This window comes from Mesocricetus auratus, unplaced genomic scaffold (assembly GCF_017639785.1).
Source record: "Mesocricetus auratus isolate SY011 unplaced genomic scaffold, BCM_Maur_2.0 Super-Scaffold_100009, whole genome shotgun sequence".
NCBI classification, from domain to species: Eukaryota; Metazoa; Chordata; class Mammalia; order Rodentia; family Cricetidae; genus Mesocricetus; species Mesocricetus auratus.
The window spans coordinates 63442566-63586744 of NW_024429193.1; the positions used below are offsets into that span (position 1 = coordinate 63442566).

Genomic DNA, 144179 nt, shown 5'->3' on the forward strand with positions numbered 1-144179 from the left:
CTGACACATAGAAATGGACTTGGGATAGAGGTCTGAAGGGATCATAGGAGGGAGGAGAGCACTGTTCTACCAGAATCTGCTTATTTTGTCTCTGTGGAATAAGGAGAGACAGTGAAGAGAGATAGTTGCAGAAGGTCTGCTATAGCAATGCAGATGAGCCTGGGGTTGGATCTAGAGGAACAGATGGAGAAGGGGAAATCTATAGAAAGGTTGCATTCATCTCTGGTGGAATTGGATAATCTGTGGATTATCAGGAAGTGCCTCATAAAGACTGGGAGGCAGATCTGTGGAATTCAGAGGAGATTGGGTGGGAGGCAAGGGAATGAGTGGTGCAGCTGGTGTTGTATTGCAGAGCTGGGAATAGAACTGGGGGATTGAATCTGAGGAACAGAGGGAGAAGAGAAGTTTGCAGAAACCTTACCAGGTTTTCTGGTAGGCATGGCCTACAGCTGTGGATTTTACTCTGTGGGTTGTGGCACTTTGGGGGTTCTAAGAGTGCTGTCAAGGAGTGGAATATCACATATATCAGATATTTACATTATGATTCACAACAGTAACAAAATTATAATTCTATGTAGCAAGGAAATAATTTTAGGATCAGTGGTCACCACAGATGAACAACTCTATTAAAGGGTCCCAGCATTAAGAAGGTTGAGAACCACTGGATTAGAGTATATGGATTCTTCATGACTCAATCCCCTGCAACATTTTTAATACAAATGAGACTTTTGCATGCTTGGACCAAAAACACTTCTCTCCACTTTTACCTGCTCTTCTCAATTTTCATAAGAGCATGATGGGCCATGTTCTACTCTGCCAATAATAAGTGCTAAGAAGGAAGAGAGGCCTTCTGATACTGGTGTGGCAGTGAAGAGTGTGCACACACATGCACAGCTTAGCAAAGGTGCGTGTATAAAAATGGGGTTCTGTAAACAGAAACACTAATGGAATCGACAAACTGATTTAAAATGTTTATTCATGTTATATATAGTTTGGGTCGGGTTTTATATACTTTAGCTTTAGTACAATACAGTCAAGCCCAGCCCTCTCCTCCATGCCCATTACTATTCATTGACAGCTGTATTCATGCCTGAACAATCATAATTAATTTCCCGAGATTCCGTGTACATGCTCCAGAGATCCCTTTCCTACCGGGAGTCATTAGTAAAAACACTGGCTGGTGCTTCTGGAAGATAAAAGGTTACTGTTGCTGATGATGTGTTAATTGAAGATGTGTTACATTTGCTTTTGCAGTGAAATGTTTGTTTAATGATGCAAAAATGTGTTGCATTCTTTTATGTTACATTTGTTTAACTCTGTGAGGCTGTGTTACTTGATGTGTCTAAAACACCTGATTGGTCTACTAATGAGCTGAGTGGTCAATAGCTAGGCAGTAGGAGAAATAGGCAAGACTGGCAGGCAGAGAAAATAGAAAGGAGGAGAAATCTGGGAAGAAAAAAAAGAGAAAAGGAAAGAGGGTATCAGGGGTCAGCCACCCAGTTACACAGCAAGCCATGGAGTAAGATGTAAGAAAGGTATATAGAATAAAGACAAAAGCCCAAAGGCAAAAGGTAGATGGGATAATTTAAGTTATTGAACGTTGGCTAGAAACAAGGCAAGCTAAGGCCAAGCATTCATAAGTAAGAATAAGACTCTACACATTTGGGAGCTGGGTGACAGAACCCCAAAGAGCAAGGAGGAAAGAGTAAAAACAACCAAATACAGATCACAGCTAACCAGGGTCCCAGGACCTCTTCAGACATTTGAGGGGAGGCTCAAGGAGAGGGTCTCATGAAGTGCCTGCCATTGTGGCCACGTCCCTTTGGGTGTGGCTTCAGGAAGATAGAAGCAAAAAGAAAAGAAGCCACACCTCAATCTTCCCTCTTTCTGCTTCAGTCTGCCTGAAGCCATGCCCAAAGAGGTGAGGCCACCACTACAGGTTAACCTGCAAGACCACTCCAGATGCCAGGGAGCAGTTTGGTTCTGCTAGCAAGTGTGGATGTCACCCAGCCATTGACTTACACTATGAGGTCTCAGAGACCTTAGAAGCATGAGCAGTAATGAAATCCAGTACCTGTGTTTTCAGCTACTCTGCACTGTGGTAGTCATCCAAGACGAGAGTGTGGGCAGCAGTCTCCACCGGGTAGGTCCTTGCAGAGGGCAACCTCACACATGACCTTTAAATGCTCCAGACCATACTTGTCAGCAGCTGCCAGCATAGCATCTGCCATGCTGTGGAGGTCTGGTGCCTTCCTGATGTAAATGAAGCCCATCATTGCCTTGAAGCCTGTGACTCCAGGTCATGGATCTCAACTTGGTTCTTTTTGTTCTCCCTCCTCCTTGTCATGTTCAAACATGGCTCTGAAAACTGGAGAATTAAATGCTAAGATGGCCTTGTGAGTCCAGAATTTCTGTCCAGCTACCACCAGGCAGCAGTCTGTGAAGAAGGAATTCTCCCACAGCTCTCCTAGCTCATCTGCCAGAGTGCACCTTGGCACCTTGATCTTGGGTGTCATTTTCAGTTCAAAAATGTGGGACCATGTTCACCTTGTAGAGGAGGGTGAGCTCATCACCTGGGTGAAGCCAATGTGCATAGGAAAAGAGGGTATCTGGAAGGATGAACTTTTTTGAATATCCACTGGTAGTCTGACAAAAACCTAAAGACTCTTGGGTGCTTCACACTTTGGGTTTTCTCTCCTTAGGCACTTACAATCCAGAACTGAACTTTGATCAAACATAACTCTTTGGAGAACTAACACTAGGTAAACTGACAGGTGCCTGTGCTTTCTTTGTCAACCCTTCAGGTGCACTGTCAAATACCATTTCAATTTGTGATTGACTCCTGATGAGAAAGTTGGACTTTTAATGGCTTCCTGAATATCCTCCAGGAAAAAAAAGGAAGTTGCTGATGGCCCACTTGTAGAAGAATCTCTGGCAGTTCTTGACTGCCTGGTCCCCTAACATTTTTGCAGGTGGCAGTTTGGACATTGGACTGGATCCAAAATGAAGAACTAAGATTTGTTTTCTCTTTACCCTGTGGGACACAGTCAGACACATTTTAGTGTTTAGACTATTAGGAACAGCTACATCACTCCATTTTTTTCTAGATTGAATGTTAGGTAACTAGTTTTTGACAATTATACACAACTGTTGAATCATTTGGAACATTGTATACACTGATATCAAAAAATGTTGTACTCGGTTTCTCTAGAGTATTGGAACACATAGAACGAATCTATATATGAAGAAAGGGGACCTATTAGAATGACTTACGGCTGCAGTCCTGCTAATCCCACAATGTCTAGCTGTGAAGTGAAAGTTTAAGAATCCAGTATTTAATCAGTCAAGGAGGTTGGAACTGTCAGCTGGTCTTCAGTATATGCTGGAATTCTGGAGAAGTTTCTCTAATTCCATTGAGTGAATGGGCTTGCTGCATGGTGAGGGCAAGCAGGCCGAGAGCAACAGCTTCCTTCTTCCAGGTCCTTTTATAGGCTTTCAGAAGAAGGTATGGCTCAATTAAATGTCTTCTGGCTTCAGGATCAGAATTAGCCAGGTGGTGGTTATGCACACTTTAATCCCAGCATTTGGGAAGCAGAGGCAGATGGATCTCAGTGAGTTCCAGGCCAGCCTGGTCTACAGAGTCAGTTCCAGGACAGCCTCCAGATATCAAAGAAGAGGCTTGGGGATGTTTGCCCTTCTACAAAGTGAGTATAAAATGGTTCCCACATCTTTCATCTCTTTCTTCTTGTCTTTGTGAGACTCACTATGCCTAGATGACACTGGCATATGTTGAATGATTCAGTCATCTCAGAAATTGCCAACCTAGCCCTCCATAACTCTAGCTCATTCCTCAGTACTATTCATTTATCAGTTGGTTTTGAGTTACTCAGTTTTCTTTCCCTACCTAGATTTCCTGCAGGTGGCTGAAAAGTGTCATCTGCTTCTCTTCACCAGGTGGGTTAGGTTCATTCAAGTCCCTCCTACCTCAAATCTGTTATTTGAAAAGTCTGTGTTTGACCACTTGCAGACACTTCATTTGCAACGAAGATGGCTAAGTGGTGAGACCAGCGATCCCTTGAGCTCCTGGAGCGTTGTGTGAGGGAGCTGCCCTTCACAGGGGAAACTGAGCCCATCTGAGAAGAATCATGGGCTCTGCCCATAAGGTTTCTCATTCCACAGCAAGCCACAGTCTTTGAACCCCTCTCCTGCCAGCACGGAAGAAGAGACCACAGCAGAAAGAAGATCAAAGGACAGATTATTGTTGAGAAGGTGGGTAGAGCTCTGAGCCACTTTTGCTCACCTGTGATGAATAGTCAGCACCATGGTTTATCGAGGAGTTGCCAAGATGTTGACAGGCAGTAAATGAGCACAATTTATCCATAACATCATGTTGGAATCTCATTGGTTTTTTTAGATTACTATTTTTCCATATGTTTTTCTTATTAATTCTTTGATAATTTCACTCAAGTATGCAATGAATCTTGATTCTATTCATCTATGTTCCTTCTCAACACCTCCAATGTACCCCCACCTTCTCTGAACTTCATGACTTCTTTTATTTTACTCTTTTAGTAGCAGAGTCCAATGTGTGCTGTCTTTATACTCATGTGTGTAGCCATCCTAGAACCAGGGACAAACCCAGAAAAAGCTAACTACCCTCTTGCTATAAGCCATCCACTGGACAGTAGGGTTTTCAAAGATGTGCAAACAGCTCAAAAAGACTACTGGACTTCCTTTTAAATTTTACTTATTTATTTCTTTATTCATTTATTTATTTATTTAATGACTGATTGCATTGATGTTTGTGTAGAGATTGTGTGCCATATACCAGGCGAGTTCAGAAGAGAGTTTAGGATTCCCTAGGACTAGAGGAATAGATAATTGAGATCTTCCATGTGGGTTCTGGGAACTGAACTTGGTTCTTGAAGAAGAGCAGCCAGTACTCTAAAGTGAATTAGAATCTCACCAGCCCAGTTGTATACTTACTTAAGACCACACACAATATGTTACTAAGCAGTCACTAAAACAAACCTAATCTCTAAGCAGCTGTGCTAGTTGCCTTGGTGTGAACTTGACATAAGCTATGGTCATCTGGAGACGGGAACCTCACTTAAATGCCTCCATCAGATTGTCTATAGGGCTGTCTCTAAGGCATTTTCTTGCCCCCCACCATTTTTATACAGACTCTCTATACACAGCTGGGGCTATCCTAGAAATCACTACGTAGACTAATCTGGCCTCTAAGTCCCAGAGATCTGTCTCTGCCTCCTGAGTTCTGAGAACTCACACCTGCCTAAGGCATTTTCTTTTTGCTGTTATTGTTCTTGTTTACTTAAAATTTTTATTTTTCTGTTTACATACCAACCCCAGTGCCCCTGCCCTCCCTTCTTCCTACTCCCCTGCCTCTTCCCTTTCCCACCCACCCCCATACACTCTTCAGAGATAGTAAGACCTTTTTTGGTGAGTCAAGAAAATCTAGCATAGCAAGTTGGCATACCAAGCCTCTCCTCCCTGTATCAAGATTGAGCAAGGTATCCCACCATAGAGAATGGGCACCAAAAAGACAGTTCATACACCTGGAATAGGTCCTAGTACCACTGCCAGCTCCCCCAGCAGATCAAGTCACATAACTGTCACCTATATTCAGAAGGTCTAGTTCAGGCCCATGCAGGTTCCCCAGCTGTCAGTTCATAGTCTCATAGTTTATGATATCTCAGAGTAATTTTGATTTACATTTCACTGATGGCTAAGGACATTGAGCAATTCCTTAAATGGCCATTTGAGTTTCTTCCATTGAGAATTCCCTGTTTAGATATGTACCCCATTTTTAATTGGATTATTTGGTATTTTGGTATCTAGTTTCTTGAGTTCTTTATATATTTTGGAGATCAGTCCTCTGTCACATGTGGGGTTGGTGAAGATCTTTTTCTATTCTGTAGGCTGCCATTTTGTCTTATTGACCATATCCTTCACTAAGGTAGTTTCTTGACTTACAATTGATACGGAAGTCCACAGTCTATTGGGGGCAGAGCCACCCTTTGTCAGGTGATCCTAGGGTACATAAAAAAGCAAGTCAGTAAATAGCACTCTTCAGTGTCTCTTCTTTGACCTCTGACATTCTTGAGTTCCTACCCTAACTTCCTCTTATGATGGACTAAAAGCAGGAAGCTGAAACAACACCTTTCTTTTCCAAGTTGCTTTTGGTAATGGTGTTTCATCACAGCAATGAAGAACAAAATTAAGACAGCAGACTCATGAATTTTAATCACAAACTAAGAAAGGGTCATGAATTTTAATTATATCACCACAGTTACACTTTGGTCTTTTACAAATTATATTGAAAGTTTATAGCTGTCATCCATATATGGAACACCCTACCCTTTTGAATATTGGCCACAGAAACACGGTGAGATGGGCTTGTTTCTAGATGGTTCTGGGTTTCTATGGGAGGTCAATGAAGAAAGAAAAGAGAGAAAAACAGGTAGATGACAATGTAGCTCAGGTGTAGAGAAATAGCCTAGAATGTGGAAGGTACTGATTTATGTCTCCATCAAGACTCACACACGCTCACATGCAAACACATACATATGCATGCATCTATTCAAACGGAGAAGAAAAACCAACGCTTCCTTTGAACATGTGAAGGGTATCAGAAGTGCATTGAAGCTTTTCATTGACTTCTATTAAGATTATTACTCTGGCTAGGCATGCTCCTAGAATCCTCTACCTTCAGATATGTGTACTTCACTGTGTATAGATACCATGTCTTATTTCCTGAATTCAAAGGAGCAATTTTTACCCCACACAGATATTGAGTAAAAAGTATGGGTGATTCCACTCACACAGTTCCTTCTTTTAGTATCATTTTTATCACTGTGGGCCTGTGTTATAAGTGATATTTCTGTGGTGGTGTATTGAACGGCCTTCACAGTGGCCAAACATTGCAGTTTCTTTCTTGAAAGATTCACAGTGTTGCAGGTGTGCTAGTAAAAATGTAGAAAACTATTCATACTATGCATCTGTAGCTCTTTCTCTAAGAAGGCCTAGTTAAGTCTCCACTATAAAACAATCTAAAATAGAATAAAAAAGATTCTGTTCTTCTTGTTGTTACTTGCAACTTGCCCTCATCTGTTTCTAAGACCACCATCTCAAGAAAATGATTTGTTGAGTTCTTAGGGAGGGAATTCTAGGGAACACAAATGAAGCATGACTGCTGTTTCACATGGCAATACCGTTTTACCTTGTAGAATCTCTTTTTTTTTTAATTTTGTTTTCCAGTTTAAATTTAGATAAGAAACAAGGTTGCTTCACAAGTCAGTTCCAGGTCCCTCTCCCATTCCCTCCCTTCCTCCCGTGCCCTCCCCCCCCGTTATCCCCTCATTTCTCCAGGGAGGGTGAGGCCCTCCATGGGGGTGTGCATAGTGTGTCATTTCATATAGGGCAGGGCCTAGACCCTTCCCCAAGAGTTCAGGGTGAGAGTTCACCTCACATTGTTCTATGGGAGTCCAAAGTCCATGCTTAAAATAGGCAGATGACACCAAAGATCAGTGAAATAAATTCAAGGGTAGTCGAGGATACACAGAGGGGACAGATACACAGGACAGATTTGCAGCTGTCCAATTTGATGAAGAAGTCAATGTAACTGAAACACACTCCAGATAGCTTTGCAAGACTTCACAGATACCGAGAACCAACATTAAGGTCCTGTGGATCCATGTGCTCATTACATATCTGTGGGTTACAAGCCACGGTTTCCTCTGAGAAGCTGATTCTGGGCTCCTAAGATTGTCTTTTACAGAGGAAAAAGTGGGTTTTCCATCTGACAACACTGCAGCTTCCCAGCTTTTGCCAAGGTGCACTAGAGGCGACAGAAAATTCTTACATTTTTGTTTGTGGGCCTAGCCATCTCTCCAGCCCATCAACAGCAAATTCTTGCAGTCTTTCATGCTCACTTTGTGTGTTTATGTAGAACTCTGTAATTGCAGTCTTTAGTACCAGACTGTCTTATCCCTACAATCTAACTTCTTTTCAAAGTGATGACATCCATTGCTTCGGAAATTCTGTTAGAGCATCCTCTCTAGACACAAAGCAAAAGTCACAGAACTTGCTAACAACTTTCATGAATATGTTCTGACCAAAGTACAGTTTATCACCAAACATCCAGAATAATATGTAATACTTTTCTAATGCTGCTGTAACGAATGGGCAACAGCCTAGAAGCACAGGAATTCATTAGTTTCGATGACTAAAGTTCAGGGTTTCAAAAGGGCTCACATGGAGCCATCAGTAATCTACTGGAGGCTGTCCCCATTTTGGCCTCTAGAGGGCACCACTTCCCTTGCGTTGGCCTTTTTTAAGCCACACTTGTCAAAGTATCTTGGCTGTTGATCCTTTTGCTGATTCTTTTGTTTTTTCCTTCCAAAGTCATTAGGACCCCTGTAACACCATTATCCCATCACAGAACTCACAAGATGATCTTATCTCAAGGCCTCAACACTGCAGAATCGGATATGGGAAGACCAGGACTTTAAGCCCAGCCTTGGTTTAATAGTGAGTTTGAGATCAGCCTGGCTTACCTGAGACCTACCTAAAAACAAACAGACAAGTAAATGAATGAATGAATAAAAATTAAAAATATGTAGAGAAAAGAACTATCATGATAAACTGATATCAACAAAATCAGCTTAGACATGTGTAGTAAGGTCATCTTCCAGACCCTAGATCTCTTTGGGACATGGCCCATCATATCACTAGTGTACTTAAAGTAAATTATCTAATTTTTCACTTTCTTCCTCTTTTTTCCCCAAAGCAGTAATTACTTACCATTTCAAATGGAAAGATTAATGCTAGAAAGAGGGCTCTGTGGTTATGAGCACTGGCTGCTTTTCCAGAGGACCTGGGTTCAATTCCTAGCCCCTACATGTAGACTCACAACCATCTGTAAGTCTAGTTCCAGAGACTCCCAGGCCATCTTTGTCCTACATGGGTCCCACACCTGCATGTCTAACTAACATCTGAACACACAGAACACACACACACACACACACACATACACACACACACACACACACATATATATATATATATATATATATATGAGAAGAAAATCATAAAAAGTTAAACTAAAATGGAAAAATTAACATTTAGAACTTCCTTCCTCCAGGAAGAGGAGCTGACCAAAAGTGGTGATCAGCTATTGGCCCCATGAACATGTGTGTCAGTCAGGGGGCTTGGGCAGTCTACAGGACCTCTGGCAGTGGAACCAGTATTTTCCCCTAGTACACGAATGGGCTTTGGGATACTGTCTCAGCCTAGATACAAGGGAAGGGCCTAGGTCCTGCCCTAAATGATGTAACAGACTTTGATGATTCCCCCATAGGAGGCCTCACCCTCCCTGAGGAGTAGATGGGGGATGGGAGGAATGAGAGGAAGGGAGGGAGAGGGAACTGGGATTGGCATGTAAAATAAGATTGTTTTAATTTAAATAAAATTAATTCTAAAAAAAAAACAAGAAAAAAGAGTAGCAAGTCTAAGTCCTACTCAAGGGCCACATCAGATAGCAATAATAACAAAACTTCCTCTTCTTTTTGTTTCTGTTTTTTTATTGGTTCATTCATGTTAGTAAATTGTCACAAGCAAACAAATCTCAGTGTCTCTCAAAGTAATATACAAACAAAAAAAAGTAGCCAGGAACGTCTATTTCTTTCTACAAAATGGATGTGACCTGACAGAAACCCAGCTACCAAGCGCACGGTGTCAGGTCTTTGTCCTTAACCCAATGGGGAGCTTGGCTGTTCCTTACTGTCTGAGGTTCAACCCCAAACTCTACACCTATAGGCTAATTTGCAAAGTTAGAGTGGGGAAAAGAGAGCAAAGGGATTGAATGAAAGGGGGACAAGTGAGGAGGAGCAGATACCTACCCATTAGCCTGTTTGCATGAAAGACTGGATTCTCAAAAGAGAGGGGAAGGAAGAAAAGGAAAATCAAGATAATGCCCAAATCTTCTCCCCAGCATCTAAAACCAGAACCATAGTTCTTGTGAATACAGTAGGAACTCTGAGTGAGCTGATATTTCCACTGTTGAGCAACAAAATATTCAAAAAGCACCAAGCTAAACCATGCTGTAGGGGGACAAAAAAGTTTGTCTTGTGGGAGCAGAGAGCAGCAGCTTCGTGGGGAAAAAAAGCAGCTCTTATGTGGTAGTCCTCAGCATGGGGACTTTGAGCTGACATGGGCTGTTGGGTTCATCGGGAGCTAGATGCTCTTTCCCCATCACAGGTGACCATACAGTGTGGTCATAAACAGATTTCCTGGCAAACAGACACCCACAGCATGAGGTTTCTGAGGAGTGTTGAGTTAGGTTTCTGTTTGACTTGTATGAATCCTGTCATAATATTTTGCCTCACTGTGGTCCCAAAGTGACTTATACAGTTGGCCTTGGCCTGAAATTTCTGAAGCTAAGAGTCAAAATGAACCTTTGCTCTTCTGAGCTATGTTTCTCAGGCATATTGTCTCAGTCACAAATGGCTGAGTATAGTGGGCTATAATCAACACACCAGCAGGTGGAGCTGTCTGGCTTCCTGGGGCTCTACAGGAGAATTTTTCTATCTCCCTCTCTCCCATCCTTTTTAATCTCGGCTCTGTTCTTTTTGTTGCTGTTCTTTCTTCTTTTGCGGTTGTATTTTGAGATAGGATCTCACTGTGCAGCTCAAGGAACTTGTGGCAATCATCTGCCTCTTCCTTTGGAGTACTGGAGGAACAGGTGTGCATCCTACGTCAGATTTGACTTTTGTTTCCTTCCCCTTGAGGCTTTGAGAAGCCAGTGACATATACTCTGTAGCTTTAGCCCCCTCCTCCATCTCCAAAGCCATCAGTGCTGGAGTTCTCTGTGCCTTCCTTTAATAACTCTATCTTCCTCTTGGGGGGACTGTGGTGGCTGTATTAGGCTGTAGAATTGGCTGATTCATCTTAATTCCATCCTTAATTCTTAGCTACATGATCTAACTTATTTTAGGATGTTCTATCTAAGGGCAGTATTATTATGGCTACTTTGTTAATACCTCCATGTTTACATCTTCTTCTTTCCTTTTGTCTATTGATGTTTCAGGGATAGGCTTTGAGGTTTCTAGGGAAGAGACTTTTCACACTATGTATTTTCTCATGGATATAGTCATTGTAAAATGATATGCTGTGAAGACAACTGACTTCTTGTGTTGCTGAAGCACTGGGAGGAGCCAAAGCTCAAGAGACCACACCCTATCCAGGGAGCCAGTTTCAATTTGGCAGTTCAGTAGGTCACTCAGGTCACCCTTACAGGCAGAGATGACAACATAATCCCCAGTGCATACACCATTATTTTCGTGACCCTGATGAGCCATTGGTCCTGCCTGGACCTTGTAGCATGGTCTCTATTAACTGCAGGTCCTGCAACACTTCAGCAATGGGACCACTGGCCCAGAGGTAGTCGGGCCAGTGGCAGAGTAATTGTGGTCTGTGAGACAGCCTATCTTGATGGTGTGGCTCAGCCCCACAGATTCTGACAGCTTAATAACAGCAGTGTTGCTCTACATTAGGTAGATCTTCCATTTATCATGAACATAGATGTCTACCCCACATATATGATGTTTTTTTTTTAGTCCTCCCCCACTATGAGGCTGTGCTTCCCCTGAAAAATAGGTGGTCAAGGATTACTGGTTTTTCCTGATTCTCAATTTGAATATTCATTACTCTAAACAGTCTAGTGACTCATTCAAGTTAGTAATTAATGAATTCTTTTTCATTTTTATTTAAAGCGGTGTGTGTGTGTGTGTGTGTGTGTGTGTGTGTGTGTGTGTGTGTGTGTGTGTGATGGTCCATGCACAGAAAACTTCCAATAAGTGAGTTCTAGGTATGGAACTTGGGTCACCAAGCTTTGTAGCAGGCTTTTATGAACTGCCAGCCCCCAAATCATGACACAGAGATTTCTCATTAATTAGGAAAGTTTGGCATTAGCTTATGCTTGTTTCTAACTAGCTCTTATAAGTTAAATTAACCCATTTCTATTAATCTACATGCTGCCACATGGCTGGCTTTTATCTCTCCTTCTGTATGTCCTGCTTCCTCTGCCTTTTTTCTTCCTCAAAACCCCTTTGTCAACATAAGTCCCATCTATCTCTCCCTGCCTAGCTATTGACCATCCAGCTCTTTATTAAACCAATCACAGTGGCACATCTTCACATAGTATAAAGGAATATTCTGAATCAGGCTTGGTAGAAAGCATCCTTACCCCTAGAGTCATCTTGCCAGTACATGATTTTTTTTGAAAATGTGTATTCCATGTATCCTTTTACTTATAGTATACAGTTCCCTCTCATAGCAAGTTATTTTGTCATGTTGCATTTGCTCTCCTGAAAGAAAACCCATAGATAATAATACGTCTGTAGACATGACTGGGAAATGAACCATCATGAAAATACAAATAAAGAGGAGATCATTTATAATAAAAATATTATAATAAAATCAGCTCCGCTATACAATTGTTCAAGCATTATGATGTTGGAAGACATACCAATGGAATAGGAGCCTTCCCAGTACACACAGATCTGCTGTCATTGTCATTGCTATTGACACTAGCCAATGCTTGTAACTAGCTCTGCTTGTAACCAAAGCTTGTTAGTAACTAACTGTAGGGTGAACAAATGTGAAGTGTAGCTTTCTCTGTAGTTTATTTACATTATGGGTGAATTCCTGAAAATGTCAGTAATAGTCAAGTTGTAAGTGCAGGCTTTTGGACTCAGCTGTGTGGCCCAATGGTACAGTGTTTGTCTAGCATGCTCGGAATCCTAGGCTTGATCTTTATCATCGACAACAAAAAGAATGTGTTTGCATGCAAAGCAGAACTCATCTCCAGGCTTAGAGAATCATAAGCACTGCTTTTACTTATATGAGAACTAGGAGGATGTACAGAGGAGGTGAATTGATTCTCCACTTCAATGACGTCATTGCAGTGTGCAGCCCATGAAGTCTTGCAATGCCTGCCAATCATTAGGACAACTCAAAGGGGATACTTATAAATTGGCAGACTCTCTCTGGAAGTGATTTAATCCCTATTGAGAATTACTAATCAATAAGATCAGGGTTATCACTGGGAGAGATGATAATAAATTTGACATATGTTCAATGTTGCGTCACTCTTCTAAATATTTAACCTGCTTAAACTCGATGAAACTTTCAATAACCGTGCAATGTATAATATATTATTAGTCCCAGTTTTGAGATATGGCAGGGATTGAAGATTATCAAAATTAAGTGATTTAACTTTAAAATTATAAAGCAAAGGGAATTTAAACCTAAGTAATTTTGTGCCAAACTTTGGTGAGTAACCACAGCACCCCACTTTTTTGGTAATAGATGTTCAGTCATGAATCAATCCCCTTCAGGTACATCATGACTCTGTTACAATTACTGATCATGATCCATTGACTCTCTCAGTCACCCCCCGCCTGTCTCTCTCTCATCATAGTGACTTCAGATCTGTGAATGTATTAAAGACTAGCAGAGAAGAGTAAGGGCCATCCATTGGAAAGACTGTGTGTGTGTGTGTGTGTGTGTGTGTGTGTGTGTGTGTGTGTGTGTGTGTTTATGAGAGAGACAGACAGACAGACAGACAGACAGACACAGACAGAGAGACAGAGAGGTATTTTCACCAAGGATGTGGTAACTTGGCTGCAGTTGCTTGGTAACTACATACAGCTGTGAGTAAATTTTAAGCAGTGAAATTGGCCCTGACAAGTGACTATACAGGTCTCCACATTTCCTTCTCAAACGAATGACCAATTCAACTCAATTCAATTTTTATAACTGCAAAATCAGTCAAGCCTGATTGACTTCCTTCCCCAGGCTGTGGCCTCCTCAATGGCTCCATTTAGTAATGCTGAAGCATTTGTAATAGCAGCCTGTACCCTCTCTCTGAAGGGAAGCATGAAGTAAAACAGCACTATCCATTGAGCTGTACACAATCATGTTCCCATCCCAATTTTTATATTTTATTATTATTGAGTATGTATTACAACAATGTATGTTTGTGGGTGTGCATACCATGATGGAGGTCAGAGGCCACCAGTTCTCTCCTTCCACCTTTGGGGGGGTTTCAGGGATTGAAGTAAGCCTTTGCCTGCTGAAACATCTCACTAATCCCACAATCACTTTGGTGAAGAAATTCTGTCCATTCTGAAGAACAGCTAAGTAAAAAGGGCATTTGTCTGACTTTGCACTGTAGGACTCCATATTTGTACACAGCATTGCTACACTTGGCAAGCACATTGTCCCTCCCCACATACCATATTTCAGATGACATGGGACATACTCAGGTGGGATGGCTGTGGACACTCACCCAGGTGCAAAGTCCTTAAACGCAGAAAAACAAAGAGCTTAATCCCAAATTTTGCATTAATCTGAAACATGCCATGAATTAGTTTCTTTGATCACAGCACCTTAAGAAGGAAAAGGCTATTGGTGTACCCCCATTTACAGGCAGAGAAACTGAGGCACAGTGTTTTGCCCAGTCACACAGCTCAGAAATGGAAGTGGTGTTGAGAGCCCAGGGATCCAGCTGCAGGATGAGCACATTTTGGGCAAGCACATTTAAGCACATTTTGCTGACCTCCCTGAGGCAGGCCTAGCCCAGTGACTAGATTAATCACAGCTGTTGATTGTGTCAGGGGGTTTTTTGCATGTGATACAGCATAATTGCTGTGCTTCTAGCAGGATGGGCAACCCAAATTATACCAAAGGGAGCAGACGCAAGGATAAACAAAACTCGGTACATACACAGAACCAAAAACTATTTAGCTTTTTAAAAAAAAAAAAAAGAACAAAATTCTGTTATTTGTGACAACATGGATGAAGTCAGAGGATACCGTGTGAAGTGAAATAAGCCAGACATCACACGATCTCACTCATGCATGGAATGTGGAACATCTAACTCACTGCAGGACAGAGTGGATGGTGGTTACTAGAGGCTTGGGTGTTTAAAGGAGAAAGGGAAACAGGAAGATATTGGTCAAGGATATGACTTTTAGTGGGATATGAGGAAACAAATGAGAATAAGGAAATGCAGAGGCAGGAAGCAGATAGGTGATTACCTGAGCTGGGGAAAGGTTGGGGTGACTTGGGAATGGTTGTCGGTGGTTATGGCATTTCTTTCTTGGATAATGATCTGAAATCAGTTGTAGTGATGGGTGCATAACTCTAAGCAGAGTGAAAACCATCGGCTTGTGCACTTTAGACGGGAATGTTGAACCATGTACAAGATGCTCTGTCATCAGTCCAAAAGGAGAAAGACTCTCATTAATGGACAAGGATGGGATATTGAAGCTACTTCCTTGCCTAGAAGATGGTTAAGGGTTAGACCGGTTCGCTTTCAGATCAAGATTCACTCACACCTCCCTTCTTAGCCACATGCCAGATGAATGCAGAAAGTGCCCGTTTTTCTCCTTGAGTCTCAGGTAAAAACTCTGAAGTCAGAAATGATAGCCCAAGTTCAAGCAATTCAAGGGGCCTGTTTGATGTCCTGGCAAGTGAGCTCATTTCTCGAGGGCTTCCGGGAAGGAGTGAGGCTGTGCTTGGTGCCTCAATGTCACCCCGCCCCCACAGCCACACAGGTCAGGTCTGTGTCTCCCATTTCAGGTCATAAGAGTGGACCGGTGCTGCCCCGCCCCCTGCAGAGCCCCCTTGTGATGAGAGGAGGCCTGGTTGAGATGGCCAAGCATGGCACAGGTAGCTGTGAAAGCAGAGAAGCTGCCTGCCATGTGTATGGGTGGAGCTAGTCGATCGCCTAAGGGCGCTTGTGCCACGCCCCAGAGTGGGCTTATCCATCTTAGCATCCCGGTGTCCATTAAAACACTTCTCTGTTGCTTAGCAGAAACTGCCTATTTAGAAACCTGAAGTCTCTGAAGCATTGCTAAAAACAGAGTCAGAAAAGAAAAAAAAAATCAAACAAACCCGGGGCCACCTTGTGAGGCTTGTCTGTCCCGGTAGTGGGGAGATTAGATACAGGCGCAGCCACATCCAGGAATCAGAGTAACAGATCAAGTCCAGTCATTCACCATGTGTGGGACCTGAACTCTGGTAACACTGGCTTCTTTCTTCATCTGTGAAACAAGAATAACAGTTGGATGCCGGGCAGTGGTGGTGCATGTCCTTAATCCCAGCACTCGGGAGGCAGAGGCAGGTAGTTCTCTGTGAGTTTGAGACCAGTCTGGTCTACAAGAGCTAGTTCCAGGACAGCCTCCAAAACCACAGAGAAACCCTGTCTCGAAAAAAAAAAAAAAAAGAATAACAGTTGGTGCTGTGAGAATAAGAGTGCCTGGTTTTAAGTCTTAAACAGTTCCCAGTTATGTTCCCTGTTGTTCCCAGTGCTACCTGTGGCCAAAGTCACTACAGAGACACACACCGCACCGAATAGTGGCTTAATAAGAAACAATTGTGTTCTATTTTGATCTCCCTGGTGTTCCTCTGCTCCTCACACTGTTGTGTGGCAGCTTTCCTTTGGAGCCGAAGGGTCTTTTCCCGTGAGTAATGGTTCTAATTTATAACTAGTCAAACAGATTTCCCCTTCCATAGCACTGAGTCAACTGAGAGAGGGCGGGGTTGGGTTGTTGCCGTGGAGACACAGAATATTTTGCAAAAACACACTTGGCCCCGGACGACAGTTGATGAGTCATACTCATGGATGGGTGGGATAAAAGCAACTGCTTTCAATTAAAAAACGTCTGACTGAGAATTCACTGGGAGACCTCCAGCAGTAAATCAGAGGCAGCTGTGGCTGGGAGTTCTGGTTGGCTTGTTATGTGAACATTTCCTCCTATTTCTTTGTGTAGGTAGAAGTTATAGGTAGACATTCTTTCTCTAGAAGTTTTGCGCTCTCGCATGTGTTGAGAAGCTGCAAGATTAGTTCTAATAAAATAAATTTCTGCTTCCTGCAGGATTCTCCATACAACCAACCTAAAGGAGGGATGTGTGTGTGTGTGTGTGTGTGTGTGTGTGTGTGTGTGTGTGTGTGTGTGTGTGTGTGTGGCTTCATTCTGTCCTGTCCATGAATATTCCTGTGCACAAGTCAGACACGATGAAACACACTCCTTGGTGGGGGTATGTTTGAACTGGAAGGATCTAAACAACTCCTGGCCTACATGATTTCATGCTGTGAAATCTATGCCAGACTCCTCTGCAATTTACTACCAGGTTGAAGTCAGCAAATCTGTATCAAGCAGTCAGAGACACAGTATGGCTTCCTGTATCCTGGGAGGATGTGTCACAAGTCTCAAGTGGTTAGTTTGAATTAATATTGCTCAACCTCACTCACTACCATAGCCTACCAGGCAGAAAGAGAATATAGACATGTCCTTTAGAACATGACATGATAATGAAGTCAGTCACTCAGTCGTTTATCTAGACTTTGTTTAGAGACAGGGTCTCAATCTGTAACCCTGGTTAGCCTGGGACTTGGTATTTATCATCAGCTGACTTTTAGCTTGTGGTGGTCTTCTTGCCTCTTCGTCTTAAATGCTGGAATTACAGATGTAAGCCACCACACTGGTGTTTGTTTTATTTTTGATAGGATCTTGCTATATAGTTTGATGTCCTTGAACTCAAGATCTTTGTGAGAGTATGAACCTATACCACTGTGCCTGGTCAAGTTAGATCAAGCTGAGCTGTGGCCATGGGAAATATACCATGCTGAGATAAGCAAATATGCAAACACTGTAAGGACAGATCTTGCCTTCTGGTTGCCCATAATCTAGTGAGAGAGACCATAGGCTGTGGTAATCAAAGCAGGTGGGACACAACAAGGCCATTATAGGATAAAGAGCAAAGTGCAAAGAGGCATCCAGGGAAGGGACAAGACCAGAACAACAATTCTGGGTTTTAACTTCAGAATCTGGGCCAGCAATGACAGACAAAAGGAAAGTCAGAAGCAGGGAAAAATCACAACCCTAATAGAATATGGGGTTCATTAGCTAGACTTCAGTGATTGTGGAGCCAACTGGAAAAACTAAGAGGCAATTTAAACCCTTGAGAGAGCTGGGCACTCACAGGAGAATTACCATGTGTTTGGGGCTAGCTTGAGCCATGTTGTGAGTTCCAGGCTAGTTTGGGTAGTAGAGTGAAAGATCCTGCATCAAACAGACAAAAGCTTGATGTATGTCCCTGTCAAGCTAGGAAAAGATGAAAATAATATAGAATCCAGTCACTCTAGATCATTGAAATAAAGCATATATAATAAAATAAAAACCCAGCATAGTTCTATAAAGAATGAAGACTCTAAGAAAGTATCACATTGAAGTGATTTGAGAGCCAAGTGGAATACAAAAATTAAGAAGACAAAAGAAATAAACTGAAATTACAAAGTCAAATAAAAAACTTAAGAGCATAATTTATTTACAATGATACTTCTCAAAAAGGATCACTGAACTTTTGGTGATTAATAAGTAGAATGTAAAGATTTATACTTTAAAAAATAAAGAGATTCATAACTAGAATTTAACTTTTAATATCCCTCTCTGTCTCTCTCTGTCTCTGTCTCTCTCTGTCTCTGTCTCTCTGTCTCTCTGTCTCTCTCTCTCTCTCCTTGAGACAGGATCTCCATATGTGGCTCAGCTGTGCTAGAATTCTATTTGTAGACCAGGCTGACCTTGGACTTGCAGCAATCCTCATGCCTCTGTTTTCTAAGTGCTGAGATTACAGGTCACTGGGTGTGCTACCAAACCTGAAATTTTAACCTTTTAAAAATCTGTGTGTGCATGTGTGCATGCATTTGCCCTAGCAAGTGTGCAAAATTCAGACAGTAACTTCACATATTAGTCCTTGCCTTCTATCTTGCATGATGCAATGTCTCCTCTTGCTCTGCTTCATATGCCAGAGTAGCTGGCCCACAAACACCAGCAGATTCTCCTGTAAAAGCTCCGTGACGACAGACTCCTGCTACTGCATCTGACTTTATGCTGGCTCTGGGAATCTGATCTTCAGTAGCAGATGCTTGACCAACTAAGCCATATCCCTGACCACAAAAGGAACCTTTTTAATCAATTAATTAAATTTGTTACAGATCCAGAAAGCCTTAGGCTGTACCTAAGGCATCTACTGTTACAGCTCATGGGCTTAAAGTTGGGACATTTCACCCTGGACAATGACTAATGTAACAGCTCTCAACTCTAGGGTGTTAGAAGCCTTGTGCATAGGCTTAGAATCCCCTCAGAACTTGTCCAAGGACTGCAGCTTGCCTTTCCATGTCTCTGTATTTCCTCAGATGGTTATCCTCTGCTCTCTGTCATTTCTGCCCCCCACTGCTATCCAGAAGTCTTCAACTGACTGTATGCTCCTATCTTGTGGTTGCTTCTGTGGTCTCCTCTTTCTGTGGTAGCTCAATCTTTTGTGCTAGAAGCCCTCTGATGGACCTAAGTTTGTAACACTAGGGGGCAGCACAGAAGGGTGTCTGACAGTGGACTTGACAGCCAAACTACCTTGCTTACACAGGTCACCTAGTGAGGGCCACCAGAGAAAGTGCTGCTTCCCTACTTTGGCCTGGGTGAAATGGCTTCTAGAGTTCGCTGGGGCTTATGATGGTGAACATCCGCTAAAGCTATTTCAAAGTCATGTCTAGAAGGATGGAGCTGCAGTTACCTTTCAGCAGCAGGTGTGGCTTCCTCGAGGTACTCGGAACATCTGGGCTGCCACAATGGCTCTCTAGCTAGCTGCCAACAGGGGCTTCTTGGCAATAATCCTCCGTTCAAGGCATCTGGACACGACAGAGAGGCCCCACAACTGTTACTTAGAGGTTAATCACCCTGCCCCCACCATCTTAGCTTACTTAAAGGGAAAGCAAAACACAAAAACAACTTTGAATGAGATGTTTTGTTTTTTTTTATTTTAATTTTAAATAGCTTGTTTTACATGTCAATCCCGGTTCCCTCTCCCTCCCCTCCTCCCGCACTCCCACCCTATTGCCAAATCCTTCCACATAGGGGATGTCTAGATTCTATCATTTTACTCTTGGTAGGGTCAAGGCACTCCCCTAAGAATCCAGGCTGAGAGAGCATCTCTCTTTGTGCTATAGGCACATGAAGACAGATTGTATACCAGGGATAGACACTGATCCACAGCTCAGAGCCCCATAGGTTGTCCAGGCCTTCTCACTGACACTCACATTTGGGGGGTCCAGATCAGTCCCATTCTGGCGTCCCCACTGTCGGTCTGGGGTCCAAGAGCACTCCCCTGTTCAGATCAGCTGTCTCTGCTGGTTTTGCCAGCCCATTCTTTGCCAATTTGCTCATCATTCCTCTTTCTCTGTCACTGGGTTCCTTGGGTTCAGTTCAGTGCTTAGTTGTGTGTTTGCCTCTGCTTCCATCAGTCCCAGGATGAAGGCTCCCGGATAGTTATAGACATCAAGTTCATTATCAGGAATGGGCATTCGAGGTGGTCCTTCCACTATTGCTTAGCTTGCCAATTGATGTTATACCTTTAGATCACTCGAGGTCACTCTGGTGCCTGATCTGTCTTCGATCCTATGATTCCCTCTTCCCCCTATTCTACCCCCACCCCCTCAACTTCCTGTTCCCCCATGACCAACTCCCTTCCTCTTTACCCCCTCTATTCTTCCCGGGTCCCACTACCCCCCCCCTCGCCCTGTTCCCCATCCATTCATAGGATCTTGTCTCCATCCTCTTCTCTTGGGTACTATGCATATATGCATATCTTTTAGGTTCTTTCCTGTTTCCCAGACTCTCTATCTGTGGAAGTGCAGACTGGCACTATCCTGATCCATATCTAAAATCCATATATGAGTGAGTACATACCATGTTTGTCTTTTTGCGACTGGGTTACCTCACTCAGGATGGTTTCTTCCAGTGCTATCCATTTCCCTGCGAATTTCAAGATTCCATTGTTTTTTTCTGCTGAGTAATACTCCATTGTGTAAATGTACCACATTTTCTCTATCCACTCTTCAGTTGAGGGGCACCTAGGTTGCTTCCAGGTTCTGGCTATTACAAACAATGCTGCTATGAACATAGTGGAGCAGATGCCCTTGTTGTATGAACCTGCCTCATTTGGATAAATGCCTAAGAGTGGAATTGCTGGGTCTAGTGGTAGATTAATTCCCATTTTCCTGAGGAATCTCCATACTGATTTCCAAAGAGGCTGTATGAGTTGGCATTCCCACCAGCAGTGGAGGAGTGTTCCTCTCTCTCCACATCCCCTCCAGCATAAATTGTCTTCAGTGTTTTTGATTCTAGCCATTGAATGAGATGTTTAAAACTGAAGCCCACCACAAGCAGTATTTAACAGTGCCCTGCTACTAATAACTACCCATGGGAAGAAAGTTGGCCTATTTTCACCTGTCTCCACAATGCAGGTTAAGCCACATGGGAAAGATTAGAGTATAGCATGGGGGGGGGGTGGTATCCAGAAGTCCAGAGTAGGCCAGAGGGAGTTCAGGTATGCATGCACACCTGGACTGTTGGGAGGAGAATTTGGGAAGGTCCTTTAGGACCTCTAGGCACTGAAAGGAAAGAAGAAACCATATTTGGGACTAGGGGAGTTAGATGGCAGAAACTAAGGTTACCAAAAGTTCTGTCCCACAAGGTAAGTCTGTAAAAGGGAATGATATTTAGGAAGAACCATCAGAAAGCCACTAAAACACCTTGCATTTACTTTGTATCTAATGAAACCCATAGTAGCTTGGAATGAAATTGGCCTCAGGTGTTTATTATCATTAATCTGGACCTTTAAGAACTCACTGTCTGTTGAAAGTGAGCCAAAATTTAGAAACACTGTGTAAGGCACATAGGAGCAGTTAAAAAATAAATGCAGACAGGGACAACACCCCTTATCTGATTATCTAGGCATCTCTATAGCTGATCCTAGCACCATGTCCAGAGCTGGACACCCCAGGATAATGAAAGCTAAGCCCCGGAAATAGAGGGGACAGGAGTGAAAGAAACAGGATAGTCCTCTGCTGGCAACAGTTAGGAAGGAAATAGGGGCTACAGTGTTGTAATAGCGAAGGGCTGAATTCAACCAAAATTCAAAACAGTCAAGGAAACACCCTCTTTCGTACCTGTAAAACCAATGTGTCCTGTGGCATCTGGAAGTCATAAGACTAGGCCAACAGTCCAAGCTCAGACACAGCCTGTGCATGATCTTGGGGAAGTTATTTGCATTTGAGCATCATTTACTAAAAATACAACTCAGCTAGATGACTTCAAGGCCCCCAGGTAACACCAGCATTCAATGATTCAGAGAAAGGGAAGTATCTTCTTTATTAGCTCAGACATGCTCTGTTCACAGCTCCACCCCAGCAGCCCACTCAGCCGTGACCAATTTCACACAGAGGAGAAACCGCTACCTGTCACTATAGACAGACGTAGACTGGAACTTTTATTGGGTGGTCAGGAAAACAAATGAGAAAACAATCGCAAAGCAGGATCAGGTTCCCCGCCCTTTGCTTGCCTGAAGCTGTTCATAAAGTACACTTGAACAAGGAGACACTAACTTTCAACTCAGGTGAATACTTGTAGCTTCATGCATCTTATTTTTCTTCTTTGAGATGGGGTCTCATTACATAACCCTGGTTGGTCTCAAACTTGCTATATAGACCAGGATGAGCTCTAACAGAGATCCACCTGCCTCTGCCTTCCAAGTGCAGGGATCAAAGGCATGAGCCACCACACCGACCTAGTTTTCTGTTGCTAACAAAATTCAGCAGCTTAGCTGACACAAATGTTGTCTTACAGTTCCATGGCTCAGATATTTTCCATAGTCTTATTGGGTTAGAGCCCAGGTGTCCACATGTTGTACCACTTTTTGAAGACTCTACAGGAGGTCTGCCTGTAATCCCAGCACCCAGAAGGCTGAGGCAAGAGGAATGATAGCTTGAGATATGTCTGGGCTGCAGAGTGAATTTGAAGGCAACTTCTATTTTAGCCCTGAGTCAAAATAAAAAAGGAGTATGGTTTCCTGGTAGATCAATAGCCTGGCATGTGTATAGCCTTTGGTTTAATCCCTATCTTCAAAGAGGATGTCTCCTTACCCATCTTCATTTTTGGTTGAATAAAACTCTTTGCATCTATTTTTGTATGTGCGTGTTTTGTCTGTATGCACTGTGTACATGACTGGTGATCATGGAAGCCAGACAAGAACATCATGTCCCCTGGAACTGGAGTTACAGATGATTGTAAGCTGACATGTGGGTCCTAGGAATCAAACACTGCTCCTCTGAAAGAGCAGTAAATGCTCTTAACTGCTGAGCCATCTCTCCAGCCCTTTGCTCTATTTTCAAAGCCAAGAACTGGTGGCCCATTCTCACCCTCCATCTCTCTCTTTCTTCTTCCCTCTCATTCTTCTAATGAAGCTAGGAAGACGCCTCTGCTTTTAGCAACTAACATGATTACATTGGTGTTACACAGAAGACCATATCCTTCACATCTCACCATAGTTGGCCATTAAGCACACATATAGTCTCCATGACACACAAGATAACCTATTCTCAGATTCTGAGGATTCCATGCAGGTGAATTTGGGAGAGGGAAATACTATTGTTCCTACCTCCACCACCACCATCAACAACACCACAGCCCCACCCCTCCTCTGCCTTCAGGCAAACTTTTTTAATGTTAAGAAAACAAATAGACACAGTGAAACATGCCTATTTTTCTGCACTCAGGAAGTCAAGGGCAAAAGGACCAGGAGTTCAATTGCATCTTGGACACAACACAAGTGAGTTAAGGAGAATCTGTCTGTATATGAAACTGTAAGAAAGAACGAAGGAGGTAGTGGGGGGAATCAGCAGCAGCAGCAAAAACTGTGAGGCTGGAGAGATGACTCAGTAGTTAAGAGCATGAACAATTCTCTCGGGAGATCAGAGTTTGGTTCCTAGTACCCATGTTGGGCAGTTCACAACTGCCTATAACTACACAGCCCAGAAGGATCTGATGCCTCTGGCCACTATGGACACTCACAAGCATATCACTCAGAAAGACAAGACATGTGTAATAACAAATAATAAAATCTTGGAGAGGTGGGAGAAAAAAGAGTTACATGCTAGGCCATAGGTTGTCTTCTGAGTCTTTCACTAACTATTGATCCTGGGGAGATAAAAATGTTATCAGTTATTAGTATTTTTCATGGGGTAGCCTGGACAGAATCCCAAACACTGGAAATTCTGTTGTTGTTTTTTTCTTTGTCTTTCTCTCTTTTTATTTTTTTTAAACACAAGTAATATAAAAATAGCATGCCTACTTTTATGGGTGTAAAACTTCCTGGAGAGTGGGTTTTAGTGACTGACTATATCCTGGAGTTCTTCATTCCTGCCCCAATGAGTTCTCTGAGTCTATAAAAATCTTTTAGAAAGAAAGTCTGGTCCTGCGCCAGGACATACTTTGTTTCCACCTTTAGCACTCGCACCACCTGCGAATGAGATCTGCAGCACTGACAAGAATGAATTCTCTGACATGAGACCATAAATAAAAGGTTTAAATTTCTGTTTTCAGGCCCTCCATCTGCTCAGGCTGTAAAGTCCAAATTAGGCGCTGTGCTTTTAGCTTTGTGTCAACATGACACAAACAAGAGTCACTAGGGAAGAGGAACCTATGCTGAGGAATTGCCTCCATCAGACTAGCTGATGTGTATGTCTGCAAGGTATATTCCTGGGTGATGTTTGATGTGGAAAGGCCCGACTCACTGTAGGCCACGCCACCCCTAGGCAGGTGACCCTGGGCTATATAAGAGAACAAGCTAAGCTGGTCAAACCCTTAAGCAACGTTCCTCCATGGCCTCTGCTTTGGCTCCTGCCTTCTGGCTCCTACTTCGGCTTCTGCCCTGGGTTCCCACAATGACGGATTATGATGTCGAAGTAAGCCCTGTCCTCTAAATCAGTTTTGGTCAGAGTTTATTACAGCACTGGAAAGAACTGAGCCTAAAGCCTAATAAATGATGGAGAAATGCTCTGCCTCCAAGCTGCAACCCCAGCCTTACTTCCTATAGGAATGGTAGAGATGTATTCATTTAGTATGTATTGGGTACCTGCCCAATAAAATCTATTGGAAGCAGCCCAGAGCTGGCTGACGTTGAGTCATGCTGTCCCTATGATTCTCATCTGCCAGCTCTAGGCTCATGTGGACAGGTTGGCCCTGCTGGACTGGAACTTGTGCATTTTCCATCATTGTTCAGTGATGAAACCCAAGTTTCCTTAGGGTGATGTCCATTTGATTGATTAATTGTTTTAAAATTTGTCTCCATTTTATAGCAGCAAAGAAAATAGACACTGTCCTTTAACTTTTTCTTAGTATTTCTTTGGAACAGTATTTTATCTTGCATGCTCTGGTCCAGAAAGGAAACAGATTTTGTTTTGAAGAGGATGGAAATGTTGCATTCCAAGGCTTTCTACTCTGGTGTTTGATTTTGATAAGCAGAATTGGGGAAACGTTGTTGGGAAAGGGGGCTTTCTTAATCTTGTGTTGCAATGCACATAGCTTTTCTGAATATTACTGTGACAGATTCTTGACTTAGGCAGTTTTTCCTTCCCAGAAAAAGCTATTTCAATAAGCAAATACTAAAAAAGAGGCCAGACAAAAAAGACAAGCAGGCCAGGCTCTAAGCCCAATCCTACCACTCTTTAGCTAGAGTTATTCTGTCACTTAACCTCTCTAATGCCTCAACATCCACATCTTGGAAACAAGACAATAGCAGTCAGGGTCCTTAGTTCACAACAACAGAAACCAGCTACACATTTCATCTCACGCTGAGGTTGTTGGGTTGTTTCCAGGCCCTGTAAAAAGGAAGATGAATAGGGCAAAGTAGGCCATGTAGCTGCAGGACACCGGAAGCATGACACAAAGCCAGTCTGAAGGAGCTAATGCTGCCTGGTTGGCACTTCCTCTGCTCAGGGAAGCCAGTGTAGTAGATTCTCTCGTCCCTGTGTTCTTAATGCACCCACACCCAAGTCCCTGGAATGGGCAGGATGCATCTGTTCGGTGAACTTAGGTCATCCCTAGCAGGGAAGGAGTTTGAGAAGTCAAGTCAACAGTATTTGCAGTTTCTATAGAAAAAGGAGGATTCTTCTCATCCTCCTGTCCACTGGAAGATAACTTCTATAAACAGGAAGGAGCTCCCAGACAGCAAGAACACTCCACCACCATCAAAAGGAAGGCAGGGAAGAAGGAAGACAGGAAGAAAAGGAGGAAAGGAAGAAGAAAGGAAGGGAGGGGAAAGAGAGGGAAGAAAGGAAGAAGGAAAAAATAAGGAAAGAAGAAACATTGGATAAGAAAAGATGGAGAGGGGAAGAGAGGGAGAGAGAGAGAGAGAGAGAGAGAGAGAGAGAGAGAGAGAGAGAGAGAGAGAGAGAGAGAGAGAGAAAGAAGAGGTGGAGAGTTGTCTTAGTGGTTAAGATCATTGGCTGCTTTTCCAGAAGCCCTAGGTTTGATTCCCAGCACCAGCATGACACCTTTTAACTGTCAAGTCCCTGGGGATCTAAAGCACTCGTCTGACCTTTGAGGGCACTGCGTGCACATGGTGCACAGATATGTATGCGTGCAAAACACCAAACACATAAAAAAAAAACTTAAATGGGGAGGAAGAGGAAGCTGGGATTGACATGTGAAGCAAGCTTGTTTCTAATTTAAATTTTAAAAAAGATATTAAAAACTGAAACAAATAATCAGAAAGAAAAGAAAGTGAAGGAAGAAAAAGGAAGGTCAGCACGAAAAAGAAAGGAAGGGATTGGGGAGATGGCTCAGTAGGTAAGTCCCTGAGCTTGGATCCCCAGACTCCTGGCAATTGGAACAAACCTTTGAGGAAGGTTCAGGGTCTCAGGAGCCTAAAACCTTCCTGCTGCAACTTCCTGGATGAGGATTTTAGAGAGATCGAGTAAACTGACACACACACAGAGTATTTAACACAATTGCTGGCATCTATTGTAGTCAATACACACTATTTTCCAGGGTCCTTCTAACTGGTAAACAGGATAAGGTCATGAAGAATATGCAGTTAAAGTTAAGCTTTGAAATGAGGATGCTTGGTTTAAGTTAAAGCTTGATTTTAAGATAGACTAAAGAAAAGCTGTATTAAGTCATTGTTTTCCAATACTTACAAATGTTTATTTTTAGTAAATGCATTAATATTTTAATTAAAAAGAGCATGAACATGAAAACTTTTCCCCTACAAAGTCTTTTTTAATGAAACTAAGTGACCTAGTTTTCCTAGTTTTTGAAACCTGTTTCTTATTATAAAGATGAAGCAATGTTTGAATCCCCCTTTATTTCTAGAAATTGTTCAAACTGGTCCTAAACTGTGTTGATTTCTCTTCAGACACTAACTTACTGCTGCCTGCTCTTGCGTTTGCATGGTTGCTTTGAATTCTCAAACATAAGTAAAAAATTCAGTAGAAAGGAACTAACTTACTGTGTCCCTAAATGAATTTAAATGAAATTGAACATGATTTTTCTAATCACCAAGTACACTGAAATTAGATGCCCTAGAGGCACATATTTGACTTAGAAATGTTATCTGCTGGCTTCCATGAGCAACGAAAGAATGTCGCCACTCAAGGTTCACTTGGCATTATTTGTGACTCCTTCCTACACATACTCATTAATTCAGTCATCACATGTTTGCTGAGTTCCCCGTACATCTTGAATATCCTGTAAGGCCATGAAAACACAATGATGATCCCTGTATTTAAGCTGTTGGAAGAACACCAGGTGTGACATATGTGTAAGCGAGCAAGTGGTAGCATAGTGCGACATAATGTGATCAGTGTTATGCAAACACAAGGGATGGCTTGAAGAAGGAAACAGGAGAATGGCTAGCCTAATCAGGAAGGCAAAAGGAAGGGTTGCCTAGGAAGAGGTGTCCCCCTGAGGGAGGCATGGCATGTGCTCTGGCAGGAGGGTAAAGGAGTGTCCTGTGCTTTGGGGAACATCAGATTAAGGCCTGTAGCTGTGCTCATAAAGAACTAATTCTCATCAGGTTACATGGGTTCCTAGAAAGTGAAATCAGAGTGGCAGAGGGCACTGCTGACCACTATGGCTTCCTTTCCACACTATAGAACTATTGGAATCCTGATGCCCTGCCCAGTATTCTCTTTCACCCTAGTGATGCTCTGTTACCCATTTTCAGCAGAGGCAAGTAATTGGAAGGAAGGAGCAGAAGCAAACTGGGTGAGCATAAAATGCTTATGTAGGCTTAATCATTCTTCTCACCCCCACTCGTGACCTCCCCACCTCTTCTGACTGGCAGTCATCACTGAAAGACAAGCTGTCAGACCCAAATCACACTGTTTGATTCAGTGGCTGCCCTAGATGCAACCTGCCTCTTCTGTTGCCAAATTGTAGAATTTGTTAGCAGACTTTGGGAATTCGTTGCTCAGTTATCAAGTCTACCTATAGATCAGTTCAAATGATAGATTATTTTGGTAGAGACATCTCTTCAAAGACAACATGGTTTCTGTCATTTTTGTTGGAAGTGTTGTATATGGCCCTGAGATGGAGGTCTGTGTTCACAGAGTAACTCAAGTGGGATTGGAAGGAACTGGGTCACAGCATCCCATGCCCTTCTGAACCATGTCTTTCTGATCCAGCTGCTATGTTATTTGTAACGTGTTTGAGCATGAGGCTGGTTCTTTGCATTCACATAAAGCACTTCTGGTGCTGGATATGTTCTAGACCTGTTTACAAAGATGTAGACTGTACCTGGAAATGTGGTAGGCTTCTCTGGTGCCATGATGAGCATCAGACAGATGGTCTGAACTCTGAAATTTACACAGTTCTGGTAGTAGCAGGCAATCAAAGACACTTTAGCAGAAGATCTACGCATTTCAGAAAATAACAGGACACCCTTAGAACATGGAACTGGAACTTGGGGTTCAGAGAGTCTTCTTTCACAGCCCCGAGGATGAGCCCCGGGCCTGACCACTTACTCTGCCTCCACTCCCTGGTACTACTGTGCCGCTGAGCTAGGAACCCAGCCCAGGGGTGATATTGAAGCAGATGATTTGAGTTTCAGTCGGTCAGATATGATAGTGGATAGTGTCCTAGAAAGACAGTCGGCAAAGGCCTGGAGGAAGGAGAACAGGAGTAGCTGAAAGAAGTTCTGTGGACTGTGGGATACAATGCAGGTTGGCAAAGGCAAGGATGAGGCTGAGAACAGACTCTGTGAAGCCTGATGATGAAGGGACTTTTAAACTTCATCCAGGAGATGTTATCAGTGGAGGACCCCAAAAGGAGAAACTGAATCAAGGGTTTAAGTTATTTATTAACCATCGTGTTAAGACATATGTACATTTCTGTCTTAGACAAGGGTCTCGATACATTGCCTAGTCTGTCACTGAATTCCTGAAACAAATGATCCTCCTGCTTTAACCCCTCTAGTAGCAGGAACAACAAGGCTGTGTCATTGCCTGGTTCAGGCAGTTTATTTGAAAAGTAATTCTCAATAAATGCAATAATGAAGAGTCAGAGAAATAAGAGACAGGAAAGGAAGAAAGCCCATGAAGGTTGTGTTAGCAGATTGCTGTGCCGAGTACTTGAAACTCAGCCACTGAGTGTTTGTGTAGAACAGGCCTCTAGGCGGTGATGCTGAGCTGAGGAATAGGGGTGTTGGTCCCACACTCTTATCCCTTGCTGGTTAAGGTTGCTCCTGGGGCTTCACTTCCTGGCACTGTTGGCCTGCCTCGAGCTCCTGAGGGAATGCCTCAGGCAGAGCAACACAGAAAGCCACTGTGTGAGGGAACAGTGAGCAGGTAATAGCTTGCACAGACATGAGGGCAGAGCACTGTCAGCCTCTTCTGGAAGACTGGCTTTGTCCTGAGGGCATGTGGGATCCGTTGCAACATATTCAAGTATGCATTTCAGAAAGTTTAGTTTGGCCTAATGAGCAAGCAAGCTAGACTGGGATGGGATGAAACAAAGTAGGAAGGTGAATTGAGAGTTAATATGTTATAATTTGCTTTCTGCAAGTCAGTGTGAATTTTCCTGAACCCTGATGTCTGCTGTCCTGCCTGTCTAGAGAGGTAAGGTGTGAGCAGTGTATCTATGATGAGTGTGAGAGGCCTGTGAAATGTGCAGGGAGGGGGAGAGGCTGTCATTATGCTGACACTGAGTTGGGATTCCGTGGAACCACCCAGGAATGAACTCAAGGTGGGAAGAAAAGAGGACCCAAGAGAAAGACAACATTTAAGGAAGAAAGGGACATATTGACAGGCAGAATAAGAACAAAACTGAGAGGCAGGAGGAAAATCAGCAGTTTGAGATGTTAGAGTGTTTACAACAGGGAATGGCCTACGAGAATGGACTTGAAAGATGGCCAGATTAGTTAAAGACAAATAAAAATAAGGACACCTGTTGAGGATACTGTGTGGACGTCTGAAGGAATGGGGGCCGCAAGCACTTTCGCAGGAGAACCTGGGCCTGATTCAAATCAACACTTATCTACCTGCAGTGTAATTAAAGTTCAAGTTCTCTGCAGCAAGTGTCCTGAAAATGACCAAAATGTTCTTGAGTCCTTGTTTTATGACTTTATATTCCAGTACACAGAGAGCTTCTGGCAGACCAGCACATGGTGCCATTTGGTGAATATCTAGCAGAAAGCCTGCCCTTCATTAATGTTTGACCAGCTCTGAACCAAAGGTCTGACTAGAATGAACAGCCTTGCTCTGTCTCCATATGTGACACATCTTACAGAATCACCTTGTCCTCCTCCCAACAGCCCTGCCACACGGCTACTATTGTCCCTGTTACAAATGAGAAAGCAGAAGCTCAAAGGGGTCAAGAATCTTGCCAGAGGCCACAGAAAAGGTGGTGAAGCAGGAATTTGAAATTGTCTTGCTGACTCCAAGGCCCTAGCCTTCCCAAGCACTGTTATGTCACTCAGGGACAGGAAGAGACCTGCTAGTTAGGGCATGGACTGTTATGCTTTGTAATAGTCCCTGGTACCTAACTTGCTTCCCAGGATTTTGTCTTTCTTCCTTTAACCTTTTGAACCTAAACTTAGAAAGAGTTTCAGGACTAACCATAGCAAATATTTATATAGTGCCAACCATTGTTCCAGGACCTAGAGGAATAATGACACAATCCTAGATGAACCTTCTGAAGTAGGTTCTATTATCTCCATTTACAGAGGAAATTTAAAAAAGAGGAACAGAAGCCGGCCAGTGCTGGCACACATCTTTAGTCCCAGCACTTGTGAGGCAGAGGCTGGTGGATCTCTGAGTTCGTAGTCAGTTTGGTCTACAGAGCGAGTTCCAGGACACCCAGTGCTGCTACACAGAGAAACCCTGTCTTGAAAAAAGCAAAAGGGAGGGACACAGAGAGGTTGAGTATTTTGCTCAAGGTTATGCTTCAAGTATCAAAGCTACCCAGAAACCTGGCTCCTCAGTCTGGGTTTCTGAATGATTATTATGCTGCTATGTCTCAGGCAGAGACCGATGGTCTCTGATTGGAGAATGACTAGACTTTCCTGATTCCCCAATCTACTCAATAGCTCCTTGGCTAAAAGCATAGAACTTGGAATCAGAACTGGGTTTGGATCATGGCTCTACCACTCAAAAATTTGTGTGGCCTTGGTCAGAGCTCACAACTTCTTGCAGCTCAGTTTCTTCTTCAAAGATGTGGGAATAGTAAAACTACTCGCTCTTTCCCCATGAATGGGGAGTGTGCTAAGAAGTACAGTTGTCTACTGAATGTGGGAATAAATATGGTGCTCTATGCATGCATGCATGTACATGGGTGTGTATGCAGTGTGCACGTGTATAGATGTTGAGCCTAAGAAAGGCTCGGATGTGGGGCCCAGTGTAAGCTTCTAAGCCTAACTTGAGTTTAGGACTCGGATGTGAGGCCCAGTGTAACCTCCTGAGCCTGGTTCTAGTTTGGCGACCTGTCTCTGACCTGTAACCTCCATGTGGGGGGTAACTCAGCCAGACCTGATGTAAGGTTGCCCCCTGCCTAGGTACCTGCCTGCTTGGTGGAATATTATTGACCCTTACTCCTCATATTACCTTACCTTATCCTATGATTCCCATCCCCTACTTCAGCCCTTTAAAAGTTCCTGCCTGTTGGAATAAATCGAGATCCTGCTTCGACAGACTCCTGACTCAGTGTGTATTCCCCACTCCCCCAACCCCCAGTCCGTATCTAGTATCTAGTGGGGAAGGTCTGAGTCTTAGACACTCACCATCCAGCTCAGCCCAGGGAAGAGACCAGCTGGGCTGGCTGGAATGGCCCTTCCCCAGCTCTACCTGCCTAATTGGTTTAAGACAAGGTCTCTCACCCCACCCGGGAGCCCACCATTTTTTGTTTTTGTTTTTGTTTGGCTAGGGTAACAGCCAGAGAGTCTCAGTAATCCTGTTTCTGCACCCCACCACACACCAGCACTGACTGCAGGTGCCTGCGATCACTCTTGGCTTTTTACGTGGGTGTCAAGGAACTGAATTCAGGTTATCTGCTTGCAAGGCAGCTGGCTGCTCTTACCCACTGAACCATCTCCTCAGCTCCTGGTGTTTCCTATTTTTAAAAGCATGTCCCAAAGGCCATCACAGGCAATACTGGGCCACAGATCTGCTTAGCTTCAGAGTCCCAGCTTGTAGTCACTGTAGAAACAGAGTCTCACACACCTGCTTCACATGCTAGACGACCCTCCTTTGACTTCCTCGGTGTGATCAGTAGGTGTGTCAGTCTTCATCCACTCTGGGTCTTTGGCTCTTGCCCGTCTCATCTCACTGAGATGAGCAATCAATGCTGAGAAGGCAGTGCCAGGGCCAGAATGGAGGCTGGAGACTAAGGAGCAGGAACTAAACCTGAAACTGGGTCTGTGAGAGACAGGTGAAGACCACAGGAATTTCCAAGATCACTCAGAGGGTCCACAATGCTACTGATCCCAACAGGGAACTCAAAATCACAAGCGAGTGCCTGGTCAAAGCAAGGATTTGGCACACAAATCCAGTGGCTAACAATGCCTTACTAGTCATTACAGGAGTTCTTTTGTAATTCTGCCACCCGCACCCCTACCCTTAGTGGTCAAGCTTCCATATATTGGTAAGGTGCATCTAATACTTGTATTTTCTATCCATTTGTATTAGTAATTGAACTCTGTTACCCTTTAAAAATTCTTTACACAACCAGGTGGTTGTGACACATGCCTTTAATCCCAGCACTTGGGAGGCAGAGGCAGGTAGATCTCTGTGAGTTCGAGACCAGCCTGGTCTACAAAGCTACACAGAAAAACCCTGTCTCGAAAAATCAAAAGCAAAATTCTTTAACACAAATTTTAGACAGCTAACATAAAATTTAATGATTTAATCGTGCACATCAATGACAGTAAGCACATTCACGCTCCAATATGAACTCTCATCATCTTGCAAAACTGAAACTTCCTGCTCATTAAAGAACAGCTCCTTGTTCCTCTTCCTCACACTGCAGGTCTCTGATGACTATTGTGCCTGTCTCTTTGAGGCTCCAGCTGCTGTACATGAAAGGTGTCACTCAACATCTGTCTCTTGGTGGCTGCCTTACTGCACTTAGCACAAGGTTCACCTGTGTTATAACAAGACTGGTTATGTCCTTTTTATGGCTAAATTAAACTTTTTTGGTATCCTGGGCTTTCCATCTGTGATGTGAGAATGGTACTGGCAATTTTGCTCCTTAGGAGACTGCATTAGTGTGAACGTTTCTAGAATTCTCAGGGCAGTCTAAGTAAACATGTATCAAGGCAAATCAGTGTCAAGAAGAGAAGTCAAGACTGTTAACATATAAACTGGGGGTGAACATGTACTAAGAGGAAACGGGGACATACCTAAGAGATGACATAGAGAAGTCAGAGCCTGGCAAGAAGGATGCTGGCAAGATAGTGAAAAGCCTATGGGATTGGAGAAGATGGTGAGAGGCGCTAGAAGCTTGCTATGTGTGGCTGTTCTAATGAGGTGAGCTTGGCCACCACCAAAGTGTTGTTCTTAGCAGGAGCAAAACATCTAGCTAGCTAACTAGCTAGCTAGCTATCTGTCTCTTTCTCTCTCCTGCATATGTCTTTGTATGTGTATATGTGTTTCATGGAGAGTAGCCAGAGAGTGCAGCCAAAAGGAAAACCCCTCAAGGAGGGAATTCTATTTGGACGTCCATGTTTTGTACACAAGCTCTACTTTAATATAAATCTATTTCAAATGACCTCATCAGGTAAAGAGGGTAGTCTAGAAAAGTGTTCCTTCTTCAAGATATAACTTGGATTGTCACTGCTGTTTCCTCACCCAACAACCTGTCCATGCTGTGCAAAACATGGACTCAGGGACCCTGGTGACGGGATATTTTGGATCTTCCTCACCCACGTTAGTGGCTTTAGTATTGCAGCCTAGACTTATTTGTGTAATCACTACACACACTTAAAACAATAACTATTGAACTAATACCCAAGCACATGTTCACTAAGAACAGGAAAGTTCTTTAAAACATATAAAAGACCCTTGTAAAGCTCATGGGCTCCAGGGTAGAAACCTGTTACTGATGTTTTGCTAAATGCTCATACTATCAAGCTCCTTCTAAATATTTATGTGCACACTCTAAACCTTGGCCAGAAAAGCTTCTTAAAATAAAAAGAGAGGGATTTGTTTATTTTGTTATGTTACGTGTATGAGTGCTTTGCTGCGTATGTGTGTACACTGTGTACATTTCCGGCTGCCTGCAGCAGGATCCCCTGTGACTGAATTTACAGGTGGCTCTGAGCCCCCCCATGTGGGTGCTAGGAATCAAACCCAGTTCTCAGCAAGAGCAACACAAGTTCTTAGCCACCAAGCAGTCTCTCCAGCTCCAAGAGAAACTTCCTTTGGCAGTAGATAGCAGTCAATGCAAAGATACTAACCTGGTCAAAGTTCTGAGAATACAAGATGAGTGCTCAGCCGTAAAGCTCAGAGAACATGGAGGAGGAGGAGGAGGAGACTGAAAGAAACTCAGTTGGAGAACAGGGAGGAGAGCACTGAAATACTGTCTTCTAGACACAGCACAGCTCTTGTACTCAAGAACTCACAATAGCTGTGGCTATCTATACATGACCCGGACAAGATCAGCCACCCCGAATTCTCACATAGATGGGGAAGATACTCTCCAAGTCCTGCCTCTTGCTGAGGACTCATTGGCAAGTTAATAACGGTTGGAGGATTGAGAATCATCCTATATTGAGCATGTGGCCACTGATAGGTTCCCATGCTCTATTGGAGGGCATCATGCCCATGCACATCTGGACTGCACTAATTGGAATTATGAGGCTTTTTTTTTAAAGAAGACATGAAGTTGGAAGAGGGATGTGTTGGGAGGGATATGAAAGGGAGCTGAAGGGAGTAAATGGGAAGTGATATGATCATATTTTGTTGTAAACATGTATTAAATTTTCAGAGTACCATTATACTTAATATGTGAATTATTTTTTAAAACTGCAATTTTATTCATTTCTTGTATACATGGATTCAAATTCTAACGGTACAAGAGAACATGGAGGTGCTTTCCCCCACTCTCTTGCCCCAGCTACACCGCTTCTTTTGGGGAACACTAGGTTCTCCCAGTTTCATCTATGTTCCTCTAGAGATTTCTTTTTTTGCATGCCAAAAGAATGATGCATACATATTCCCCATTGTCATTTCCCTCAACTGGATGTTTAATAGACAGACACAAATATAGCAATTGCTCTTTCATGCAAACTTGTCTTGAAGACCATTCTCCAGGTGTAGCTAGCTCTTTCTCAATTGTTTCTGAAGATGTACCATGAGCCTGACCTCTCCCATGTCAGTTCAACTGTGGGTGTCCCTCCCTCCCTCACTCATCTCAGATGCAGCACTAGCCTATGCTCACCCCTTTTGTAGTAGGGCTCAGCCCCCACCAGACCTAGCTCCTCCATTTTGTTTGCCCTTCCCCCACATCAGACTGCCCAAGGTGCATCTTCCTCTTTTTCTGTTCCATAGAAATCATATCCCAACTCTCAGAGCTGGCACCCATGTTTACCAGGTGCCATACTGTTTCTGTGTTTCACATACTATTGAGTATTGCAGCTTTGAAACACATGCCTTTTGTTCCATCAGACCAGACACTTGTAACATGGGGGTCACACTGTCTACGTTCTATGATGCTTCAAAACCATCATTGAATGGAAATATCAAGTCCATAAGAGTTTCAGAAAGCCAAGACTGACTCACCCTGGCATACCACAGTAGTACTTCATAGAGCAGCATCCAAAGCTGAATCATACATCCCTTCTAGAACAGCAGGCTGGAGGCTAAGCAATCTGCTGCTCACTAGGCTGTGATGAACAAGATTAAAAGAGGTCCAAGGATGGAGTTACAGAGGTTAGAAAGCAGCAGGCATGAAAGGACTACTCATCTCTGTGCGACTCTGAATAACAAGGCAAATAAAGTTTTGCATTGACCTCTCCAAGTTCCCTGTCCAGAGACCTAATGGAAATTGTTTGCTACCCCACTGGCAGGGTGATGCCACAGCATTTAAAAAAAAACCATTGCTAATGTGACCAATCTCACTTTTACACAACCTCTTTTCAGATTTTTCTCGAATTCACACATTGAATATACTCTTCAGTAGCTACAGTCCTGTGGAGAGGCTACTCTGCAGGCCAATCTACAGGTCTTGATAAAAACCAGATGAGTGCTAGGCAGTGTCAGTGCACATATATTTAATCCCAGCACTTGGGAGGCAGAGGCAGGTGGGTCTCTGGGAGTTCCTCTGACTCTGCCTCCCCTAGTGCTGGGATGACAGGCTTGTCCCAACCTCATCAAGCTCCAGCTCTTGATGGCTTGTTTTGAAGACAGAGTCTCACCATGTATTCAGGCTGACCTTGAACTCATGACAGTCCTCCTACCTTAGCCTCTCAGCGTTGAAATTTCTGGCATATGAAATTATGCCTGCAACATGTGGTGTTCAAAATACATCATTTGGAGTTTTTGCTTTCCAGATTGGAAAAGTAGAATTATTGCAGAAAAGTTAGATGGCATAGCAGTATATATAGAAAGAAAATTAAAACAATGCCAAATATATTTATGGATATGACATTCCCCTCCCCCAGAACTCCTACCCTGGAAATAAAACCGAAGTAGATGTGTTTCCTCTAGTCTTTGCTATTCATGTGTGTATGTGCAAGAATAAGCACACATTTTCAAGTTAAAAGAATCCTTCTATGTACTAATTCTGCAGCCTGCTTTACTTGGTATATACATGTCTCCATTTCATTTAATTTTTTCATAGTCATGGTTTTCACTCTTTTATGTACAATTGCATTAAGTGTTTTCACCTTAAATCCAGTTTTATACCATAAACCAGGTTATGCCTATTCTAAGTCATGCTGGATCAAATATCTTTGTCTATGAATTTTGTGTCATTGTTTACTTTATTAAGATAAAGTCCCCACATTAGAAACACTGGATCAAAGAAAATACATCAAAGGGCCACAGAATTAAAGGATCCCATTTTGCCATCTTTCACATGTTCAAAGACTTCATAGCTTATATTCCTGCCAACAGTGACCCAAAGTGCCCATCACATGTCATCTTTGCCATTTTCTGTTGGGTTTTATTAGACTTTTTGTCTGCTTCATCTATTATCTTGCAACTTAGATCACAATCTTGAGCAGCTGCTGGGCAATCTGCTCCTCTGTCTCTGCCACAGAACTTTGCCTAGGGTCGCTCACATACTGCCAAGTGTGTGACTTTCTATTGTCTACTTTCTCTCTGGAGTTAAGAGCTGGATAAAGTACTTAGTCAGTTTGAGAAGGAAGGTTACAGTCTTGTCCTCAGTATTCCAGACTTGGGAGGAAAAGAATGAATCATAGCTTTCTGGCTGGTGTGCAGGAGGTACCCAGGGGAGCAGGTCTGAGAGAGAACATTAGCTGGCTGGTTTACAGGATCAGCTCTCCAGCGTGTTTGAAAGGGACTTTTACACTGCTGTCTGTTCTTCCTTCACAACTGGAGATGGGTGTGGAAAGAATGGGATCCAATTTACAACTCAGTCGTGTAGTAGAATGAGTGGAATTTTCCAGCTGGTTGCTCTTCTTGGTACTTGGCAGAGTTACAGCTTTGCCTTCTGGGAGCTGTTAGGCTGTGAGCCCCAAAGCTTAGCCTGCTGTCTCAGCAGGTCAGATTGTGGGAACTCTGTTTTGGTTGGCACAAACAACCATGTAGGATTTCACACCATAAACGCTGCTCTTACTTTCCTTGTGCTGGAGTCCCAGTAAACATGTTGACCAATGGGGCTAAAGTGAGGAAGGTGTTGCAGTCCGCCCCTCAACACATGGGCACACCCTTCCTGATCACAGAATCCCTGGCAACAGGAAACTCTCCAAATGCCACAGTGTGGGGGAATCTGCTGGGAAGAACACACTGCTTCCCCAAGTCTACACACCCACTGTGAAGAGCAGATGTTAGTTAGGATTCCTTTCCTCATCCTGACTTCTTCCACCTGGTGGGACAGTTCTTGTTCTGTCATGAGTAAAAAGCCTTCACTGATAGAGGTGTTCAACTGTTGGCCACATGCAGTCCGGAGGACTGTGAATGCAGCCCAACACAACCTTATAAGCACTGTGAGGACCTTTTTGTGACTTCTTAAAAATTATATTTCACCATTCTTGAGTATGATGATGTAGATGACAGCAGTGTCATATCCCAATGTCAAAAGGTTGGATACTCCTGGCAGCGTGCATGTTTTCATGGACTGAGGTATCTGGGCACATGCTCACCATCTTGTGTTAATCTTACCTTCCCACTTGTGGACTGAATATTAACCATGCTTACTAAAAGCAGTTCTCCCAAGAGGCAGGGAAACCCAAGTGGTAAGTCTGTACTGACCCACACTCCCATGGAAGAAAGAGCCTTTCTCCACTGCTATGGGCCAGTTGATTTCTCTACTATCTACGGCCATCAAATACCTTACTTTTTAGGGTCTCTTCTCCTCAAAGCCATTGTTTCAGCCGGGCGTTGGTGGTGCACGCCTTTAATCCCAGCACTCGGGAGGCAGAGACAGGCAGATCACTGTGAGTTCGAGACCAGCCTGGTCTACCAAGTGAGTTCCAGGACAGGATCCAAAACAATACAGAGAAACCCTGTCTCAAAAAAACCAAAAAAAAAAAAAGCCATTGTTTCTTTAATCTCCACATTGGAAGCTTTCTTCAAACTAGTAATCACTGGGGCTGATGAGATGGCTCAATGGTTAAGAATGTTTGATGCTCTTCTAGATGACCCTGGTTCAATTCCAAGAACCCACACAACCATCTGTAATCCTAGTTCTAGGAGATTTGATGCCTTCTTCTGGTATCCAGGATTATACACATGGTGAACAGAAATATATCCTGGAAAACGGTCTCAGACAATGAGAAACATGGGGGGAGGGTCCTGTGCTCAGGATTTAATAATTGTTCTTTGCACTCCTGTGCAAGATCCAGCCTGTTTATATCTGTTAGAAGCACCCAACTTTGCAGGGTTGTGAAATAAACTGCCACACTTTTGCTACTCTGAGTCTCCAATGCTCATTACTAGGTGGATGTGTTGGGGGGCTGTCATCATTTCTACTCTGAGTCTCCAATGCTCATTACTAGGTGGATGTGTTGGGGGGCTGTCATCATTCTGCATAATAATGAGCATCTTTAAAAGATTTATTTTTTTGCTATTTTTTCTATATATGACCATGAGTGTACAATCATATCATTATCTGCCCCTTGCATTTGTCTATTTCTCCACAAAGTCATGATGAGTTTATCCCTATGTTGTATTACCTATTTATTTTAAAGTTTGTTAGAGGTATGGACTTGTCATGTCTGCAGGTTATTAGGCAAGCTTGGTCATTAATGTTTTTTTTTTCATCTATGTAGGATCTCTGGTTGTGGGTTCAGTCTCCATGAGCCTCTATGAGCCCAAGTTAGTTGATTCTGTGGGTTTCTTGTATCCTTGACCCCTCTGGCTCCTACTATCCCTCCTCCCCCTCTTCAGCAGGGTTCCCTGAGCTTGGTCTAATGTTTGGCCCTCTGTACATAAGCTACAGGTGTGTAGGTTGGTTTCTTGTAGGATTCCTAACAGTGGGAGCAGGGGCTGTCTCTGACTCATTTGCTTCCTTTTAGGACACTTTCCTTCTTTTGAGTTGCCTCATCTAGCCTTGATAGGAGAGGAGGTATCTAGTCTCACTGCAACTTGATATAATATGGCTGGTTGATATCCATGGAAGGTCTGCTCTTTTCTGAAGAGAAATGGAGAACTAGATGGGGATGGGGTAGAGGAAGGTACTGGAAGGAGAGGAAGGAGGGGAAACTGGGGTATTGTGTGTAAAAAAATTAGTAAATAGAGTAAAATAATTATTTACTCTAACTTTATAGTGTACATAGGGGTGTCTAGACTGGCAAACATTAGTAGGGGCCTGGTGTCTTCATCCATAGTTAGACCTAAGTGGACTCAAGGCACTTTGTGTTTTTTTTAATTATTAATTTTTTTTTATTTTTAAGTTTAAATTTAGATTAGAAACATGGTTGGTTCACAAGTCAGTTCCAGGTCCCTCTCCCTTTCCCTCCCCTCCTCCTGTGCCCTCCCCCCAACTCCCCCACTATCCCCTCATTTCCCCATGGAGGCTGAGGCCCTCCATGGGGGGTGTCCATAGACTGTCATTTCATCCATTAAGTTTTATTTCTTACACTGTGACACACAGGGTGGATCTGCATGCAACACAGGTGTGCAGGATCTGATAAAGATCAAACTCTATTTCTGACTCCCTTGAAGTTTTTGAGCTCTGGTAATTGAAGCTTAGATGTGGGACCAAGTTATATATGGAGGGATGCAGGGCAATAGGCATCTGTTGTCTGTGATGGCTGTGCCATGGGTTGTAAGATTCTGGAATTGCCAGATGTAGCAATGGCTTCTCAATTCAGTGGGCAGCTTTTTGACCCAGTAGCAACCTTGGTGGTTCAGCTCTAGAACATGAATTTGGAAGTCATTTCTGGGGTCAGTCTAAACTCTTTAGCCAGCTGTCTCAACTCCTCCATTTAGTCAATGCCTTGGTAAGCCTGCTGATGTAATCTTATGGTTGCAAAGCTGTGATATTTTTTTGTACCTTGTTTACCTGATGATGGGGACAAAATGTTGTAATTTTACTCTTGCCTTAAGATGGATTTTTTTCTCTAAAGCTAGCTTTGAACTATCCTGTTCCCTTTTATCAATTTTCCCTTACAATGGTGGATGTGTTTGTACTGAACTTTCTCCTATAATTACACTGAAAGTTTTCCCTGGAATGACACTGATGTGTCCAGTCCTAAAAGCAACTGTTTTTCTGGGCATGATGGTATGTATCTGTAATCTCAGCACTTAGGAGGGAGAGGCAGGAGGATCAGGAGTTCAAGGCTACTCTCAGCTGCTTACACTTCAAGTAACACATTTGAGGCCTGGAAATGTGAGACCTGTTACAAAAAAAAAAAGTTTTAAGTGTTTCCATTGTTGTTAATGCAGTTAATTGGAAGAGTTCAATGTGTCACTTCATAGAATTCATATATTGTCTCTCCACTAATAAGCATATAAGATGCAATATACCTGTACTGGGAAACTCATAAAAAGCATACAAAAGGCTGGGGGAAACATTGTATTGTTTGTCAGCATCAGTACTATTATTTGATTTTCATCCAAAATCCATGCAGTGTATCTATGTTACACCTAGCATATTTCTTGGCATCTGCAAGTTAAGTAAATCACTGCTGTTAGGATTTTATCACTAAAGTATCATGTTATATCCCTTCCTCCTTTGGGTAATTTTCTGATGTGCTTATGTTGGCCCTAGATTTTTGTTGTAGTTTTGCAACAGGAAAATGGGTTCAGACATCTCAGGTATCCAAGGTCCTGGTTACAAAGTCATTCATTTAACTGACTGACTTTTCTGAGGAGTTACAGAATTAGAATCTGTTCTTGAAGAGCCTCCTGTAACACTTTGAGTTTTTGTCCTTCACATAGACATAGCTTCATGATCAAACCAAAAAAAGCAGACTCCAAACCTGAGTGAAGAGTGCATTCTCATTTTGCTGATTCTACAGACAGCTCTGCTGTGTGCTGGCTACCCCAGGCCATGCTGACTCATAGAAGCCAAAGAAGCAGGAGGAAACATTTCAGAAGAAGCAACAAACACACCACCTCAAATTCAGAACTTAAAAAAAAAAAAGGACTTTCTTTATTGAGGGCAGCATGATGCAAACAATATAAAAAACCAAAGCTTCTTTGTCACTGAATTCACTTTTCTCTCTCTGCTTGTCAAATTGGAGTTGGATGTTATTTGTGCATTTCCTGAGGGTCCTGATCTGCTCCTGAGAAGCAGCCAGGCAGGTTCCTCAAGGAGCCCTGTGGGAGGGAGGACCAGGGCTCCATACGGCCTACTTCTTCCCCTTCTGCTTCATGTGTACTACAAAATAGTCATTGCATGCAATGATGAGCCCTGCAACCAGGGATATAAAGCTCTGGAAGCCCACTTTGCCATCTCGGCACTGGTCCAGGTCCTTCATTATTTTGTCCAAAGCCAGGGGGTCCTTTTGATTCTAAAATAAATAAACATACAGATAGAATAAAAAAGAAGGAGAGCACAAAGGAAAACAATGTCCGTTAATGACATAGACAACTATAGCTTATCTGATCCAAACAACCATGTCCATAAGCTTACTCTCTCGAGTATTTAATCTCTTGTCTTAGGTCCTAAGTGACCTTTTAACTCAGCAGCATGTTTTTGTTTTTCTTGGGAATTCCCTTTCAGTAAAATCATATTTAGGTGTGCCTAAGAACCAACAATGCCATTTTCTACTTCAAGCTCTATTTTTTTAAACAAATTTTCACTCCCGATACCATGGTCAGATCTGTAAAAGGTGAACGTTTCATGAAGAGACCACCTCAGATTGCTCAGGTCACTGTTGTATCTGTTCTCAGCAGGTGCTAATGAGGACACTGGGTTTTAACTTTCGAGAAGATGCAGAGAGCTCTTTTTTCCTTCCCACAGTCAGGACCCAGAAAGTGTGTGTCATATCTATCATATTAGCTATGTAGCCGGTGTCCATCACACAGTTTAGTCTGTCTTCACATATCAACTCTGAGTAGAGGAGTTTGGATGTAAGTGCCCTCTTTAGGATGCCTTCCATTCCTCACGGCCTAAAACCAGGGCCTCCACATGCTAGTTACATGCTCCTGGCCCTCTTTCCATACTTTGAGCTGGTAAACCCACACCATCATATTCTTGTCACTTGTTTCAAAGCAAGTGTGTGTGTGTCTGTGTGTGTGTGGCCAGGAGGGTGACTCAGTTGGCAAGGTGCCAGCGCAAGAGCCTGAGTTTGGCTCCATAGCACCCACATAAATGCTGGCGCAGCAGTCCACTCCTGGAATCCGACAAGAGGGAGGCAGATACAGAAAGGTTCATAAGGCTTTCTGACCAGCAAGTCTAGCCAAATTGACCAGGTCCAGGTTCAGTGAGAAACCTTATTTCAAAAAATGTGATTGGCCTGTGAGAGAGCTCAGTGGGTAAGGGTACTCTTTGCTATATTTGATGACCTAAGCTAGATCCCCTGTAGCTCACATGAAGGAAGGCGATCCTACTTCGCCAAGTTTTTCTCTGACCTCCACTTGCTTGCTATGGTACACACACAAAATAAACAAATAAATGCAAAACAAAAAAAATAAAAGCAGAGAGTGATTGAGGGATGATACTTAATATCAACCTTTGGATTTTACACACACACACACACACACACACACACACACACACACTCAAATGAATTTGTGTGATAGAATGATAAACTCCTTCAATGCATAGCATGAACGTGTGGGGCAGGGAGAGACAGGCAGATGGTGTGACTTACATCTTGTTTCAATGGTGAGTAGCTTGATTATCTCTTTTGCTGTCCCACTGGTTAGAAGTACAAAAGTGTGGTTACTCCTATAGGCCCCTGATAGCTCAGAGAGCTGATGCAATACAAGCAGTTAAAAGGCACAAAGTGCTTAGCAACTCCAATGCCTGCATAATTCATGAGGGAGTGATGTGCAGTATTTTAAGTGTGCTAGATGCTTACAAATTGCACTCAGAGATCTCTTATGGTAAAGGAGTCATATTGTCTACTTGAGCCTGCAAACTCCTAGCCTAAGCTATCAGCTGAAACTTGCTCTATGTACCTAATTCTGGCCTCACCCCCTGCTTCCTGGCTGTGGTCAGAATGAGTGAAATTTGGATGACATAAGCCATCTACTTTAGAAACAAAATGCTCTGTTAATACAGGGAGTATGTGTCCAGAATTATGACCCTGTCTGTGCCTAGAATAAACTGCTCTGCTGTGTTTAGCACACCCCATTGCAAATATCCTTTTTGTTTCTCATGCCACAAAGCCTTGATTGATTATGGAAGGATCTGTGTTGAGAATGCCTCTGTAGGTATGACGGGCTGGCCTACAATGAGCACATTTTGCTCTTGCATTTTATACTTGTCTAGAAGGATCATGGCAAGTTAAAAGTAGGCGTGCAGATGATTGTGTTCAACACTCTCAATTTGGAAAAGAAGGAACCAGGACTAGAGAATGGAAGCAACTCTCTATTGTTAGCCCACAGCTAGATCTTCTAAGCCCTTGCCGGGGACTGCATCACAGTGCCTTATGCCAACAGAGGAACTGGACACTCCAGCTCACTCAGATAGCACTGGGGTGATTGCAGCTCAGAGGGAGGTGTCAAGTCACTTATTTAGCCAATATTGACGGTGTGTAAAAGCAGTTTTCTCCAAATTAGTGTAAGAGCCAAGGTCTTAGATAACGTGCTATTTATCAGGTAGATGTCAAGAGGCTGGATCCAGCCTTTTACAGTCACTTCCCTTTACCTTTCAGAAACTAATGCATTATTGAACACCCAGTACAAGAACCAACCTTTCTTTCCAGGAAAAGATAGGATTGTACCACAGTCTACTATTGTGTCAAGTGAAGTTTTGTCTTGGGTGAGCATTAAATTCAACAACTGTCTCTTGAGGGCCCACAAAGTCAAAAGACAACTATGCCTAGCTGACTTATTGTCTTGAGTGGCATATCTGAGGAGTCTTGGTCTTCAGCGGTTGTTCAGTCTGACCAAAGGAAGATAAAACCTAAACTATACTTCTAGGCTTCTAAGTTGCATTTTCATTGTAAAAAGCAATTATTTCTGGAGTGATATTTTGCCCTGATTCAGCTAACAATTAACATGATATTTTTATGAGTTAAAGGTAGAAAAAGGGGCCGGGCGTTGGTGGCGCACGCCTTTAATCCCAGCACTCGGGAGGCAGAGGCAGGCAGATCTCTGTGAGTTCGAGACCAGCCTGGACTACCAAGTGAGTTCCAGGACAGCCTCCAAAGCCACAGAGAAACCCTGTCTCGAAAAACCAAAAAAAAAAAAAAAAAAAAAAAAAAGGTAGAAAAAGGAAAAAATTCTTTTGGTGAATAGGGATTTTAAGATTTGAGTAGAGGGAAATTTTCTAGTGGAGCCCTGACTTTACATAAGTGAGGCCCTGTGCTCAACATGCAGCTCACACCCACACACAAAGGAGATTCAAGTTGTTCAAGTGGCAAATGACAAGAATGTGAAACCTCTACAATGAGTGTTAGAGACCTGAGGTGTGGCACCCCTTGGCCATGATACCCTTGTGAAAAGTCTTTTCCCTCATGTTGTTCTAGCAGGCATGGACATTTTCATCTGCAGACTGAGGGCAGGGGTGGAGTCTTTTCCACTTTGCTGCACCTGGGCTATCCTAGCACTGTCTACAAAGTAAACGAATGGAGTACTTCCAAGCAGTGATCCTACAGGGATGGAAGCAAAGGAAGGACAAGGGAAGGGGGCTTTGATTTTTATGTCTGGTTCTGAGACTTTCCACACTTACTTCCAAAAACCCAGGGAACTCCCTTTCCATGAGCACCCTGAGGTCCTCCTTTGTTAAGTAGTCTTTGTCCCCTGCAAATCTGTGAAATGTAAGCATCATGGTTTCCATGGCATGTTCCATCTGAGACGGCATCTTGAAGAGGTCTGTTGAAACCTGTTAACGGACACAAAGAAAGAGAGTTTGCCTTAACCTTTAAGCCACCTGCTGGAAGTCTGTAGAGGGTGGTCAAAAGGATAAAATAGGTCTAATCACCTTTCCAATAAAATTCAATCAATGGCAGGCCCTATTTGGGGTCTTTGCTGGTGGCAAGACACTTCAGGTATTGGACCTCAGAGTGTGGCATTTGCCTGGCTGTTAGCTACTCTGCATGGTTCCTAATCAAGATAAGAAGGTCTAACTTTCTGAAAAAGCAAGACAAGAGCTGCTCCTTTCAACTGGAAAGCACCAGATGAAAGATGATGTTTCCTTATTTCCCCTGGCACTGAAAATGTGACTCTTAGAAATGGCTGAAGCCCAAGAAGCCATGAGTCCAGCCTGGTTGACACAGAAAGTCCATCCTGCCATGCATGACGCAGGAACCTGAACCAATCCAATTCCAGAGATTAGAAATGTGCTTACAGATGGATGTGTCTGCTGGAAATGTATACTCTCCTAACACTCTGAACTTCTCTGGCAGTCAGTGCAGCTGTCCTGCCTGAATACAAGCTTCATACAATCATTATCAAGTTCAGCAGGGAAAGAACATGTAAGAGGGTACACAAGCTCCTTTAGGAGCCAGATATGTTTCTAGTAGAACTATACAGAGCGTTTTCCTTATAAACTGGGGTGCAGTTGAGAGACCAAGGCCCTTTCCTGATGAGGAGTTTAAAGAGAGGAAATGTTAGGTCACTGCATTCTGGTACAATGAACTGGGGCAAATGTTTCATCAAGACCCCATGCCTAACGGAGCTCAGTGTCCACATATAGTTTTGAGAACAGACAGAGGGAGAGATTGGCGCCTTCTCCCACTGAAGAGCAATGATGGGAATTTGGAGTGTTGCTTTGGTCTGATTCTTGATGCTGACAGATGCCTGTTCAGTACAGACCCCCAAGTTCTGTAACTTACCCCGACACACACTGAAACCTAGAACCTCACACATCCTGTGCCTGTCTCCTATCACTGAAGTACATCCCCCTGCTCTCTTTACACTTTCTATTTTGAGACAGTCTAAGTTGCCTAGGACAGCCTTCACTTGAGATTCTCCTGCCTCTTCCTCCTGAGTAGCTGGTACTGCAGGTCCGAGCCACTAGGCCTGGCTTCTAAGTATTATCTTTTACAGAGTCAAAGGTGTAGTGCTGAGGGCTAGCACTGAAAAGTTAGATTTAAGGATTGCAAAATGTTCCTCTTGTCTCCAAGAAGGTGGAAGAACCAGCTACAGAAAATGCCACTTCTGAGAACACTGTCAATCAGGATCTGGCGTGATTCATCTGTATGACTTGGACAGCAACAAGTTTGCACTTCAAGGTGTCTGATGCCATGAAAGTCAGAAGAGCCGCTCCTTTTTCTCTCTTGCCCTGTACTTCTCAGATCTGCCCCACCTCCCCACTCCTAGACACGGGTTTCTGGTGGTAGCAGAGAGCTTAGCGGGAGACCGCCTTGCTTGGATTGATTTGAAAGTGCGGGAACTGAACTGAACTGAGTAAACCACCTAAAGAAGGACGTGGGGTGCCACCTCAGCCCTTCAGAAATCCAGGAAAGGAGCCAGACACCAGTGAAGTTTAAAATGTCTATATTCTCATTCAGAACCACAGAGCTCTCCCACCTTGTCTGAAGGCCAAGATTCCAGATGACATCCCAGATGTTAGAACTGGGTGGACACCTACTGTACTTTCCTCATGGGTATTAGCAAAGCGTATTGCAGAGCTAGAGAAGGAAAAGGAATTGGCAGGATAGGGAACCCCCCAAGCAGAAAAACAGGTCAACTTAGTACTCTCTGGAAATGCAAGGTGATAGTCAAGGAAGTCCCGCCCTTGCTTGACATCCTCTTCAGGAGGGTGAGGTCTGGCTGCCTTAGCCAAGAATGGGTGCCTCAGGTCTGAGGTCAGTCCACTCCTTCCTTCCTTCCTTCCTTCCTTCCTTCCTTCCTTCCTTCTTCCTTTCTTCCTTCCTTTCTTCCTTCCTTTCTTCCTTCCTTTCTTCCCCAGCTGGTTACGAAGTGGCAGAGTCCCTCCCTGAAGCTCGGTGTCTGTCCTTTGGTCCCTTCTTCCTGTCTGCCCTAGCTGTTTTGTTCCGTATAGGTGAACAGAACAGCTAACTGGTTCCCTGATTGTTCAAGAGAACTTCAATAAGAATACAGAGATAGGGGCTGGCCAGAAAGGGAAATAGTTGAATTTCACAGAAGATTCCCTTGATCCCAGAGGGCTACAAACAAGAAATTGTTCTGGAGAAAGTTTTAAAGTAAGGCCAAGGATCCAGGTGAGGTAGGGGCAGTCCCAAGAACTATGAACCCAGCACTCGGGGGCGCAATGGGGCTGAGAAAGGAAAAATTAGTCTTCTAGGACAATCTGGGCTAGATAGACCCTGTCTCAAGAATCAAGACAACAAATCAAAAAAGTAAGACAAAGGAAAATGTGATAATGCTACTCTGTTAGATGAATGAACCATGCAGTCCTTCTCCAGTGAAATGGTCCCAGCCTAGCCTCCACGTTTGGGTGGGGCTTGTATTGCAAGGCTCACTACAGACAGCTCCATAATCATTTACTAGAGTGCAAGCTTTTCAGGAATCTGAATCTAGCACCTCCACTCCACCTAACATCCCACAAACTCCACTCTGGATGGGCTGGGTCTTCCCCTTCTAGTTGGGTAATACTTTGTCACAAGGGCCTTGGGACTTGGTCTGAGAAGTAGGGGACTCTGTTCAGTGTCCCTACCTGGTATGCACAATCAGATACCGTTGGTGACCCAATCTGCCTTGGCCCTACAGTTACCTTGGTCCAGAACCACATACCACCTGCTTCAGTTGAGAGATGACTAAATACCATTTATTAAATGGATGTCTCAAAGTAGCTGAGATACAGATAAGAATATCCTTAGACAGCTGACGGCTTTGCAGCTCAGAGTTCAGCAGTTAGAGGAGCTGAATTCTGGGAAGGGCGGGGGAAAGGGGCCTCAACAGGGTTCACCTATGCATGGCATGGCAGGGTACAGAGAGCACATTCCAAACACAAAGGAAAAAAGATGTGTGTCCTGCTAAGCAGGTCTGGTCGGATGGCCATGCTTCTCACTCCTGCTCCTTCTCTTGTTTTCACTCCTCACTCCTTCCACTGCCTCGCTGGCTCTTGGGGCAGACCTCTGGGCCCACTCACCTTTCCTTGAACCATTTTACTCTGATGTGTGTAGGGAGAGATCTTAGATACCGGTGCTGCCTGTGTTTATGCCCTTCACAGGTTAGCTTGAGCAATGGGCCTCAACTGTCCCTCTCTGCAGAAAACAATTCTGGTGTCTGTTTCTCTTATACCTTACACACCTCACTTATGAGGTTAGGTACCAACAATGTTCTCATTCTGTCTGTTGGTCTTTCAGGGAGGGCTAGAAGGCAGGGGGAGTCCCTCTTCCTGAGCAATTCGAAATGTCTGTCCTGGACCTATGCCCAGGCCTAGGCTATAAATCTCAGAAGCTGGAGGTCTGATTTTCTTTGTTCATCTGTATTTGGTCCATATTGTACTGTTCTTGAAGCCACCCAGAATTAATTAGGGTGAGCATAAACATTCATTATTTAGAAACATTTAGAGTTTCTGTTCTCTTGTTTAGGAGAATTTGAAGAATCCTTTCTTCTTTCTTTCCTTTTTTTAAATTGAACCCATAGGATGCTCTTGAATCTGACCGTTAAAGTATATTTGGAGGAGGAGTGAGTTTAAAATAATGGATTTTGACTCAGGCTCTCTGACCAAATAAAACTTGCTTACTACAGATGTGATCTGCAAAAGAAAGTTCCAGATGCAATTCAACAGGAAGAAAGAACTGAGAAACCTACTCTAACCCAACCAACAACATTCATTTTTCTGTGAGGAGCTGTCATGATTCAGCTGAAACCAACCAACAATAGCTACAGTGGCAGGTGGGAATTATTTAGTTGAAGGGATAGAAAGCCCTGAATATTGTCTTTGAAATAAAATCTACCCTTTCCTCCTTCCCTCTCTTTCCCTCCCCTTCTCCCTCCTTCACTCCCTCCCCCTCATTCCTTCTCTCCTTCCCTCCCTCCCTCCCCCCCTTTCTCCCTCCTTCCTTCTCTCCCTTCCTACCTCCTTCCCTGCCCCCTTTGAAAAGCAGCATGGCCCAGGAGAACTAGAGCCTCACACAGGCTCTAAGCATGTTACTTCCTTTTGCTTTTGATGTATGATTCCTAAGTTGTCAGTCCTGAGAAATTTGGAAGCTTAAAGTAGAGTCCATATTTAGCCTGGCTTTTCCCAGCACTGTGAACATTAATTTATATTTTATAATCCTGAAAGAATCCCATTGTTTCCCTCAGCTATGCTTAAATGGATGGACTGTGTCCAAGGGCAAATGAGCTTAGTGCTCAAAAAAATTTCTCTCTTGAGCTGTCAGTGGAAACCAGGGAGGCATCCAGCCTCAGCCCCACCCAGCCCCAGGGTCTGACCACACTGGGGTGACTGCTCAGAGGCTGGCCAGAGGCCAGGCATAGGAGGAAAAGGGCCCATCTCATGTTGTGTCCAGGAAGACAGGGAACAGATCACCCAGACATCAGAGTGAACCCATATATCTGCTCTATGCCAAGCAGACCAAGACCCCCTGTGAGCTGAAATGCAAGCTCTGATTGCTGGACCAAAGGTTACCACAAGGAAAGTCCCCTTTGACTGTCAGGAGCATTGATGCCATGTAAAATGGATGATTAAACAGACATTGCTAGGAATCTGTGGGGGAGGGCCAGGGTAATGAAATCTCAGTGAGTTACATGAACTCCTCCCTCCTCCAACTCCTGGCACTCTCATAAGCAGTTTGCTGAAACGACTGAAGGGTGTTTCTACCTCGATTGAAGGCCAAGTGGTAAAAATCCACGCCTGGAAGCTGAAACTCAAGCTTCAGGAGGAAAAACATGCAGCACCGACTGCAAACCTCTTCAGTGGAGAAGCAAACCCCAGTGAAGCTGAGGCTGCTGCCATAAGCCAGCAGCCCAGTGCTAATGGTCAACGGTCTTGTCATGGTCCTGCCGGTCTAATTACTACCCTCCCAGGCAGCTCAGTCAAGAAACCCCTCCTTCAGGTTGGTGGCCAATTCGAGTATGACTCACTTCCTCTTGGAAACTGCCCTGGAAGATGGCACAGTTCCTCTTTTCCTTCAGGGAGCATTCTGTCCAAACCATCCAGAGTATCAACCAGCCGGCCGCACCCATCCTCTCAGAGCTGAGTCACAGGCCTCAGATCACTAGGAGAATCCTGGAACTCTTTGAGCTAACCCCACCCTGCAGAATCTAGCTGCCCTGGGGTGGGAGTAGGAGAATGGAGGGAGGTGGGTTAGTGAGTTTCAGAATTTGGCTCTGGGCTCTTTGCTGATCTGTTACTTTTCTGTTTGCCTTGCCATCCTCTCAACAGTTCTCCAGAATCCTCCCAGGTTGGAAAAGAGACCATTCCTGTGGCCAAGAAGTAGGTACCAATGAATATCGATCTCACAGCACTACACCAAATTAATTCATCAGGGACTGAAGATTCTTCACCAAGCCGGCTCTCACTCCACCTCTTTCTGGTTCCCTTTTTTTAATTCAATAACGAGAAGGAAACTTGATAGAGTAAAATCGCCTCACTCCCTCTCACCTCAGTACTTCATGAAGACAACAAATAAAAGGCCCCGCCTGAGCTCTAAGATCCTTCCCTACCAACCTGCAACTCGCCCTGTAGCAGGACCCTCTGGAAGGGAATCCTCCAGCTGCCAAGCCTCCAGTCCTCCCTGGCCCAGATTGGTTAAGGCAGCCCTGGTGTGGAGAGAAGGCTATGAACATTTGGACTGAGGTCTGCCTGCAGCCAAAGTTTCGAGGAACACACCAGCTGGGACGAGCGAGCGAGAGCCGGATCTGCTTAACTCTAGATAACTCTTAAGACTAGTTACAAAGAAGGAAAGGTGAGAGTGAAGAGCAGTTCACCGAAAGGCAGGCGGTCAGAGGAACACCAGGGCGGGGTAGCTGCAGACCAGTGGCGCCTCCGCCCTAGCGGGTCTGGGGGTGTCTGCGAACCCGTGGGTGGCCCCACCCAGGCCACGGGACGCGGCGCAACGCAAAGCCGGGCTGGAGCTCGGATCAAGCGGGTATGGGGCTCCCTACGGGCAGGTGTGGGGTACAGGACTCACCTGAGCCCCGAGGCGCAGCAGTCGTGGGAAGAGCTAGACTCACAGCTGTGAGGCAGCGCTGAAGGCCGGCGGTCTTTGTACGCACGGGGCGGGTGCAAAGGGCGGCGGCGCCCCGGAGCGGGAGGAGCCTGGAGGGCAGGCAGCCGCGCTCCCCACCGGCTCCTCCCTTCCTGCCCCCCACCCCACCCTTCCCCGGCACACACACACTGTCTTCTCTCTCTCTCTCTCTCTCTCTCTCTCTCTCTCTCTCTCTCTCTCTCTCTCTCTCTCTCTCTCTCTCTCTCTCTCTCTCTCTCTCTCTCTCTCTCTCTCTCTCTCTCTCTCTCTCTCTCTCTCTCTCTCTGTCTCTCTCTCTCTCTGTCTCTCTCTGTCTCTGTCTCTCTCTCTGTCTCTGTCTCTCTCTGTCTCTCTCTGTCTCTGTCTCTCTGTCTCTGTCTCTCTGTCTCTGTCTCTTTTCCCTCCTTCCCCCTCCCTCCCTCCCTTCCTCCCTCCCTCCCTCTCTCCCTCTCCCTCTCCCTCTCCCTCTCCCTCTCCCTCTCTCTCTCTCTTTCAGACTCTCTCTCCACACACGCGGTCACACACCCTTCCCACTCTGCTCTACTGACAGAGGAACCTCGCCTGTCCCCAGGGACAGTCCTATTGTAAACGTCCCGAGAGCAGGAATGCTCTTAGTCTCGAATATTTCAGGGCATCCCCACCCAGGGCCGTGCCCTTCCTCTCGGGTTTGGTTTTAGAAAGCGGGTGAGTGTAGAAATAAGAATCCAGCTGTCCTGTAGGCGGGGCACACTGGCCCAGACCCAGAATCAAGGGGTTCTACCAGAACCTACCGGTTTAGAAATCATTTCTAGATGGCAAGGAGGAATGTGTAAATCCTGAAGACCTGGGCAGCTCTCAAAATAGGCCACCTAGTTTGCTCTTGGATCTGGGGTCTTCAAGGTTAAGCACAGAAGTTAGGCACCCGTGCTCCTGCTTAGTTTTGGTGGGTGCTGTTTGCTCTGTCAGCTTCAGGGGCATCTCAGAGCTCTTGGAAAAGGGTTCACCTTTCCTGGTACAGCTTGTACCATGAGTTTCAGTTATTGCCAGTATGACTAAAAGCTGTTTGGAAGACATTTCTGGAAGATATTTAGAGAAAACTGGAGTTTCTCCTAACTGATGTTCACCCACCCCCCCTTACTTATTTTAATTGTGGCTTGGGGTTAAATACAGACTACTAGCAACAATTGGTGACACAGCCCAGTCCCTAGTGCTGGGGTTTCCCCTGCTCCCAGAGGAAGTCCTGTAGGGATGAGAGATTCCAAAGGAATGAACAGAATCAGGGAATCCTCCAAGTGCCACCACGTGACAGTCTTGGCTGGGGTCAGGAAAACCCAGTTTGGTTCAGCTCTCTTTTCTCCAGGGTCTCCTAAACCTCAGCTCTGGTTCTTCAGGGAGACAGTTCTTCCAAATCTTCCTACAGGCCTCTGAAGCCCCAGGTCGTCCATACCAGTGGAGAGTGGAGGAAACCCTGCCCCTTCCCTTGGTCCCAAGGAAGATGCAATTGGATTTAGGCTATTCCTACCCACTGGCTTTCTTCATTTAGGCCACAAGACTTAAAATGTTTAGTGTGTGTTAGGCCCTGGGGATTCAGAGACGAAAGAGTCCTTCTTTTTCTCTCAAAGAACCCCAACTTTGCTGGGGAGATAGTAAGCATAATTCCCAGCGATTGGTGAATAGTAGGAGACAGTCTGATTCATGGAGGAAGCAACATTTGTTAAGAATTCAGAAAATAATCTAGCTGTCACTGTAACTCTTTAAAAATATTACAACCTAAGACTAGAGAGATGGCTCAGAGGTTAAGAGCACTGGCTCTTCCAGAAGTTCTGAGTTCAATTCCCAGCAACCATATAATGGCTCACAACCATCTGTAATGGGATCTGGTGCCCTCTTCTGGCCTGCAGGCAGACATGCAGACAGCACTGAACACATAAATAAATAAATCTTTTTTAAAAGTTACAACTTTGTAAAAATGTATATGGGTGCTCATTGTGCTGAATGAATGTTTTCTTGAAATTATTATGTGCCTGTGTCTTTAAGCATGTGTGCACCCCCACGTGCACATGTGCCAGAGCACAGATGTGGAGGTCAGAGAACAGTTTTTAGGAGCCACCCTTTTCTGGTTCTGTGGGATTTGGAGATTGAAGTCAGGTCACCAGGCTTGCACAGCAAGCACCTTCACTCTCTGAGCATCCTGCTGACTCAAGCATCATATTCCTTTTGTGGAGGACTTGGAAAACATAGCAACTAAAACAGTAAGTAAATACATTTATAAATGTACAAACCAGCCGGGCGTTGGTGGTGCATGCCTTTAATCCCAGCACTTAGGAGACAGAGGCAGGCAGATCTCTGTGAGTTCGAGGCCAGCCTGGTCTACAGAGTGAGTTCCAGGACAGCCTCCAAAACAATACAGAGAAACCCTGTCTGAAAAAATCAAAACAAAATGTACAAACCAAAGGATAAACATTTTCCTGCATTTCTTTCTAGTCTTATGCATGTATTTACATAATTGTGATAGCATTCTCTTTTTGTTCTACAACATTCCTCCTCTCCCTGTCCTCTCTCTGTTTCTGGAGTACTGGGGTACTCTCACTCTGCTACTGAGTTACATCTCTAGTCCACGTTTGCTTTTCTGCACCACTGTTTATCAAGAGTATCATGTTCACTCACTCATTAGGCCCCTTTTCATTTAGCTAGTGTTTTCTTCAATCTGCTAGAGGACTCTAGGATTCTGAAGCCTTGTGTGTGCAGCTCCACAAAGAAGTTTTTGAAACTGTGCATGCTGAGGGTACATGCTGAACAGAGCCAGCGGGATGGAAAGGACTGCAAGTATTCCACCCACACATGGAGCTTCTAAGCCACTTCATGTTCTGATAGGTCCATGAAGCTTCTGAGTGTTATGAATCTTTAGGAAGCTGATGGGCATGTTGATAATCCCAGCACTTGAGAGGCAAGGAGACTGCGCTTTTGAGGCCTGCCTGGACTACATAGTGAAGCAGTTCAAAACGAACCAAAACACTCCTCTCCAGAAAAGGTGATATGAGCCAGGTCCTTTCTGCGGGAGATGGCTACGTCTTATCAACCACATGGGTTAAGTGGGGCCTGCCCTGCTTCCCTAGTAACAACAGCTGACTGGAGCAGAGATCAATCAGCTCCTGAACTGGAGCTGCTCAGTAACGGACCGAGTTGGCGCCAGCAATGACGGGGAGATGTGCAAAGAACAGCGAACCGAACAGCACTGGAGGAACCGGAGCTGGATGTAGAGTGGTCCCGGAAATGAAGAGGAAGCCATTTACAAGTTGCCCACCGGGCCTGAGGTACCTTCTAGTGTGCAGAATGCTACCAGCAGGAGAGTTACTCTAACATTAAGGCAATACAAGAGATCCTTCCTCCTTCTCCACGAGGAATAGTAATAAAACCGCGTTTCCGGTGGCTCTCGGCCATTTTGAATCTGTGGCCGGAGCACAGAAGTGTGGGCTATTCACTAGAAATGTCTGTTTCTCTTCCACACAGTAGGACTGTTTCTGAGAAGTGGCCGCTTAGCCAGAGAGTATGTTTCCAGCACCTCTTACATCCAACTGAAACTATGTGACTAGTCATCCACAGAATAAGATTGCAAGTGATGTGAGTCATTTCCAGACTCAGGCAGCAAAGGTGACCCCTTGTGCTTTTTATTTATGTCTGCTCGGACTCCAGGGCTCTAGAGACAGGAGAGCCACAGCTGGGAAAAGCATAGGTCCTCGAATCACTATATGGCAGAAAACTACTTGTTGACCACGAACCCATCAGTAGGCCAGTTATGTGGGTAAGAAAGACCTAAGGCTTAGAGGGGTTATTTGTTATATCGTAAACTGAGTGGGTAGAGAGACATTCTTTTGAGTGCTAGCATTTTTGGCAGCACAAGGTCATTGACCAATCTGTACTAGACACTGATGGGATGAAGTGTTCATAGGTCCTGGAAATTATACTGTTTGTTTCATCATGTGGGTTAGGTTGTGCCCTGTACCATGCAGAAACCCAGACAGCCTACCTGAACATTCTGTCTAACCAGAGACTAGGTATGCATAAATTGTAATGGAGAAACCTTATCAGTCAATTTCAATGCTCTTGGAGGAGTCATAACAGTCCTGCGGGGCACTTCAGTTATGCTGATCTCGTCAAGACTTTTTTGCAGGCAGTACAAAAATGGAAAAGAAAAGAAACTAATCTAAGTAAATATGACTGTACTAGTGCACCCCAAAATAATGAGTTAAATGTCTAAGCTGTTTCTAATTATTATACTATCACAAATAATAAATCACATAAGGTATAAAAAGACCAGTTTTGAATAAATACCTTTGCCCACATGCTTGCTTTATATGCCTCCTTTTATGAGTTTGCTTATGTGGTTCTTAAAGGACCAGTACCAAACAGGCATGTTTTTGATAGGGGAAGATAGGAGGAAAAAGCAGGAGTTGGAATGGACTCGGGAGTGTATTGATTCCAGGAACTGCCCCAGTGGCATAGGAAAAATGCAAAGTTCTTAAAGCTCAGAGTCCCTACAGACACTGGTGCCCTTGTTGGCACCTGCTTAGGAAGTGGGAGTTTGTTTCTAAGGTAATGAGAAGCCACTGAAGAATGTAAACAGGAAGTGAGCAACTCTCCTGCTTAGCACTGTGCTCTAGGTGCAGCACCACAGCCAGTCAGCATTTCCTTGTGGTAAAATGGGGATGGGTCCATCTTCTAGTGCCCAGACCAAGAGGCACCTAATGAACAAGAAGTTGTCCAGCTCACTCTCAGCAGGTCCCAGCCCTTCTGTGTGATCTACTTTGCAAGAGAAGTAGAAATCACTGACCTCATGAGCTGTGCTATATAGTTTTATGTCACCTTGACACAGCTAGTGTCTTCTGGAAGGAGGGAACCTCAACTAAGAAAATGCCTCCATAAGATCCAGGCTGGAACCTTGAAAGAACAATTCTCAACTTTATATGGAAAAACAAAAGACCCAGAATATCCAAAACAACCCTGTACAATAAAGGAACTCCCAGAGGCACCACCATCCCTAACTTCAAGCTCTATTATACAGCTATAGTCCTGAAAACAGCTTGGTATTGGCACAAAAATAGACAAGTAGACCAATGGAATCAAATTGAAAACCCTGATATCAACCCACACACCTATGAACACCTGATTTTTGCCAAAGAAGCTAAAATTATACAATGGAAAAAAGAAAGCATCTTCAACAAATGGTGCTGGCATAACTGGATGCTGGCATGTAGAAGAGTGCAGATAGATCCATATCTATCACCATGCACAAAACTGAAGTCCAAATGGATCAAAGACCTCAACATAAAGGCCACTCTGAACCTTTTAGAAGAGAAAGTAGGTGGTACCCTTGAACGAATTGATACAGGAGATCACTTCCTGAACATAAACACCAGTAGCACAGACACTGAGATCAACAATTAATATATGGGACCTCCTGAAACTGAGAAGCTTCTGTAAGGCAAAGGACACAGTCAACAAGACAAAACAGCAGCCCACAGAATGGGAAAAGATATTCACCAACCCCACATCTGACAGAGGGCTGATTTCCAAAATATACGAAGAACTCAAGAAGCTAGTCACCAAAACACCAAATAACCCAATTAAAAAGTGGGGAACAGAACTAAATAGACCCTTCTCGATAGAGGATCTAAAATGGCTGAAAGACACTAAGAAAGTGCTCAGCATCCATCAGGGAAATGCAAATCAAAACAACTCTGAGATACCATCTTGCTCCTGTCAGAATGACTAAAATCAGAAACACCAATGACAGTTTATACTGGAGAGGATGTGGAGAAAGGGGAACACTCCTCCACTGCTGGTGGGAGTGCCAACTCGTACAGCCACTTTGGAAATCAGCATGGCAGTTCCTCAGGAAAATGGGAGTCAGTCTACCACAAGATCCAGCAATTCCACTCTTAGGCATATACCCAAAAGATGCACATTCATGCAACAAGGACGTATGTTCAGTCATGTTCATCACAGCATTATTTGTAATATCCAGAACCTGGAAGAAACCTAGATGCCCCTCAACTGAAGAATGGATGGAGAAAATGTGGTACATTTACACAATGGAGTACTACTCAGCCACAAAAAACAATGGAATCTTAAAATTCACAGGCAAATGGATGGAACTAGAAGAAACCATCCTGAGTGAGGTAACCCAGTCACAAAAAGACAGTCATGGTATGTACTCAGTCATATATGAATTTTAGACATAGAGCAAAGGACAATTCACACCACCAGAGAAGCTAGGAAACAAGGAGGACCCTAAGAGAGATATACATGGTCCTCCGGAGAAGGGGAAAAGGACAAGATCTCCTGAGATAATTGGGAGTATGGGGGAGGGGAGAGGGAGTTAGGAGAAAGAGAAGTGAGAAGAGGAGGGGAGAGGAGGACAGAAGAGAGCAGGAAGATCAAGTCAGGGGAAGAAAAGAGGAGAGCAAGAAAAGAGATACCATAACAGAGGGAGCCTTTATAGGTTTAAAGAGAAATATGGCACTAGGGAAATGTCCAGAGATCTATAAGGTTGACCCCAACTCACAATCCAAGCAATAGTTGAGAGGCTGTCTTAAATGCCCTTCTCTGATCATGAGATTGATGACTACCTTATATGCCATTCTAGAGTCTTCATCCAGTAGCTGTGGAATCAGAAGCAGACACCCACAGCTAAACACTGAGCTGAACTCTGGAACCCAGTTGCAGAGAGGGAGGAGTGATGAGCAAAGGGGTCAAGACCAGGCTGGAGAATCCCACAGAAACAGCTGTCCTGGATAAGAAAGGCAAATACAGAGGGTAGCAGTAATGAGGAAGGGAAGCTGGTCATTGATGAACCAGCCAAGGAGAGGAATGACAAGGGGACGCTGAAGAGGAGAGCAGGGGACATGCTGGAGGACTTCCCCAAACGTCCTAAGGAGTCAGGAGACCCTGAAGAAGAGGATAAGGAGCTGGCTACCTTGGAGGGTGATGGAGAAGAACAGCACCCCCCTGAGACAGACTCTGGCCAGGGACCTCCTCCAGAGGAAGAAGAGGAGGAGGAGGCCACCAAGGAAAAGGCTGAAGCCCAGGGCATCAGAGATCATGAGAGCCTGTAGCCACCAATGTTTCAAGAGAAACCCCTGCCTCGTTCCTGCTGCTGTCTGGGTGCTACTGGGGAAACTGGCCATGGCCTGCAAACTGGGAACCCTTTTCCCACCCAACTCACTCTCCTCCTTCACTCACTTCCTCCTTTTTCAGCCCACCACCCTTGGAGATTGGCTTGGCCCTCACCTCCAGGTCCCTGTACCCTGTGACCTGGGTCAGGGCCATGGGCCCTGGGATGAAATGGGGCCATTATATCTCCTTAGACATGTCTCCTAGGACTTGTGTTGGGGTCTGGGCTGCTGTTTCCACCTCTGCCCTTCCTTCTTCAGGCATTCTAGACCTTTGGGCTGGGTTGGGGCAGGAGTGGGGTGATGAAATATGAACTTGAGTGGGGGCTTCTGAGTGGCATCTCCTGAGCTCCTGTCTCCTGCTCCCACACCTATTTTCCCATCTGCCTAAATTCAAGAAAAGGGGACACTGTGGGAGACAGGCTCCCATCCATAAATCCTTGGTGAACTTTTTTCCTGACCTCAGGGTTCAAGGAATTTAAGACTTCAGAGTTTCCAAGTTGTTAGGGCCAAGGACCTGGAGAGAGTTGATAATCTGAAGGTTGACTCATCCATTTATATTGAGTAAATGTCTCTCTTTAGATCTCAGGTCAGAGATGGGGTGACGTGGGGAGACCCTGCTGCCTTCTTTCCTCTTCTCACAATGCTCAAGGCCAGCTTCTAGTCAGATATATCACCCAGACATAAAGGAAAAAGACACGTTTTTTAGGAAATGTTTTTCATAAAAGAAAATTACAAAAAAGAAAAAAAAACCAACCTGCTAACCCCAACTCTTCCTGTGCCCCCACTACTGACCTTTCCCGAGGTGCACGGGAGGCTCCCTCTGTTGGAGTTGATGACTCTGGAGCTGGGGCTTTGATGTCCTTCCAGAGTTGGTCCTCTGGCATTGTCACACATCCAGTTTGTAGACCACTGAATACAGGGAAAAGTGCTGCCTCCCAGCCTCTTCTGGGGTTTCTTATGTCCCCTTTCTTTTACTCCTATCCCTCCTTTGGGCTCTGAAGAAAAATTGCTGACTGTAGCTTTGGAAGTGTAGCTCTGAGAACCATAGACAATTTGAGTTCTAGGAAAATAAAACCATTGATTACTATCCTGGGTTGGGGGGGGATGGACAGCTGACCTGAACAAGGGGGAGCTCATGATAGCTGGGAAACCAGCATAGGACTGTTCCAGACCCCCAGAACCTGGATGTGAGTTTGGAGGCCTGGTTAATCTATGGAGCCTCTGGTAATGGATCAGTATTTATCCCTAGTGCACAAATGGACTTTGGGAGCCCACTCCACATAGAGGGATACTCTCTCAGCCTAGACACATGGGGGAGGGCCTAGGCCCTGCTCCTAATGATATGACAGACTTTGAAGATCCCCCATGTAAGCCATCACCCTCCTTGGGGAGCATAAAGGGGATGGGATAGGGGGACAGTGGGGGCCAGGGGAGAAGGGGAGGGAGAGGGAACTGGGATTGGCATGTAAAACAAGATTGTTTCTAATTTAAAGAAGGGGGGGAATCCAGGCTGGAGGCAAGCCTGTAGGACATTTTTTAAATTAGTGATTGTTGGGGGATGGCCCTTGTAGGTGATACCATCCCTGGACTGATGGTCCTTGGTGTAATAAGAAAGGAGACTGAGAAAATCATGAAGAGCAAGCCAGCAAGCAGCACTCTTCCATGGCCTCTGCATCTGCAGCTGCCTCCAGATTCCTGCCAAGATTTCCTTCAATAATAAGCAATGGTATGGGGAGCATAAGCCAAATCAACTCTTTCCTCCCCAGTCTGCTTTTGGTCATGGTGTTTTATCACAGAGATTCTAACCCCAACTAAGACATCAGTCTTTCCTAGTGGAAAGGAAAAACGAAATGCAAATTAAGATGAAAACTTACATTTGTTAGTTTCAGTGAGTACCATTTTTGGGGAAAACAAAAACAAAACCATGATTCTATGAGAATAATGGAAAGGAGCTGTTTTAGGTAGAAGATCAGAGAAGGTTAGCCTGAGTTGGGGACATTGAAACCCAGGTTTAGAGGAGGAAGAGGCACGAGGGTTGTTGACAGAGGTGGGAGGTTTCCAGAAGGAGGGAAGAGAGATGGGGTGAATGTCAGTGTGACAGCAGAACTGAAAACCACCACTCTGTCTGAAGCACCTTGAATAAGGGGAGCGGTGACAGGCGATGAGCCTACAAAGGCAGCATTTACAAGGATCTGTTCAAATACTCTGCTGGCACTAGAAAAAAATAAACCAACAAACAGCTAGGGCAGGCTCTGCAGAAGAAGATAAATGTGGTAGCGCATCCTATTTTTTCTGCCCCTCATCATCTATGAGATCTTGAATATGTTACCCAACCTCCCAAGGCCCAGCTCATCTCTTCTGGTAAGAGATTTGAAAGCAGACAACCACCTCACAGGGAGTTTATGAATATTAATAAAAAACACATGTGAGTACTTAGCAGAGTTCCTGGCACTTAGTAAGTACTCCACTCAAGTTAGATATGGCTTTTACTAATAGGTGGAACATGGAGACATCCAGGTAGACCTCTGTTGAACCCACTTCTGTGGTGTGATTGCACTATGCCATGGGAAAGTCTCTGCTGTATCTTTTCCTTCACCTGTGACTTAGATTTCAAATTCCTACCCCAAAGGAATCTGGCTCTGATGAGGATTATAGTGAGGTTATGATGGGGATTATATTAGATGATTTATGTGCAGCCATCCTGAAGGAGGGGTCACTCATGCCTCATACATGTTTTTGAAATAATCTTTTAAACATTTTAGCTATTTAAAATACTTTTCCTGAATATTTCCAGTCTCTTTAAAAAACTTCAAAAACTTTATTAAATATATATAATAGAAGTTTTACAAGTTTATATATATGTAATATATATACATGTATACAATATATAGTGTGTGTGTGTGTGTGTGTGTGTGTGTGTGTGTGGCTATGCATATAGCTCTGCACCACATTCATGCATGCAGTACCCACAGAGACCAGAAGAGAACTTTGGATCTACAGATGGGTGTGAGCCACCATGTGGCTACTGGAAATCCAAACCACATACTCTGGAAGGATAAAGAACCAGTATTCTTAACAACTAAGCTATCTCCCCAGACCCCTTTTCCAGTTTGTTAATAAGCCAGAGGGAGTGGTGGTGTAAAATCACTTCTAACATTTGAGTTTGCTTTTGTCACCAGCTGGAATAACAGCTGGCCAACGGAAGACTGGAGTTTCTATTGTCTTCTAGTCCTCAGAAAATTTATTTCTCAGTGTTTGCCATGACTTTCTTCCAAGGAGAAGAAAACACACCCTGCACCTTGAGTTGAGTAATTAGGCTGAGATGGAATGCGAGCTTGACCAAATCCAGTGCTTGGCACCGAGGGAAGAACTGCGAGCCACAGCATGCCTCTCGTGGCTGTCAACTGACAGTCTAGAAGCTTTCCCTTCATTGAAATAAGCAGCGCCACTAGCAGAAACTCTGAAACCACATCAGAGGGAAGCAGTTACCTGAACTATGGCTACTCTTTGTTAGTAAGTGAAATTGGAATGTGTGTGGTGGTGTTCAGACTCACAGAAATTTGACTCCTTGGAACTCCAGTGGCACAATCCTCTTGTAAAATGTTGGTTGACTCCTCAAAAGTAGGAGCCTTCAGGGCTGGGTTCCCAGTTCCTCCTATTGGCAGGAAACTGGGTATTGTACTGGGAATCCTCGTCTTCTAGTTAATGTTGTGGGACCCTCTGGTGGCCACAAAGAGAATAGCTATTCAGTGGGGTTTGTGTCGTCTTGAGTTGCTCAAGTAAGACAGTGTTTTATTCAGACCCAATATGAAGCTGATAAGATGACCTGCTTGGCTGAACACAAGCTGATGAAGGTCTGCATCCCCCCTTATGTGCTCTTGTCTTTGGTAAAACTTCTCAAAACAGTGAGGAAAGGAATGCTCTATGCACCAGGTCTTTTTTAAAAAGATGAACGTAGGGATGATTGATTGAATTTTATTTTGTTCCAGATGTGCCAAAACTCAGTTTGGGCACAGAATTCAGTTTTATTGGTGGGCTTCTAAGTTAATTCATTCTCATCCTTTTGAGCAGAGACTCTCTGACGATCAAGAATTTCCCTGTGGAAAACCCTGACTCTTGGCACATGTTTCATGACTGGGACTGGGCAGGATGACAGGCTTGGGCATTTATCTACAGTCATGGTTGAAAGTTGTACACAGATACTGAGCTGGGAACTCCAGGGAACAGACAGACAACGGTGATGCAGCCCTTGAATTAAAGGAAGGTGGTGAAGGGAGTCGAAGGTTGACACACCAACTGAGGACTGACTGACTGTAGGAGCACATAGTCTTAGAGTTCAGGCTAGAAAACTATATTTCACCATGAAGCCCCACAGAATTCCTAAGTCAAGAATTGGGTGTGGCCCCTTGGTTCCTGGCCCTTGTCACCACCTGTACACAATTTTGTTCCCTCACTGCTGGAAGATTCACTGGAGATGAAGGCTTGCCTTAGAGGATAGTGTGGTCTCTTAGTGGAGACTAGTGGAGAGTGGAAACCAGGAGACTACCATGGTGGCTGAGGAGAGTGACCTTGGCTCACTGTTACAAGTGCAGTCACATCCGAGGAGAGCAAGAGTGGATGTATGGATTCTTCCCTATAGACTGCATTCTGTAGTGATATATTATTCATGATTTGTTAAAGTTTGATTGAGGACTCATAAAAGCAAAGTCAGCCACAGGCCACAGAAGCCAGGCACACACCTTAATCCCGAAGCTAGGAGGTAGTGGTACACACCTTTACTCCTAGGACTCAGGATTAAGAAAGAGGGAGATGCATCTCTGTGAGTCCAAGGCCACCCAGATCTACACAAGAATGAATCAGTGTAAAAGAGAATTATAGCTCACACCTTTAATCCCAACATTAGGGAAGTATATCAGACAGAAGCAAGGTGTCAGATGAATCATTTGTTCTCAGGCCACACTGAGGAGAGGTAGCAGTTTGAGACTTGGTGAGGAGCTCATGAGTGGATCAGCCCTTTCAGCCTGAGCTAGAGGTGAGAGCTAGTGGCAGCCTCTTTGCTTTGCTGATATTCAGCTTGAAGTTCGAACCCCAATATCAGCTTCTGGATCTTTTATTAATTTGTGTTACAGTATTCTGTCTCAATCTGGGTGTTGTCTCCTTCCCTCCCTCTCTTCCTCCCTCCCTCCCTCATTTTCCAACCTATTTTCCCCATTTCCCTTTCTAAAATATATGACATACCCTAACAAACAAATAAGTTAATGCCTGACACATTTTAAAACATGTTCACATTCTTGGCTCCATCAGTTAAAGGTAAATGGGTGAACAAGCCTGAGCCTTGTCAAGATCTGCTAAGTACAAAGTGGTTCCCAATTATGAGACATCTGTCCATCACCTTGACCCAACATGCAACAAAATATGTCTTTCTCACTAGTGGGGCAGCTGTTGTAAAATAGAAGATTAAATGTTTGGGATTTGACTTCAGGGACTCCCATTTATTATCTCTGTAACTTAGGGGGGAAAAATCACCTAACTTCTGTTTCTTTGTCATCCATTTGAGCATAATAGCCAATAAAAGTTGGCCCTCTGGTCTTTCTCCAGCCATTCACCATGGTGGTGGGGTGAAGGGCCCGAGCTAATGGGGTTAGCTCATTAAACATGTACAATAAAAGACTCTTTGCTTTTGCATGGAAAAAAAAAAGTTGGCCCTCTGAGTCCATGAGTTTTGTAGGTACATATTTAACTAATTATAGATGGTAAATATGCAAGAAAAGCTTAAAAACCTATATCACTGTTGAACATGAATATGTCACTATTCTCTAAATAATACAGTGAAACAATGGTTTGTATAATCTTTATATTGCACTATATATTGTGAGTAATCAAGAGTAGGTCTAAAAATACAAAGGAACATGCATAAGTAATATGAAAAACTGTGCTGTGCCATTTTCAAACATCCTTGGATTTTGTCCTTAGGGGTCTTGGAACCAATTGCCCTGTGAATACTGTGAAACAGATCTATTTGAGAACCTCACTTTTGAGAAATACTGACTGCCAACTATATAACTACAAAACACAATGGATAAAAAATAAAGATATGATGTTTCTCTTGCAGAACTCAATCTAAGAGGAAAGCTAGACAAAAACAAAAACAAAAAACATGTATAAGGCAGCTAGCTGGTGGCTTACTGACCTTGCCAGTCACAGAGCTCCTGTTTCGGTGAGTGACCCTGTCTCAAAAAATAAAGGGGAGAGCAATAGAGGGAGACACCCAACATTGAACTCTGTGTTTCACATGTGCATGTATGGCATGTCCTTCCAACACACTTGGGTGTGCATACATAGGTGCACTCATTCTAGAATGTACACACACACACACACACACACACACACACACACACGAGGTAGGAGGAGTTTTCATTAAGTAATAACGTAGAGTATAGAAACATCAAGAGAAAAAATGGGTTGTCAGAGCTAATTACCATCCTATTTTGGTAAATACACATGGTAAAATGTGTGTGTGTGTGTGTGTGTGTGTGTGTGTGTGTGTCTACTGGATTCTGGCTTTGACAAGTGATGCAGCAGAGCACTCACAACTACCTCACAGTTGATGCAAATACAGCGTCTCAGGCCTCACCTAAACTCAGAGATCTGGGTCTACCACTGGCTGGACCAAACCAGCATGTCAGTGATCTCTGATGTGTCCACAGAACATACTGAAATAATTTAGGGCAGAAGCATTGCTGTGTGATCAGGTTGGGAGAGGGACTTGCAAAGAAAACAAACCAAACAAATAGCAACAAAAACCCAAGGTAAACATATGAGAACATGTGGGATTGGGACAAACAGAGAAGGGAGCGGGGAAGCAGAGCTTGTTGATTACAGTTTAGCTTTCGGGTCAGATTAACTTGACCTCGCATCTTACTTTGCTGTGAGACCTGGGGGAAGCCCTAACTCCTGGAGCCTCTGTTTCCCCATTTGCAAACAGTAGTTAGTGGTGGAGCTTGTACTACAAGACAATTAAGAGGATTGACAGATAAAGATAGAAAGCTCCTCTGCTGTACTGTGAGCGATCAGTAAGTTATTAGCTATGATCATTAATTAGCATATGACCATTAATATCAACAGGAAGCATGTAGAGGAGACCTGTGATACAGATTGCACTTTTAAATTCCTGTGATGAAAATAAAAGGGGACAGGAGATGTGAAAACCACACAGGGGGATGGGGAGGTGGCTCTGGTTAAGAGCACTCCTCCAGAGGACCTGCACCCCCATGGCTCATTTCTAGGGGATGTGATGTCCTCTTCTGGCATCTGCAGGTGATGCATACATATAGTGTGTGCACATACATGCAGGTGAAATACTCATATACACAAAGATATTGAAAAATTAAGAATCAGTCAATAAACTGTGTCTATTTCGTCTCCATTTTTCAATTAAGAAAGGAAGGGGGGACTCTGAACTTGCTCACTATCACACAGCCAGTGGAACGGGTGGCTGGCTTTCTAGGGTGTAAGGAAGAGAGCTTCCTGGTATTGTGGGGTTGTAGAAATAATGATGATGTCTGTGCTCTGTCCACAGTGCCTCCCCTGGCTCTGTTAATTTAGGACGAGAAAGGCTAAGAACAGGCTGTTGGTTCCTGGGGAAAGGGATTCTGGATCTGGAAGAAGAACACAGCATGTATATGACAAGGGGTGACAAGGGGGAGCCAGCATTGACCACCTTGTAACCTCTGCTGTGGTGTTAATCTAACCTTTGTCAGATTCACGCTAGGATTCTTCCTCTGATGAAAATGAATCAGCTCATGGACTTGCAACATTCCTAAGTCCTTGTCCTTTCTGTTTGTTTTCTGCATTCTTATCGGAAACTATGGTGACTTCTAGGTGAGGTGTCATGGCAGTGCTGTCACTAAGCTACTGGAAGGAAAGGCAGTGACTCGGGAACAGGGACATTTCTCATCTTTGGTTTCACTCCCAACTGAGCAAGCAGTGCAGGCAAGCTGATGTTCCTTTCTCCCCCAGCTGGCTGTGTTCCCAGGCTGCTGAGGTCATTCAGAAGGCCATTCCCAGTCAGTGCAGACTTGCCTCTCCCTCTCAAAATTCCTCCTTGACTGTGGCCATCCAGGAATGCCCTTCGTGGTGATAGGGAGAGGCTTATGAGATAAAGAAGAGTCACAGTCAAAGTATGCATGACATACTTTGACAGTTACTACTCGGGCGTTGTCCTCTTCCCATCCTTTCTCTCACCCTTACTGGCCAGTACAATAAGGTCCTTGTGAGGTGGGCAGGTATGACAAGTCACTCAGGTCTTCCTGGGACTCAGCAGGAAGGAAGAGGTCCTCTCCTTATCACTGGAGCTGGGCCATGAACTGGTGGTGGAACACTCAGTTCAGGTGCCTTCATATATTTGCATAATGATTTCACTTACAGCATCTTTAGTTGTTTCTTTTTTCTTCATGTATTCTTATTTTCCATGCATTAAATTTTTGCTCTACTTATTTGAACTTTTAATTGTGTACATGCTACAATCCTTTCAGATTGTTCTCTCTTGTTGTGGTGAGCATCTCCTACTTGGCATGAGAGCAGATTGTACTGAAGTCCATAGAGTTCTCTGCTATGTACAAGTGTTGTCTTGTTTCTCCCCCAGGCACCTGTCTAGCAAAAAGGGGCATTCTTTATCTTTACATCCTGATTCTAGATAGAAGTCTCACATTGTCCGAGACTATAGATCTTTACTTGAACTTGATGTGATGATTTCTTGGATGTAACATCAAAAAAATAAAACAAAAATACAAAATACATTAGACCCTTTCAATATCAAATACCAAACACTTTTGTCAAAGAACACTATTTGGCTAGACGTGGAGGCACACACAGTTCCCAACACTTGGGAGGACCACAAGTCCAAGACCAGCATAATCTACACCGAGATATACTGCCTCAACATAAAACCAAAACAGCAACAACAAATTCACTTGCAGTAAGAGTGTAGCACAAAGAGCCTGGGCTCAGAGCAAGATGTCATAGATTCTTTTAAGTAAATTGCAGACAAGTCAGCCATGGGAGAATTGTTAGTTTCAGTTAGGTCAGTTGAAGAGAAAAGAGGTACAGAAGAAGATTCCACCAAATACAGGGACCATTGAGCAGGCAAAAAGGAATGAAATGTCCTAAAATCCTAGACTAGAGATTCCTCACCTCATCATCTCCATCAATTTGAGTATCAAGCTTCACTGTGAACACAGTAAGACACACCCTGTGGCCAGAAGAAGAAGAGGAAGAAGAGGAGAGGAAGAGGAGGAGGAGGAGGAGGGAGAAGAAGAGGAGGTGGGAAAGGAAAAAGAGGAGGAGGAAGAAGAAGGAGAAATTGTTGCAGTAAAAGGAAACCACATAGAATAGGGGGAAATATTTGCAAATCATATATTTTTATGAATTTAATATCTTGAGTATGCAAATAACACAACTCTTTTTTTATATACCAAAAAGGGTTTGTGGGAGTGTGTTTCCCAATAAAAACAAGAAACTCTTGATTTAAAAAATGAGTAGGCTGGAGTCATAAGCTCAATAGCAAATCCCTTTCCTAACTAACATGCTGAGGTCCTAAATTCATCCTTTAAACACAAAGAAAACAAAGAACTCAAACAGACATTTTCCAAAGAAGGTATGCAAATGGACAGTAAGCATGTGACATGAGGCCCAGTACCTTAAACATCAAGGAAAAGCAGACTAAAACCAAATTGTTTCATTATTTGAAAACAAGCAGATGTTGTCAAGGATAAGGAAAATTGTAACACATATGCATTGTTGGTTGTAACGTGAAACAGTATAGGCTCCAAGGAAGATGGTATGAGTATCAGTTACTTTTTGTCGCTGTGATAAAAATACCATGACCAAAAGCAACTTATAGACAAAAGCACTGATTTTGGCTTATGGTTCCAGAAGGTAAGAGCCCACCATGGCTGGAAGGCATGCAGCAGGAGTGGGAAGCTGAGAGACTGTATCTCCCCAGGGTCATGGCATGCTAAATTCTGCTTACAGCATTTAATGGTTCTTCTAATCTGAAGTTCCAAATTCTTCCACTTCCCACAAAACAAGACAAGACAAAACAAATAAATAACAAACACAGTTATGTTTTTCACAAGCAATACCCTGTAGGGAGAGATTTTACATGTCCTTAGCACTAACCACTCCCATGTGGGTGTGTTTATGGGTACATAGAATGTATGGGGGTAAATAGAGATAGGGGGAGGAGACTCTTTCTCTTTGGGGTTCTGTTTCAACCTGAAGAGCAGCTTGTGGACCTTTGGTTCTCAGCTTTCTTGGCTTTTTTACGTAAGTGATTTCTCTTTCAATAAATATCATAGGACTGATGTGGGAAGTCCTGTGATTATGTCAATGAAGCACTGTTGGGCCAATACGAATCTAGATAGGTGGGACTAGGAGTCCAGGAGGACTCTGGGAAGGAGAAAGACAGAGAGCCAAGATGTAACGCCATGGGGTAGGAAGCCCAGAACTATTCTCCGGTAAGAGAAATACTTAGATTAACAATTATGGGGTAATTACTTAAGTCAGAGCTAGCCAGTAAGAAACAAGCAAGGCCAACAGCTTCATAATTAATATAGCCTCCTGTGTGTTTATTTGGGACTGATGCGGCTCTAGAACCAGGCTGGCGGGAAGGCTTCTCTCAAGGAAAAAGCTTTATTTTACAATAGGACATCCCTAAATTTGTGTAGTTTAATATTTCTGCTTCAATACCCCATTTCTGGAACCAATTTTTATTAGTTACTTTTCTGCTACTATGATAAAATATCATAACCAGAAGCAACTTAAGAAAAAGATTTTATTTTGGATTACAGTCCAAAGGGTTAGAGTCCATAATGCTAGAGACAGCATGGTAGCAGTAGCTGAAGCAAAAAGCTCCCTGATTATATTATGTCGGCACACTAGGAAATGGAGAGATCAAACTGAAACTGGGGTGATGTTATAAACTCTCAAAGCTTGCCCCTAGCAATGTACTTCCCTCAGCAAGACTCCTCATCCTAAAAGTTGCACAACCTCCCTGAACAGCACCATGAATTGGGTACCAAGTGTTCAAATATGTAAGTTTATGGAAACATTTCTCATCGAAACCATCACTGGCGGGGGAAGGTCAGTATTTACTTGTGTATGCTCACACACATCACATACATGCACATCCATGTGTAGACTTTCCTTGTCTCTTGATATGGGGTGTCCTGCAGTGCCTCATGAATCTGCTAGCAAGAAAACCATTATCATAAGTAACCACCAAGGCTTTGAACCAGAACCAAGAACCAAAATAAACCTGTTCTTTATAACTCACTTGGGCTGTGACAAGTGTTATTGACAACATAAAAGGCTCAATACAGCTAAAGAGATGAAGCTGCCCCGGTGAAAGCAGGAAGTGAGGCTGGAGAAGCCAGGCATGAGTGGATGTCAAAAGCTCTTGCATGTCCCAACAAGGGCAGGCTTTATTCTGCATTCTAAGAGAATCAAGACCTGATCAGCAATGCAGTTGGCATCCGTGAGTTTGCCTTTAAATGCCCCCCTTCAGTCAAGGGTGACAAAAAGAGTGAGAAGTCAAAGGGGTCAGGGAGTCCAGTGAGAGAACTTCCTGACGCATGGCAAAGGCCCTCTTCTCTGAAGAGTGGGAACCAGGAACTGGTTTGGTTAATATGTTAAATAGTTAGCTCAGAAAGGTTTAACTGAATGCTCATAAAATTAAGATGTAAGGAGATGACTTAAAAACTTGTACATTTACCAGTACTTCATGTATTAGCTTTCTGACATAAGTCACACTTAACAATGATTTTCAGTTACATTTACTTATTTACAGACAGACAGTAGGTATTTAGCCTTCTTTTTTTCTTTACTTGGAAAACAACCTAGATGAATGACCCTTCCAGTTTTTTGGTTTTGTTTTGTATTTTAAGAAAGAGTCTTTCCTTCTGTGGCCCTGACTGGCCTGGAATTTGCTATGTAGACCAGGATGGCCTCCAACTCAGAGATCTGCCTCTGCCTCCTAAGTGCTGTGACTAAAGCTGTGAGCCACCATGCCCAGCTACGTCTCCATTTTTATAGCCTGCTTTCCCATATTTGTCTCAACTACACCTTCATCAACCACAAGAATCTTTAGTGTATCTGTCTCAACATGTCTTTGAGAAGAATTCAATGTGGTTTAATAAAGACAACAGAGTCAGGCAAAGCAGAGACGGAGGAGAACAGTAAAGTAGAGGCCAACCTGGGCTACTCAGGAAACAAACAAAACCAGAAGCCATTTCTTTAATATTTATTTTTATTTGGATGTGGATGTGGATGTAACTGAAGGTGCCCATGGAAGCCAGTAGAGTGGGCTCTCTCCGGAGGTATAGTTACAGGCGGTTGTGAGCTACCACGTGGGTGCTGGGAGTCAACCTCAGGACCTCTGAAAGAGCAACACACCTGCACTTAACTACTGAGCCACCTCTGCAGCTCCCAGAAACTGTTTTTATGGACTAGGGGATATTAAATTAAGTTTCATGTAACAAGAGCAAGTACAAAGGATTTAAACAGATTTGAGACCAATAACAAATACACTCTAAATAGCTTTTCAATGATTGTGTATGTGTGTGTGAGAGAGAGAGACAGAGACAGAGACAGAGACAGAGACAGAGACAGAGAGAGAAAGAGAGAGAGTACCTGCCAAGCTTGACATATCCACATTTTTAGACAGAAGTGGCGATGGCTAAGTATGTCAGAGAAAAGTCAGAAATAAAGCAATGAGGGTGCAGAGGAGGAATAAAGACACATGTGGGAAGAAATGACCACTTAGGCTGGGACATGAAGGTTAGAGAATGCGGTTGAGGTGGAAACAGGCCTCAGGAAGGGGAAGAGAAGGACAGCACATGGAGGAGAGTAGACAAGCTCAATGTGCTGGAACTTAGTGGGGTGGGAGCGGGATATAGGAGGCAAGAAAGGCAAGAGGTGGTGCACCCAAGGGAGCGGCCAGCACCTGGCCCTACACACCCCAAAGCACTGTGGAGCCTCCCTAGGCCTTCAGCTGGACAGCACCCTGGTGAGACGCTGCAAGGGAAAGCCGGAGCAGGGGTCAATTAGGAAGCCACTGTCTTAGGTGAGAGGCCATGGCCTGCGCCAGGGTGAAGTCAAGATGCAACCTAGGAGAACTGGACAGACTTGAGGGTCTGGCGGGGAAGTAAGACATGGAAGAGAAGAGCTCAAAGCTGATTTCCATGTTCCTGGGTAGGACCACTGTGTGTCATTGCCCGAGATGGGGCCAGTGGAGGCGATGGGACGCAGATGGAGAAGACAGTAAGTTCAGCCTGGGATATGATGAGCTTGAGAGTGCAAGGTTCTTGAGAGTCAGAATCTTCTCTGCCTTTTTATTACTCCCTGGGAGATACTATGAACAGTGTTCTACTGTTCAGATTAATATTTGCTTGATCCACGAATACACAAAACAAAAGCTCCTTGAATTGTCTTGTGTAAAGGGGTCTAGGCGGCCGTTTTGAAGCTCAGGCAGCAGAACCAGGTAAGGAGATATAAGTGTCCCTGGTACCTAGGCCTTTGGCACGCTCAGCCCACCACTCTCCTGAACTCATCAGCTCTGCCAAACCAACCCCTCCTCCTAGCATCTCTCTACCATCCATTCCCTTTTCAGGGAGCAGGCACTCTGTAAAGGGTTAGTGTTGGAATTTTCAGTAGACAACTTGACGATAATTGGTCTTACTTCTTACCAGAACCTGGTGTCGCCTGGCAAGTAAAGATCACCCAGTTAGTCTCCTTGAACCCTGATGTTTCAAATGGGAGACACTGGTTTCTTGTGGGATAGCAGACAGACTAGTATAACATTAATATGTGTGGTACTTTTCCATCTCTTCACTGGGAGTAATGGTATGTTTTTATTATTGTTGGTTTTTTTTTTTTTTTTTTTTTTTTGGTTTTACGAGACAGGGTTTCTCTGTATTGTTTTGGAGGCTTATTGTTGTTTTTTAAATACAGGGTATACCTGCAAAAGGAATATGGAGACTTTATGGGTTACAGACAGCCCCCCTAATCATGTCCCACTAACCAATTAAAGCCCTCCGGAGGAAGCCATACTTACACCTAAAAAGCCTGGTACTTGTTATCCTGAGGCACTGACTTTCCTTTGGACCTTCAGGGGCCAAAACAACCTCACAAACAGTCTGGTCCATTTTCCTTAACCCCCTGGGAAGGACAATGCAATACTGTAACTTTCTAACATGCTATCTGCTGGCTCCTGACCATCCAGCCAGGCTTTTTCTGTGCAGCTCTCAGGAGGGCTAGAGACTGAAGACATTATATCAGCTAGAGGCAGTCATAGGTGAGGAAGTTTATACCAAACACGGAGCACTGACGGCTCGCGCTCTGTTCTGTCCCTTAACCTCCCCAGTTCCTTCTCCTCAGCTCTTCAGCCTCGAAACGCTTGCTTCTTCTGCCTTTCACATATCAACAGTGTACTATGAAGCCACAGTGGCATGCCCACGTGCCCATCATATCTCCTCCCTGGGACATCTGCCCTCACAGGGACAATCCTTTGTTCCACTTCTCTTCCCCACTAGAAATCGAAGGCAAGACCGTGCCTGTCTGACTGTATCCTCGGGGCCTGTGACACAGACAGTTACTAAGTGAATGATGACAGCAAATGGCCTCTGTTCAGCAACCTTAGAAACATGAGCTGACTCTAGCTGTATCATCCAATCATCATGATTTTGTGCATACCCAAGAGGCATCTTCACTGTCTATTAGGCCACTTCTGGTCATCCTCCTTTGTCATATAAATCTACTGACTCCCACATAAATAACATTGTTTTATTTCTACCAGCAGGAATGGGTTGCATTTTATGGTGGGTGTGGTGGGCTCAGTGCAGGTGTGGATGGGAGAGGATGTGATGACTTGGCGGCTGGAAGGGTTAGACACGCTTCTGGGAAGCCTTGACGAAGGACTCATGGCATGCTACAGCTAAGCCACCAATAAGGTTGAGAAACTCTTGGAAATCTAGTTGCCCATCGCTGTTGAGATCCAGCTTCTTCATCATGCGGTCCAGGACACCAGGGTCCTTCTGGTTCTGCAAAGACAAAGACATCTTTATATTTCACTTTCTACGGTGCTTTTAAATATTCTCAATAGAGTATAAGGTCCAGGAAAGGGGTTATTAATAGTCCCCTTTTCAACATGAAGAACAGAGTGGAAGGGACCTGCTTTAGCAGCAGACCTGGACATTAACCTGGACTTCCTTGCTCCTTATCCTGTGCTTTTTCTGTGGCATTCAGGGTTATTCAACTTTGTAAAGGTATTGCATGCAAGTCCTACACGTAAACCATATGGAAGAGAGTGGTTTCAAGTAGATCATTATAGGTCCTGCTTAAGAAGCCTCATTCCCCCACCCACCTGAGTCTACACACACACACACACACACACACACACACACACACACACACACACACACCACTATCTATATTTGTATTTAGATTAATTTAGAAAGCTGTTAGCCATATTTCAAGTGAGTAGAATATGTGTCTGGCACAACCGTGTGACTTCTGGCTACTCCATCAATAGTGTAAAAATGGAATATTACTTTCATCACTGCAGAAAACTTTATTGGACAGGGTTGCCTTACAGCCTTTGGGGTAGAGAAATAAAATATGAAGTGATCCTGTTATGGCACATGTCATTTCACATACCATTCCCAGGGCCAGGCCATTGGTATGGCTCACATGGAGCTCACCCCAAGATCCAGGGACTCAGCCAGGGCTGAGAGACAGACCCCTTGGCCTGGAGCTAGGGAGAAGGAGGTAGCTCTGACTCTTAATGCTTGGCCATTCTGCCAGGTTCCCGTTTTGTCCAGAGAGCAATCCATGTGTGGAGGCTAAGACAGGTACCTTGGTGAAGGCGGCCAGCTCCGTGTTCATGAAGCTGAGGAACTCAGTTTTGGAGAGTTGGAAGCTGTTCCCATCCTTCCCACTGTACTTTTGGAAAACAGCAATCAGGGACTCGATGCATCTCTCAGTTTCTGTGGGTTTGGACATTTTTGCCTTTGAAGGAAACAAAAATGCAGAGATCAGCTTAAAAATATTTTGAGGGATTCCCTGATGTTATTGTTTTTTAACAGATGAGTAGTACTCCATTGTGTATATGTACCACATTTTCTGTATCTCTTTTTTTCAGTTGAAAGACATCTAGCTTGTTTCCAGGATCTGACTATTGCGAGTAAAGCTGTTATAAACATAAAAGAAAGTATTTTGAGGGTTAGAAAGGCTAGAGAATGGAGAGTACCAGAAGGTCACAGTGCCTCGACGTGGGCTGAAGAAGTTTCTTGAAGTCTGACTCATTTATCAGGGGCCAGAGAAGTGGCAACACTACAGAGAGCGACATCCTGTGACCTTCTTTCTCATAGCTCCACTGTACGTGTTCCCAGTGCAATAGAACATTCCACATGGATGACGTTTGGAAACACTAGACAGTTCAGATGAGGGAGAAACCTCTGATATTCTCAGACAGTGTGAGTAAGTACATGATAGTCTGTATGCCCCTCCCCCCATGCGCTGAACTTTGGAGGGAAATTACAGTGACCTATTCCCCAAGAGCAGGGAGAGGCTGCTGTGATGATTGGGATGCCATTAAATTAATGCCAAACTCTTGAAACCAGGCACTTCTTTGAAGAAAATAAACAGCATATCTGTAATTGTGCACTGGGAGGGGGGGTACTGAACAGACACAGACACATTTTAGATGGGCCAAAGTATATTCAAGTAGGTGGGAGGATACATATGCTTGGAGGATCGAGAGCTTGGGTTAACCTGGGCTACCTAGTGAAATCATAAATAATTCTCTCTCTTTTTCTCTCTCTTTCTGTGTGTGTGTGTGTGTGTGTGTGTGTGTGAAACAGACAACTATAAGCCATTAACTTGCTTGTGCACGTTAATTAACTAAGGCACCAGAGGGCAGATCACCCCTAGGTTCTCAGCTCCCAGGTTTCTTTCTGCTGACATCTGCCTTTGTTTCATCCAAGTGCCACTAATTTCCACAGGGATGGTAGCTGGAATTTCTTATTACAGAGTTGAACCAAAGCTGTGGTTGCAGCAGAGAGTGCATCTCTGCTTTTCTCACAGCAGAATTCCTAAAGGAAATTCTACTGGGTTGAGTCATTCCTGCAGAATCTGAGCCCAGAACCCAGAATTGAACTGTTGTGCTCCCCCTGGTGGATCAGGGCATAATTGCAGGATTTCTTGGAACCTGCCGGGCCACGCCCTGAAGCTTCTTGATTTTAATTAGTTATGATTTGGATGGATGTTAACAACTGCAACTTAGAATTTAGCCATTGATTTCTCTCTGATGGACTTCCTGGACATGAAAGCCAGTGTGATAAAGATGGCACAAGCTAGCCGGCCTGTAGCCCCTGGTTTCTGCTCCTAGCACCTCCTGTCTTTAGGCACTTTACCCTCAAAGTTGCCCTGCTATAACCCGCTGCACCTAGGAATGTTCAGAGCACCTGAACCTTCTGGAGATAAATCCTTTTTAAACAGCCACAATGTTGGAGATTTAAGCTCCCTGACAGGAAGCTTTAACTGAGGGAGAGAAAGGTGTTGGTAGGCTCAGGGCCTAGAGGGGAAAAAAAAAAAAGCAAAACAAAATGCCACAGCCTAGAAACAAGTGTTTGCACAACATGCCCCTCCTATCAGAACTAAAATCTCAATGCCTTATTACTAGTGTGCCATGTGACAGGAGAAATCTGGCTTGGGGCACACACTAGACTGGGGAGAAGGTTTCAGGCTGATGGGCCAAGCTCTGGGACTGTTTTCCACACCTACAGATGCTTCCTTCCCCTTCTTTTGTAGAATGGATTGCTAGGGTGGGGAGGTTTTGCCCATGTGGAGCAGTGGCTGAAAGAAAAAGCCCTCACCACACCACACCCTTTTACGTGATGGGAGCAGTGACTGCAAGAAGAAAACGTGTAAAAGAGTTTTAAGTGCACCCTAAACATTCAACATTGCAGGAAAGCCTCCCCATGATGGGAATATGTGAAAGGGGTAACCGTACCAGTTAACTCTTTCATTCTTAACCAAGGCCAACACTCTTCCTGTGTGATGAAAAGGGGAAGAAGGAAAAAATAAGTAGGAAGTGCTAAGAGACTGACGCACCAAAGCAGGGGTCTGCAAACGTTTTTTCTTTTTAAATAAGGGGCAGCTGTGACTACTTTTAGCTCTTTCTGCTCCATAGGGTCCTGTTACTCTGTCACCGTAGTCCAGCACCAAGGGTGACAACATAAAGGGAAAGTGTGGGGGAGTGCCAATAAACTGTATACACTTGGTTTTCATATAATTTTCGTGTGTCACAAGGGATCGTTTTCCTTTCGACTGCCTTCCAGCCATTTAAAAACAAAATCTATGCTTAGTTTGGGACTAGAGCCTCTCTCCAAAGTTTGCTGGGCCTCTTCATTGGAGAGACAAAGGAAAGTAGACGTTATGGGTGAGTTAGTGGAAAAGTCAGACAAACGAGGAGACGGGCAGGTGATGCAGGGAGGGGCTGAAAAGATGGCAGGGAGGGGAGTAGGGGGAAAGAGGAAAGGAGCGGGCTGGGAGGGACTGGCCTCCTCCCACATTCTTGCCGGCGGTTCCGCGGGCTGCAACAGGCTGCAGTTTCGGTGCACGTCTGTGTTCCTTGGCCCTTTGCCCGCGGCTTCCCGCAGCTGATTCCCCAGAACTCAGGAATAAGAATAAGTTCTGAACCGCTCACTTTCTGATCTGCACGAACGCCTGGCGACGCCGCCCAGAACTTCTCCCGGATCTCCAGCTCTCCGGCGGAGTGCCCGGCCTTCCCGGATTAGGTGGCTTCGGCCGAGGTCCCCGCCGCCCGCTAGGTTGCAGGGGCGCAGGGCCCGGGGACTCCGGCGGCCACACCCAGCCCGAGCTCCGAGGCCAGTCGGGCGGCCACACCCAGCCCTACCCTGTATCTTGCCTAAGAGAACATAAGTCCCCGTTTCTTCCCCCAGGCTGCCATTAGGGTGTAATTTCGGACTTCGTGCTGCCCTCCGCTCTGCTCTAATTGCATCCCACACGGTTTCTTCTTCCTGGTCTAGTTTCTGCCACGTCCACACTAGGTCCCAGATACACCCGGCCGAGAGCACGCGTAGCTTTGCCCTTTGTTCTTTTCATTGAAACGGAAGAAAAAAAAATCTAAAAAAGTTAGACTTACCAAGTTGGTGAGGAGCAAAGCCGAGCGGCGACTGTGGCTGATGGCAGCGGGGACAGGAGTGGCAAGCGACCGGGGTCCGGGTCCCACCCCTCAGCCTGACTCAGGCCGGGCCCGCCCCCGCCCCCGTCCCCGCCCCTCCGCAGGCCTCGGCCTGTCCCACTGCGTTCTAACTAACTCCCTTTGCCTAGACTCAGGCACAGGCACACACCTCCCTGGGACTCCAAAGGCCTCTCTCCCTCTCTCCTGTGAATCTCAAAGATCTTTGACTTTGGGGCAAGTCTGTCCATCTGCCTAGCTCATTTCCGTGCCTGGGACCATTTACTCTTCAGGTTAGATAAGCAGAATGGTTCCTTTAAAAAGAATGAATCATAGTTGTCAAGAACTGTCTATTCTACTACACTGAAGATATTTAATGAACTGTGGTGATTTTAATTTTTTCTTTCTTTTTTTTTTAAGACATGGTCTTCCTATGTAGCTGAGATTGACTTTGATTTTATGTAGCATGGGCTGACCCTCGAACTTAGGACCCTCCTACACTCCCCTCCCCCCGCTTCCCAAGTGTTGGACTTACAGGTGTGCACCGCCTGGCCTAACTGACTGTAATGATTATTGCCAACAGAAAATTGATGATCATTGTCTAGAGATAATTTTCATCCTGCTCCCACACTTTAAAGTGGCAGTTAACAAAAAAGAAAAATGAAAATGACCAGACTATCGCAGCTAAACAATGGCCTGGGCTAGTGAGGCATTTGCCTGCCTGCATTTCAATAAAGTTGGAGATTGCATGAAGCACTCTGGCTTCTAATCCTAGGTCCACAACATCTGCAGTACTTTTGTCAGGAATGGTCTCCCTTCTGAGCTTCCATTTCCTCATCTAGACACAAGTCATGTCATGTTTACTATTTAGTAAAACTCTTAGGACTGTCACATAGAGTGATATCTTTGTGGGGACTCCAGAAACTGCAGAGTAGACACGAACAGAGCACGGTGTGACTGTGTCCTAGCGTCCGCTGGCAGCTTCTGTTACTGACTCCTGGGCACATGAGGCCACATCCTGTGCTCCAGTTTCATCTTTACTCCACACTCACAGCTTCTGGACCTTGCTTAGAACCCCACTAAACAAATCAGATATGGTGGCTCTTGCCTGTAATCTCAGAACTTGCAAGGCTGAGGCAGGAGGGCCGCTGCAAGTGTGCGGGTAGCCTGTGGGCTACATATATAGTGAGTTCCAGACCAATCTGGGTTACAGAGTAGGCCCTGGTCTCAAAAGAAAACTAAAATCCAAACCAAAAGAAGCATACTTGAAAGCCCCACCTGTGTTTGAAACTCAATAATTAAAGAAATAATTAGATTTCCCTATCCACCTACCCCACTTCCCCATTTCTGCCAACAATGTGGCCATTTTTCTGTTTTCCTTACTTGAAAACATTGCCACAGTGTTTTTTAAAAAGTATTTCTTACACATTTTTTTTTAAAATCAAGGTCCTTGTAATGTCAGCTTTATTGTACTTGGACCCACCCGTCATTATTCTACCACACTGATCTAGTTTACATTCCCACTCCCTTTTTTCCTCTGATGTTGTAACTGGGCCGTTGTCTTCCAATAAAAAAAGAAAGAAAGAAAGAAAGAAAGAAAGAAAGAAAGAAAGAAAGAGTCAATCAGTATAAAAACACATTTTCCTGATGTGCAGTTCTGATCAGCTGTTTACTTCAGAGCAAAGCATGAAACAATAAAAGTAACAAAGTGTCTTATGAGTACTTTACATCAACCAAACTTCTGGGGTCAGTGAGATGGCTCGGAGGGTAAGGGTGCATCCTTCAAGTCCAATAGCCTAAGTTTGATAACGGGAATCCACATGATGGGAAAGAGAACCAGCTCCTACATGTTGGCCTTTGACCTCCACATGTGGGCACAATAATTAATAACAAAATAAATAAATAAATTTTAAAAATCCAAATTTCTTAGTCTCTTTGTGGCTCTGAATAGCCTGCTAAGTCTTAAGGAATAAATTAAAGTGTCAGCTTGCTCTTGTGATTCCATTTGAGAGCCTCCTATGTACCAAGCACTGTTCTGGGGTCTGCAAATACAACCACAAGTGTAATAAGGTGCCTGCCTTTGAGGATCTCCAGGGATGGACTTCACACACATGGAAGTGGTGGGACACTGAAGATGGCTGCTAGAATTACTTAAAATCCTAAAGTTATGTGTGAAGTTTTCTGCATAAGGAATTCCACCCATCCCAAGAGGAAGATACATAGCTTTTATAAGATTCTTTTTTTAAAAAAGTATAATAAAAGTTACTAGCAAGCCATTAATCTAAATTACTGTATATGCCTGAAGGCAAAGGGTTATAATGAGCTCACCAGACACAGGAAATGATAAATAGATGTTTTATTGTGGATGAACTTACACAGGTAACAGTAAGTAACTGTCACTGCTGCATTCCTGCTCAAAGGATGAAGATCCTGCCTCTCTGATGCTCTTCCGTGACCCAAAAAGGACCTTCTGTCCCCAGCTCCTCTACCTTAAACAGGTCATGTCTGCACCTGAAACCACACCCAAAGGGCGTGGCCACTGTTACAAGTCCACAGACAAGCTGCTGCTACATACCCCAATCATGGACTTGTCCACGTCATAATCTTTTTAGAAAGAAAATGCCTCACTTACATCTTCTGCTGAAGTGACAGATACGGTGACCAATGTTCACATAATTTGACTGTATGTCCATTGTCTCAGCTGGCTGAACCCAAGGCCTGGCGGTGCATAGGATGGCAGGTGGTAAAGGCGCCATCCTAAGGTGAGCTGGGACAAATCCGTCCTTTATCCTTGCAAGCTGGAATTTAGAAACGCATGCAGAATTTGGCAGTTAGAAGAACTGAGGCACAGAGAGAACTAGGAAGTCAGGACAAATCAGAACTATGAGCTTGACAGCAAGAGTAAGTAAAAGTTGTGAGATTTAGACAAAGTATGTGGCAGAGAGGTGAAAACGAGTCAGTTGGTAACTGAAAATAAAGACGGCTCCTGTGTGACCAAGGCAGAAGCTTTTTGGAAAGAAAGGATATTTGGCAAGGTTGGCAAACAATGAGTCAATCAAAAGGGCTAGGAAAGTAAGAGTTCATGACAACTGGTAAATTGGTAGCAAGAAACAAACACGAGGTAACACAGGTGAATGAAGGGGCTGATCAGGAAATAAATGTGGGAATTTCCACAGTTCAGAGTAATTCTCATCGGTAGGCTGATTTCTATGTAGGGTTGAGTACACCCCTAAATGGGCATTCAAGAGTGTGATAAATGTGCTAACAGGATTATGACCAGCTGCCACAGCATTGCTGGGAAGGAAGTGAGTAATCAACTGTGGGGGAGTAAGGAAGGTGTCATGGAAAAAGTGAATTTTGAGTTGGGCATTCAAAAATCGATAAGAAGTTACCTGTTGATGGGTACCTCCGTGAATCAAGGTGAGGTCAGGCCACATAAGAGCATTTTAGGGCTGCAGACTGTGGCACTGAGACTAGGATTCAATTCTCTGTGCTTGTGATACATTGGCTACACTGATTTGCACGCTCTCATCTATACAAGGATTAAGAGTTATTCATGTAGAACGCTTAAAGATTTGATCAGTATCTCCAGAGGAAGTTTTGATGCAACCATAAAGAGGAATGGGGGGTGATGCGTGCTATCAGCGGGTGCTGATGATTCAGTAGTACTGGACTTCCAGAGATGAGACGATGGTAAATGTGAGGCAGAAACAGGTCATTAAGTGCTATTCCTGGAAATTTGGATTCCAGCTAAAACAGATATTTAAGCAGGAGAGGGAGATGATCTTTTTTTCACTCTTATAAGCGTTACAAAGGTCCTAGGGAGGAAAGACTAGAGGCTAATAACCACACTGAGGTGGCTGTGGTGATGGGGACACCTTGTTTGGCATGTTGGCTAGGTTTTGTTTTGTTTTCAACTTGGCACAATATGGAGTCATCTAAAAACAAGAAACCTCAGTTGAGAGAATGTCCCCATCAAATTATCCTGTAGACAAGTCTGCAGGGCATTTTCTTGACTGACGATCGATGTGGAAGGGCCCAACCTACGGTGACCAGTGCCATCACTGGGAAGGTGGTCTTGGGGTGTGTAAGAGAGTAAACTGAGCAAGCCAGGAGAAGCAAGCCAGTGAGGAGAGTTACTCCGTGGCCTCTGTGTCACTGCCTGCCTCAAGTTCTTGCCCTGACTTCCCTTCATAAGAGACTGCAAGCTAAAATAAATGCTCTCAAAGTTACTTTTGGTCATGTTGTTCATCGCAGTGCTAGAGTCCAAACTAGTACACTTGAATTTTGTTTGGATGTGAGGTAGGGAGAGGGAGGAATCAAGGGTTCTGCTGGGTATTCAGCTGTTAACTGGGCATGGTGTCAGGGCAGAATAAAAAGTGTGTGAATGGGTAGGAGAAGATCACTTCCATGTGAAGCTGAGACCAGCAGGGCAACTCGGTGTTGAGGGGCTTAGGCTTATCCCATATCCAGCTCATTTTCCCACAGCTTCTGGTATCATCCTTCTTACTATACTTGGTTGACATCTCCTATTCCCTTTGTCTTCTGCCCTGGAGGAAGGACAGAGATGGTGCCCTGATTACTACAGTGTTTCCAACACCCAGAAATTCTGACAGGAAGGTCTCAATGTGTGGAGAGATGTCTAGGCACTAGGGGGATGGTGATTAGCAAGGCCAGAAAAGGCTCTGTCCTTCGGGCATATCACCTAGCTTAACACAGGTGAACAAACAGCAGCTAAAGAGCAAATGTGGTAACAGAAGTAAGAAGAGAAATGATTGGGACTAGAAGGAGACCTTCTGGTGTCGTCAAAGGCACAGAGAGCAGTACAAGATGATACACATCCACTGGGCTTGGTGATTTTTATCCTTAGAGGCCTTTGGTGAAGCAGATGTGGTATAGGATAAGGAGAAGCCGTGGACTGAGGAACAATTGATAATGGAGTGGGGATGGGAAGGGTGGAGAGCTCATGTCTCATTGACTATGGAAGGAGGAGGGAGGGACAAGCAGCCAGAGAGAACTGAGGACCAAGTGGAGATTTAAAAACTAATAGGAAGGGCTGTAGAAATGGCTCACTGTTTCAGAGTACTCACTGTGCAATTATAAGGACCAGAGTTCAGATCCATGTAACAAACCAGACATCCCACAAAAGCATGCTCAGATAGGTTTATATGTGGTGACAGAGCTATCAGGATAAGATTCCAAACACACAGGAAAAAAAAATAACAAAGTCCAAGTGTAGTTGAAGGTAGCTGGAATGACTCCATAGAAGTGGAAAAGAAGAGTTTGAATGAGCATGCAGGGGTCAGAAGCTGGGAGGGAGGAGCTTGAGTGGGCCAACTGTACCAATGCATGTATTCAGTTTACAGAGTCTGAGGGACCTGGTGAGTGGCATTCATAGTTGGGTGCTGAGGGTCTCAAAATGTCACCTGCCATTTTCTTTCAGGTATTTATGCTTTAATCAGATTGAACCCCTGATTATTACCCCAAATCCTTTGTACATCTCTGTCATTCCTTGTGTTGTCTCTGTTTTGGGCAGTCTAGTTTTAGTTCCCTCCAGTGAAATTCAATGGCTTCCAGGCTCTTCCACTACAAGTCTTTGTTGATCTGCATACCCTCTCCTTTGTACCCCCAAGAAATTATAACTTTTTGCTACATGTCTACAGAACTGATGTTAGTGCTCTTTCTTTTCATTCATCATGAACATTCCTTGAGATCATTGATCTGTTTTGTTCATCTGCGTTATTCATAGCAACTTGCACATGGGAAGATGCAATAGTTGTCCATGGGACTAAGTGGAATGCAAGCTTTCAGAGCAGTGTTTTATGTAGCTTAATTCTGTACCATTTAAAATTCATAACAATGTTAAATCACTTATACCACAATAACCTTTTGGTTCTTCATATTTAAAAAAAAAACTTTCACGATACTTCAAAAGGTCCTTTACTCATCAAATATTTTTTTAAAGTCTTTATTGGATAGGTTCAGAGTATGTCAAGATTTTAAAAAGCCATCACTCCTGTCTTGGAGGATACTCAAGTATAATCTGGTTAATACAACAAGAATAGGCCCCTATTTAGGTAGAACTGCTAGATCAATATGTAACTGTCCCCAGTGCACCAAGGCCACATCTGCAAATCTGAGGAATGACCCAGGGACTCTGATGTCACTGTGGTGGAAATGGACATGCTGCATAAAGGAAGCAAAGGTCATAGTGAGTTGCAGCTGTTCTCCAATTCTGAGCTTCAGGCTTTTCATGTTTTAAATGGGGCTAGTAATTAGGAAGATAATAAATACAAAAGGACTCTTTAAGTGGAGTGGCATTATGCAAATGCTAATTGCTACTCACACTGTTGCTCTATGGGTTAAATGAAAGTGTCCTGTGTAAACCCTTTGCAGACTTAGAGTATCATTACTGTTGTCCTTCCAGATTCTTCCATCCTCTCACTTCCTACAGCCTCTGCCTTAATTGCTGGCACTCATAACTGGCACTCATCTTGTTGCAGAGACATCTCTAAGGCAGTGTCAGCATTCTTATCCATGTTGTCAGAGCTGAGTGCGTGTTTTCTTCCTCTACTGCCTGCACAGCTACATTCTTTCGTATTCTTCCAGATCTCTTCCCTGCTGATGGTTAAAAGTCATGACACTGTCCCTTGAAAACTGCTGTTATGTCTTCAACTGCTGTTGGCAAAATTGAGACATTTTCTCTTTCACAATGATCCACAGAAAATTGTGACATATTTACTCCAAGGACATAAAAGAAACATGTCTATTAACTTGGGACCTGAAATGTTACTGAAGTTTTCTCAGAGAGTCTCTATATTGCTTAGTTATTTTGTTAAAATTTGGTTTCTTCATCTTGGAATTCAAATTCCTTTGTGGCCCAATTCCAACTATTTCTGTTGTTTTTTTTTCACTCACTATGAATCTAGTCAAATTGAACTTTTGCTACCTGTAGGCAGGGTTGATTTTCCAGCTACTTTTCACTGATAAGAACCAGTTATCACTGATTTCCAACCATGCTATTGTTAATGGACTTAGGGGCCATAACCTGTGTCCCTTGTAAACCAAGTTCAATAACCTGTCTGCCAGGATTCAAATTATAGTGCAAAGCAGAGAAAGGAGATTTATTCAAAGTGGAAGACAGACATTGGGAAGAGGGACAAAGAGATCCAGTGACACACCCAAACCCACCCTCCACCCCACCCCCCCAAGCCCATCTTCAGGGTTCCTGACATGAGGGCATCAGAAAAGAATATTCTTTGTGTCACACCAGGAAACACAACTAAGTGAAAGTAACTCAGCAAGGCACAACCTAAGGTAGGCTAGCAAGCACACCACTGCAGTAGATCACCTAGCTGGTAGTCTAACTCAGGAGGAAACTGTGCCTTAATCCCCTGGTGAGAGCCGGACCTCACGATCTGATGCTATTGGCTAATTCATAACTGGTGCAAAGGGTGACAGAGAGTCCAGTCTCCGGGCTGTGCAGGCAAACAAAAATTTCACAAGATGGTTTTTTTTTTTTATAAGATATGGGCCCTTGGTGGGCTAGCCACCTTTAATAGAAAACAAAACCATTTCTACAAGGATGGGCTCAAATAGAAAGCAAGAGATAGGCAAAACTGACGGGTTTCAAGGTGTGACTTCCCCATCCACCCTGTCTCAGCTCTGGCTCTCTTGCAAGGCCATCTGACATCTGTAAATTGTTTCCTGGATACAAGTTCCTGCTCTAGATGCCCCCGGGGCTTCATCCATTTCCTCTCCTAGCAGAAGGTTCCCGCAGAAATGCTTACTTTGGTGTGTATGTGTGAGTGAGTGTATGTACATGCCTATGCGTACGTCTATGTGGTGTGTGTGTTATAATATTGTATGAGGCGGGCCTTGTCCCATTACATGGCGGGTGAGAGACAAACAGGCCAGGCAGACGGAGCGTAAGTGAGAAATTTTATTAGAAAGGGAACAGAGAAGCGAGGAAAATGAGAGAGAGAGAGAGAGAGAGACAGAGAGAGAGAGAGAGAGAGAGACAGACAGACAGACAGACAGACAGACAGAAACAGGAAAAGTCCTGTGAGCTGAGGTGGGTGGAGTGCATTCTGCCAGGTGACAGGGGGCAGGTCAGTAGAATGCCTGAATTCTTAGAGTATGTGTTGTGTGTATGTGTACATGTGTGTGTTTGTTGTACATATATATATATGTGTATATATGTATGTGTGTAAGTGGGAGATTATGTGTGTATGTTGTGTGTATATATTTATATGTGTATGTATATATTTGTATGTATTGTGTATATGTGTGCATATTGTATGTATAAATTTGTAAGTGTATTGTGTGTATGTATTGTGTGTATATATTTGTATGTGTTGTATTATGTGAGTATATGTGTATTGTATGTATGTGTTGTGTGTATATATTTGCATGTGTGTTGTTTGTGTCTGTATATTTGTATATGTGGTATGTATGTATGTTTATGTATCCTGGCCATGAGCTGAGAGTAGCTTGTTCCCCACACGCTCTCTGGCATGCTGTGCTACCCTGCCATAGAAGTAGGACCAACTGACCAATGACTAAAACCTCCAAAACCATCATCCCAAACAACTCTTTCTTCCTAAGTGGATTCTATGGGGTAGCTGTTACAGCATGAGAAAACTAATACAATAATTGCATAATGACTTAACCAAAACACACCTTCTCTGGTGGGTGAGATGGCTCCGTAGATAAAGCTTCCTGCTGCCAAGTGTGATGACCTGAGTTCAATTCCCAGGATCCCCATGGTGAATGGAGAGAACAAACTCTTACAAGTTGTCCTCTGACCTGTTCACCATGGCACAGCCAAGCATTTCCCTAAATGCATACATACATATATATACACACACAAACATACATATATACATATATATTCATGTAATTCAAAAATGAAAACGTAACAACAAATAACCTTCTCTATGAAGCTTTCACCCATCTCTTCTAGCTAGGAACCGACTTTTTTTTTTAAATGTATCACTGCCCTATCTTTAGCTGTACTTTTCTTGTGCTTTGAGATACAGTCAATCTTGACAGCTAACCATCTTTCCTAATTAGGCTGTCATCTCCTTCAGGACAGACTCTGGAGGACAAAGTCCTTATATGGGACAAAGACACCAGTTAGCTAAACCTTGTCCTCTGGCCTCAATTCTTCTGCACTAACCCTTTCCTGTCACAACTAGAGGTAGTTAGGGGAGGACAGGTGAGGCTAGCTGCTCCTAAGCTTTAGCAGGAACTATGTGAGAGTCCTTGTGAGTGCAAGTCATGGAAACTTGACTCAGGCTACTTAAAAATATTCTTTTAAGTGTTTATTTTTATTTCTTTTTGTGTGTATGGATTCAGTGATAACATCAGCACCAGGCATTTCTCCATTTCATACTCTGGTCTATATTGCCCTAATAATCACCAGTGGCCACCAGTAGCAGGGGCCCCTCAGGTACACATACTTCCTTGGCATCCAGAGAAGTCTTGCTTCTCTTTCCCAGAAGCCTTATACAGGCCTCTCTTCACTTTTTCACCATGTGAGAGCCAGGAAGCTTCTAATTGTGACCCAGCAAACAGGCCTCGGTGACACTTGTCTGTCAGCTCCTTGGCCTTAGACTTCTCAACCTCCAGAATTGTGTGGTACAAATTACTGTCAGAGACACTGCCTCAAATGACTTGGGGATGCCTATCCCTGGACCAGTCACTGGTCAGTGGAACAGAATCCCGTTGAGACAATTTGTTTGAGGTAGAATGGATATCAGGGAGCTATAGTAGATTGTAGCTGCAAAAGTACCTGTAAGGATTCAGACATTATGGGGGCCTGCCCCTGTCACCTGCAGAATGCACTCAGGCAGTACCCTGGTCAGCCCAGGATTCCATGACTATTAGCCTGCACACAGGAGGTGTAAAGGACCCTTTAAAATAAAGACCCATGCCCACTTACTCTCTCTCTTCCCTGCTTTTCCACTGGGGCAGACAGGACGTTTCCTGTCTCCCTCTTCTCTTCTGCCCTCTCTCTGTCTCTGTGTCTCTTTACCTCTTTTCTCTAACCCCCCCTCTCCTTCCCTTTCTAATAAAACTTCTCTCACTTAAGCTCTGTCTGCCTGGATGTTTGTCGCCCTGCCCACCCCCAACACCTTCCCACCCCCACCCCCACCCCTACACGCCTCACCCTGGTACTTTATCATAACAATGCCTGCCTCTCACATGCTCTCCCAGTGAAATTTCAAATTCTTCCCATCAAGAGGTGGGACCTACCATGTGGTCTAGTCACACACATGCCTAAGCTCTCAGCCTGACTTAGTAGGTGGAGTTTAAAGTCATCCTCCCCCACATTATCAGTTTCAAGCCAGCCTGGGCTACATGAGACCATGTCTCAAACAAAACAAAACAGCAGAAATGGGGGGGATCAGTTTCTTCTTGAATCTGGTGGACTTGTGACCACTTTGTAAGTTTTGCTACACTACATCTTAATATTTTTGGTCGTGAGCCTAGCCTTTAACGGCTGAGCCATCTCTCCAGCCCTGCTACATGATTTCTGAGATTTAATATGAGAGTGTGATTTAGTTTGTTCAGGCTCCCTCTCTCAGGGCACGTAGGAAACTTAGCACGGTGCTGCGGGGTCTCTCATGTTGTCTGATAGACAGACCCACGGGGAGGGGACTAATGGCAATTGACTGCCAACTTGTAAGAGTCTCAGCCACAGATCCTCCAGCCCCAGTGCCTCTGCCTCTGCTGATACCATGTGAGGATGAGAACAGCTGTTTCATGGCAGAGTTATAGGCTGGTTTGCTATGTAGCCATAGACAGTGGGACTGGGGGCTCAGTGTAGAAATCCCTGTCTCTTCCGTGCTTCCTCTTGTTTCTGGCTCTGTCGTTGGGTTAGATGTCAAGGACAAAGCAGGAGGTGAGGAGCTTGAGGAAAGATGTGAAGTCTGAAATTGTATTGCCAAGCTTAAGTTATTCACTGATTTTAGGCCCTCAGCTTTACTGTCCTGGGCTAACAGCTTCTTATTACTTTTGTTTTATCATCCCTGACCCTATTCCCTGGCATGCCGTGACCCCATCATTTGCTACAGAGCCCTCCCTTCCTTGTTTTCAAAGCAATTTCTGCAGAAAAGTCTCAGCGTATCTATAATCCCCTACAGTTTAAACCCTGAGCCTTCTTGTCAACGACTTTATAGCTGCAGGCTTGCACTCTGTTCCAACATAGATTTAGCCCCACTACAGAGTGCTTTTACAAAGTCTTCGGTGGTGCCTCTGCCTAGAAATGGCCCTGCTGCCTCTTCACATCCTTTGCCCAGCCATCTGGCAACAGATAGGCAGATGTAGTGCAGTCCAGCCGACGGCAGGAAGAGAAGAGCTTCCGAATCAGTGTTAATCACGAATCTCCATCTTCGAAGGGTCAAGTGTTGAGATGACTTTAGCTGCTTGTGTGTATCAAGGGCAGGTATTGCTGTGGCTTTGCTTACTCTGGCTTTTTATTACTTCAAGGTTTTGAAGAGCCAGCCTGCCTCTGTCTTGGGCTTAAAAGCCATCTTAGAGTAAAGACAAACTAGGCTCATTCCTGTTTATGATTAGACTTCTGTTTCTCAAGGATTGGCCTATGCCCTACCTGTAACCTTAACTACAAATGGTGCTAGTACTGCCTGCTCCAGAAATGTGAATCATGTCTTTGTTTCAGGAGATCATTCTAACTTCTTATGTCTAACTTCTTATATTTATGATCTGCTCCTGTAACCCCACCTATTTTGCCCACCAAATCCACCATTTGGAAACCCCCTACCCCTAATCTATAAAAACCTTGTTTTCCTCACATCCAATGCTGAGCTCTCAAACCCTGCCTTAGGGGGAGGCAGCCCATGTATATGAATTAAAAAAGCTTGCTTTAATTAATTGATTTGGCCATGATGATTTCTATCAGTGGTCTTTTTTTCTCCCATCTTTGGAATTAACAGCTTCTATTACTTTTTGTTTTTATTTTTTGATTTATTATTTCTAATTAGGTGTGTGTGTGTGTGTGTGCGCGTGCGCGCACGCATGTGCACTTACATGTGGGTATGTGAATGTGAGTGTGGGTGTCAGTGGAGGTCAGGGGCATGGGATCTCCTGGAGCTGGAGCTACAGATGTTTGTGAGCCACCTGTTGTGGGTGTTGAACCAGATCCTCTGGAAAATCAGCAAGCACTCTTAACCAGTGGGAAACCTCTCAGTCCCTCGGGATTTCTTCTCAAAAGGATCACTGACACACAGAAGTTCTTGCTTTTATACTGTCTGCATTCCTGGAGCCAAATCTATTAGAGGATGGAGCAAGGTGTGTTGCAGGACTTGCAGAGAAACAGCAGCAGGTCAGAGCCAGGATTCTTGGCTTTAAGTAGATACTTGTTCGTACTGACTTGGTTGAGAGGTCCTTCCTTTCTGGAAGTGACCACTGTCTCCACAGGGTTCCCTCAATGTCCCCATCTGCCGTCTCCATGTCCCCCCTCCCCACCCCATGTCCTGAGTATGATATATCAGCCCATGTGTTTCCTGGCAAGCTGGAACCCAAGCTCAGGCCTTGAACATTTCCACACACTGATGGAAGTTTCTAGGTGGTCGCCCAAAACACTGCAAAAAGTCCCTCCCCCTTTTTGAGAAGAGTGATGGTGGTTATTCAGAGAGTTGAGAAAAGGGAGGTACTGTATACACTACAGGATCTGATGTCCTTCACATGGCAGATCTTCCTGGCCTCCTTATGACTAAAAGCCAAATTCTCTAATCCTTAACTGACACCATCACTGCAGACATAAGCAGTCAGAACATCTTTCTCTTGTTGTCTGCACTCTCAATTCCTACAATAAATGTTTTGGATTTCAATGATTGTCCTGGCAGTTAATTTCATCAATGTTGACATGCTGCTTTCAAATTCCTAGGTTCCCTGGAAGCAACCTAGATGCCCCCCAACCAAAGAATGTATGGAAAAAAAATGTAGTACATTTACACAATGCAATATTACTTAGTGGGAAAAAAATCAATGAAATCTTGAAATTCGCAGGCAAATGGATGGAACTGGAGGAAACCATCCTGAGTGAGGTAACCCAATCACAGAAAGACAAGCATGGTATGTACACATTCATATTATGACTATTAGACATCGAGCAAAAGACTACCTGCCTACAATCCATACCACTAGAGAAACTAGGAAATAAAGAGGACCCTAAGAGAGAAATACATGGTCCCCCAGAGAAGGGGAAAGGGACAAGATCTCCTGAACAAATTGGGAGTATAGGGGAGAGGGGAGGGAGGTAGGAAAAAGAGAAGGAGCGCAGAGGAGGGGGAAAGAGAACATGAGAGGGAGGAATATAGGAGAGCAACAAAAGAGATATCTTAATAAAGGGAGCCATTATAGGTTTAAGGAGAAATCTGGCACTAGGAAAATGACCAGAGATCCACAAAAAAGACCCCTACCAAGAGTCTAGGCAGTAAAGGAGAAGCTGCCTCAGATGCCCTTCCCCTTTAATAAGATTGATGACTACCTTAATTGCCATCCTAGAGCCTTCATCCAGTAGCTTATGGAAGCAGAAGCAGACACCCACACCTAAGCAATGAGCCATACTCCTGGAACCAGTTGTAGAGAGGGAAGAGGGATGAACAAAAGGCTCAAGACCTTGTTGGAGAAACTTACAGAAACAGCTGGCCTAACCAAGCGAGGGCACATGGACCTCAGTCATAAAGTTGGTAACCAGCATTGAACCAAACCAACCCCTCTGAATGTGAGTGCCAGTTAGGAGGTCTGGGCAGCCGGGCGGTGGTGGCACATGCCTTTAATCCCAGCACTCGGGAGGCAGAGGCAGGTAGATCTCCGTGAGTTCGAGGCTGGGCTGGACCAACAGCCTTGAAAACAATACAGAGAAACCCTGTCTCGTAAAAACCAAATAAATAGATAAATAAATAAATAAATAAATAAATAAATAAATAAAAGGAAGTCTGGACAGTCTATGGGACCAATATTTATCCCTTGTGCACAAATGGACCTTGGGAGCGCATTCCCTATGGAGGGATACTCTCCAAGCCTAGATACACAGAGGAGGGCCTAGGTCCTCCTCCAAATGATCCCCCGTAGAAGGATTCCCCATCCTTGGGGAGTGGGTGGGCATTGGGGTGTGGTGGGGTGTGGTCAGGGGCGCACAGGAGGATGGGAGGGAGAGGGAACTGGGATTGATATGCAAAAAAAGATTGTTTCTAAATTAAATAAATTAAAAAAACAAAAACAAACACATTCCCGGGTTCAAACACTATCTTCTGCCTCAGCTGTCTACAGACATTTGCCATCTTACCTGTCCATCACAGAGTTACTTTGGGATTTCAGCTAGCCCATCTTGTGAAGGTTTGGGACCAGATGGCTGGTTTTGGCCCAGATGAAACACCACAGTACCCTCTGAACATGTGACAGTCCCAGGGTCCATTTGGTTACACACACACCTCTTTGTGAAGAGAATGCAAGTTCTTTGAAAATGAAGGTCCTATCTTAGGTCTCTCCCCTATTCTTCAGTTAGCAAAACATAACACACTTCTGATATAAACAAATGATTAGAAGGTCCGTGTATCCTAATTTTCCCCTTATAATACTGATTTTCAGCCTTTCTGTTCTTTCTACATGATCACACCTGTCAGATCAAGTGCTTCCATGGTTTACAATAAGGTGTTTCCTTTAGACATTGTGTATTGTATGTCAACTTCATTCTTTTTCTCTTGGCTATTGTTTTTTAAGAAGGTGTACTACATCCAGTTGCAGAGGAGCCTAGAAAGAGAAACAGAAGCTTGCCATTTTTCCTAGACTAATTGGCTATAGTACTCACTTTCTTGTGGTCCCTTTGAGTGTCAGAGTTTGTAGGAGGCAGTGATTTGTGGGAGGTGCTTGGCTGAGCATCAGTACTCCAAATCAACCTGGAATAACAAGGGAAACCAGGAAACTGAGCTGTAGTGAGAGTGCAGGAGACTCTATAACCAATCAGCCAATTGTGAAACAACCAATAAAACTGTCTCTATGCACTACTTATATTTCCTAGAAATGCTATGTCATTGGTTGCAGTCCTCTGAACTTCTGGTTTTGGGGGCTCCCATAGTCTTGGGCCTCTTGTTTTACTTTGTTCTGCTTTGTTTATAATTCTTTTTTAAATAAATAAACATTTATTTATTTTTTATGTATACCGTGTTCTGCCCAAATGTATGCCTCCAGGCAGAAGAGGGCACCAGATCTCATTACTGATGGTTGTGAGCCACCATTTGGTTGCTGGGAATTGAACACAGAACCACTGGAAGAGCAGTTGGTGTTCTTAACCTCTGAGCCAACTCTCCAGCCCCTTGTTTATAATTCTTACATAAAATTTAAGATCATTAATTGGGGTTGGGGGAACAAGAGAAGGAAATGGAACATATGTATCAGAAAAGAAGGGAATAGTAATGGTGGGGGAGGGAGGGGGCACAGACAAGCCAATTGGGAAGAGAAGGTGTGTAGGAGGGCAGTTCAGAGAAGTGAATGAGAAGAAAGAATAACTCTGTGTGTGTGTGTGTGTGTGTGTGTGTGTGTGTAGACATGTGAAATGATATGATTTTGTTATGTCAGGCAAAAACAATAAACACAGGGATTGCTGTTTTTGTGGATACACAGTCACTGGTGCACTGGCCAAGTCATCTATTTTGGGTGTCTTTTCCTATCACTGAACATTTCCATCTTCTTGTTTGTTTTTCTTGAGATGCGATTTCTCCAGTGTCCCAGGATGGCCTTGACTGCTACATCCTCCTGCCTTTAGAGATTACAAGCAGGCATCACCACACCTGGGTCTTATTCTTCTTAACAGCTAAATTGACTTTTATTATGTAGCTACAACACCAAGTGTTTAACAATGTGCTTGTATTGGAAGGCAACTATAGTTTATTTTTCTCCAAGGGATATGCTCTAGGTCATCTGTATGCCTAGACATCGTTGAGGACAACCTGCCAGACCAAACACCAGTGGCTTCCAGGATAGGAGCCTCGGAAATTGGAGATTCTACAAAATTGCCCCTAAGGTTAGTGCTGTGGCGGAGGGAAAGCAAGTCCCTTAGGCTTGTAAGCCAGCATGTCTGCTTGGAAAGGCATTGAACTATAGATGTCAGGTGTTTAGACAAAATTGTCTCATCCGGAGGAGACATTTGTGGAGCTGTGGCCCCTGGACGCTGTCTGAGGCAGGCTGCTTCCCTCCTGATTTCCCAGCCAGTCAGGGAGCTCTGAATCTTTCACCTCAATCTCAGCACTTGTGGGAATCCGGTTTCTTAGTCGTCTCATGATACAGAGCCAAGGCAAAAAGCCAGCCAACAGGAATTACCTGTTTCTTAGCCCCGGGTTGCCTGAACGGTCTGCCATTTCCCAGTTACATTTCTTAAAGATGTATTTTATTTTTGAATTCATAGTTATTAGTGCCTCTCCCTGTGGTTTGGCGGGAGTAGCAATCAAATACTAGTCTAGAGCTAAATAGTTTCAGTTTTCAGTGTAAACATGGGGCAGGCTTTGTGGCAAGGGCCTTTAATCCAGATTTCCGGGAGTTCGTTGCCCGCCTGGTTTACCGAATACATGCACCACAGTGTGCCCTTGGTAAAATGGCCACTGGGTGCCAGTTCAATGGACTGTGAGAGTGTGCGGTGGACGGGGTGCAAGTATCCTGAGACCGGATACCCGTGAGGGTCCGGCGGGGTGGAGAGTAGACTTGAGCCTAGTGGATGCTCTGCGCCTTTGCTGGGAACGGTTAAAGAGAACCGGCTGTCGGGCAGGAAACTGTGGGTTTTGATGAAGAAGGGGGGGGGGGGAATGCGCTCGATTCTGCCGGGTTGGTGTCCAGCCAGGAGCAGGGTCGGGGTGTCTAAGCAAGGCCCAGGAAATGTCTCAGATTGACTGAGTCAGCACCACGGCCCCTTCATTCGCCAGGCGAGTGGGTGGGTCGCTGGGACTCGGTAGGTACTCAGAGTGTGGGGATCTCAGGGGTCGGACTGTGGGACGCAAGCTTTCCTGACTACAGCAGCCAAACTCAGATTTAGAGATAAGAGCCACACTTCAGAACGCCGCCCCGCCCCCTCTTCCCCATTCCCCGCCCTTCTGCCCACCCGCAGCGGCCCTCATCCCCTAAGGATGCCAGAGCTAGCAGCTAGAGGGAAGCCTTGTGGTGGTGTCCCATCCCCCACGTACCTTCCGAGGCGGAAGATTAAGTAGCCTCGGTGGGCAGGGAGGGCGTGTCTTACTCAGGTCGCTCTGCTTCCCACTTCCTCTACTAGGGAGGAACTTGAGACTTAAAGGAAGCTACAAACCCCTGAAAAAATAGTCATCATTGTTGCATGCCATCCGAGTCCAGCAGTGTCTCTCTCCTTCTCTGTCAAGTCATTTTTATAAGTAACTTGTAGAAGGGTCAATGATAATAACTTTATTTGGTGGGGGGAGCATGCCGATAATGTTTTGGGGGGCAGTGGTGGGAGGATTACTGAAAATGACATAGCAAATTCCAGGTGAGAATTTGTCTTAAAAGCCAAACCAAACCAACCAACCAACCAACACCTCCCCAAACCATACATGCATTTACTTATATTGTGTATATTTGAATTTGTGTGTCTAACTATGTGTTATAGATGTGATGTATTTGTGAACTCTCATGCATAAACCTTGTAAGTATCAATTCCAGATTTAATCTGTAACAGGCTCTAATTTAGTATTTCTTCGGGTCTGTTGTTTTTGTTTGTTTTTCTTGCACTTGCACTGATTAAAAGCAATTCATTAAAAAAAAAATCTTTGAAGGCTCTGGATTTTTGTTGATAAATGGTAACCGTCCTCTTTGTTCCATAAGTGCAAACCATTTATAAATACTAGTTCAAATTGGCCAACCCAGTTAAAGGCTTTGCTTCTTTTTGTTTGTTTGGTTTTTGTTTTTTAGAGACAGGGTTTCTCCGTGTAGCATTGGCTGTCCCAGAACTCACTCTGTAGACCAGGCTGACCTCAACCTCACAGAGATTCACCTGCCTCTGCCTCCAGAGTACTGGCATTAAAAGTGTGTCCACCACTGGCCAGCAAAGGTTTTGCTTCTATTCATCTCTTTCTACTAGTTGCCAAGTTAGAGTTATCTGTCTGGTTAGATAGAAACTACCCTGGGTACATTCTGGTATGTGAACATATGAGAAGAAAGAATAACACCCTGTCCTTTCCCAAAAATAAGATGATTCACGTTCTTGCACAACACAGTGCTTTGAGCTAGTGGTATGAGAACACTGTACCCTCTGTCACCGATGGACACTTGAAAGCTCTTCCTGGAGAGCATATGGCTACTGGCGTCTGGCCCACCTGCAGTCATCTCTCTAGGACAGTCTGTCTTCTCCACTCAGCTTTTGTCTTTGGGAGAGACACATATGCAACTGAGAGGAAGGAAGATGGGCATCCACCCATCCAGGCAGAGCTGCCACAAGGTGAAAATATCTCAGGAAAAAGATACTTCATTCTCCAGAGAACTGTCTTATGAAGATTCACAGCACAAAATTTCACTTACATGGTCAATTTCCCCATTCCTGCTAGAGTTGCCATGGCTTTCCATACTCATCTTGTGACGAATTTGGTTACTTACACAATGTGCTCTTTGGCCAGTGTTCTTTTTGTCAGTGTTCTTTTTGCTCAGCAGAAGTTCCAAACTCTTAAGTGTGCCCTCATGGTATACTAGAAACTTAAAAAAACAAAAACAAAACAAAACAAAAAACCCCACAAAACTGTTTGGAAGCTGGCTCTGATGGTTTCAGCACTGCTATGGCAGCAGTGAAGGATATAGACAGTGTCATGGATGTTTTGTTTATCTCTTGTAAAACCTGTGTAATTTCATTACTGCTTTGTAAAAACAAACAAACAGCCTTGGGAGGCAGAGGCAAGTGGATCTCTGTGAGTTTGAGACCAGCTTAGTCTACAAGAGCTAGATCCAGGACTGCCTCCAAAGTCACAGAGAAACCCTGTCTCAAAAACAACAACAACAGCCGGGCGTTGGTGGCGCATGCCTTAAACCCAGCACTTGGGAGGAAAAGGCAGGCGGATCTCTGTGAGTTCAAGGCCAGCCTGGTCTACAAAGTGAGTTCCAGGACAGCCTCCAAAGCCACAGAGAAACCCTGTCACGAAAAACCAAAAAAAAAAAACAACAATAACAACAAAAGCCCACCCTCTTTTATAGTATAATTGAGTATAGTAATGATGTGATAATTCCTAGGTGGAAAAAATAAGGTGTTTTTAAAAACTATTTTAAACATTTGATTATTGTCTATACTGGTCATATATGTAGCACTTGTCATCTGTTGGTTATGAAACATTCCTGAATTGCAAACCAAATCTATTTTATATAATCCACACAATATATTTTGATTTGACACAAAAATCTATAGATAAAAGAAATATACTAATATTTGACTTAAAACATTTGCCCTGGAGTATGGTGGCACACACCAGTAATCACTGTACTAGGGGTGGGTGTGGAGGGGTATAGGGTGGATATGGCGGGGCACGGGGTGGGTGTAGAGGGTATAGGGGTGAGTGTGGAGGGCTAAGGGGTAGTTGTGGAGGGGTATAGGTAGAAAAAGAAAGATCAGGAGATTAAGGTCACCAATGGTTACACTGAGTTCCAGGTCAGTTAGGGACACAAAACTTCATTTCAAAATGCAAAAACTAAAACCAAAAGACCAGAAAAAAATCTTTTATGTAATTTGACATCTCTTACCCAGAGTAGTATTGTTTTAACAGGTGACTAATCAAGTATTAGGAGCCTGGGAAATATCTCTTGAACAAAATCGCATACAAACACTACAGAATATGGATATAATGGTCAGTACTAAGCATAACTCTTAAATTTTGTTGGGCTAAAAGCTTAAAATGTGAACAATGTTTAGTAAAATTAGAGAAATAAACTTAATAACTTACAAGAAAGGGAGTTCACATGTTAGTCTTATAATTTTTTTCAGTTACTTAGTATGAAATAAAGGATTCACAAACAGATGCAATGCCTTCTTCAGTTTTTACAGGTATTGAAATCAGTCTAATATTAAATAATGTAATTCCAAAGTATTGTATATAAAGTATCTATAACAGCAAGACTTTTTACTTAAAAAATAAAAGGACAAAAGATTTATCTTTTTATATGTTGCTCTTAACACTAACAGAATTTTAAAATGCTATTTCCTAAAGTTTTTCTTTTTGTGATTTATTTATTTTTAGTTTATACTTTCCTTATGTATAGATTGCGTACCATGTGTGTGCTGGTGCCTGCTGAGGCTAGACGAGGGCGTATCAGAGCCAGTGGGACTGGAGTTACTAATAATTGTGAGCTGCCCCATGGATCTGGGAACTGGCCATGGGTTGTCTACAAGAACAGCCAGTATTCTTAGCTGCGAGCCATGTCTCCAGCCACAAGTTTTCTTTTCACAAGGCTGAACCAGAACAACACTACCTAAAAGTCATATTTTGACATCAGCCATTGTCCTTATAATATTGCAACTAATAGAATTTAAGTCTTGACTTCAGTCTAATGTATGAAGAACAATAGCGACAAGGATGTTTCCATTTGGTGAAGCCCTGGAGATATAGTAATGAGTAGAGCCACTTTGTAAAACATCAGCCATGTAAATATAATAAATAGTGATTCCAGAATCAGAAAGAATCCTTCAAAAATGAGAAACAGTGAACAGGACATTTCAACAACAACAACAAAAAATTGTATTCAGGAGACTACATAATAAAACAAGCTTTGTGATTGTTTCTTTTTCCTTTAGACATATTCTTCCTGTCAAATAAATGTGGTCAGTGATAAAGTACTCTGGTCACGTTTTATTGTCAGATAAATACACATATGATAAGTAATGAAGGAATAGGCATCCCCCACCATGTGAATAACTTTTCTTAAAGTAAAGGTAGCTTTCTCAAAGTGCTGGAAGGAACTATGGAGGCTGCTGGGGAAGAGGAGCCATCAGAACTCTTACCTACATGTGAACCTTATGAACTACAATGCCAACTAGCCAGGCAAGACATGCCCACCTGTGAAATGGGGGCTGGATTGTTCCAGAGACAAGTAAGTGCTCATTGGATATGAGGCCTGCCCCACAGGAGGGAACCCATGCCTAGTATTGTAAACCAAGTGAAAAACAGACTACTAGGGAGGTTATAGTCCCAGATGGGAACTTACTAAGGGTGGTTGGCTAAATTGACATATCATAAAAATTGCCTTGTTAGTATCTGTGTTTATACTCAAAGACAGAGGTTGCTCTGGGAGTTAATCAGAGACGTTTCTCTTTGCAGTGAGCAGCAATGAATAAGGATGCAAGGCTGCACAAAATGCTAGGGTTAAGTGATGTTTCAGGACTCAGCCCTACATAACACATTTTTATCGCACTCTCTAAGGCTGAAGTAACACTGCAGAAGATGGAACAGAAAGAACACGGAAGCCAGAAGACTGGGAGAAGGGCTGCAGAATGCCATCTTTCAGGCATGACAATGTCATCTTGGCATGACACTGTTGCAAACAGGAACTGTAAACAGCTGTAATTACATGACTGGGCCTGTGTAAGACTGGCCTTGTCAACAGTTAGCTTTGGGTTGGGAAGGTGTTCATGAGGTGACTGTAGTACTTTCGCTTTGGACCACTGGCCCACAAATAATAACTCAGAGACTTGTTATGAATTATGAAAGTTTGGCCTAAGCTTATTTTCTCCTGCCTAGCTGTTGGCCATTCAGCTCTTTATTAAGCCAATCAGTGGGCATCTTGGGCAGATACAACTTTGCAGTGTACACAAATATAGGTGGGATTTTCAGGGACAGAGAGGAAGAGGAAGCTAGACAAGCAAATTACACCAGCCAGATATCAGGGAGACTGAAGAGGTCAGACATACAGTACAGAGTGAGGTAACTGAGCCATGTGGCAAAATGTACATTAGTAAAAGCAGGCTGATTTAAGTTATAAGAACTAGTTGTGAAAAAGCCTACGCTAAGGTCAAGCTTTTGTAACTAATAATATCTCCGTGTTGTTATTTGCGGGCTGGCAGTCCCAACAAGAAAGTACAACCAAGTAAGAATGTTGGCTCCTCATAGCTTTAGGACACAGTCCATCATGGTGGGGACTTCAAGTGACCCAAACTCAAAGCAGCTGGTCACATGGCATACACAGTCAAGAAGAGAGGGTGTGTGCTCCTGCTCAGCTAGGTTTTAAACATTTGCCTTTTCTTTCTCTTGTTCTTATTTTTAACATTTAATATGTGTGTGTGTGGTTTGTATGTGAGCATGTTCACATGACTACAGGTGCCCAGAAAGGCCAGCAGCATTGGATCCCTGGAGACAAACAGACAGTCGTGAGCCACCCATAGTGCATTCTGAAAACCAAACTTGGTTCCTCCACAAGAGCAACTGTGCTCATTACTACCAAGTCACTCTCCAGCCCCTCAGCTAGTATTCTGTCTGTTATCCAGTCCAGGACCCAAATCCAGGGTGGGTCTTCCCACCTCAAGCTAACCAAAACGACCCCTCACTGACATGGGAAGAGTGAAACTAAGTAAAATTACCCCTGGCAGGTGCACCTGGTGGCTTTCTCCTAGGCGGTTCCAGGCTTTGTGGAGTAGGCAACATCTGTAGTCACAAGCGGTTCTCCCCTGTAGGGCCCAAGACCTCCAGATCATAGGCTTTTCACTGGGTTTATAGAGCCCTCATGAACGCTCTCCTGTGGAGGGCGCCTCAAACTCAGTCAGAAGGTGGCATTGCACAGTGAGCACATCTTGTGTAGCAGGTGGTATTATAACTCACAGGGTTCACAGCTGGCTAAGACATCCATGATTTTTCTCCCCCAACATTCTGCACTGTACACCCAGCTCTGAGAAAGCAACCAGCAGGAAGGGCATTTCCATCTCAGTTCAGCTTGGTTTCTCTAGGGTTTACAACCGAGGTGTGTCGTATCTTCAGTAGCAGATCTACCCAGCAGATCTGATATTGGGGTTTTCATTTGCTAACCTATGGCTTCTGGGAGCAACATTATTCACTCAGACAGGGTACCTCTGTTCAAACTCTTTTTTATATATGTAAAGATTTATATATTTAGACAAGGTTGTAAACTGGTGGGTCTGTCTATGACTTTCCACACATCGTTAGCTTTGGTTATCTTCCCTCGTTAACACCCCACTTTTCCTACCTCCCCACTCCTACCCCTGTTTAAACTTTTCCATTCCCAGAATCCCCACCCTCTACTTTCATACCACGTGTTCTGTAATGTTGTGGAGTAGTCACCAGAAAAGGCTGCTCAGACATCGATTTAAGCCCATAGAAAGTCTTTATCAGCCAACCTGCAACTACACTGGGTGTTTGGGATCCCAACACAGCACTAAGCCTTTCTCAGGGTGAGATTTTTAAGCACAAACACTGTATTTCCGTTTGACACGCTACAGTTAACAAGAACAGGTAGCCAGTAATGCAGCCAAAGAAGCCAAAAAGCTAGGTTAGCACATTTACAGACTTTGTGAGAACTATGGGCTTTGAAGGATTAGGCCTTTGTTTTAGTTTCAACAGGTGGTGCTGTCTATGTGCTGGGTTTTACAGCTTGAATGGTACTTTCAGCGTGGAGTCACTTGTGCTGATGTCTGGGGCCCTGTTACATATTGTCTTCCCTTGAGCCCCCCCCCCATAATGGCCCCTTTCTAGCTTTCTGACTTTCTAGGCATGCCAGGTTAAACACACGCATCTGAAAATTCAAAACCAGGATCTACATAGGAGACATACGGCATTTGTTTTTCTCAGCTTGGTGACATCACTCAGGGCAGTGCTTTGCAGTTCCATTCACTTTTTTCCCTACCAATTTCGTGACTCCATTGTCTCCAGTGTTAAAAAGAATTCCATTGTGAAAATGTACCACATTTTCACCTTGTGTTCATCAGTTGATGAACACAGAGGCTCATCTCATCTTCTGGCCATTGTGAACAGAGCCTCTTCACTTGACTGTTGTGAAGTATTACTTTAACACTGTAAAGATGTGTTGCATTTGTTTATGTTGTGGAAAATTACATTAACTATGTCAAAGTGTGTTACATGTATTTATGCTGCATTTGTTTAACTATGTAAAGATGTGTTGCTTTTGTTTATGCAATGCTTGTTTAATTATGTAAAATTGTGTGGCTGTTTCAACTTGCCTGCTTGGTCTAATAAAAAGCTGAACAGCCAATAGCTAGGCAGTAGAGGGATAGACAGGGCTGGAAGGCAAAGAGAATAAGTAGGAGGAGGGATCTAGGCTAGGGAGAGAGGAGAGAGAAAGAGAGGGAGACACCTGGGGCTGGTCAGCCAGGCAGCTGCCAGACAGACAGACAAGGAGGAAGCAGAAAAAAGCAGGACATACAGAATGAAAGAAAGGTAAAAAGAGCCAAGGCAAAATGTAAACGAAGAGATACAGGTTAATATAAGCTATAAGAGCTAGTGGAACAAGCCTAAATTAAGGCTGAGCATTCATAATTTATAAGTCTCTGTGTCATGATTTGGGAGTTGGTTGGTGGCCCAACAGAAAGCCTGCTACTAATGACTTTCCAATGTGGGGCCCAAATTTCCACACAGGGCCCGAGAAAGCTAAAAAAAGAAAAAAGAAAAAAAAAGGATAAGGCTCCTTTAAGAAGCTCTGCACTTGAGTAGCCCCCACATTAAATAGGGGGAAGCTAAGTAAAAACATTTGCTGCAGTTGGGCAACAGCCTCTGAGAGCTGGGGCAGTTAAATGCAATTCCTGGTTAACTGCTTAAACAGACTTAAGGCTCTGCTGTCCGACCCAACCCAACCTGACCCAAGGACAACTAACTGCAAACGGCACCAGCTCTTAAAATCTCAGAGTTCACCCCAATGACATGCCTTTTCCAACAGGCCTCCTAATCCTTCCCAAACAGGTCTACCAACTGAGGACCAAGAATTCAAACATGTGAGCCTGTGGGGGCCGTTCTCACCTAAACCACCACACACGCTTAGTCACACCCATTAGTTACTGTCAGTGGTGCCCGTTTGTGCTGACTGGTGCTGTTAGGTGGTTGGTGAGTGGGTCATCTTGGATTAAAGGTGTAAAGTTAAATAGGGTGAGAATTTGTAAAGCCCAAAGAGCATATTTCATATCAGCTAAATATTCTCTGACTCTTGAGCCATCTCTTCTCTAAATCCATGGGCTGTAGATGACCCTACTCCTTCCGGGTGACCTCTGTAGGCCTCCAGGGCTCTTATTCTTGCATTCTCATGGTAACTTTCCAACATTGGTTTTCTGCTCCTTGATGCTGACAAACTCTTCTGTCCTTAGACTTCTAACAGCCCATCTTGATATGCATGGTTTTTATTTAGGCCTGGGTGTCCTGGGCAGGGTCCCATCATGCCTTTCACAGTCTTCTACAACCTCTGGCCTCCTCCTCGTTTTTTTCTCTTGGAAAAACCCAGTGTGGTTATACTCTGTTTATGATCTAACAAATAAATCTTGCCTGAAGATCAGAATGCAGAGCTAGCCACTCGTTAGTCACACATCTAGTTAAGAGCTAAGCCACTAATTAGCCACAGAGGAAAGGCAGTGGTGGCCACACCTTTAATCCAAGCACTAGAGAGACAGAGGCAGATGGATCTCTGTGAGTTCAAGACCACCCTAGGCTACATGAGAGTGAATCAGTGTAAAAGAGAAACAGAGCTTACACCTTTGATCCCAAAACTTGGAATGACACACCTTTAACCCCAGCACTAGAGAGGAATATAAAGCAAGTGCTCAGTAGAGTCTGAGGTTTTTGTGGAGAGTATTGCCGTCTGCAGTCACTCTGAGGATGGGATTCCCCCCTCCTTGGTCTTAGCCTTGGCAGAGGTAAGAACTCTGCAGTGGTTGGTTACTTTGCTTTTCTGCTCTTCAGCTTAAACCCCAACATCTGTCTCTGGGTTTTCATTATTTGTGCTACAACTCAGACTCCTTCTTGTGCATGGAAATTTGTCATCCACCTTAAAAAATATTTAATTATTTTTTTCTTGTGTGTTTCAGTATTTTGCCTGCAGATATGTAAGTACACTATGTTCATGATGTATGCAAGGAGGCCAGAAAAGGGCATCAGATCTCCTGGAACTGGAGTTACAGATGGTTATAAGCTACCACGTGGGTGCTAGGAGCTGAACTAGGGTCCTCTACCAGAGCATCCCATGCTCTTAACCCCTGAGCTCTCTTTTCTAGCCCTGGTAGTCATCTTTTATAGCTGGTGCATACTTTGGTCTGAACCTTCATTCTAAATTCATGTCAAGACATTTTTTCTTGGCAGCTCCACTCCAAAGAGCTATTTTATTATCAGTTTAGGATTTCCTCCCTTTGGACACACACACTACAGTGCCTGGACTAATGCCAGATGTGGGGTGGGAGAGGGCATTGTGTCTGGCTCTATGGTTATCACTCAGCAAATTGGGTGAGGAGATGAGTAGTCAGCTCTCAGTCTACAGTCTTGATCTTGAGCAAATGAGTGGCACCCTGGTTAACTCAGAACAGTACCACTACAGAATCAGGGGAGCGGAAATAAACACACCCAAGACTGTGGGGGGCAATGACTTCCTGTCAGGACATGCTGAAAATGAAAGCCACCGTGTGCTACTCATTTATTCACAGTTTCGTGTTTCTGAAATCCAGGCGTATCTTTTATCTTTTACTTAAAACAATCATTTATGTTAGGCTTCCTCGCTTGTCATAAACCTGCTACTTCAGGGGTGTCCTTTCCTTCTGATTTAGGGGAAATTAGTTTTTTCAGTGTGACCAGGGAGTTTCATGAGAGGGATAATCCATCCACAGGCTCTGTAGGGACAGTAGCACACCATTTGAATGTGTCCAATGACTGTATAATCTGCTTTTAAACCTTTAAATTCGGGGTTACTCTTTTCATTTAAAAGTAACAGTAATTCTGCACTTCTTTTGGATCCCTGACCCCTTGTCCAGTTCCACTGTTAGGCCTGGTCACATTGGCCACTTCTGCCACTGTAATACTGAAACAATAAACATAACTTTTAAATTTCAGGTTTGTAGCTTTTCCAATTATGTATGCATGCTTTTGGTGACCTGAGTCTGATGGGAATTCTTAAAGTGAACAACAAAGATTTGAACCTCTTGATCTGTAGCACTTTTGTGAGTTTTCTGGCTCAAGAGAATAGAGAAAAATTTTCACATATCACCTCTGACCACCTACCTCATAATCCATATATATTTTAAGTTGGAGGTATGTATTTAATACAATGCTCAATTCCTACTCCCAAATGCTCCTTGGGGTTTCATATGATTCCGTGTTTTAGAAGGAAGGGTATGTATTGGCAAAGGATCTGGACTTGGGGACCGTACAGTCTGGTTTGCTTTACAGTCTAAGTTACAGTGAGCATGTGAAGGGATGTCCCTATGTCCTCGTTCCAAGAAGATAGATATAAATAAACCATGTTTGTTAGGTCCTTTCCAAGTCAAGTCCACGTGGGACACTACACCAAATTACCACAAGGGGGCGCACAAGCCTCGATCATAAGAACGCCATGCGTCTGAGGTGCACACTTCCGGGATCAGGTCCTTTCTGTGTAGTGGTAAGAGGAGCAGCTGTGCACTGTGGTGAGCTGTCTGAGTCTGGTGAGGATAGACTCTGTGAAACCGAGGATGCGTGACTATGGAGTGTGGTGGGGGAGGGGAGAGGGAGCTTGCAAGCATGAATGCACAGAGAAGTCAGGGTTCATTCATAAAAGTAATGACACTTATTGAATGAATGCATACAGCTGACATAGGCAATGCAGATCATAGTACAGTGGTACTTGGAGGCTGTTTACCATTTTATTTGTGGGGATGTTTTTATTCACTACCTGTTACCACTTCTCAGGCTTGAACTAAAATCAAGTGTAATAGCAACATATTATTGCATTTTTGATACCTTTCAAGACAGTTCTTCAACTGTCCAAAGATACTGTATCTTTTTACCTTTCTTTCTAGTTTGGGTATCTAATTTATTTGCTTTCCCATCATTTTTGCCTTAGTGGGCTTGAAACACATTCCCATGGGCTTCCTGCAGCAGGCTTTCTCCCCTGGCTTGCTTCTGATGGGTGTTTCCCTGTTGTTTTTCTATTTTATAGTGCCCATCCTTCCTGCATAGATCTTTTTAATCTTTTAATGTCCATGGTAACTGTCACTAAGCTCTAATCTGAGCCGTGCCACTGCTTGTGGCTTGGGAGGTGCTGTGTAAGTCCTAGTGTAACCCTGGGTCTAATATGAGCCCTGCCTCTGCTTGCTCCTTGGGAGGTGCTGCGTAAACACTGGTGGAATGTCATTTCACTGCTAAACATGATGTTATTGATTTTAGACAGATTTGCCTTTCAGAAATTTTTAATTTAAAAAATGCAGTGTGCTTTCAAGAAATTCCACATCTCCACAGAGTTGGTTCCCCCCCCCCGCCTTCTCTTCTGCAGAGTTCAGAATGAGCTGGGTAAAGGGTCTCTATTACAAAACAGGGAACGTCCAGAAATTGTTAGAGTAGCAGCAGAGGCCCCTTCAGAGAACACCCATGGTCAATAGGATGATGTCTCTGGCCTGGGTTCAAGCCTGACCAGCTGGACCAGACCAATCTCCAGGCCTAGGTGCCCTCCCTAGGAAGGCAGGTGAACTCACTCACAGCAAGTGGTCTTAAAGAGACAGGAAGAATATTTTTCCTTTAATGAGATGTCATGCTTATCCTTTCTAATTTCTGCTCCCCAGTGCTCATCACATAAGTTATCATGGATAGTGGCTAGGAAGCCATCTTTCTGTGGCCTGAGTCAGAAAGGCAACTTTCCCATTTTTGCTTCTCTGTTTCTTTCGTTAGAATGCTGGTTGGAATCCAAGTCTGCCTTTCCTGGTACTTTGAGTGTCTTTACTCCTTCTCTAAAGGGTCCGACCACCATGCCAACTTAAGTGTTATGGCTGTCCCCTTGTCTCCTCCAGGGAACTGCTGATGTTTGCAGCTCGCCTGCTTTATTTTCCTTTTAAACTCTAATAAAACTGTCCTTGAGATTCTGCTTCAGTTTATACTTACTTTACTAATGAGACTAAGCACTTTGAGAGGGTACCCAAATCTCTCCTGTATTATATGTTGACCAAGATAGGACTCCAAAATTCCAGTAACAAAATGGCCCATGCACATTGCCTCAGACTGGTCTTCCACAGCACCCCAGAAAGAAAGAGAAGAAACAGTGCTTGGGGCTACTATTTGGTTTAGGAGTTTTCATCTTTATTTTTGTATGTAAGAATTGAGCTTTAGTTTGGGAGAGTTTGGTGGTTTTATTCTCATATTTATTCAGTCTTTGAGAGGGAATTTGTAAAACATTTCATTTTACTGTGTGCGAATGTGTGCATGCTCACACATGCACAAGTGTGCTCCTGCTTGTTCATGTGGCTGTGGGTTTGTGTGGGTGCTAGTGTGTGGAGCCTAGAGGTCACCCTTGGGTGTTGTTCATCAGGATGCATTCATCATGTCTTTTGAGACAAGTTCTGGATCTTGCTGAGTAGGCCAGGCTGGCTGGCTAGTAAGCCCCAAGGATCAATCTGTCTTCGCTTCTCAGTGCCAGGGTTACAAGCATGTGCCCTGCCTGAGTCTTTTTCCTTTACGCAGGTTCTGGAGTTTGAGCTATGGGCCTCATGCTTGAGTGGCAAGCACTTTTCCAACAGAGCCATCTCCCCAGCCTGGGCAATGTTCTTCATATCCTCTGGCTGGTTTAAAGAGCAAATACACAATTGGCCTTCTTTATGTCTGAGTGTACTCACCTCTGGAACATCCTGTCTAAAGCTTTTCCTTCACTTTTTTTTTTTTTTTTGCTTGTTTGGGACAGTGTCACTACGTAGCCCAGGCTGACCTGGAACTCCTGTTCCTCCAGCTCCTGATGCCTGGCCCTGAGATGTTTGGTAACATTTTCAGTTTTATCTATCATTATGATTATGATTATGGCCAGTCATCTTTCAAATTAGTTTTTCTAGAAAAATCATATTCCTTCACCCTAGACTTTTCCCTTTCTTTTTTTCTTAAAGAGCAAAGTTATTATAACCTTTTTTTATGTTACTAAATATTCATGGTATTTGATCTGTTATCACTATCTCTTTGCCTGTTTTGTTGTTATTTTAATTATCTATCAAATGTCTTGAGCACTTTTGTTTATTAATCTAATGATTATTGTGTGTGACCAGCCTCAAACTTGTCATCTGACTGAGAATGACCTTGAATTTTTGATCTTCCTAATTCTGCCTGAGATTACAGGTCTGCATCGCCACTCACTGTTTCTGTGGTACTAGAGGTCGTCTCTAAGGTTTTGTGTGTGCCAGCCAACTCTCTACCAAGTGAATTACATCTGTTCCCCAGACTCTATACTTAAGAATTGTTCTTTTAAAATGTTAATTTATAAAACTGCACACATTTAGTACCTGCACCTGGATGACTTTGGAAATCTGTGCTTCCTGTATCACCATCAGCAACAACAGGCAAGGAACATATCCATCACCTCCAAATTTTCCTTGTGTCATTTTGTGATTTAATTTTGGCATGAACACGTCACATTCAATTTATCTTTCAACATGTTTTAAAGTGCACACCACCATATTCTAAACTATTGGTACTAGGATGTCCCCATGTCTCTAGAATGTATCCATCTTGCATGGAAGTAACTTTAGAATCATTGAAAGCAATTCCCTGGTCCTCTCCCTTTCTCTCTCTTCCCAGCTCTATAACTGATTCTGTTCTCTGTTTCTCTGGGTTTGATTATGTTACCTCTTGTGCCTGGGGCTGTGCAGAGTTTAGCCTCCTGTGAAGGGCTCTCACTTTCTTTGTTCTCTGTCCTCCAGCTGTCTTCCCTGGAAGGATTCCTTTGTTTTAGAGTTGAGTAAAATTTCACTGTTCTGCCTCCCTTTGGTTTGTTACTTTTCTTCCTTATTGAATACTTAGTTTAGTCCATATTTATGCTTTCCTGTTTAGTTTAATTCTGCCCCTAGAGATTTTAGTTACTGTCATTGTTATTTAAAATGTTGTCTTAATTGCATTTGGTTTCTTTTTTGTATGTTTTCAAGAAATATAGCTTTGAGTTTTCAAGTGTTTTGGTATATTTATCTATTATTAATTTTAGCTTTGTTCCATTATCCCTGAAATAGGACTTATATTTAGGTTTTTGTTTTTTCTAAAGTTTTCATTGTGTTCTGATTAGTTTCCTTCTATAACTCTTTCATGTTGCATAAAGATAGGCATCTTCTAAAGCACACAGAGTTCATGTATGTATTTATATAAAAATACTAGAAAAAAATCTATGACAAATACATATTTGTTATATTTCTTTATGCCCAGTACTGTATGAAGTATCTTTATAAAACTAATCAATTTTTATGTATGTGTGTGATGCATGTATGTGTATGTGTGTGGACAATGGTGTGTGTGTCATGTGTATGGAGGTCAGAGAACAACTTAGTCATCTCCTTCTATCACGAGGGTCTGGGAGTGGAGGGATCAAACTTATCTGCTGAGCTATCTCACTGTCCTTGTATGAGTCACACACAATAACAAATTTTATCATTTTCATTTAAGATTTGAGGAAATTTTGGTGCTAACATCACAGTAACAAGTTATCTTTATAATTTTAAGCATACTGTCCATGAACCTACTGATACTCTATTTTTTTGCTTATACTTTGATGTCATATTGGGTTCATCTGATATTTGACTTTCTCCACTATGTGAACTCTCCATAGTTGGAGGCATTTTTTTTTTGCTTGTCTTCAACATCTAAGACAATACCCCAAACCTAGTGCTCAATAAATACTCATGGAATTGTTAAATGGTAGTTGTGTCTTCATGGGATCTTATATACTTCAGCAGTAAAATGGACTTGCTTATTTTCTGTGCATTGAGCTACAGTGACTGATCTCACTCCTAAAACCTCTGTTTTGTTAGTTTCCATCAATGCGGTATATATCCCCTCATTATTTATTTTTAAAGAGATTTAACTCATTTTATTTACTTATGTATATAGGTTGTGTTTCTCTGTGTGTATGCCACATGTGTGCAGGTGTTCACAGAGACCAGAAGAGAGAATAGGACTCTCTAGAATGGAGTGATAGGTACCAGAAACTTAACTGTTTTCTTCTGGGAGAGCAACAAGTAGTCTTAACAGCCGAACCATCTCTCCAGCCCCTCCACCGTTCACTTTTTTTTGTTTGTTTGTTTGTTTGTTTGTTTGTTTTTAAATTTTATTTTCCAGTTTAAATTTAGATAAGAATCAAGGTTTCTTCACAAGTCAGTTCCAGGTCCCTCTCCCATTCCCTCCCTTCCTCCCGTGCCCTCCCCCCCCGTTATCCCCTCATTTCTCCAGGGAGGGTGAGGCCCTCCATGGGGGTGTGCATAGTGTGTCATTTCATATAGGGCAGGGCCTAGACCCTTTCCCAAGAGTTCAGGGTGATAGTGCACCTCACATTGTTCTATTGGAGTCCAAAGTCCGTGTGTATACTTAGGATGGGTACTGATCTGCTGCCCAAGGCTCAATAGAATCCCTAGGCCTCTTCACTGACACCCAGATTCAGGGGGTCTTGACTTTTAAATGGAAAAGTTTTGTTTCACAGTTATTTTTCACAGTATTATACACCGCAAGTTGTTCTTGCTTCTTTTAGAGGAGGTATAGGAACAGACCTCCAATATAAGAATGAATGTGGATGTTATTGATTGACTGGGGAGAGGAATATTTATTTTATTAGTAAAAAAGCAATCCTGTTTTATAACTATGACACTTCATCTCAGTTTTGACTGAGTAGGGAACCCACTGCAAGATGCAGTTAGAGGTAAGGACTTTCTGAACAAGGTTTCAAGTGCTCAGGAAACAGAACAATAACTAGCAAACGGGATCTCATGAAATTAAATGCTTTGGTACATCAAGGAATATCAACCAAGTGACAAGGCAGCCCACAGAATGGAAAAAGTCTCTGTCAGCTATACATCTAAGAGAAGATTAGTGCAGTGAGGAGGCCTAGGTATTCTATTGGGCCTTGGGCAGTAGATCAGTATTTATTCCTGGAATACAAATGGACTTTGGGCTCCCATCCAACAATGAGAGATGCACTCTCACCCTGGACTCTTGGGGAAGGGTCTTGGCCCTGTCCTGGATGAAATGACAGACTATGGACACCCCCATGGAGGGCCTCACCCTCCCTGGGGAAATGAGGGGATACTGGAGGGGTTGGTGGGAGGACGTGGGAGTAGGGGAGGGAGAGGGAGAGGGAGCTGGAATTGACATGTGAAGCAACCTTTTTTCTAATTTAAATTTAAATTTAAAAATAAAAAAATTTTTAAAAAGGCAGTTTCTGTGACCACAGCTGAGAACAGCACACTAGTCTATGGGTATAAACACACAAATGCTAAGAATGCAGTTTGACTACATGTCCATTTAAGAAAAACGCCTGTAGAATGGTCCCCCCTAAGACTTGTGACTCTCCAGCCATAGGTTTCTGACTAGGTTTATACTACCAGACATCGCATGTCCTACTATGGAGCAAGCCTCAAATAATTCACAGAGATACTCTTCTCTTGGCCCTGGGATTTTTATTTTAGAAACCTATGGGTAGGCCAGATTTGGTGGTCCAGTCCTTTAATGCCAGAACTAAAGAGGCAGAGGCAGGAGGATCTCTGAGTTTAAGGTCTACAGAGTAAGTTCCAGGACAGCCAGGGCAGTTACACAGAGAAACCCTCAAACAAAACAAAATCAAAAACAAACAAACAAAAAAAAAACCCAAACCAAAAACAACCACACATCCCACCCCCACAAATTATTTTATAGTTTTACTCTCCAGTTAACTTTTTTTTTTTGGTTTTTTGAGACAGGGTTTCTCTGTATTGTCTTGGAGGCTGTCCTGGAGCTCGCTTTGTAGAGCAGGCTGGCCTCGAACTCACAGAGATCCACCTGCCTCTGCCTCCCAAGTGCTGGGATTAAAGGCGTGCGCCACCAAAGCCCGGCTCCAGTTAACTTTTAAAGTACTAGGTTTCTGTATGGCCTTTTCACACATCTTCAGCTTTTGCTAACCTTCACCTTTCCTTATCCCCTGCCTCCACCCCCATTTTAAACCCGTCATCCTCCCTTCATATCATACAAACTTTCACTATCCCTCCCGTCTTTAGTGTCTCCCCTCCCACACTTGGTTCTTTTCTTGCTTCTGGCCTCATTAAACACTCTCTCCAACTTAAACACTTCTAAAAGCTTGAATGGAGGGAACAGAGAGTGTTTGTGTTTCTGGGACTGGGTTACCACAGTGTGCGGAGTATTTTACAGTTCCACCCATTTTCTTGCAAAGTTCACAAGTTCACTTTTCTGTACTGCGGAGTAAAAGCCAATTGCACATAGGTACCACATTTTCATTACCTACTGATCAGTTTGCAGACATCTAGGCTGATTCCATTTCCTAGGAATTGTCAATAGTAGTGGGCATGGTCTGCAAGTATCTCGGGTAAGATGTGGAGTCTTTGGAGTATATGGGGCAAGGAGTAGTATAATTTCATCATATGGTGATTCTATTTTTATCTCTTAGATCCCCCCACACTAACTTTCATAGTGTCAGCACCAATATATATATATACTCTCCACACATTCTCAATAACATTTGTTGTCACTTTTTTTTCTAGATGACAACCATCCTGACTGGGACGAGATGGAATCTCAGAGTAGTTTTATTTTGCATTCCTTTGATGACTAGTGATGTCAAACACTCTTAAAATGTTTCTTGGCCATTTGTATTTCTTCTTCTAAGGACTCTCTGTTCTGTTTTATAGCCCAGTTTTTGACTGGGTTATTTTTCCTTCATGTTTTAGTTCTGTTAGTTCTTTGCCTATTACTTTTGGGTTTGGCTTGCCCTTGTTTTTCTAAGGCCTTATAATACATATATATATATATATATATATATATATATATATATATGTAAAATGATATATTTGAGATCTTTATGAGCTTGTGATATAGGTACATAGAGCTACAAATGTTCCTCTTAGGACTGCCTACATTTTATCACTTGGGTTTTATCATGTAGTGTTTTGATTGTTATTTAATTCTAAGACATTAAAATTTTTCTTTCTTGATTTTAGTTTTTGGCTTACTGCTCCAGTCACCATGCTTTTCAGTCATGATGGCAATGGACTCTCCTCCCTCTGGGGCAGTAAGCCCAAACAAACCCCTTCTTCTATAAGTTGTCTTGGTCATGGTGTTCTATCACAGAAATAGCGAAGTAGCTAATATAGGGGCCTTTCCTATTCGGTTCTAACCATCTAAATTATCATGAGCCTAAAAGGAAGATTTTTATTTTATTATTAAAAGTTATTATAGCGCTGGGGAAGTAAATCAGAAAAGTGCTTGCTGACTTAAAAATCTCCAGAACTATATCCAGCATGATGGTGTGCACCTTTAATCCCAGCACTAGGCAGGCAGATCTCTGTGAGTGGTCTACAGAGTGCCTGATCTGTCAGGGATACACAGTGAAATTTTGTGTTGAAGAAGAAGGAGAAAGAAGAGGAGGAGAAAGAAGAGGAAGAAAGAGAAGGAGGAGGAGGAAGAAGAGGAGGAAAGAAGGAAGGAAGGAAGGAAGGAAGGAAGGAAGGAAGGAAGGAAGGACCCATGGAGGTGCTGGCCCATAATCTTCCCATCAGAACTCAACAGTTGCTGGTGCCGTGTTTTGTGTCTTTAAGTCTCCAGAACTGGGAGTTGATGATGGCTTCTCCTTAGGAAGTTTGCAACCACCAATATTTTATCAGAGAAATAGAAAACAAAATAATGCACTTGGAAAGGCTCCTAAAAGAACATGGAGTTTCGCTGAGAGAAAAATCCAGCCTGTTTCTCCAGCCAAAGAGAACATGGTAACTATAGGCAGAGAGGCAGGGAAAAACAAAGAGAGTACAATAAAACATGTAACAGCAGAAAAATATAACAAAAAAGAATCCAAAGTAGAGAAATGGAGGATTCAATTTGCCAACCCCAAGGGTCAGCACAATTGCTTTCCTTGAACCCCAGTCTTGGATCAGAGCTTTCCAGCAGCTGTTCCCAGGAGAAACACCATCAGCCCCTTTTCAAACAAGACTGGAAAGTAATGGATGGTTCATTCTTTTGTGGGGAAAGGGAGAATATCTCATATGGGATATCATAAAAGTGCGACTATTGTGATAAAATAGATAAACAAAGTTCTCAACAGTGTTTTGCCAGCTAAGGAGTGGTTACGTAGTGTGTCCTGGATATCGATGGTGTGATTGACTTTTATTCAATGAGAAAAAAAACTGAGGATGTGACTTTAATATGAATGCAGAAAAGACAGTTCTGAAGCATGCATATCAATACAGTTCCTCTTCTGGCTGCATTAAGATTTAAAACTCCAAGAAAAAAAAAAAAACGACTTACTCATTGACACACCTACCTCTAATCCCAGCACTCAAAAAGATGAGGCAGGAGAATTGCAAGTAATGGCTACTTTGGGCTATAGAGTGAGTTCAGGAGTAGCCTAGACTACATAACAAGGCCTTGTTGTACAAAACAAAACAGAGTTCCAACTCTGGGTGTTTAGTATTTAATGGATTTACCATATTTGAGATAGAATGGATTTATACTTCACACACAAATACCTATAAAGATGGTTCTCCCAGCAGAAGGGTCACATTATGGTCTTTGGTGTTATGTTGGTGTTGATTTTTATATTCTCCAACCCAGAAGAAGAGGTATCAGGCAAATTGACATGAAAACAGAGATGCTAAAGCAGTTTTCTGTCTCGGACAGATGGCAGCCAGGTTTCTGATTGGAAATGGGCAAGGCCAAATTTCTGTCTTAGAATCCCTGACTTCCTGCACTCTGTGAGTAAGAGCATCAGGAATGACTGCAAGTGACGTGACCTTTCACGAGGATCAGCGGGCGTGCAGAACCGGTATCAGGTGTAATTAAGAGGCGGTTTTGATTGGCTTTGGGAATCTGGCCTCCACTTGCCCTCTTGGAAGGCTTTGATCAGGGGATGTTCAGGACATTGGCATCTTCAATGGGTTTGTCAAAATCCCAGGAGTCATCGGTGCCGTCACTGACTCAGCACAAAGTCTTCTGGGGAAAACTTCCTGCAGGGAAAGGTGGATTTTTCAGCCTGTTTCCTTGAAGTACCCTTTGACATTTGGGTTGTCTTCCATTTAGATGTATAGACCCCAAAACTGAATATTCTACATCAATAGAGCAATGAAAGAATTTGCTGGGTTGTCCCCTGCCTAAAGATGCTAATCTAAGTAACTGGACTGGAGGTTAGGCACCTGTGGACAATCTTTGGCTCTGTCTGACAAGTCCCAAGCGACCATGACTTTTAACTTCTTTAGAATTCATGTAGTTTTTCTGCAGATGCAAGTATGTTACTTCATAATCTGAGGTTTAGGAATCCCTAAAGATGGGTTCCTTAGGTAACATTCAGGGTTACTTGGTGAACTTAAGTTTTTATGCAACTTTTTAAATATTTATTTTATTTTATATGTATGAATGCTTTGCCTACATGTGTGCATGTGCACCCTGTGTGTGCCTGGTGCCCTTGGAAGTCAGAAGGGGGCTTTGGATTCCCTGGAACTGAAGTTACAGATAGCTTGTAAGTCACCACTTAGGTACTGGGAATTGAACCCTGGTCCTCTACAAGAATAAATGCTCTTAACCGCTGAGCTATCTCTCCAGCTCCTTTACAAAACATGTTTGTTGTTGTTGTTTTTAACAGATGCACAAAATGAAGCACAGAGAGGTTAAGGGAATTGTCCAAGGACACACTTCTTAGCCAGACCTACAACTTAGTCTACTCTGAGCACAGTCTGGATCCAGAGCTCGTGTTCCTCATCACTATTGTGTCCCACATTACTCTGTTCTTAGACACTTGCGTCCTGATATTTGGAGGAGCAGCTGTGAATTTTTTTTCAGCATTGTTTTGATAATCAGTGGGAGTCACATTCTTTAAATGCCCTAGAAATGCCATGTGGTTTGCTGGGCAATCCCATATATCATGTAGGGGCAGGCGGATCTCTGTGAGTTCGAGACCAGCCTGGTCTACAGAGCAGAGTTCCAGGACAGCCTCCAAAGCCACAGAGAAACCCTGTCTCAAAAAACGAAAAAAAAAAAAAAAACAAAACAAAAAAACAAACAAACAAAAAACAAAAAACAACAACAACAAAAAAAACCCTACGTTAGGCATTTTGGTGGGAGTGCCGACTCATACAGCTTCTTTGGAAATCAGTATGGAGATTCCTCAGGAAAATGGGAATTAATCTACCACTAGACCCAGCAATTCCACTCTTAGGCATATATCCAAATGAGGCAAATTCATAAGCAAATGTTCTTATTAAAGTATAATATCCAAATCACAAGTGTATACCTTAATGGCTTATCATCAGAAAGCAGACACCACCCAAATCAACATATAGAATGTCAACTAATGCCTTTTAAGTCCCCCTGGTACTGCACATTCTCTACCCCTGTCCCTCCCTCCTAGTAGACTGCATTATCCTGATTTCTGATACTACAGCTTAGTTTTTCCCTCATTGTAAACTTTATACAAACGTAGACATTCAGCAAGACTGATTATGTGTCTGGCACTTCTGAAAGTCTGTTGTAGCGCATCGATTTAATTCTTTTGGTTTCACTGTACAAACCACTCACTGTACATAAACAGCACAGTGTATTGCTCTTTTTCTTTTTTCAGTTAGTGGACCTGTGGATTGTTTTCTCTTCTGAGCTGTTGGGAACCATGTTGGTGTTAGGTTTCAAACTTAGCATAAATGGCTGAGGTGTCTGTTTAACATATCAAAGCAGACCTGGTCCCCAGGTTCTCCCTGCATTCCTCAGTCCCCACCTTAACAAAACCTTCCAGGCTAACATACCTCTCCCCCTACCCTAAACTTCTCCAGCCCTGGGGCTGGGCTGCCCTTCCCTATATAATCTAATCATTTTGGCTACCTGGTCTCTTTTGGGCCTCTGGGCTGCTTTATATGGTTCTCCTCTCTCTCCTCTCTCTTCTGCTCTGCCTCTCCTCACATGACTCAGGGTCGTGTCCACTCTGGAGTCTTCTAGATGTCCATGTTTCTGACTGTGCTCTCCCACAACTAAACTTCCTCTTTTACCACACCTAGGAGCAGTCATATCCTTTCCTTTTACCTCTTCTTTCTTTCTTTCTTTCTTTCTTTCTTTCTTTCTTTCTTTCTTTCTTTCTCTCTCTTTTCTCTCTCTTTCTATCTCTTTCTTTTGAGATAGAATCTTGCTATGTAGCCCAGACTGATTCTGAATTGTTCTTTCTCAATTTCCTGAATGCTCAGGTTAATAGCATCCTGGGATGAGTCCATTTCTGCAGTAGAATTATGTAGGCAGCAGTCTTGCCCTACAGTACTTATTGCCATCTGTGTCCTTAAAGAATTATTATACACATCTGCTCCTGTTTTCAGGGTGAGAGTTCTAGTTGCTTCGCATCTCTGTTCACACATTGATTTCAGAGATGTGATAGGTGTGACTAGATCTCTGTGGTTTGATCTGTATTCACCTGACCTCTACCTAACAGGGCTGAATAAATTTTCACTGGTGTTTTGATATTGTCTTTCATGTATTTTAAATACCATTTTCCATTTTTTGTTTTCTCAAATTCTGTTGCCTAATTCTATAGGCATTCTTTGTCTATTCTGGATACTATCTCTGTTTCTTCCATTTCTCCAGGATCACTATGTGGATTGGATGATAGTCACACAGGTGGTAAGTACTATTATAAAAGAATGTAAGGAAGTGTACAACAATTCTTTTTCCCCGGTGCTTATAATCTGTGCAATTGTGGAGAACAATTAGTAAGAACTGGTATACAGTAAGTACTAATCTGAGACATGCAGGCTGTGAGTGGATCAGTGTGAGATTACTACAGGAGGTGTGACTTCTTCTAGGCTTTAAGGACAAGTATAGTTGGAAGCAGAGAGGAAGGGGACGAGCGCCTCAGGACAGATGAGCCACAAGGCCAAGAAGCATAGAAATGGGAGGAAGTAGCATTACTGCTAACTACTGGTTAGCTCTCTGCAGGATTTTCCAGTTGTCACATGTAGGCCTATATCCTTTATGAGGGTGGTCACCGTGACCTTCCCATTCACTTGAGCATGTCTGTGTCTACCACAGTGGCTGACACATAACCAGTGCTTGATAAATATGCTTACAAGCATTCAATCCCATTAATGTCCCTATAAACTTAGTAGGATATGATCAAAGCAGTGGTTGGAGACAATTAGATGAGCAAGCTAATGTTCTCAGAAAGATTTCTACAGGAAGTAGTGGTCAATTGTAATTAGAGGGATATAATAGAGAGAGTTTGGTCCATTTAGGCTTGATGTGGTACATGGGAAAGTATAAGGTGTCACTAAGAGTTCTTAAATGGAGCTAGATAAAGAGATGAAAACAATGTCTTGCAAAATCCAAGAGTGGCTGAATAGGAACAGACTGGCAATGGGAACCTAGTGAAGAGGATGTTGAAACGAAGCAGCCATTCATTTGCTTGTTCAACAAATACCTACTGAAACCATAATAGATATCCGAGGTCAAACCCCAGGCTCATGAAGGACAGTAAGATGTTCACATTGTAAATCTTGTCACCAAAAATATCCATGCACTGAGAGGGATGCTACAGCTAGCACAACCATAGTTAGAACTTAGGAGAAAGTTGAAAGCAGAAGCCCGAGTGAGGGTGATGGGCTGTAGGGAGCTTAGATCTGATGGGCGGGAGAAACCTAGAAGAGCCAAAGGGTCAGAGCACATCCACCCTCCATCACCACCTCTTCATTACTGGACCACCTAGAGCTCCCTTACTTATTTCTTCTTCTGTTATTTGACTTTCCCTTCCCTTACTAGAATGTAAGCTCCAAGACGAAGAGTTCTTATTTGTCTTGGTTTCGGTAATACCCTTAATGCCACACCCAGTATCTGATACTACCATAGATTTTTTTTAAGATTTCTTTTCAGTCATGTGTAGTGTGGGGAGCAATCATTGTTTTTAGGACCTCTTGTAAATATTGCCAGTCCTTTTTCAGGATAGTCCATTGTGTTAAAAGAATAGCTATCTTCAGTCCCAACCAACCTTCTTCCCCTCTCCAGCTTCCTAATGAATAGAACTTGGGCTCACAGGAATAGCTGATGGCAAAAAAGGACACATTCCACAATTAGATCACTTAACAACCCCTCCTTCTGCGATCCTTTCACCTTGCCAACAAAGACCCCTCTCCTTTGATTACTCTGCCCTACCTAGTTTTCCTGCCCTAACCGCTATATAACACACCTAAGGAAAATAAAATCTCACAGCTTGATCAGCCATGTTGTCTTGTTATCTTTTTCTTGTCTCTTGTTCCATCATTCCAGGTTCCCATGGGTTAGACCTTCGCTGTGTCCTGCTGGCCAGGGCAGTGTAGGTGTGCTGTCTGCATGTAACTATGCACATGAGTGTCAGGCCTGAAGAGGTATTGGATCCCCCAGAGCTGGAGTTACAGACAATTGTGAGCTGCCTGATGTGGGTGCTGGGAATTGGATTCAGGTCTTCTAGAAAAGAAGCAAGTGCCCTTAACCACTGATTCATCTCTCCAACACTGCACCATGAATTTTTTAAATAAATATTTTAGAATGAATCAAGTGTCACTGAGGCTTAGTCCCATAGGAGGTAACATTTAGACATTGGGTAAAATGGGAGGGAGAGACATTAGTTTAAATATGTGAAGTCTTATATGCAATAGTGAAAAGGTGATCTATCTGGAGGATGTATTTAAAGAAAAACCTTATTAAAAGATACTAAGGTAGGTAAGATATAAAGAATAAAAAAGAAACAAGGCAAATGATGGTTTCAGTATTTGTGTCTTTGAAATCTGATGGAATGGGGATTGAGGGAATGGCAGAAGTGAACTGAAGAGGATAATTCTATTTTATGGGGCAAGGGATGACAAATCTCAGAAGTGACAACTTATTTGTATGGTGGGCAGATAGATCAGTGTAGAAGAGAAGCTAATAACATGCTAATAATGTGGAGGCAGGGCTGAAGGAGAATGCCTAGAAAGAGAAGGCCTGCTGTCCTGGAAACTGGAGGTGATGGATTCACAAGGGAGGTGGAGATAGACTGTGAAGAGAGCATTTCTAGACAGGTAGTTGTCAATGCCTGGTGCTGCAATATCCAAAGTCATGGAGGTTATAGGTCTTTACATGTGTCAAGGGGAGGGTACCCAGATAATATACATAAATACGCATGTGATATATTCCTTGGTATGGTACCAAAGACAATATAGAGGCATATACCTGTGAGTATACATTTAGGAATGTGTATAATCCTTCCTTATTAGTTTTTGTCATTTCACAGTATCTAGAAACTACAAATTAGTTAGCCATTTCCACAATGATAGGCATTTAGATCATGCCTGCTCTTTGCTGTTTTTAATATGCTAGAGAATAGAGTATCCTTTTTATAGTGTCTTTTAATATGCTATAGAGTAGAAGAATCTCAGTCTATAGCCCCAGTTATTTCTTTGTTCTGCTAACCAAGAAAAGTTTAAAAACTTGGCACACGTCACTGCAATTGCTTTCCTAGAAGACAAATTAGCTTACACTTCTACTCACTCAACTTGATAAATCTTGTTCCCCCACTCTTCCAACAGTATTGTTAGGGTACTAAAAACAAATAGAAGATTACTTTTACTAAATGGACCAAATAAATAAATAAATAAGCAGGGAATTGACTCACTAGTTAAAAGTACTGGCTGTTCCTTCAGAGGACCTGAGTTATGTTCCCCACATCCACATTGTATAGATCACAACCAGTTGTAACTCCAGTTCCAGGGTATTGATGCCCTCTTCTGGTCTTCCATCGTACCTCACATATGTAACATACACTCACACAGACATGCACAGATACACATACATTAAAAGCAAAAAAAAAATCTTACTGGGCAGTGGTGGCGCACACCTTTAAACCCAACACTCAGGAGGCACAGGCAGGTAGATCTCTGTGAGTTCAAGACCAGCCTGGTCTACAAAGCTACACAGAGAAACCCTGTCTCAAAAAACAAAACAAAACAAAAAATCTTTAAACATGATCTACAGAGTGAGTTCCAGGACTGTTTCACAGAGAAACCCTGTCTCAAAAAAAATTAAAAATAATCTTATTTTAGTTTGCTTTTCATGAAGATTTCATATGTGCATGTCAGCTTTTGATTATGAAAAGGTTTCTTTTAGCTCCCAGTCTTCAACGTGTCAGTCTGTCATCAGATGGCTCTTTGCTTCCGGGCCTGTGCATGGGAATACATCATATCAGGCACACACACTAGAGAAAATTGCTCATGCTATAGAAACTGAAAGGCAAACAGAGGGGAGACCAGAGACCCATAACCCTCTTGATGAGCACTCTTCCAGACATGTAAAATCTGTCATCAGATCCTATCTCTCGAAGCTTCCATTACTTCCCAGTATATCACAGGGCAGGCACCAGGCTGTTACCATATGGTTCTTGAAGGAACATTCCAGATCCATACTGTAGCAACATAGATATTGGCCATCAATATGGTCTCTCTCATGAATTTATTTTGATAAGTTGCTGATAAGCTTATGCTTGTGTGTATGTGTGTGTGTGACAGTGAGAGAGAGAGAGACAGAGAAACAGATCTTGTCTTTTGTTTATTTAAGATTATTTTTTACCACACAGGACTGTTCATTTATATTTGAAGCTAGAATGAGAAGAGCGGGGAGCAGGCTCAGTCATTATAGTGCTTGCCACACACAGGAAAGGACTGAAGTTCAGATCTCCAGTGCTCATATGAACAACCAGAGTTGGTGGTACACCTGCAATTCCAGTAACCAAGGAAACAAAGGTAGGCGAATCCCTGGGGCTTTTAGCCAGACAGTCTAGCTGAACTGATGGATTCCAGGTACAATGAGAGACCATGTTCCCCCAGTAAGGAGGTGATCACTTGAAAAAGACGTCTGATCTTCATTTCTGATCTCCATATACACATGGACACCCCTACTCCCTCCCCCCAAAAAGAAGGAATCAAGAGAGCTGAAAGTGTTGAAGAGAAGGCATATTCTTGAATTTTAAGTCTTCTAAAATATACCTCTCCTAAGAGGTATTAATTAAGTGAAAAAGTATTAAGCTGGGGCAGAATGCCAAGAGAAGGAGGCGTTGGCTTACAGAAAACATATAACTGCTCCTGGGTCATTGCTAAGCTTGAGAACACCATTTTTAAAATGTGGAATCCCGGGAAAGAAACGTGCGCGCGCGTACACACACACACACACACACACACACACACACACACACACACACGTAATTGATTGTGTTAGTTTCTTTTCAGTTCTCCAAGGGAAGATGGAGAATGCAGAAGTGAGCCAATAACAGAAATTGATCATCAATTAATTATCAACTTTAATTCAGTGTTTAATTCAGCAAGCCACATAGATAAACATTTAGTAGTCTCACTGGGCCCCTGAACTTTCTGCCTCTGGGGATTTTCTGTTTTCACCTCCTGCTGTGGACTCCTGCACTTCCCCTTCTTCAGTGGGCTCCACAGCTGCCCCTAGACCATCCTGCTTTTCTCTGGCAGACTGTTCCTGTTCCTCTGGGAGCTGGCTGCCTTCTTGGATTGACAACTCTACAGCCTCCTTCACTCCACTGCTCTCTCCTGGTACTCCCTGCTTCTGGGGATCCGGGTTGTTACTGTCACTTCCTTGCTTAGCGTCTCCCTGGGTGTCTGTCTGACTCTGCAGATCCCCTGGCAAGCCACGGGGTTCACTGGAATCTGAGCTGCTGTTGCCTACCTCCGGAGCCGGGCCACTGGGAGTTTCACAAAGGTCCTCATCACTCTGAGTGACTGGCACCTCAGGATCTTCTCCCTCACTGTGGGCTTCCTTCCTGGCTGGCTGGTCACGGGTCCTGGTGGCCCTATGACTTTTTCCTTGAGATTGCTTCTCTAGTGGGGCCGGCTCCTGTGAACTTTCTCTTGTTTCCTGTGTCTCTTCAGCTGCCGGGCTCTCTTTGCTGCTTAAAAATGCATCTTCTATGTCCTTCTCACAGTGTCTTCCCTCTTTTCCTGAGATGTATTCCTCCTTAATTTCAGGGAGATTCTCATTCCCTTTCTCTGAGCTTAGCCCTTGTGTACCAGAGCCCTTTCTGGCTCCGTTTTCCCTCCATGACCTTGAGAACTCTTGACACTTCTCATCCAGTGTTTGGGCTTCTGGTGCTTGGGATCCGGTTTTTCTCTCGTGTTCTTTCTGCCCCTCCTCCCATTTGCCTCTACTAGATGTTTCTAAATCATCTCTGCTCCCACTTTGGGCAGTCTGGTTCCGCGTTTCCTGTTTTCTTACTCGCTCTGGCAGTCCTTGGGTCTCAGATGTTCTACTGTCAGCCTTGGGGTTCTCTAAATTTGTGGTTTCGGGTGGTGTTCTGCCAGCATCCTTTCCTGGTTCTCCAGTTTCAGATATCCTGGTATCATCCATAAGCTCAACAACCTTCTGTGTCCCAGATGGTTTCCCAGCAGCAGCTTCTACTGGCAAATCAACGTGCTCCGACGTGGCTCTGTCTTCTTTTCGGGGTAATGGATCTTGTGTTGTGGAATGTTTCTTAATACTCTTTCCTGTGGCATGTTCCTCATCTTCAGATGGCCTCTGTGCCATATGGTCACTTACCTTGGTGTCACTTTGCCTCCTGACTACTTTGCCTCTTTCTTTGGGGATCACCTGTGTTGGACTGTTGCTCTGTTTGGATGCTTCCATTGACATATTTCTTTTAAATTGGACTTCATCAGATTCTGTTGCTGGCACATCTTGTGCGACTTCCTGACTATCTTCTTCTGGGTGTTGGTTTTCAGGGTCATTGGGCTCAGATACCTCTCGTGGCAGGTTGTGAGTCTTAATGTCTTCCAACGGGCTCATCCTATTGTGTCCATCGGTTTCGTCTTCTTCACGGCTGGGCTTAGCGGATGACACAGTTTCTGATGCCAACACCAGCCTTTCTTGAGTTGGTCCCACCCCTACTACCTTCTGACTGCTTCTGGTGGTCTCCAGAAGGTCCACACCATCCATCTTCTCTGACTTAGACATCAGTCTTGGTTCTGAATTTAGTAATGATATGTCAAAAGAAAAGAGGTTCAATAAGCTGAAGATTTCAAGAAGGAATTCCTCAAAACTGATGGCGCCATCTCTGTCAACATCCAGAAGGTTCAACTTTCTCTCCACAGCATGAAAGACCTGTGGCTGCATGTAAACACACACACACACACAAAAATTCAGTTTATTCACATGTGGTCATGTGTACCAAGGTCTCCTGAGAATATTAAAAAAAAATTAACCTTACTCCTCTTAACAGTGAAATTGCCTTAAAACGTGAGAACGCATCAATTCTGGATCCCTGCCCCCCCCTTTTTTAATCTTAGTACTAAGCCTAGCACTAGCAATTGAATTACATGTAAGCTGAGTTAGAAGCCTAATGAGGTTGTGACTCCATGCAGAGGTTGACCTGGATGAAGCAACAGTTAGCTAATGGAAACCTCCTTTTTCTCTGCATGACTGACTAAGCAGTTGCAGAGAAAGAGGCAACTGGAAAAAAAAGTAGAGAGCAGCTAGGCTAGTGTAAACAAGCCCATCGTAGCACTTCCTGCTTGGGTTACAAAGTGGCAAAGTGGAACCAGCAGGCTCCTCACCTGAAGGAAGTTCCCGATTTCTCCCTCAAGGAGCTGCCTCAGCTCTCTGTGGGTCAGCCTTGCCTTGTCGTCACCATCCTTGCTGGCATACTTGTGGAATGTCTCAATGATGCAGAAGACACCTCTCAGGAGCTTCGACATCTTTACAAACGTTGAAGAGGCTGCAAGTAAGAATAAGATTGGGGCTGGAGAGATGGCTCAGTGGTTAAGAGCACTTGCTTTTGCAGAAGATGTAGGATGCAGGTGGAGTCTGTCCCAGCACCCACATGGCAGCTCACAACTGTCTGTAACTCCAGAGTCTGACACCCTCACACAGACATGCATGCAGACAAGGCACTCACACACATAAGATAAAAATAAACAGATCTTAAAAAAGAACAAGGCTCACCTCCCAGGATAGGCCCTTTAGGAAAAGCATTCCTCCTGTTCCTTCCTAACCCTGCTCATAGCACCTACTATATTCTGTATTTTACATACTGTACTTGCATTCAAGAAGTGATTTAGTTTTACAATGGACATTGTGGTGAGGTTAGATATAACATAGGTAGGTAGTAGAACAGATATTGTATGCTACAATAAACAGTAGCACTCATGTGTTGAGAGAACACTTTATTTCAAGAACAGATGAAAAAAGAAAGAAAGGAAAAGAACTCAAGCCAGTAGAGGAAGATTAAGTCGCCGGGCCCCATTTGCTTTCCTGTCACTTTGGCTCAGTCTAGCCTAGTCAGCTAGGAAAGAACATATAACTCTCAGGTTAATAAAACATTTAAAAAGAAGAGAGGTAGTGTTCAGAAAATCAGCCCTTGTGTAACAGGTTTTTACCAGCATTGTTCCATGAGATCTCAGTGATAAAACCCAGTCCTGTCCCCCCCTCATTAATTTAATTTAATTCAATCTACTTTTTCATCTTAACATAGATCTAGGTCCCATGTCTTATTAACTAGAACCTACGGTATGGGCTTTATAGTCTTTCTATTTGCATGCTGTGTCTTGGATGGCAGGACTCCCACCTTAGCATCCTGAACATGGGTTGACCTTCCTCTGAGCTACTGGCATGGTCTCCACAGTCTCACGTGTAAGCAAGGCAGCAGCAGAGGCCCTGAGCACACACACAACTCTACAAGACTTAACCTCCTTACCTCCTTCAGGAGTGAGAGCAAGCGGATGTGGGGCAGCGGGCTGTGTGCCATGGCAGGCACTGGGACCTTTTTATTGAGTCTCTAATTGCTTACTTAGAAGGAGACACCCTCTGGGTCTAATGACCTGATTCATCACCACCAAACCTAGCGTCTCCTTCTCTGCCTTCAGTTCTCCCGCTCTTGTTTCCTCTTTTAGGTAGCTTTACTTAAGTCACTGGATTCATCAAAAAGAAGTGGAAAGATCTCCTTTCCACTTACTGATTTTTGTAGGTTATAATTTTCAAGTATTTTTAGGGCTTCAGGGTGGTGGACTTCTTGTTTTCGTTCTGTTTCTGTTGTTAACCTGAGGACATAATTATATTTCTGGTTGACAAATCACAAGGCTGACAGGGACCTCTGGAGTCATCTGATTCCTCCCTCTGCCTGCAGTCTGGCCTCTGTTTGACCTAACCTTGAGAAAGGGATGTCAATCATGTATTTAAAATAAAGCCCTGATTAATCATGGGACAAGGTTGGAGACACTGGTTGATTCAGCTGTTTTCATGTTCTGCTCTCCATGCCCAAAGGCCAAGTCAGGAAAAAAAATCTTTTGTTAGATATGCAAAACCTTGCTTACCTAAGAGGGTGCTATTTTTAAAATATGATTGACAACTGCCTTTAGAGGGCATTTTCATAGTTTATGGAGCTCAGACATGAGCATCCAGATGATGGCTTTCTCTCTGTATTGAGGAGAGGAGCTAAGGAAGCTGAGGTAGGGACAGAAGTGTGTCTGTGATGTCATTGGGAAGACTGTCTATTGCCATACGGATCTGGGTCCCTTTTACAAGTACGTAATTCAGAAGAAAATATTTTGTTATCTTCTTAGATGTTTTAAAGAACAAAGGATTGTGATTTAAGATATCCTTGCCTCTTCTTTCAAAGGACACAAGAAGTGGATGGATCTATAAAACAAGAGTAATAGACAGCAGTGAAGTCCATGAGAAGATGAGGATGGGAAAGTAAGAAAACAGACTGAAGAGGGACTTGTTGCTCAGCAAAACCTTTGTTCTGGCTTACCTGCCAAGTAACTGAGGGTGGGGAATTCCACTCTGACAGCTTCTGTCTTGAAACATTTCCCAGCACACCCCTCCCCACAAAGAAGTCCTGCTACTCAAGTTAGGGTGAGCATGCTATCAGTTTGATTTTGATTAGTTAACATTCTGTCTGTACAAACTATTTTTCAAACACTGTGTCAGGCAGGTTTCTTTTTGTTTTTGTTTTGTTTTTTTTTAGTATTGAATTGGTTATGTGTCCTTGCCTTGGAGTGCAATGGTCAGTCTCATGAAAAGTGGTTGAAGGAAACTTTGTATGTGACTCAGTTGGAAAGACAGATTCAGTGGGGACATAAATAACTGTCTGCCAAGTAGCAGCCATATCCATGGGTGTGGAAGAAAAAGGAATGCTCATGATATATCAGGTGCTTTGCATGGGCTATCTTAAGCCTCATAATACTTGTGCATAGTTATTATCTTCTTAATAGATGGAGACGTTAAGGCTCTTAACTGTTGAGCAACTTGTGTGTAGACATATGACTAGTAAATGGAAGTGTCAAGATTCAGAATTTAAATGTCTCCAGTACATATGTGTTGTGTGATAATTTGATCAAATTCTGACAGTAAAGTTCGCTTTGAATCGGAGGGCGGAGCTAACCAAAATTAATCATAGAGGTTTTGGAGGACTGAGGACAGATAGAGAGATAGGAAGTAGTAAGACCAGGCTTAAAGGGGATCTCAGCCCTTTTGGATGGAGGAAGGGAAGAGCTAGGAGGTCACTGATTGCTTCTCCACTTCTCTGATCATTCAGCTTCTTACCCTGATATCTGACTCCCATTTTTTAAATAAATTGTATTTAAATTAGAAACAATCTTATTTTACATATCAATCTCGGTTCCCTCTCCTTCCCACCCTCCCATGCCTCCTATATACCTCCCATCCCATCCCATCCCCCATCCACTCCTCAGGGAGGGTGAGGCCTTCCATGAGGGATCATAAAAGTCTGTCAAGTCATTTGGGGCAGGGCCTAGGCCCTCCCCTGTATCTAGGCTAGGAGAGTATCCCTCTATGGGAAATGGGCTCCCGAAGTCTGTTTGTGCACTAGGGAGACATCCTGGTTCTACTGCCAGAGGCCCCATAGACTGCCCAGTGCTCCTAGCTGACACCCATGTTCAGGGCCTGTTTTGGTCCTATGCTGGTTCCCCAGCTGTCAGACTGGGGTCCATGAGTTCCCACTTGCTCAGGTCAGCTGTTTCTGTGGGTTTTCCCAGTGTGGTCTTGACCCCTTTGTTTGTCACTCCTCCCTCTCTGAAACTGGATTCCACGAGTTTGGCTCAGTGTTTGACTCTGTATCTCTGCTTCTGCTTCCATCAGCTAATGGGTGTAGGCTCTAGAATGGCATTTAAGGTATTCACCATTCTTCTTATAGGGGGAGGACATTTAAGGTAGCCTCTCCACTATTGCTTAGGTTCCTAGTTGTGACTCCCAATTTTTTATTGATAAAGAATAATTAGATAAACATAACACATATGTCTTCAAGACCATACATAATTTTCCTATTAACTCAGTCTCCCTATTCTGTATATTACAGAGACTGATTGCAGTTAAAAGATTACAGATTAAATGGTTGGAATTTCCTAGAAGTCAGACTCTAGTTCTTCTTAAGAATTTTCTAATGAGTTGAGTTTTCTTCACTGAGAAGTGCCTCTCCTAAGGCATGAGTTCTCTGCTTCTGGATCTGTTCCCAGAGAGGCTGCATCATTAGGTTATGGTTATGAGGGGTCCCTGCCATGGGAAGAGTAAGTAATTCACGAGGAAACACAAGACACCATGTTCAGCATTTAGCATTTTAGTTAGCTTGAGGACAAAACCAAAAGCAGCCTCCTGTTGATGAGGTGTCAGAGTCCAAAGACCAAATTGCATCCACATTATTTACTACTGCATGACGTTGTGCCCTAGCCAGATATATTTTATTTTGTTTATTTTAGCACTTACTTGTGTATTTATGTGTTTATATGGACAAACATGCATGTGCATGCAGAAGCTAAAAAAAGGGCATTGGGTCCCCTGGAGCTGCAGTTGTGAGCTGCCTGATGTGGGTGGGTGGTGAGTGTTGGAACTGGGCTTTGGTCCTGTGTCAGAACCGCAAGCTCTTCTAGCCTCTGAGCTAGCTTCCTAGCTTTTTCAGCTTTAAATGTCTATGGTTTTGTATTCTCTCTCCAATTAAGAAAGGCAAGGCTGCCTTTTGCCTTATCTCTGAAGACAGTGAGAGAAGGCGCACAATCCCTTATCAGACACTCCGTCTTCCCACTGTTTGCTGAAAACTATGTTATTAATTAATACTCACACTCTAAGTGAGAGGTGACTTAGAGAGTGCTGGCAGAGCAGGAAAGAGGCTGCTCTGTATCATGTGTTTAAGTCTTTAGACTGTACTACAATAATCCACAGATACTCTATCATGACCAAGAAGAGCCTGGTGGTCCCTTCCTGTCTTAAACAGATCTCTGGAATCATTCCTAGGTACTGCTCTTATCCCTCTAATTTTGTTTAAGTATGGCATAGAAATGAGATGGGGTGAGGGTAAGGAGAGGGAGATTAAAGTTTGGGGGGGAGAGGAAGTGAGGAAGCCTGGAAACTATTTTTCCTGAAAGGTCACCACTAGAGTACCGAATAAAAACATCAAGTAAAACATATATACTACTTTGGAAAGAATGGCTAATAAAAAATTTTTACTTTTCAATGATTATAATAATGGAAAGTTTGGCAATAAGTGAAGATTTCAGCTTATGTTTATATTTTAACAACCTTATTTTATTTATTCTAAATGTAATGGAAGTTTATTTAAGATTATGGTAGACTGAACTCATGTATATTCTTTTTTATTTTATTTTTTATTTATTTATATATATTCTTTAAAATGTTTTATAATGATTTTATTCTCTCATTTTCCCTCTCCCTTACCCCATCTCGTGGTGTGTGTGTGTGTGAGTGTGTGGGTGTGTGTGTAGCTAGGCACAGCATGCTTTTAACAGTGACAGTTCTCTTCTTCCACCGTGTAAATTCTGGGGCTCAAACTCAGGTCATCAGACTTGACATCAAGAACCTGTACTTACTGAGCCAGCTCACCATCTCAACAACATAAGTTTTGAGACCCTAGGGGGAACCAGCAGAGGACCAAATCAGGCACCCTGAATGTGGGTGTCAGTTGGGGGGCCTGGGCAGTCTATGGGGCCTCTGGCAGTGGAAACAACATTTATCCCTAGTGCACGAATGGACTTTGGGAGTCTATTCCCTATGGAGGGATACTCTCTTAACCTAGATACATGGGGGAGGCCTAGGTCCTGCCCCAAATGATGTGACAGACTTTAATGATCCCCCACGGGAGGCCTCACCCTCTCTGCCAAGTGGATGGGGGTGTTGGTGGGCAGAATGGGAGGACAGGAGGGAGAGGGGACTGGAATTGGCATGTAAACTAAGATTGTTTTTAATTTAAATAAAATTAATTTAAAAAAGAAGAATGTGAAGTAGAATATGCTGAATTCAGAATTAGGAGACAAGGTGGTTACAAATGGGAATCGTGGTTGTGAACAGGCCTGTGTAAGGGACATTTCTAAGTGGTCCTTCTCCATCTTCCTCCTCCATTTTATTTTATTTTGGAAGGATGTGGTATATATTAACTGTACATTTATTAGTTTTACCAAGAAGTGATATTTTGTTTTTTTTTTTAGAATTTCTTGTATGAATATTATAGTGACATCATTCCCCTCCCTCCTCCATTTTTAAGCACATACCACAGATATGTGGGCCTTTAATATTTAACCTCCTTGGTAAAGTGTTTTCCTAGTCAACTATTAACTGGATTACCCCATAAGGAATTAATCATCTTCTAGAAATGTTAAATGTGAGTGTTTTGTGTTCATCAACTGCATCTTCCCAGTTGCATTTGAATTGCCTGGAAGAAGAGCTTAGTTACATATTCTTATGGCAATTAGCTCTTCTAGAACACTGGGAAAGAAAGCCTGCTTCAGTTAGAGCTAGACAGACTGTCAAGGTCCAAATATGATATTTCGGGTATAGGCTTCAGCTCAATTCCAGGAGCTCAAATCTCCTATTGTCTTTTAGATGTTACCTCCAAATGGCCTGGTCACAGTGGAGAATGGCTTCTAGTTTGTGTAACAATAGACCTACGCCACAAGCCTATCATGAGGGCTAATGGGACATGCCTGGGGACTAGTGGGATGTGTCTGAAGCCTATTGAGACATGCCATTACAGAATGTTTGAGGGCTTGTGCATGTGCATTCTAGGACCATCTCTAGGGTTAAAGGAAGTGTTTCCTAGTCAGTTCTATATACACGATAGCACCCCCCCCCGCTTTTGGAAAGCTATTTAAGAGGATGCTTGAATAAATGTGGTCTCCAGTAAGGACTGAGAGCCCTCCTGAAAAGACAAGATGTCTCTGTCTCGTCCTTAATGCTGTTGTAGTGTCCCGACTGGCAGGAAACTCGACGTGGGTTTGGTAGACACCTAGGAGAAAGATGGGAAGCAGGGGATACAAGAATGGACGCCAAGACAGGATTCTGATCAAGGCGACAATTTTATTTCACCCCAAAGGGATTTATATAGGGGAAGGTAGGAGGGGAAGGAATGGGGGTGTGCTGCAGCTGTGATGAGCATGGTGGGGCAAAGGTCAGTGGGAGGGGAAACCCTCTGTGCTGCCTGGAAACCTAATTCGCAGGGCAAAAGGTTGGGGGTAGAACCTCCTGCGTTGCCAGGTAACCTGACCAGTAGGTTCTTACTTTATCTGTCTCCATCTCTCCTATGTCCTCTCTAACTCCTGGCAGAATTGGGGGCTTTCTGTTGAGCTAATCTTTAACTGTTAATTAAGCTGCAGGCTTGTTTCTGGAATTTGGCAGAGGTAGCAGGGTGGTCCAGAGTCACATACTCTCTATGAGGGTTGAGTCACATCTTCTCTTATAAGTACATGAGGCAGCCGTTTCTGGTTGGTGGTCAGAGGACCCTGACACTGTTGGGTAGCTAGGACTTCCCTGATCCACACTCCCCCACTCAGGGTTGGACCCAGAGCTGTTCAGCTGGTTCCGAACACAGCCCTAAAGACATCAGTCCTGAATAGCTGGCTCTTGCAGCCTAGGACCGATACAGGACGAACCCTGGCAACAGACTGGGTTAGAAAGCAGCCTCTACCACTTACCGTTCACTCATCACCAGTGTTTACATTTTATTCTGCATGATTGTTTTTTGTCTTGTTTTCTTCCTAAATTTTCCACTAGAAAAATGCTTCAATATGCATGCAATAGTCTGTTGTAGGAATGAATGTATGATAGTTAACATAATTACCTATTTGGCGATATTTTGATGATTTCCAGGTTTTTATTATTATAAATCATGATATAAGGCTTATCTGGTGGGTAAACCTTTGTGCACATCACGTTCAGACTTTTAATGTCATTGGCTCCTCCAAATTACCCCTTAACAAGCCATGCTTATTAAGAACAGTATTGTAAATGAAATGGTTGATGTTTGTTATAGCTAACACATCATTTTATATTTGAATAGAGAAATGTTTGTGTAGGTTGTGCAAGCACTTAATAGTATGTATAGCATTATATATGTATATGTATGTATAATCAGTGTGTACAGTGTACTTAGTTTATACTTACACTCCATAAACTTATCAGTTGACCAAGGAATAACTTTGAATAGACAAATGAGGGGCTCTGTGAGGTTCATCTTTGAACTTAATTTGTCTTCTGGCCTTCAGTAAATTTTTACAGTGTCTAAGTTTGATTACCTTAGCCTTAAATGAGGGAAGGAGGGTAAATTATCTGGAATCACAGAACTCTAGTGGGAAAGTATCTCACAAAACAATTGTCTTACAGTGTTTTCTGCTAAACTAACACCTGGGACATGGTTGCCTTGATCACTGTTGTGTGCCAGGCCAGCTCACCACCTGGAGGGCAGAGCGAGTTCACCAAGTGTTTTCTAAGGTAGACAAGATTGAGGAAAGTCTACTGAAATGAAAGTCCCAGAATGAAAAGGACTGGGCTTTATTCCTACCTCTACTTCTATACCATGGAGCTTACTTCCTGTAGATTTCGTATTTTCATGACCGTTGAGCTAGACAACGAGCATCCCTCTTGTTTATTGATCATCCACAATTATTGGTGGATTTTCTATATATTTTTACTCTTCATAATCCTGAAGGATAGCATTAGTATAAGGATACTGAGACTGAAGAGATTATTAATTGCATCTTTTTAAAAATTACATTTCATTTTTTCTCTCTTTCTCTCTCCCTCGTGTGTGTGTGTGTGTGTGTGTGTGTGTGTGTGTGTGTGTGTGTGTGTACATGCCTGCATGCCCATGCCACCGCATTAGTGTGGAGGTCAGAGAACAACTTGTGGAATCTATTCTTTCCTTTTACCATGTAAGTGCCAAGGATCAAACTCAGATCATCAGACTTCATGGAAGTATTTTAAATTGTTTAATAAAATTCAACTATTTCCTCTCTCTTCTGCTTCATCCTCTTTTTGTTATTCCTTTCTCATCTAAGTATTAAAACAAACTCAAGTCCCATTATATATCTCAATCACACCTAATCTCCCTTTTTCTCCTTTATAGTTCACATTCTTGTAAGACTTTGTCTTCCTACTGTGGGATGTTTATACACTGTGTGAAGATAAGTCGCTTTGATTGGTGTAATAAAGAGCTGAATGTCCAATAGCTAGGCAGTAGAGGATAGGCGGGATTTCCAGGGAGAGAAAGAGGAGGAGGAATCTAGGAGGTAACAAGCTACACAGCAGAATGTAGATTTGAAAATATGGGTTAATTAAGTTATAAGAGCTCGTTGAAAACAAGCCTAGCGAAAGGCCTACATTTCGTAATTAATAAGTCTACGTGTCTTTAATTGGGAGCTGGAATCACAGAACTCTAGTGGGTAAGTATCTCACAAAACAATTGGCTTACAGTGTTTTCTGCTGAACTGGGACATCTTCCTGTGCTTCAATTTATTTTCCTTGTATCCCCACCCTACTCCATTGTTTATCATTGATGAACATGTTACCAAATACTCAGTTTTTAGCATTAGTTTACTTGGTTTGTCAGAAGTGTTTGATAACTATCTTTCTAGACAATCTGTTCTTTTCTAGGTTTTGTGATCCAGGATGGCATGAAACTTGTTTCTTCTTCCACTCTCCCACTTGTGCCAGGTTTGTAAAGTTAAGAAGGCTTATCATAATTAAAAACTTCTCAAATCCCAGTCTAAAGCTTCAAAGATGATCTTTTTCTAGTGAAAGAGTCCATATATTTACTTCCTCAGAACTTCACAGAGCCATTTGCTTGTTGTTCATCATGGAAAAAATATACAAATAAAAATGTCCAAATTATTGTCTTATAACAATCTAAATAGGAAGATGAAATAACTGTAAAACTAACTGAGGCAAAATATTGTAATCAATTAATGGATGGCAAAGGTAACAAATTTTTTTGTGTGTTTGTTTTGTTTTGTTTAAAACAGGGTTTCTCTGTGTAGCTCTGGCTGACCTGGAACTCCCTTCATAGATCAGGCAGGCTTTGAACTCACAGGGTTCCATCTGCCTCTGCCTCTCAAGTGCTACAATTAAAGATATGAGCCACCATGCTCAGCTGAAGATAACATATTTTAGAGTCTTAATGAAGACAAATATTGTGTGTCAGTGTGATTAGATTTTAGGGAGGAGTTAGAATTCAATCTATGTCTTATAAATTGAGGCACACCACGCAGGTACAATCCTACCATAAGTCTGTGAAGCAACCTATGCTGTCCTAAGGATTAAGTTTGAGTACATAGTTGGCCCCAAAGATACTGTGAGATCCAAGTTTGAGAAGGTGATAGGAACTAGATTGTGGCAGAGAGACATGAAGTTAAAAACTCAACTCCTATATTTTATCTTCCTGAAAATGTGACACATTTCTTAAAAAGCAGTAATAAAAATTAAATTCTATAAGGTTTTATAACAGCCTGAGGGTTCCAAAATTGATAAATGCTTAGAATCTTTTGTACTTGTTTTAGATTGCCGCATGCGACTCTCAGCTCTTTCCTAACAATAATATGCTCATTATATGTTACATATTACATAGATTACAATCTTCAGAAGATTATAGGTTCAGTACACTTGCTGAAAAAATACCTCACAATTATCAAGACTGGATGCACATATTAGCCATGTGTAATTAGTATAGAAGATGAAACAGAAATGGGCTCATGTTGAATACTGATGGCTGTTGAAGTTTTGTTTGAATGGGAGTAAATTCTAGGAGTGAGTTTTCTCCTTAGAAAACAATGAGAATAATCAAATGCACATATTAAGGTTGTAAAGCAGAAGGTCATCATCCTTGGCAAGAAGAGGATTAAAGAAAATGAAGTCGGTTTAAAATGTTCTCTCTTAATGAATAAACCTGAGTGATAAGAAGCTCTGAGGAAGGCCTGGAGAGACAAATAGAGGGGAATTCAGGGATGTTTGGCTGGGGAAATAAGATCTTTTAGCTCAGTTGACCTCAAGTTCCTGATCCTTCTCCCCTGCCTCTCAATAGAAGAGGTTGTTGATGGCTGTTTCAGCCTGTAGCTGGAGTAGGAATACAAATCAATGGAATCCCAGAAAGCCCAAGAGACTTCCACAAGTTCTCAAGATAGTAAAGTGAAGGAAGAACCTAGAATTGCTGCTTCACCCCTGCATGTGTATTGCCTGGAACAATGTTTTGCACAGATCACAAGCTCAATAAATACTTGTTGACTGAATGATGAATGAATGAACCCTAGATTCTTACTTCTTTACAGGATTATTTTCTTTACATTACACAATGGCTCTGAGTTCTGAATCTTGAGAAACACCTTGTTTTGCTTCATTATATTTTAAGTGGCCCTAAATATAAAAATATAATGCCAAATTTTAATTTTCCAGCTAAATCTTAACTCTTAACAAATATTTCTTCCAGTTCTGGACTTATGTCATAAGGAATCCTTTTCTGTAGACGTTGCTCCTCTACATGATTTGAAGGCTGTAAAAGGTCAGCCTGCTAGTGGAATCTAGGCTAATTATATAACAACAACAACAAAAACATAAAGCAAGCAAGCAAGACCTGTTTGCACAATGTTAAGGATAAAGATGATAATGCAAGAACTTACTTAACAACAGATCACAGATCTATCATATGTGATGTATTAGTGTCCAGGGCTGTCATAACAAAGTTATACAGATGGCTGGCGTGAATACATTTATTTTCTCAGAGTCCCTGAGACCTGAAGTCAAAGACTCAGGTGTCAGCCAGATTGACTACTGAGGGTTATAAGGGAAGGATCTACTCCATACCTTTATCTTTGATTGTAGGCAACGAGCTTCTCTTGGTATTTTCAGATCTCCATACTACTGTTTGTGTCTGTGTTCAAGTTTTTGTATTGTAAGGATAGCAGCAATATCATATTAGGACCCAAAATAACAACCTCATTTTAATTACCTCTTTAAATATTACATCTCCAAATAAGGGTTCATCCCAGGTTTCTGAATGTTAAGAATTCAACATTTAAGCCTCTGTGTGTGTGTGTGTGTGTGTGTGTGAGTGTGTGTGTGTGCTCGCGCACGTGAGCGTGCACATGTGCGCCTGTGAGAGAGAGGGGGGTGGCGAGGGAGGGGAAAGGGAAAGAGGAGGGAGGGGGAGAAGGAAAGAAAGGAGAGAGGGGAGGGGGTAGAGAGAGGGAGGAGAACCACTTTTATCACATCATCTTGGAGAACAGAAAATTGGAAGACTCTTGAGGACCAGCTAAAAGGAAGTACATTCTTCCCAGTATTATAAAAAGGAGTAAGCACTTGCTGGGGGAAGAGACTGAGCAGCAGAACTGCAGAGAGAAGATACTGTTTGATCACAAGCTGTGTTGAGAGCCCCAGAGTTGCAGCTATTGTGAATCTTTGCCCATGTTGGGGAAAGGATTCTCAATAATGTAGCTGCTTTTGAGTCATCTCTACTCCTGCAAAATTACTCCTCACCATAGTCCTGTTAGTAACCTCCTAAAACTCACCTGTTCACCAAGTTGGATGTTGGTGCAACTGTTTCTTTAGTCTGTCATGTGTCCCAGTTCTGGGGTGAATAGACATGTATTGTAGCACACAGCAGTTCTCCATCCTATTTCCCAGTAGCAGCTGAAGTAATGTTAATAAAACTTCTAGTTTGAAGTTAAACATGCAATTGCCCAACAACATCGAGGTCTTGCTCAGATAGGTACACCATTCAGCTGTAACAAGTTGACCTCCAAGTTTTCCTGCCACTATTCTAAGAGTAGCTAGGGACTGTGGCTTTACTGATACAATTGTCCAAAAAAAAAAGTACATCATTAAAATTAGTGAAACAACAGTTTCTTCTGTGGAAAGGGATGTTTTGCTTACTTGTAAAGTGCTATAGGAAGTCTGACTGGTTTGGATTACTGTTGAACTGCAGTTTAACTGGTAAATATAATATCCTGGAGCTGGGGATTTATAAGGAGAATTTTTATAAGGATCCTAGGGGAAAATAATGGCTTTCCTCTGGGAAGAACTTAAAAGAAGAAACAAATTCGTGTGGAGAAAATGGTTTTACAGTTAGAAATAGTTTGAGATAGCAAAAGGATGACTTGGCTATGTTTTTGATGAATATCTTCCAGTTGTGTTAAAGTGTGAGAGAGTATGTACTTCTTGCAGTTAAGTCAGTTAAGTGTCTGCTTATTCAACCAGAATGATACTCAGAAGCTACAGGCTTAGCCTCTTTAGCTTTTACCATTGACTGATGGATTGACTATAGTTTTAGGGCAATCTCCAAGATTCTCACAATTAAAAATAGTGATATTCTAGCCAGGCATTGGTGGCTCACACCTTTAATCCCAGCACTCGGGAGGCAGAGGCCAGCCTGGTCTTCAGAGCGAGTTCCAGGACAGCCTCCAACACAATAAAGAGAAACCCTGTCTCGAAAAAAAAAATAGTCATATTCTTTTCTTTTGTCTTTTTTTTTTTCTAAGATAGACTCTCTTTGTGTATCTCTGACTGTCTTGGAACTCACTTTGTAGACCAGTGTAGCCTTGAACTCAGAGATCTACCTGCCTTTGTAGGAATTAAAAACATGTACCAACACCTGGTTGTGATATTATAAGGTCCTTTTGAATTTTTCACCTAGTAACTCAATTAAATAATCAATTAAATAATGTAGTTCAGCAGGCGGTAAAAGGGTGTCTGCATTGTAGGACAGTAATGTGACATTTGGATTAATTACTATTTAGCATTTTTTGATTCAGACATCTCATGGACTATGTTGTTTAAATCTCTGGGTCACTAATGGTGTATATAGAGTTCCAATATTTTAGGTCATGTTCCATCACTGGCTTACACACAAAGTAGCTATTCCATTTTAGAAGGAAATAGTAACAAACACTGGGAATGCAGTATTTACCATGAGCAGTGTGTGTCACTTCAAGAAAGGGTACAGAAAGTGGTAGCATCAACTACAAAACACTTCAAAGACAGTTTATGTGGTACTGGAAATGATATAAGGGTTCTCTTAACCTCACCCAACGCTCAGTGAACACTTACTTGCCCTCAAATAAGACAGGTGTTTACAGGATTTTGAGTAGGTTCCTTCTAAACCAACATGTACAAAAATAGTAATATTCTCAAATCCAACAAAACTTGGGGAAATGGAACAGAGCACTACAAATTACAGCAGTTTTAAACTTGAGTTATTTGAGAAACACCTTATTTTTGCCTCATGAGCATTTAAGTGGTAGTAAGTATAAAAACATAATGCCAAATTCTATTTTTTGTCCAAATCTTACTCTTAAATGATATAGGAGTCACCTTAATTGGGAAAAATTTGTAGGAAATATTGAAGGTTCTCTTCTTTCATATTTGGACATAGCTGATATTAAAAATACTATGTGATTGGAAATATAAACATTTCCATATTAGATGAGTTATGATAGACGCAGAATTAAAACAGACAAGCATAATTATTTGCCAAACATTTATTGAAAATTTTATATTCCAATTTTTTTCAACAAGAATGTCTTTAAGGTACTATAAAGCCTCAAATGATTGTGGGCTGATAAATCTAGTCAAGAGACCTCTAGAATTTGTTCTCTCTCCATATACTTTCCCTTTTCCTTCTTTCATCACTGTGAACTCTTGCTGGACCCAAACAAGACAGATGTTTACAGGGTCTTCAGTAGGTTCCCTCTAAACCAAAATGTACAAAAGTAACATTCTCAAACCCAACAAAACTTGGGGAAATGGAACAGAACTCTTCAAATTAAAGCAGTTTTAAATTTGAGTTGTTTGAGAAACACCTTGCTTTTGCTTCGTGAAATTTTAAGTAGTGCTAAGTATAAAAATATGATGCCCAAAACTAATTTCCTGTCCAAGTCTTTCTCTTAGGTAATATTTCTTTCAGTTATGAACTGATTTCACATGGTATTTTTCTGCATAAGTCAACTCCTCCCATTACTTGAGGACTGTCAAAATTATGCAACAAAAATCGAGAAAATTGTTTGGTTACCTCCAAATGGAATTTTGGCCAAAGAAAATGTCAATATAAACTTACAAAATGAGAGCTCCCAACAAGATGCTTTACTAAAAACAGTGGCTCAATTATTTTGAATATCAAATTGCTACATTATTCTTGTTTATGAAGGCAACAAATCAATGTGCTTCTCAAACAAAATTCCTTTGTAAAATTAAATGACTTCTTTTTAAAAGTCTGCACTAAAGAAGAAAGACATCTTGCAATGAAGAACTACCCGAGGCAGAATGAAAGACAGAAATAGAAAGAAATGAAACAGATACAGTTTAAGATTCCGGAAAAGACATCCTAAGACCAGAGAGTTTTCCCACAACCAGAAACACGTGAGCTATCACAGTGTTTCTCATCTTCCTTTGCTTGAAAAAGAAAACAAATATTGACTGGTGCCGGGACTTCCGCAGCATTCTTTAAGGGCGGTACTGAGACCTCTGCTCTTGAATATATTCATAGAGAGGGCTGGAACGCACTGGGACATTGGCAAACTGGCGTGTGCCAGTCTCCAGGATTTGGCGGCGCCTCTGCTCCGCCTGCCTACGAATCTGCTCTTCTTGGAATTTTCTCTCCAGCTCTTGGCGGCGTCTTTGTTCCTCTTGACGTTTTTCTTGTTCCTGACGACGAATCTTATCCCTGGCAAACTGCTCCTCAGCCGGGTACTGACCATCTCGGTTCTGCCTCCGCAACTGCAGTTCTTCACGTTCCTGGCGCAGCTGCTTCTCCTCCCGGAATTTCCTGTCTCGCTCTTTGCGAAGCTGTTGCTCCAGTTCCTGGTGTCTACGCTGCTGCTCCTCAAAGCGAAGCTGTTCTTCCTCGAATTCCTGGAGGCGCCGCTGCTGCCCCTCGCGTTCTTTCCGGAGCTCTGGTTCTTGGCGGAATCTCCGGTCGCGCTCCTGACGGCACTCTTCTTCCTCAAGGAATTTTCTGCCACGTTCCAGGCGTCTCAGGTGCGCTTCCTCCAGTTCCTGGAGGCGCTCTTCTTCACGGAGTTTTCTGTCACGCCTGAGCTCTTGTTCCCTGCGGACCTTTCTATCCCTTGGGTGCTCTTCCTCCAGTTCCTGGCGGAATTCTTGTTCCCTGCGGAATTTTCTGTCACATTCCTGTCCATGCTCTTCTTCCTCACGCTCCCTGCGAAGCTGCTCATCCACCCTCAACTTTCGGTCTCGCAGCTGCTTTTCCTCGAGTTCCTGGAGGCGTTCTTCTTCCTCATGGAATTTTCTGTCGCGCCTTAGGTCTTCTTCCCTGCGGACCTTTCTATCCCTTGGCCGTTCTTCCTCCAGTTCCTGGCGGAATTCTTGTTCCCTACGGATTTTTCTGTCACATTCTTGTCCGCGCCTCCGCTCTTCCTCGCGCTCCCTGCGAAGCTGTTCCTCTGCTCTCAATTTTCGATCTCGCAGCTGCTTTTCCTCGAGTTCCTGACGGCGCTCTGCTTCACGGAATTTTCTGTCACGCCTGAGCTCTTGCTCCCGAAGGAACTTTCTGTCCTGAAGCTGCTCTTCCTCCAGTTTGCGACGGAGCTCTCGTTCCTCTCTGGATTTTCTGTCAAACTCCTGGCGTCTCAGCTGCTCGTCCTCACGCAGCTCCTGGCGAAGCTCCTCTTCCTGGCGGAATTTTCTGTCACGCTGCTGGCGGCGCTGCTCTTCCTCACGCAGCTCCTGCCGAAGCTCCTCTTCCTGACGGAATTTTCTGTCACGCTGCTGGCGGCGCTGCTCTTCCTCACGCAGCTCCTGCCGAAGCTCCTCTTCCTGGCGGAATCTCCTGTCACGCTGCTGGCGGCGCTGCTCTTCCTCACGCAGCTCCTGCCGAAGCTCCTCTTCCTGACGGAATCTCCTGTCACGCTGCTGGCGGCGCTGCTCTTCCTCACGCAGCTCCTGCCGAAGCTCCTCTTCCTGGCGGAATCTCCTGTCACGCTGCTGGCGGCGCTGCTCTTCCTCACGCAGCTCCTGGCGAAGCTCCTCTTCCTGACGGAATTTTCTGTCACGCTGCTGGCGGCGCTGCTCTTCCTCACTCAGTTCCTGCCGAAGCTCCTCTTCCTGGCGGAATTTTCTGTCACGCTGCTGGCGGCGCTGCTCTTCCTCACGCAGCTCCTGCCGAAGCTCCTCTTCCTGACGGAATTTTCTGTCACGCTGCTGGCGGCGCTGCTCTTCCTCACGCAGCTCCTGGCGAAGCTCCTCTTCCTGACGGAATTTTCTGTCACGCTGCTGGCGGCGCTGCTCTTCCTCACGCAGCTCCTGCCGAAGCTCCTCTTCCTGGTTGAATCTCCTGTCACGCTGCTGGCGGCGCTGCTCTTCCTCACGCAGCTCCTGCCGAAGCTCCTCTTCCTGACGGAATCTCCTGTCACGCTGCTGGCGGCGCTGCTCTTCCTCACGCAGCTCCTGCCGAAGCTCCTCTTCCTGGTTGAATCTCCTGTCACGCTGCTGGCGGCGCTGCTCTTCCTCACGCAGCTCCTCTTCCTGACGGAATTTTCTGTCACGCTGCTGGCGGCGCTGCTCTTCCTCACGCAGCTCCTCTTCCTGACGGAATCTCCTGTCACGCTGCTGGCGGCGCTGCTCTTCCTCACGCAGCTCCTGCCGAAGCTCCTCTTCCTGGCGGAATTTTCTGTCACGCTGCTGGCGGCGCTGCTCTTCCTCACGCAGCTCCTGCCGAAGCTCCTCTTCCTGGTTGAATCTCCTGTCACGCTGCTGGCGGCGCTGCTCTTCCTCACGCAGCTCCTGGCGACGTTGGTCTGCCTCACGCTGCGGGAGGAGCTCTTGTTCCTCACAGGGTTTTCTGCCGCGCTCCTGCCGAAGTCCTTTCTCAGGCTCTTGGCGGCGCAGCTCCTCCTCCTCCTGGAATTGTCTCTCTTGTTCTTGATGCCGCCTCTGTTCTTCCCTCTCCTTCGTCAGCTGCTTTTCCTCCTCGAGGAACTTCTCATCCCTCTCCTGGGGTCGTCTTCTCGAGTCTCTCAGGAGCTGCTTTTCCTCCTGGAGCTTCTCATCTCGTCTTTTGGCTTCCCTTTGGTGCTCTCTCTGCAGCTGCTCTTCCTCTCGAAGAGGTCGCCGATCCTGACGCAACCGTCTCTCCTGCTCCAGAGGATCTTCCAGCTGCCGGGTCTTTTCTTCATCCTCCCTGCGTTTGGAGAAGAGCCTGCGCCTACGAGCTTCCCTCTCGTTCTCTGGTTGCCACTGCCATTTCAGATCCCTACGCTGATCTGCATCGCGCAGCCGCTGCAGGTCCTCCTCTTGATACTGCCTCCCGCGCTGCAGGCGCCTTCTTTCCTGCTGCAGCCGCTCCTCCTGCTGCTGCAGCCGCTCCTCCTCCTGCTGCAGGTCCTCCTCTTGATACTGCCTTTCCCGCTGCAGGTGCCTCTTCTCCCTCCGCAGCTGCTCTTCGCGCTGTAGCAGCCGCTCCTCCTCCTGCTGCAGCCGCTCCTCCTCCTGCTGCAGCCGCTCCTCCTCCTGCTGCAGCCGCTCCTCCTCCTGGAGGTATCTCCTGTCCCGCTGCCGGCGCTGCTGCGCCTCTTCTTGCAGCAGCCGCTCCTCACGTAGCTCCCGGCGCTCCTGCTGGCGATGCCCCTGGCGTTCCTCCAGGAGGCTGTCCTGGAGCTCCGCTCTCTGCAGCTCCTCCTCCCGGAAGCGCTGCTCCTCCTCCACATAGCGCCTCTGGGATCGCTGCTGCTGGGGCTCGCGGAACCGCTGCTCTTGCTCCAGGCGCTCCTCCTCAGCAGCGCGCTGCCGTCGGAGGTCGCGGCGCTGCCCCTGCTCCTGCAGCTGACGCTCTTCCGGCTCCTGTCTGCGAGGCCTGGAGTAGACTTTGTTCTGACGGGCTTCCGCCTCGCTTTCGAGCTGCCTCTGCCACCTCTGGGTGAAGCTGTCGTCGGGCTCCTGGAGCCGCGTCTGCTGGTCCTCCTCAGTCACCAGCTCCTGCTCGCGCCTCAGCTGGGGGTCGCGCCTCAGCTGGGGGTCGCTCAGCTCTTCTCGCCTGCGCTTCTGCAACCGCCTCTCTTCGGTCTGGTCCTTGCTCTTGAGTTC

The 144179-nt window shown here is 43.6% G+C and overlaps 4 protein-coding genes and 1 long non-coding RNA gene across 6 annotated transcripts in view; 1 reads left to right on the forward strand and 4 right to left on the reverse strand.

Moving 5' to 3' along the window:
* The first annotated feature begins 4017 nt into the window (after window positions 1-4017).
* Window positions 4018-51973, forward strand: LOC110342776. The gene is made up of 3 exons (XR_002384941.2): window positions 4018-4269; window positions 49841-49987; window positions 51480-51973. It is a non-coding gene; the product is annotated as an uncharacterized LOC110342776 (long non-coding RNA).
* On the reverse strand, window positions 42175-52375 carry S100a10 (S100 calcium binding protein A10). Its single transcript, XM_005080265.4, has 3 exons — window positions 52228-52375; window positions 45891-46043; window positions 42175-42558 (listed from the first exon to the last, which is right to left on the reverse strand). Exons 2-3 carry the CDS (start codon window positions 46020-46022, stop codon window positions 42397-42399), a joined length of 294 nt encoding a protein of 97 aa, XP_005080322.1. The 5' UTR covers window positions 46023-46043; window positions 52228-52375; the 3' UTR covers window positions 42175-42396.
* A 21890-nt stretch (window positions 52376-74265) lies between these two features.
* On the reverse strand, window positions 74266-97274 carry S100a11 (S100 calcium binding protein A11). 2 transcript variants are annotated; one of them, XM_040752289.1, is made up of 4 exons: window positions 97243-97274; window positions 93539-93626; window positions 75351-75503; window positions 74266-74536 (listed from the first exon to the last, which is right to left on the reverse strand). In XM_040752289.1, exons 1-4 carry the CDS (start codon window positions 97257-97259, stop codon window positions 74381-74383), a joined length of 414 nt encoding a protein of 137 aa, XP_040608223.1. In that variant the 5' UTR covers window positions 97260-97274; the 3' UTR covers window positions 74266-74380. The 2 variants fall into 2 exon arrangements, with proteins under 2 accessions (XP_040608223.1, XP_005080321.1); XM_005080264.4 differs by lacking the exons at window positions 93539-93626; window positions 97243-97274 and adding an exon at window positions 78664-78812.
* A 25917-nt stretch (window positions 97275-123191) lies between these two features.
* On the reverse strand, window positions 123192-125554 carry Tchhl1 (trichohyalin like 1). The gene is made up of 2 exons (XM_005080327.1): window positions 125414-125554; window positions 123192-124967 (listed from the first exon to the last, which is right to left on the reverse strand). Exons 1-2 carry the CDS (start codon window positions 125552-125554, stop codon window positions 123192-123194), a joined length of 1917 nt encoding a protein of 638 aa, XP_005080384.1.
* A 14052-nt stretch (window positions 125555-139606) lies between these two features.
* The window catches only part of Tchh (trichohyalin), a 5882-nt gene continuing 1309 nt past the window's right edge, over window positions 139607-144179 (reverse strand). The window contains exon 2 of the mRNA XM_040752290.1: window positions 139607-144179. This exon is cut by the window's right edge and continues 426 nt beyond it. Coding sequence (XP_040608224.1) covers window positions 140583-144179 — 3597 coding nt within the window. The 3' untranslated portion in view covers window positions 139607-140582.

Excerpts from the sequence above, each read along its gene's own strand:
- S100a10 (XM_005080265.4), bottom strand. The coding sequence starts at position 46,022 with ATGCCGTCTCAGATGGAACATGCCATGGAAACCATGATGCTTACATTT. Across the intron at positions 42,559-45,890 it reads AGTTCCCTGGGTTTTTGGAA|AATCAAAAGGACCCCCTGGC; the intron begins GTAAGTGTGGAA and ends TATTTATTTTAG.
- S100a11 (XM_040752289.1), bottom strand. Across the intron at positions 75,504-93,538 it reads CTCAAAGGGACCACAAGAAA|GCAAAAATGTCCAAACCCAC; the intron begins GTGAGTACTATA and ends TTTCCTTCAAAG. Across the intron at positions 74,537-75,350 it reads AGCTGGCCGCCTTCACCAAG|AACCAGAAGGACCCTGGTGT; the intron begins GTACCTGTCTTA and ends TTGTCTTTGCAG.
- Tchhl1 (XM_005080327.1), bottom strand. The coding sequence starts at position 125,554 with ATGTCGAAGCTCCTGAGAGGTGTCTTCTGCATCATTGAGACATTCCAC. Across the intron at positions 124,968-125,413 it reads AAATCGGGAACTTCCTTCAG|CCACAGGTCTTTCATGCTGT; the intron begins GTGAGGAGCCTG and ends GTTTACATGCAG.